Below are 107667 nucleotides of genomic sequence, written 5' to 3'. Positions count from 1 at the left end.
CATCTCGTGCGGAGTGAGGCCTCTGAGATCGTTAGTCTAGTCTTCAACAGGTAGGAAGTTAGTAGATGATATCTAACATTGAACAATCAATAATAACAGAACATTTGTATGATTTTTAGGAATGTGAAAATAATTGGAGGGAGAAACCAGAAAAGAGCTAATTGAAGTTGCCTCTAGGAGTGAAGGTCAGAGGTAGACAGAAGTGAGACACAAGACTGCCTCTTTTGTTATAAATCTTAGAGAAAAAGTGAAATGAGCTAATCCTGTTTCCTGAGTTCCTAATTGGATTTGTAGGATTTCTATTTTGTAAAATGAGTTAAGTTTGAATTCCCCATGTCCTACACGAATCCCTCATGTTCTAATAGAAACCCTCCTGCCTCATCCTTTAGGGAGGATGTCTCTCGTTTTCCCCCATTCATGGCCAAGTTTACATATCCAAGATTAGTACTGGAGGCCGGGCCGACTGGGCTCCCATGTAATTATGTACAAGTGTCAGTTTCCCCAGGTTCCTGTGTGAACAGAGGTTAGAGATAGGTTTTGGCATAAAAGGAAATAAAGCAGGCTGGTGAGGTGCTTAGTGAGGGAGACCTGAACTAATTAAGAAAGTTAAACTACATGTTGGAAATAAGGAATCAAAATGTTCCTTTCCCATCTCTTTCCACCCTCGAGCCTCAAAGGGACCCTGTGGAATTTCCTTGACCATCGCCACGTCAGGAGCATTTACAGGACCAAAATAGGTTCATGTCCCGGCTAATTGTATTTTAAATGGAAATTTCTCTGTGGTACATTGTTTAATGATGGAAAACAGGAACAACTGTGTCTTGAAGCTCTCGGTTGTTGGCTTTGCCAAGTTAGAAATAAGCTGGCTTGTCTTCCTAGCTGACAGCCTCTTGCCTGTACCCTCATGGCCCCCTTGTCCTTCATTCCCTCTGCCCACTGCAGGTTCACGGACCTCCTCATCTCACTCCTTGTCTCTCTAGGCTGTCTCCACTTCACAGTGTGGCAGCCCTTGGGAGTCCCAACATGGAAACCAAACACAGAGATTCTGCCCTACCATGTGGATCAATTCTTCTGGGGAGCAGGTGGCTTGATTAGGATATAGGGTAGGCATGGGGGAAGGAGGCAAGGATGAGAGATGCGAGGGGTATGCACCCTGTGCTCTCGCACTTAGACACCCAGCTCTCATCTTCATAATGAAGACACATGCAGTAGACAGGAAAATGTGTCTCACTCATGCTCCTTTTAGAAGTGGTGGGACGTGCTCACAACACCCACATCAAAGTTCAGGGGTCTGGAACAGCTGGGAGCGTGTGTGGGCTCAGATGGGAAGCCCGCCACACAACCCTAGTGGCTGAGACACATGCCTGCCCACCCCCACCCTCTCACAAGCCCAAAAAACTCACATTTCCAGGTTATCAAGCCTCTGGTTTCAGCAATCTAAGGGCTTAATTTCAGGGCAAATACAAGTGCTCCCAGCACAGTCCTGGCTAAAAAACATGCAGCATGTCACCATGTTCAGTGCTGTCCCTGTTTTCTCTTCTGATGTATCTCCAAGCATGGAGGCTTCTGGCACAAATCACTCCTCACCCCACTCCATGTCCTCATCTAGCCGTATCTCCAGAAGATAAACTGTGTCACCAGAAAGTATTCTATTGGTCTCTAAAGGCTAATTAAATCACTTCATTTCAACAGGCTGTACTTTCCAAGGTTTGATGGGTTTCAAAAATGTCACTGACCCATGTGAGGTTAAACGAGCCAAAAATATTAGCATTCTTAAGGAGAGCTCATTCCAATCACGTCATGCTTTGGAGAGGACTCCTGTGGGAGAAGCATTCAGCATCAGGATTGGGGTGTTTTGATAGGGACCCTCTCAGGAATGTAAATAGCTTTGTTAGCCAGACCTGGAATGGACACTGATAGAAGTTAGCTCTTCTGGGCGCCTGGGTGGCTCAGTGGGTTAAGCCTCTGCCTTCGGCTCAGGTGAGGATCCCAGGGTCCTGGGATGCAGTCCTGCATCAGGCTGTCTGCTCAGTGGGGAGTCTGCTCCTTCCTCTACCTCTGCCCCTCACCTCAATTGATGCGTGCTCTCGCTCTCTCTCGCTCTCTCTCAGATAAATAAATAAAATCTTAAAAAAAAAAAATCTAGCTCTCTGATCCCCTCTGTTTACAGAAGAAGAAACTGCAGGTCACTTAACCAGCCCATGGCAAAGCAGGACCAGGATTCTGTTCTCTAGGTTTCGCATTCAGCATCATGGGGGGTGCCTTCCTCCAGCAGGTGCCTTCTCACTGGCTTATCCCTCCAGACAGCTCTTTGGCAACTTTTCTGGATTTTTGCCTTTAGTTCCTTGAGCTCCTTCTCCATCCTCTGAGATCCCCAGTCCACACACTATTAATCTGGGATCTGGTATTAAGCAAGCTCAATCAAATATAGGGGAGAATTTCTTGGCCTTCATCATCTGAAACAACACTCAAATAATGGGAGAAAAAGATGAAAGAACCTGACCCAGATGTTTCACACCGCTGGGCACGTGCAGGCTCTGTGCATCTTTTTCCTCTCCCCGTTCTCTCCCATACCACCTTACATATCAGCTTGATCTTTTTGTCCCTGGTAGGCCATTTCTAAACAACGGGAGCATGACTGTCAGCAAACTCAACTTAGCCAACCCAGCAGAAGGAGAGATAAGTTTCTTCTTTGTGTTCGTAAGTCAGTTGCAGAGAAAGACTCTATTGGTCTTGCCACAATTACCTGGTCATCCCTCAGATTCATCATGGTTGGTTATAGCCATGCCTCATTCCCAGGCCCACCCTCTGGCCATAAGGACAAAGCACGATTCCGGAGAAAGTAATTTGGGGAAACTTTTATGTAAACAAAATAGAGTAACTGTTCTCACCTACCAAACCCATCTCCATGTGAGCACCCTCAGGGATGATCCACTCCCTCTGTGCAGGGCCCTCCCCCCTCACCGTAGGACGTGAGACCAGAAATGCATGCCGACCACCTGTGCAAGCCTATTCTAGCATGATCCACTGAAGAGCATTCAGCCAGTGACATGAGGTTTCATGCAAACATTTTTATGCAGCTTAACTGACTGGAGCTCAGGGAGGAGAAATACATGGAGGGCTCCATTGTGGGAGGGTTTACCCTACTGGGGCATACCTTGCTGACTTCAAACCTCTATAAAGCACCTCTCTCCAGAGTGGAGGCCAGCTGGCCTCTGTTGAAGGTTCCCCCTTGCCTGTTCTCTTGAAATAAGCCTGTTGAAAAAAATGCTAAAGGCCCTTGGGCAACTCGAGCATCCTATTTACCCACTTTGTGAGTGCTCGGGCCCTAACTGTGAACCCAGTTTGAGAAACCAGGCCTCTATCTTGTTCTTAAAACCCAGTTTCTCATTCATAGAACCTTGTCTTGTGCTCCAGTTCCAGGCCTCAGTTCCTGCCTTGGATCTCTATCCCCAAAGGATGGAAGTTCAACCCTAAACTCATCCATCTTCTGAGTCCTGCTAGAGGTCCCCGCTCAGTGACAGAGAACCCCATCCCTACCTTCTCTGGGGCCATCTGTGTAGGTCTCCAAACATCACCTCCTCCTTTAGTTGCCCATCACCTTGCTCCATCCCAACACTCTGGAATAGCCCTCTCTGGTGCTGACCATGAGCAAGGCCACCTCTCATTTACAGACATGTCCCTCCTGGGGGAGCAGATCTAGCCTGGTCCCAGACTGACTCCCACGGCTCGATGACGTGGTGGGCACTGTGGCAGCTATGATCCTAGAAACAGTCCTACAACCCTAGTGTTAAAGAATGAAAGGACAGAAACCCCCAAGGTCAAGTGAGAGCCAGCCCAGCATGAGAGCTACACTGGCACTTGCCCACAAAAGCGCTGTGGAGTTCAGGCAGGAATATAATTACAACAACCTTGTCACATCATCCAACATAAGCAATAATGGATTGTACATCCCTTGTACATCGAACCATTTGTGACTTAACATTGTTCCTGGAGCTAGGGCTAGCCAAGGAAAACGTACTACTAATTTGATCTATCTTCGAAGTCCTTCCCGATACCATGGAAGGGAAGACTTAAGACTGACCCTCCGACCCCCCTCTCCCCAGAATGAGGGTTCTAGGCTCAAACTCAGGCACCGATGTCCTAAGAGCTCAGAGTAGTGTGACAACAGCAACAATAACATCACCCCAAACTTTTTAGAAATGCTTATTCTCGGCACCACCCAGACTTCCTGGATCAGATACTCTAGGAGTGGGGCCGTTCCAGCTGTGTTTTCATAAAACCTCAAGGAGCACGGATGCCCATTAAGGTGACTGCATGGGAGCCTTGAAAAATTCAGATGCTCAGTCCCCACTCCAGAGATTCTGATTGGGTTTGGCTTCCCTGGCGCCTGGGCATCTCTATTTTCAAAATTCCCAAACTGAGTCTAATAGTCAGCTACTACTGAGAGGCATGGCCTTGGGGTGTGCAAAGTCCTGCAGTTTGGCTCCGAGACGGAGCTGCGTTTGCTTTCTCCTCCCCACCTGCCTTGCTTCCCGGAACACGGGCTGCTCCGTCTGTACTTAATCTGCACGCTCAACCCCTCCAGGAGAGACCGGCGGGGCTTGGCCAAGGTTCATGTTCAAAGGATCCATAAATGTCAAGCTTCTTGTTATTCACAGTGTTTTTGTGTTAGTTACGGTTGTTAATATCATCATCAAATCAAATCAGGAGATTTTCAGGGCTTGCTGTGAAATTGTATCCGCCTGTCTGCCATTCTAGCTGAAGACCTAGTTAGGTAAAGTCACCAGATGCTACCCATAAGGACCACAGTCTGCAAGGAGTAGAAACGGCAGTACTTAAACAAGAAAAGGAGAGGCAGGAAGAATCAAAATGAGTAAGTTGTTTGAACCTTGGTTAAACCCACCCGCCATGTTCCCGTTCTTTATGGCAGTCACTTACAACCACCTACTGGGGTTGGACCCAAATCTGGAGCAGGTGATCAGTCAGGGCCAGGAGACCCGTGGTGGCCAAGATGGTGTCCCATCCTTCCCTGTGCAACTGGGCTTTGCAGCCTTTACTGGTGAGGATGTTGTTAATGACAAAATACTTCTCAGAACCCCATCTGAAGGTCCTCATGCTTTGAGCTTTGTCAGATCGAAAACAGCCACAAAGGAAATGACTCTGAGTGTATTACACTTATAATTGAACTTGTATGGTACTTATCACACAAATCTGAAGATGAGGACCTGTGTACCAAACAGGTGTTTACTCAGCCTAGGGGCGATGCCGGAGGCATCAGTGGATCCCAGGACCCCTGCAGTCACTGTCAGCCCCAGAGGAACCACTGGCTGGGGAGCAGGGCAATGGGACCTCAGCAGCTGTCTCCTGCCTGTTCTTCTTTGTATGAAACTGTCTCAATTATCCTGCATCCAACACCATCTCGAGCACTAGGGCTGCTCAACCACCACCACTCCCTCTTGAAAAATAAATCCAGTTTTATTTGAACTAATTGCAATGCCTTGGGAGAAAGGAACAAACAAATGAAGGTTGGCTTTGTCTTTTTTTTTTTTGGAATGACTGGAACCTTCATCTCTAGGGTCAGGCCGCATCATCACTCCCAATCAGGAGCCCCTGCCTCCTCCGGTCTGCTGTCCTCCTGGAATCAGAATGGGAATTCTGAAATCCCGATTGGGCTGTGCTCTTTCCAATTCCCCACTGGCCTTAGGAAGAATCCAAATTTCTGAACGGAGTATAAAAGGTGCTTCATGAGCTGACCTCCTCTCATCTCACTGGTCTTCTGCTTAGCACCCTCTGTCTGTGGCACAGGCTGGATCCCAGCCAGTCACCTGCAGTTCCTTGAATCTACCCCCAACAGCCTTACCCCAGCCCTCTTTACCTGGCTCACTCTTATTCAGCTTCATGTCTCCTCCTGGCCGTCCGCTCCCCCAGGAAGGCACCTTCACGGACCACACTGATTTGGATTAGGTTTCCCCTCCCAGATCCTCCCATAGCACCTTACCCAATATTGACACTCAGTCACACCATATTGGATCTGCTCATGTTCAGGGGGTGGTAGAATAGCTGGCAGAGCCAGAAGACAGGAGAAGTCGATGCAGGTGAATGGGGCTCAAACATGATGTGCAGATCCTACAATCTCCTTCTTCTCTGGTTCTCTGGTTCCATCCAAGATGGATGCCCATGCAACAGGCCACGCAAAGGCACTTTCCATCCATGTCCCCAGCTCACCTGACTCCCCACCTCACCTTTATTCTGGCAGGACGAGACCAGCCTGGTGGGTCTTCAGAGACCGAGGGCCTGGATCTGTCCCACTGTTGGGGAGACGTGAAAGGGATTTTCAGTAACACTTGTCCGATAAGGGCTTGGGACCCAGAGGCTCCCCCATGAATCCCTAGAACTCACCCGTTTGCACCAAGGGAGGAAAAAAGGTCTTTGAAGAACAATTTATATCTTGTATTTTCACAGAAGGGAAAAGGCAGGATGAATCCAGGCAAGCAGTCCTCCCCAGGGCTCTTCTTGATATTAAAATGGAGGATTCTTGTGGACAACTCAAAATCACACACGAGGCAGAGAATCATCTTTCCCTGGCAATCTAAATAAAGCCTTGGATAATTTAATAATTTCCTCATTATATTCAATTCACAGTGCTTCAGGAAGATTTACGTGCCATTCGCAGAACACAAGCTCTGAGCCACCTGATAGATGTTCCAAATAACAAAAATGTCTTTTTTTACTTTTCAAAACGAAAATAAATTTATAGCACTTTTCCCGTTGGAAAATAAAATGTGCTCATTATACATATTCAAAAAACATAGAGAATGCATAAAGAAGTAAATAAAACTCAAAATTTCAACACTTGAAAGTACTAGTTTACCATTTTTAAAACTGCAAGCCAGGCTGAGCCTTGTTCCCATCCTCCAATCAGGCCTCTCTCAAGCCCATCCACAAACAGTCCCTTCATCTAAAAGAATTTTCTCGTCCCTCTAAACCCCTACCTTTCACCTCCTTCCATGGGCCTAACTTAGACATTCTTCTTCTTATTATTCATTATAATTTTTTTAAAGATGTATTCATGTATTTTAGAGAGAGAGAGAGCACACAGGCAGGGAAAGGGGCAAAGGGAGAGGAAGAGAGATATTCTCAAGCAGACTCCCTACTGAGCTCAGAGCCAGACGTGGGATTTGATCCCACAACCCTGACATCATGACCTGAGCTGAAATCAAGAGTTGAACACCTCACTGACTAAGCCACCCAAGTGCCCTTCATTACAGTGGTTAATTCATGATGTTATGGATGATGTGATGTCATGCAATAAAATACAGTAAGTACACTGCAACATAACACAAGATAATTTAGGGATGTAATTATAGGATGTAATTTCCTCCAGGAAGGCCTCCCTGACTCCCCAGGGCTGGCGTAGTTGGCTCTCCCTTGTGCTCTCATAGCACCAATCACAGTATTGTTTACCCTGTAATAATGAAATCACTATTGACTCTTTTTTTTCTCCCATGATTGTAAGCTGCCCAGGGGAGGGGCCAGGTCTTCATAATTCACCGCAATAGTAGGTGCCCAGTACACACCTACGATCGCTTCAATCAAAGGACAACTTTACCTGCTGTTCTGTGAACGGCCTTGCTCCTCCCCAATAGATAGTGGGCATATTTCTGTGCTAATCAAGATAGAGCTATATTACTATAAAAGACTGTTTTCCACTGCATGGAAATCAGAACTTCTTTAACCAGGCCTGTATTGACTTCTGCTATCACATTTAGGAGACCAGATGATTATTTCTTTCAGAACTTCGGGTACAACAGGAATCACTGGACCGTGAGTAGGAATCTAAGAACTCTGATATGAAGAAATTTAACGCCAGAGTTGTCTTACACCTTCTCTATGCTCCAGAGGTCTCTTATTGTTCACTTCCCAGGTCTTAGCTATGTTTTAATGGTTGATGTTGCCAGATCCTTGACCTTCAGCTAAGTGTTGCAACATTGTTTTAAAATACTTAGCATTTTCTGAGCATCTGTAAACTGCTATGGCGTGATGTCAGTCTCGCAGAAAGAAGCCATCCTGAGATAAATACTTTGCCTAAGAGAGACCAGAAATCCAGATAATCCACATGCTGACAAGGTAAAATGGACTTTTTTTTTTTTTTTGCATATTACCAAAAATCCTCCAGGAATTGAGAACATTCCCACCCTAAAATAAAACAATCCATCTATTTCCTACTAAATTAGATTTGCAGAGCTCATCTTGTAAACCCAGGACCATACTAGGTACTACGAAGATGATAAGTCTGATAAGTCGTCTTTTTTGCTCTAGGAAAGTTTATAGTCTCTTTTAATGATGAGATGTTTATATCATAAACAAACATGACCCACCTCTTCCTAGAAAAGTGGATGAATCAGTATAGTGGCTCTCTGAAAAATAATTCAAGGACTTAGGGGAAAATGGACCGATTGTGTTGAGAAAGGGGTCTATGGGTTTACTGAACCAAGACATGAGGAAGCCAAGTGAGGCTGAAGAGCAACATTTTTCTTTCTAAATGTAGGTATTATCACTTTTTGCCACGTGGATGCAGACACACAGCTGAGTTATGACTGGAGCATGGTAATGACACCAAATATTTGTGTATCTCCTGCCTCTGAGGTACAAGCAATTTAAATTGCTTTAAATTTCTTTTAAAGCAATAAGGAAAAACCTCATTAATGCACCCATGCAAGTGGCCACTGGTCCACCTGTGTAGGAGAGATGATGAGAGTCCAATAAGATCAGAAGATAAAGCTGGACGTGTAACCAGCATGCATGCTTGATCCAACACCCTTTTGCCTCCGAACTCAGTTTACATTTCCTGCCTCTACTTCTGGCTTACTTGCCAGCTGCGGCAAAGACAGTTTGTGCTCATGAAATTCCCCAAGTGTTCCCCCAATAACTCCCAGAATCCCTTAGAGTTGGGTCAGGGCCCACTGAGCATTTCCGGTCAATAGACAATGAGCAGAAGCACAGAGTATCACTTCCGGGTGCAGAAGAATATCACTTCCAGGTGCAGAAGCACAGCACATCAATTCCAGGAGCAGAAGCACAGAGTATCACTTCTGGGTCAAGGGAGTTCAAATAAATGGCCTCTGCTAGCACTGTTTTCCTTGTGGTAGCAACCTTGGTGAGATGGGGGCCGCCCAAGATGGAGGAACAAGGGAGTATGGATCCAAGTCACCACATGGAGAGCTCCACCTAACCAGTGTCAGACTTAATGACTGTGAAGTCAACGTTTATTGTTCTAAGCCACTGGGATGCTGGTGTTGAGCTGTCCCCACAGCACAGCCCATCCTATCCTGCAGATACTATCACCAGCCACTCCTACCCCCTCATTTCACCCTGGCAAGTGGTTTGTGGTTCACTCTTCACCTTACCACAGGCTCAGAGTAAGGGGCTACCTCTCCAGCCCCAGGAGGGTGAGTCATCAATTGATCTCAGCAGATTACAACGGTTTTATTTGCCTTGCCAGAGATTGATTAAGGCTTGGGCATGCGACCCTACTCTGGACCAGGAGTTGTAAGGGAAATCTCCAGAAATTCTGAAAAAAGCTTTATTCACTCATAAATAGGTAGGTATGTAGGTAGGTAGGTAAATAGATGATAGATGTGTGCGTGGGTGTGTGTGTGTGCGCACGCCTGTGTAAGCCATTCCTTTTGTCTCGAGATGCAATGAGGGAGATATATGTAATGCATGGCACCATGGCTGCCATTTTGTAACCACGAAGCTGAGGCAAAAGTCAGCCTGGTGAGGACAACAGAGAAGAAATGAGAAAAAAAATAGGTTCCATATATTCACCAACTCTGCAACCACTCCTTTTTATTATTTGATATGTGAAAACCACCTGCCTTTCAAGCTGGCTACTGTCAACTCCGCCTGCCGAGCAGAACAGGATGGGGCACATTTGAAACATTGCAATGCCCCCTTTCCACCCCCTGAGGTTCTGGCTTAATCCGACTGTGGTGGAGCCCAGACATGGCTTTGTGTAAGCTCTCAGATGATTCTAACATTCAGTCAGAGTGACAGACCACCAAGGGAGTTTAACCTTCCCGAGGATAGGAACTGCATCTTTCTGATCTTTGATGTCCTGTAAGCAGCAAACAAACATAAGGCCTGGTGTGCAAACAGGCTGTTCCGTAATTGGAAAACAATAATCTATACAGCAGGTAACACAGGCTCATCTCTCCAGAGGTACGTCTCCTCATGGAGGAAAAACTGGGCTGCATCTTGGAAGGAGATTAGTTGTGACTGGTAGCAGGGGCCTTGGGAAACAGGGGTCAGGAGCAGCTCTCCGCTCAATGTCCGTGGCCTCTGGGGCTCACTGTGTCCTTCGCTTCCTGGCACTCGCCTGGCTTTTCTGTGCCATCAGTGCCCACTGCTCGCACTTAACCCTGCCTGGGCAGCTATCCAGGTCGGGTCTGACCAGGTCCTTTCTTTTTTTCTTTTAATATATTTTTTAAGATTATATTTATTTATTTGAGAGGGAGAAAGAGAGCATGAGAGAAGGGGGGAGGGAGAAGCAGAGTCCCCACTGAACTGGGAGTCCAACGCAGGACTCAATCCCAGGACCCTGGAATCATGACCCAAGCCAAAGACAGTGGCTTAAACAACTGAGCCACCCGGGTGTGCCTGACCGGGTTCTGTCTATGTCTGTGTCTGCTGAAGTCCAAGAGAGCCAGATTTGCCAGGACTACCACTGCCCAACATGGAGGATACACATGTAAGGACTCTTCAGGCTGAGCCTTGAAATTGGCACAATGTCATTTTCCTTGGGTTCTGTTGACTGGAGCAGGTCACAGTCTGGCCCAGATTCCTGGGGTGGGAAATAGACTCTACATCTTGGTGGGAGGACCCACAACACACAGCAGAGGGTATGGGGATGTGGGGAAGCCATTCATCTACCACAGCTAAAAGTGCTGGGACTGGATTGGAGGCCAGGTGGTATGGACTTGGACCTTGAACTCTAACCACCACATAATCAAGGAGCTGCTCACACTCCCAGATACCCAGATTCTGTGGTTCTGGTTTGAGCTCCAAGCGTATTTTCCTTCCCAGTTAAACTTCTCACTCATTATGCAAACATATGTTCAATGCCACATCAATAAGCAATAATTTACACCTTTGTCAGCCATTCCAAAAACTGAAGCTCACAGAAGGGGGTAATATGTAAATTGTTTTGAAGCCTGTCTCAGTTTTGCCTAACTAAACACAGTCATGGGGAGACCTCGAACACCAACAATAAGACAAACCATGTCCCGGGATTATGAGCTGCGGTAAAATAAAGTGCCAGGAAATAAAGTGCCCACTTACATAGAACTGCAAGAAAGGACTCTGAACAGCGAAGAATTTTTAGAATAGCTGCTTTCCCCTTGGAGAGCTGGGGGTCCACCCGCGATGAAGGACCTAGTCCCTGGACGGACAGCTCAGGAACAAGACTGTAATTTACAAGAGAGCTTTCACCCAAAACTCTATCATATAAAGACTGTTTGATGTCCTTGAACTCCCAGTACAAGCGCACTTCATTTCTCTTCAAATTACCTCCAAACAACTATATTAGCCTCGCACTCATGTCCTGGAACTCAAAGCCCATTCCTCCAAATTGTCTGCAATAAGAAACAAGACTAACTCCTTCCCTGAGAGAATACGGTTGGGGTTTGGTTTGGTTTGGTTTTTGGACGCGTGTGTCGACATCTTTAAATAGATTCTTACAGACTGAACTTGTTACACAGTCTGTAAGTGCCACTTGGAATGTGTAAAGAAATCCCTACTGCATAAACCCAACTGCTCACCGAGAACACAAACTCTCGCCCCCACCCTACCCTCCCCGCTCTTGGACCATATGGAAATTTCTGGGTAAAGTGAGAATGCCCAAGAGCCCCTGCACTCACCCCAATGCCCAGTATCACTGCCCAGAGTGGTCCAGTCCCAGCAGAATGCTCTCTGGTGAGCAGTTCCTAGGCTTCTCAAAGTTTTCAAAATAGAGGGAGATTGTGCCTGTAGCAAAACACTAAGATCATCTTTCTCCCATCTTCCTTCTCTTTCCCCTCAATAAAAATATTAAGAAAGCGCTGGAAGCTGTATTTCATTGAGAGAGAAAAAGGGAAGGAGGGAGGAAGACTGAAGAGGAGACCCCCTGTTGGCAGCCAAATGGGTCTCAGTAATAAAGGATCTGAGTTCTCCGGTGCTATGGATACTGTTCCTGATCTAAATATTCCCTTCAGCCCTTCCCTATTTCAGGCAGGCCATGGGCTCCTGGTTGCATAGATCCAACTCTCGTGCCCTCCCACTGTGCCTTTTTACAGAATGCCAGCCCATCCCACAGCCTTCAGGGAGCCCCCCCCCCGACAGACACCCCAAACGCTGACTCTTCAGCCTAGAGCTCGACTCCCCGATATGCACGTATGCTAGTGGGGTTAGCTGTGAGGCTCAGCTGCAGCTCCTGGGGCCCCGGGGAGGCGTCTTCCAAGAGCAGAGGGTCATCAGCACCACCAAAGGAGCCCCTCACAGGTTCAGATTGCTGTCCTGACCCTGACGCTCCATCGGAGAGGGCTAGGCACGTCTACTTCTAGAAGGCTCGCCTCTCATTTTGGTGATTAGCCAAGATTGGAAATCAGTTAAGCAGAAAAGCTTGGAGGGACCAGACATTGTCAAAAAGAGAAGCAGGGATGGTGTCTGCAAAGGACTTTGAGGGATACACCTCCCTCACACACATTCTGCTGCTCCAGACTTCGTCACGAGGACCTAGGTGGCCACAAGAATGAGTCATTATCTATTGCCATCATCCTTATTTTTCTCTATCTTAAAGCCAGAATTGTCAGGGGCACTTAGAAGAAAGCCCTCCAGTAGGACTCAACATTTTCAAACTGTTCTTTTTTTCTTTTCTCTTTCTTTCTTTTTTTTTTTTTTTTTCAGTTATTAGTTCATGATGAACTTGAGCAATGACCAAGTTCCTCCTTCCCCAAAAGTTCAAGGAACAACAGATAACATGCTGGGGTCTACCGCCATTAGGTAGTCACGGAAACTTCTGGCCCTGGTCTCTCTGCCTAGAATGGCGAATGTTGATTTTGGACTCTAGGGGACATCAGTCATGTCGGTGGACGTTCTTGTTTGGCACAATTCAGGGAAGGTTATCGAGTGGGTAGAGATCAGGGATGTGCTCAAAGTCCTCCACCCGTAGGACAGCTCCCACAACAAATCATCCAACCCAAAATGTCAAGAGTGTCCAGACTGGGAAACCCTGGATAAAAACAATGTTTGGAATAGTACTGAATCAGCAATTAATGGATTTTGTTTAGTTCTAAATGAATGAATCCACTTCCCTCCTGATGGTGGAACAGTCAATGGGACAAATGAAGGACGCTGCCAACCTTCTATTCATTCACTCAATGACGTCCTAAACTCCAACTCTGTACAAGCATCATTCTGGGAAGAGGGATCTAGAGCCAAGAAGACATGGTCCTGCCCTTGTGGAGCTCACAGCATTGTTGGGGAGATGGGCAGGAGGCCAAGAATCACCCCGATCGCAGCTGTAAGCGCTATAAGGAAGAGAGGGAGTGAGCAGGGGTGGGGAAAACGGGTCAGTAGGGGCTTCACTGGGGAAATGCAGCAAGGCTGAGACCTGCACGGGGTGCATGGGAGTTCACTAAGGCAGGGGAGGCAAAAAGAGCTTTCCAGCAAAGGAAAGAGCGCAACCAAAAGCCATGGAAGGGAAGACTGGGATGCATACCAGAGATTGAAAGATGTACAAAGAAGATGAGAGTGGCACCAGAAGAGGCTGGGGGAGGAACCAGAGGGCAGTTCCCAACAAATGCTGGTTTAGGAGACATTGAAGACATTGGGTCTTTCCCTTGATGGCAGTGGGAAACGATTCTTTTAAGCTAGAGCTTGAGGTTTGTGAAGGACCGAAATATCTCCTAGTCCATTGGGTTTGCACATGAGACTTGCCTGGGGAGCTTTTTAAAAATACACATCTTCAGGGGCACCTGGGTGGCTCAGTGGGTTAAGCGTCTGCCTTTGGCTCAGGTCATGATCTCAGGGTCCTGGGATCGAGCCCCACATCGGACTCTCTGCTCAGCAGGGAGCCTGCTTCCCCCCACCCCCCACAGCCTTCCTCTCTGCCTACTTGTGATCTCTCTCTCTGTCAAATAAATAAATAAAACTTAAAAAAAAATACACACCTTCAGGCCCCACCTCAGAACGATGAATCAAAATTTCTAGGGATGTTTCCCAGGAACCAGCAATTATTTAAAAGCTTGGGAAACAGTTTCCTAAACCGTCACAAACTCCAAATCCACATATACCTGTATGTAATTTTAGTCCATAAATCTCTAATGTAGGATGATTAAAGATTAAGCTACCCAGAGGCAGCTGGAACCTTCCACGATGGAGGAGTGACCCCACGCCAAGGTTTGGGGTCAGTCGAGTGTATTTATTAGCAAAGGATCTCTCTCTAGCTTACCAGCGTATGCCAGATACAATTCTAATTCTTACTTCTGTAAAACTACAAATAATTCAGGACCTCTAGAGGACAGTCAATCCCATGAGTTTGGAAATCTGCAAAAGCCAAGCATCTGCTGTAATTAATGGATGGAAATGTTAAGGCAGAAATCAGATTTACATGACATAGCAAAGCAATAGTAAAAGAAGGAAAAAGAAAAATTGGACCAAACAGCAGACTCTGGTCCTGTGGAAAGATGCTAGGTTTTCAAGTAATTTCAAGCGGAATAGGAATAGGATTCATTTCTGAAGTTTGCAGTTTCAATGTTGCCTGGAGTTACATATAATTTATGAAGTTAATGCGAAATTACTTAACGTAAGACTCCCAGGTAAATGGCACAGTCTTCTGCTGACTCACCCCATTATGGACCAAAATAGGTGCTTACACATAAATGAACGTGACCACGTTCATTTGCACATCATATTTTATCAAGTGTTCTAAGCACCACCCTCATCAAAACCTACAAATTTTACACTAAAAAAGACTGGGAAGTGGGAAGAATTTCAAAACAACTTCTTATGCCAAACGAAACAGATAATTCAATAAAACAAAACTAGTTCCCTGCCATCAACTTTGTGTCAGCAGATAATTCATTTACTTTAGTAAACCCCACAGGGGGCGCTATTTACTAGAGACACCTGGGAAATAGAGGACATCTCAGTAGCATTCATGACCTTTGTTCCTTGTCAAGGCCACCGGCAGAATGGGTGAGAGGTGACCAATAATCCCTTTGGTATTGCTTACCGAGGAAAGGTGGGGGAAGGGCCAAAGTCAGGCCCAAGAGTCTCCAACTTTGTACATGGAAGATTAAAAGAGACTGTGAATCTTTCCAGAAGCTTCTGTTTGAGGGTGATCTCAAAGTAGTATGCTGAGCTAACATTTTATGATTCTGCAACCGCAGATATCTAAGAGTAATGGAAACAAACAGAGCAACAGCTAGGACCCAGGCAATGGAGACACTAAGAAACTTGGAATATTTTCACCAAAAGAAGGACTGATTCTTATTCTTTAATTCCAACTGTTTGTAAAATCAAAACAGCAGGAAGCCTTTAGTAATCCAATGATCTATATAGCCTCTCAGAGGCCAAATACTTCTAGCGAAATGAACTGCACTGCCCATCTTTTCCGTTCAGATGACATACACTTGAGAGTTAAAAAGGGTCAAATCACTGTTAGGATTATAGATTACAATGTCACAAACTGAGTAACAGAATTTTCTCCAGGCAAGAAAAAAACACTAAATATTTCATAAGAATTTTTTCTCTATCATTTTTTTTTGAACCAATCAATTGACTAATAGTGAGTGGTACACAAAGCATTTGGGATTTATGTGGTGAATTGTGACTTAAAGCACTGATCAGGAAAACTTCATTTAATCATGGATTTCTGCAATATGTGCATTGGCACTGTTTGATTTACCTCTAAAATGCATTCCTCCAAACTCAAGGATAGAGGCAGATGGCATTTACAGAAGGTACACACCATTATTTCCAGACAATGAAATCTTTTGTCTTTTTCTGATTAAATTTACAACTCCATCAGAAGATGAATAGATGGTGTGGTCATTTTGTTTACATTTTATTTACAGCTAAATGAAGCAAAGAACTGGTAATGTTCCTAGAAGGGGCCTATATCCAACCAAATAGGACAATGTCCCTTATATTCAGGAAAGCTTTTGCTCTGGACAAGAACAATTACCCCAACAAACACCAAATCAAACAATAACCTCTGAATAAAATAACAAGCCTATGGGTTGCCTGGGTGGCTCAGTTGGTTAAGTGGTTGCCTTTGGCTCAGGTCATGATCTCAGAGTCCTGGGATTGAGTCTCGCATCAGTCTCCTTGCTCAGCAGGGAGCCTGTTTCTCTCTCTGCCTCTGCCTGCTGCTCTGCCTGCTTGTGTTCTCCCTCTCTCTCTCTCTGACAAATTAAAAAATAATAATAATAATAATAATAAGCCTATATGTTTCCTGAAGAAACAACTTAATCACTGACATAACATCATTGGAGAGAGGAAAGAGAGGATAAATTTAGTAAAATACATAGAGACATGGTGAATAGGAATGTGATCGCTTAGCCCTGGGCAGAGGGAGAAGAGGGGACTGAATTGCAGTTTACCAGCTCAGAGAGTATAGGAGAGAGGCAGTAAGTTCATTTTCAGATATTTTAAATACCAGGGTTCTACGGGGCTTCTAAGTAGAGCCATATCCAATAGGCTGATGGATGTAACGTCAGAACTCCTTCCAGCAAGCACATCTCAGAACAATAAAGGTCATAAGCAACAAGGAAGGACACCCTGAGTTCTCTGATGGGCTGGTGTGGCCGGCGCTCTGGACCGGAACAACGGAAGACGCAGAGGAGCACTGTCCACCTTCACCACAAGGGGGCAGCACAGAGTCTCCTCCTCGCCGGTACCCTTGCTTTCTGGTTTCCCGGAGGTGTTCGTTCCTGATTGGTGGCCCAGGATACCGACGTCATCCTGCAAGACGGTTCCCAGGGAGGCCCTGTCCACGCGCCCTGCCCTCCTCAACAAGAGGCAGGCTGGCATACACAGTTTTCCTTTGAGCAAATTAGTCCTGACCATCTGAGCCCTGATGGCAGCTGGAGCGAACTCATTTCTCCTCTGCCTGAACACACCCGCCTAGAGAGACGGAAAGCGAGCCAGAGGCGAAGCTCACAGGGGTGTCAGGGGGACGTCGGGTCACCAGTCGTTCTGCATGCCCCTGCGTGTTTCCCCTCGAGCTGCTTCGCAGTTTATAACTGCATCTGTCTGGGACTGTTTGGTTAATATCTCCCTTACTATTTCTGTAAGGGCCTGTGCCTGCGCTGCCGACTGTACTCCAGTTAGCATGTGACGGTCGGGAAAATACTATGAGATGCCTACTCTGTGTCAGCTGCAGTGCTGGGTCCCAAGGAGACCCGCTGGCCGGGACCCAGTGTCCAACACGGAGTGGCTTACAGCCCGCGGTGGCCCCAGCGTCGTCCTGGCTCAGCTCAGGACATGGACTCTGCCTCTGTTGAAAAGAAACACCCCCCGGTCTTCCTGGACCGACCAGCCTCTATGTCTGGCCCAAATGCTACTTCCAAAGACAGCCCAGCGTGGGGAGAACAGAGCCCCTCTAAGTCACCACACTAGGGGAGACCTGAGATCAACAAAACACTCTGCATTGGCTTTTATAAATACAACATTTTCCATTCTTAAGTGAGCAAGAAATTGTACTTGCTCTAAGAGTCTCATTTGTTCCCTTTTGCTTGGAGCTGTGATGGGGCTTCCCCATGACTCCGTAATCAGAGGGCCTCGGCCACGTCCCACAGCAAACGTGGGCTCGTGCAACAACCCCATCAAAGTTAAGATTTACGTATTTGCCCTTGAAATTGAGAAGTTTCCACCTTTCTGCTCACTCACAAGTATTGCCATGAATTAATATCAGAAATTAGAGACCTAACACATGATCAGAAGTGATTACTTGGGGGGGGAGGACATTCTACCATTTTTATTTATGAAGTAACTTTACCACTGAATATTTTCTTTGGCTACTTTGTACTCCTATCAGAGAATCTCTCTCTGGATAGACAGATAGATAGATAGATACATAGACAAATATATATATACACAAACATATTTATATTTATATGTATTTATATATTTGTATATTTATATTATTTGTATATGTTTATATATAAATAGTATAAATATATTTGTATATTTAAATTTAAGTACATTTATATTTATATATTTATATATTTAAAAATATAAAATATTATATTATATATATATTTTTATATTTATTTATTTTATATTTTTAAAATATAAATATATTTAAATTTATGTATTTATATTATACAAATAATAAGTGTATATTTGTAAATAAATATAAATACATAAATATAAAAATTGTATATAATATAAATATTTATTTAATTTTAAATTTAAAATGGACAATTCAATAGTTTTTGGTATATTCACTGAGTTGTACAACCATAGCCACCATCTAATACCAGAACATTTCATCACCCCACAAAGAAACCCCACGGAAAGGAAATTATACCATATATAGTCTTTTGTGACAAGCTTTTCTCACTTAGCATAATTTTTTTTAAGATTTTATTTATTTACTTGACAGATAGAGATCACAAGTAGGCAGAGAGGCAGGCAGAGAGAGAGAGAGGAGGAAGCAGGCTCCCTGCCGAGCGGAGAGCCCAATGCGGGGCTCGATCCCAGGACCCTGGGATCATGACGGGAGCCGAAGGCAGAGAAGCTCTAACCCACTGAGCCATCCAGGTGCCCCAGCATAATGTTTTTAAGGTTCATTCGCATTTTGCTTATCCATTTCTAGTTGATAGATATTTGGGTTGTTTCCATTTTTTCCCAGTACGAATAAAGTTGCTATGAACATTCACATACAAATATGTGTGTCTTTATTTCTCTTAAATAGACGTACCTCAGAGCAGAACTGCTCAGCCACATGGTAACCCTATGTTTTACCTTTTGAGGAAGAACAGTACTATTTTCCAAATCATTGTGCTGTTTTAAATTCCCACTAGAAGTGTTTGAGGGTTCCACTTTCTGTACGTCCTGACCCCACTTGTTACTACGGTCCATCTTTTTCATTACAGCCATCCCAGGGATTAGTAAGTGGCATCTGGGTCCTGATTTATATTTCCCTCATGGCTAACGATGTCCATGGCTTTTTGAAGCTTTAAATTCTAGAATGTGATTCAGACTTTTTTTTCCCCCTCCTACATCAAAATAAAAACTGTCTTTCGAGGACATAAAGAAGACTACAAAACGAAGGAACCTATAAAGTCCCTATAATATCAATAGAACCTGAAAATACCATTCCTGGCCCCAGGGGAGATGCTGGAAAATGTAGTCAAGCTGAACTGTGGATGGAAAATTATGTTCTTGCGCTTCCAGAGAGAAGAGAATCAAGGGTCCCATTCAAGTTCCAGCGAGCAGGGAGGCTCCTGCTGAGGCTTGGCTAAGCGGACACCAGCCCCCCTGCTCTAGTCATGCCCTCGTGTGGATGATTTCACAAGGAAAAATGTCATATCCTGATAAAATAAATGAGAATTTGAGGCTGAGCAGCATGTGGTCTCATTGACTTGCCTCATGGTAAGATCTGGTTGGACTTTGAGAGGGGATTGCACAAAGCCTCTGTAGGACCTTGCTCTGATCCTAAGGGGGCTTTGGAGCAATGAATGGACCGTAAGAAGAGAGTCCAAGGATGTAAACCCCAGAGTGGGAAGGCTGCCCTGAGCCGTGCAGCTGGAAACTCTTAAATATAGGAAATGGTAGTGAGCTCCCCTCCTTCCCCTTCTCTCACTGGTGGCCTCACGGCAGGGAAGGAGGCACCGCAAAGCGTAAGGCAGAGGCCAAGCCAGGGCTCCTCAGTCTGAGGTTTGCAGGAGGCAGCTTGTAGCACAGGAAATCAAGGAGCCACTGGGTCGGGTGATGGAAGGCTTAGAAGACGTGCAAAGACCTGGTCTTACTTTGAGAAGCTTGGACATTAAAAAAGAAAGAAAGTGATATTTTACGCTTATCTCTCTGACTTCATGGGGCTATTTCTCAGTTAACCCAAGCCTGGAGTTGATTTTTTTTTTTTAATCAAAAATCACCAGTTAGGATGTAACAGTCTCTGAAATCAGATCGCCAGCCAAGCTCACCATTGAACAGATGGGAAGCTGGGGGGCAGGAATAGTTTGTGTGACCCCCACATGACGAGCAAGCTTGTGGCTGTGGCTCAGTGTTCCATGTGGAATGAAAGTTGTACATCTCACCCATCAAGAGCCCATGAGTTCCCCCACCCCCAACCCCTGCTTCCAGCAAGGCCCCTCCTTTACTCCCAGGCCATGCAGTTTCGGTGGGCCTGGTCTAAAACCCCCAACTGAGGGAAGCCCAGAACCCAGGACTGGCCACTGAGACTAAAATCAGAACATCAGCTTGGACCAATGAGAAAGGGAAGACTTCTCACTCCAAGGGCTAGAAGGGAAGAAACTTCTCACTCCAAGGACTAGAAGGGAAGGGAGCAGCCAATAGAGGAAAGTATTGTCAACAGATAAAGAGAAACAGAGCATTGTTGATATCCTTTGAGCTTCTTGACACTCTGTGCCAGAAATGAATTGCCTCCAGAACTTTCCGTTAGGTTAATTAATGACCTTCCGCTACACACACACACACACACACACTCACACGTTTTCTGCTTTGTTGTGCATTTTGCTTAAATTAGTTTAAATTGAGTTTCTGTTACTTGTGAACCAAAGTCCCAAAAGGCACATGACTTAGATTTTTTTTTTCCCCAGCCACCATCCTAGGCTTCAGCATGGGGGTGGGGGTGGGGGGGGGCTACTACCTGAACACACCTGCATATGCCTTCACCACACTCCTCATGTGCAGATAAGGCAAATCCTTTTCAGGTTCCACTAAACGTGTCAACTGTCTTCTCCACTGACCTGCCCTTAGTGACGGATGCCTCTTTCCTCTCTCGTGACAATTTGCAACCTGTCCCGCCATAGCACAGGACCCACTCGACTCACCATCCTGCTCCTGTAACACGATCTATTCAATATCTTCACTACCAGACAAAGGCCTTGACCCACTGACCAGAGTTCGGCAGCATCTGCAGGCGTCCCCAGCTCACAGGTGCTCTGCAGGTGCCCTGGCCTCCTGTTCTACCTCTCCTTGCTTTTCTCTATTCCCAATCCACATCTAAATTAACAGGTTTTTAACTACTCTGGCAATGTGCTCATTAGCAGAAGCAAAACCAGTCTAAAGGACGCCTTTGCTTTGCCCCTACTTGCTCATCTTCAGGGAATAAAGCCAGGCACAGTGGGAATCCTTCCAGCACCTTCCAACCCAAAGCTCCTGTTATCCCGGGGGCTTGCTGATGGCGTTTGTAAAAATGCACAAAGAACTTTGCCCGAAACCTCCCCGTGGGGAAGTGGGCCCATGTCTGAGCCCCACTCTGGATCCTCTGGCCCTCACCTTCATCCCTCCTCACCCACCGCCCCGCTGCCCTCCCTAGCACTCCAAAACTTCTCAAACAGGCAGGAACATGGACAAAGGAAGTGCCTGGCCACACAGCCCGGAGGGTGCTTCACACCTAGGCTCCTTCCCAGGGAGCATAACGCAGCCGGGGCTGAGGTATCCTGGACATCCATCTGGGAGGCTTAGCTCAAAAAGTATCTTGTAACACTTACTGAAATTTGTTCACGAAGCACCCTCTAAGGCTTAAAGCTTATCGTAACTTGTTTTCACCTCAAATCGTGTTTCCCTCGCATTGGGGCAGGATTGTTTTTCAGGAAATGGGGAGAGACATGCGTATATACGCAGCACGGTGGTTCACAATGTGGACTCTGGAGTCAGACGGTCCGTGTCTAAATCCAGGCTCAACCATTTGGAACCCTGATGTAACACACACCTTTCTCATTCGTTTAGTAGGGATAACAACAGAAGCCACACCACGAGGTTGCCGGGAAGGTCAAAAATGATCATCGCATAAAGCCAGTGCTTGAGGCATATTCGTTATTGGGACGTGGACTTTCCAACATGACAGAGAAGCCGGGGGGATCCTCCTGCTCGTGATGCCCAGGCGGCCTCTCGGAAGCCTGAGGAAGGCGGCGGACCTCCCTGCTCCAGGGGGGTGTGAGTTAGGTGCCGCTGTGGCGGGCCCCCACCCTCGAGGAGGGCCCCAGAGAAGACATGCCTCTCTCTCAAGCTACTGCCAGGATCAAAAGACCCCCCCTCACCACCACATGGGGGGGTGCTTCATGGAGAGGCGTCTTGGCCTTGGTAGTGATGTGACCCCCTGTTTTCTAACAACATCTTGTACTGATCAGGGTGTGTGACCGCAGGTGCCCTGTGGAAATGGTGCCTACGGCAGCGTTCACACATGGGCCATTTTACTCCAAGAGACACTGATTGTGTCTGGAGACATTTTTGACCGTGTGAAGTGGGACCTGGGGGTCCCTTACCTTACCAACCTACGGGGTACAGAAGAGCCCCCCACAAAGAATCACCCACACATGAGTGCACACATACACAAACATACACATGAGAATACTCACGTATATACAACAGACACACACAGAGACACACACATGCACACAGAGACACACATACATACACACACACACACACAGGGACACACAGAGACACACTCACACCCATGTAGTCCTGGAAATGAAAACACACAGACAGGGCCCAACACCTGCTTTTTCCTCCTCCAGCCCATTGGCTCAGGGAGCTTTCAGAAACGGCATCTCTGAAGCCACCCGTAGCTTGCTGGAAATAGAAACCACAGCCCCTCCCCTCAAGAGATTTTTAAATCTGGGAAGAGGGAAGAGGAGCCTCCATGCGGAGGGCACAGGTGTACCCATACACCTGTGGACAGAGCCACGTGACTCAAAGTCGGATACGGTGCTGTTGGGTTGGGGGGCGTGTAGGGGGATGGAGGACCCCGCTCTCTTTCTGTTCGTCCCTCCCTGCCTCCAGCAGCCTTCCTGACCCCGGTCTGGACTTCAGGTGAGTCATGGACTTTCAAGCCCCGGGCGCAGGCAGGAGACACTGACATGCTGTAAATCTCAGGACCCCAAGAATACCCACATCCTCTGCCCTCCCCTCCCCCAACAATGATCTCTGCAGTTCCCTCCACGGGGGGCCTTCCTCACATGCCATGACTAGAGCCAGGATTACCCTGCAGTCATCCCCAGGGAAGGGAAAATTTGGACTGATACGTGTTCCCCCAAACAAGAAGAAAGCACATTTCACTCCATGTGGGCACCCTGTAGACGTGGCATAGGCAGATCAGCAGGAAAAGGTCTCGTGCCACTGGCAGGACCACGCTCCCCCCGGTTGCCTATGCGCCCAGGAGGTCCTATGGCGGTCACACGGTGCTAGACCACCTGGGAGGACCATGAGCCTTCGTGCAAATTTTGGCTGCCACTGAACAGCAATAAAAACTCATGCAGATGATTGAAATTCATCAAAATAGATGCCTCCTTTCTTGGTGTCTTGGTTTCCCTGTACAGCACCAAATTTCTTCTTCTCCAGGTAACAGAGCCATGATTTTCCTTGCGGCTGATGGTAGCGAACTACTCTGTCCCTGGCTCTAGAGGTGGACACATAGTCCAGAAGTTCAGGAGCACAGACCGTGCAGTCGAATGAGCATGGCCCATGACCCTGGTTACATCAAAGACACTCAACCCTGGGATTCTGAGTTGGAACCTCTGAGAAGGAAAATCTCCCCTCCTCCTTTTTTTGAAACTCTATCTGAAACGGAGAAGGCACCCTGTGAAGCTGCTGGGGCCGCCACACCAAGAAAGCCCACCACCATGGCAAAAACCACAGCCAAGAGAGTACTTGAGTGCTGATGACATCATGAAGACCCTAGATCCAGCTGTGCCTGAAGCCTTAGAATTTCTACTGACAGAAATAAATTCCTCTCTATCTGCCTATCCCAACTGGACCTGGATCTTTAACATTCACCACCACAAGCCCCCAGTATTACACTCTCCAAGCCTCTGTTTCTTCTGTGATAATGGAGATGATACCAGTTTTTAGTCTCATATGGTCCCAGTGATGTTTAATTAAGATCCAGCAGTGAGTATCATGCATTGGCCTTTAACGCCAGTTTCTCCCAAGCAAAGAAACTCCACTGCATTTGATGGGAGCTTATGGGAGGACTGCGCGTGCTCTCCCACACTCCTCGTGCTCCCAGCCCCCTCGCATCTAAGTGAGGCTGTATGGGTGGTCCTGGCCGGCAGGCTGCACAGGACAGACAAGAGCTGGTGTTTGACCCTCCACCTCTTATCTCTTGTCACGGTGACCAAGAAGCCTTATGAAGAGCTGATGGCGCCATGAGATCAAAGCAGCCAGAATCGCTGAGTTACTGTAGGAAGAGAGGCTGTCCCACAGAGTTGTTAGACTCCCATGGAGTGTGTTAAGTCCCTGAGATCCAGGGGTAATGGGTCGGCAGAGCAGAGCCTATCTTATAGTGACAAATAGGACTGTCTTCTGAAAAAAGACTTCCACAGCCGGACAGATGAACCGAGTGAGCATTTGAGCCTGTACGAGGCGAACCCATTCAAGAAGGTGGACACTCCACCCCCAAGGCAAATCACACGTGTCTTAATTTTGCCCAGGGGCTGTCTTTTCATTGTTTAGGTCTGAATTTCTAGGGCGTGTCCTCGGAGGGGTCTTCCTGACCCCTCCGATGAGAGTGAGTCCCCTCCGTACTGTCCCTCCCGGCTTTCTCTGCTTGTTTTTTCCTCCTCCTCCCCTGGACCCTCTTCTTCTTTTTCTTCTCCACCAACAAAACTAACACTCCCTGGTTGTTTCCTATGTGTCGGGTAGAACCGCAAGCTCTCTGCATGGATTGTCTCCTTTAATCCAGCAACAACCCTCCGTATCAACCAGGAATCTGAGTCCACACAATAGAAAGCAAGGTGATTTAAGCAGAAAATACGTTTATCGAAAGGGCATGGAGTAGCTCACCAGAGCACTGGAACCAAGTGACCCTGGACGGCCAGTATCCCAGCCCAGGGCAAACCCCAGTCAGGGGGTTTTGCAACAACTGTTCCTGCTACAGAAAACGGGTCACCATGGCGGTCACCACCACCCCAGACCTGGGTACACTCACTCTCGTTAGGCAGCTCCAACTGTTCTTGTGTCTTTGAGGCAACAACCTTGCTCAAGTTGAAGTCTTACGCTGAAGCCCCCAGTTTTCCAAACTAAGGCCCCGGGCTTCCCCAGGCTGCTTCGCCAGTTTCCAAGAACGGCAGAAGGGCTGCCCCCTAGTGAGAGGCACCACGGAGCGTTTCCAAAGCACAAAACGAAGCCTTAGATGCCGTCCAGCTCTAAAAGTAAGAAATGGCCCACACTCCTTGGGGCAGGTGGAACATTCGAGTCACAATTTTTAAAAACCCTTACCAATACCAATGCCATCCCCAATTTAAAAAAAAAAGAATGTTGAACAAATATTTAAAGGCTATCCATTTGAAGGACCGACAAATTATTAGCCTGATGAGGGCACCCACACTCTCCAGTCTCATTCTGCTGATGGGCGGGGAGAGAAGTTTGCCAGACGGCTGCCTGCAACCTGGGCTTCTCAGGAACTCGTAGTTGCGGGCAGCAGAGTCAGGCCTCCAAGCCTTCCAAGTCTTTGGACTGTGGTCCTAAATCCAACAGCACTTCTCACCTGGGAGCTTGTTAGACTCCAGGTCCCAATGCGACCCTACTGAATCCAAATCTGCATTTTAGCAAAATCCCCAGTGATTCAGGTCCGCATGAAAGTTGAAGATAGCCTGTCGTTGCCGCGGGACTCTCAACCTCACGCACACCATGAAATCACACGGGCAGTTTCTACAAAGGACGGAGGCCTCATCCCACTCCCAGAGACTCTGTTGTAATTGTTCTAGGCTGTGGTCTGGGCATCGAAATTTTGAGATGACTGTAATGAAAAGCCAAGGTCAAGAGCTACTGAGACATGATTCGTCCCATCCAGAACATTCTTGGAATAAAAAGTTATTCTCATGAAAACTAAGTCCACCCAAGGTCATTTCCCAACCTTTGCCTCTTAAAGGGTCCCAGAGCATCATCACTCACCAAAGTTGATTCCGGAGTAATTTTAAAAACCTAAGGGCACTGGTCGGTCACTGCCACTCTGAGCTCCTTACTCTGGATCTTGGTGGTGTTTTTCCTGTAAGTGTTGAAGCTCAAGAAAGCAGTTTTCCCCCAGAGTTCATCCGGTCTAACCCTCTCATGTTACGGATGAGGAAGCCACGTCCCTGAGAGAGGAACTGAGTTTTCAAGCACAACCAAGGACTTGAACTCTGATTTCAAGGGCAGTCCCTTCCCCGCACACACATCGCCTATCCCGGGAAGGGAGCTCATGAGGAATGGGTGTTCGACGAGTGCGTGGTCAAAAGTTCATCCCCAAAATGTTGATTATTCATAATGAGCTGACAGCTTCAAAGCCAGTCCAGTGCCAGTGGTGCACCCGAAAGCCATTTTTTTTGGCGTGCCCTCATCTAATTACGGGTAGGTGCGGTAATCGGAAACAGGTGATCTCCGAGGGGCAGAGTTGCAGGAAACGAAGCCCCCTAATGCAATTCTGCCTGGGAAGCGTCTGCTCCCGCCGTCACGTGCAGCTGGGACTCTTGCAAGGCCTGTCCTAGGAGGAAGGTGAGCACATTCCAGAAGGAGTGGGGAAAAGAGACAAGGTCACCGAGGAGAGTGACGGTCCCACAAGGAAAGTGAGCCCCTGGCCGCTGTGCTGTGGGGACTCAGCTGTGCCAGTGCCCCAGGGGCTGTTACTGCGTCGCGGGTGGTGCAAGCCCTGCATGGTTGTGGCTAGTGGTAGTCTTCCAGTTATCCTTACTCGGTAGGTACTGGGTACTAGGTAGCAGGTACTGACCTAAGTACTCTGTTCATACGACTTCCATTTTATCCCTGTATCTATCCCATCAGGTAGGTACCCTCCTTTGACAGGAGAAGAAAATGAGGTTTAAAGGGCTTTGAGTTACTTGCCCAGAGTCCACCGATCGGGGTGGAGCCCGACCCGGGTCCAAGTTCATGTGAGCCCAGAGCTCCGGCATCCATTCTGCTCTGCCCCCCATCCCTCCTGCTTGCAGCAGCCTCAGTGCTCATCAGGACCGGCCTGACCCTTCCAGAGGGAAGCGAGCAGAAGCACGAGGCTCCATGGGAGCAGAGGGGCAGAGGCTGGTCAGTGGAGAGCAGACATGGGCAGGAGGCAAGCGGCATTCGTCCAGCGAGCAGACGCACCTCTCCAGTGCTCTGGGAGTGCCAGCACCGCGCATTCGGCTGACCCAGGAGCTGCCAACCCAGGCATCTGCTGCAGTGCGTGCTCGCTGCAACAGGACCGTGCGACCACCAGCACCGTTGGCACCATCTGGGCTTCCGGGGCCAGAGATTCCACGACCGCTTACAGCTGAGTGTAAGATGATCAGGCCTCCAGCGGATACCACTTAACAAGTTCATGGCTCAGTGGTTCCCGAGATGGATTACTCAAAGCCCCTTGCTTGGGAGCCAGATTTTCCGCAAAGCCGGCTGCAGGTGGCTTCTCATGGTTGCTATCAGCCTTGTTAACACCACCTGATCTGCACATCATCGTTTTCCCATCTGCTGCCTACCAGCTGGGCTGCCGGCGGCTGGGGGACTGAGTTTACAATTTCTCTCCCTGCCTCTCCCCTGCTCCCTCTCTGCATTTTTATTCCAAGCCAAGCTTCTCATGGGTTTATAACCCCATATGCCATTTTGTCCCCATTTTCGATCCCAACCTCAAATTTGTATCAGCCAGGAGTGAAACTATTCATTTTTGTTTGATTAGGGCAATGGAATAACCCCAGCCAACGCCAGCCCACCCGCCTTTTGCCATGAAGTCACAGGGAAGTTTCAGGAAGGCCCAGGGAGTGCTGCGGGGTGGGTGGGGGAAGAAGGGTCTGGATGTCTTCTGCTCTTGCAGGTCTCGACTCTCATCCCCATCCCCACCCCTGAGGCCCCTGCCAGCCTCATGACCCTTCTGGAATAATCTGTTACTTTTTCATTTTAGGTGGGGGATAAACAGGCAATCAGGGAGTTCTTCATCAAGACTCATTAGGATACAGTTTTTCCCCTGAGGTCCTGCTGCGTCTGTGGATGACAGACTCAAGTCTCTTCTGCCCTCAGGTATCTCCCGCAAGGTGGCTCCTGCCCCAGGGCTCGGCCTGGGGAGCAGGAAGCCAAGCCCTCCTGGGGTCTCTCCAAGTCTACTCCTTCCCTTCATCCCCTCCAAGCTGCCTCCCTGCCTATAGCCTGAGAGTCTTTTCCTGATCAGGGACAGGGACGGGAAGAAGGTCTTAATCTCACGTGTCTTGTTTCCTCTGATATGAATCCTTTCTAGGCTTTTGAAATTCAAAAACCAGGAAGAGAGAATTTTCCCCTCGCCTTTCTGCTCTCACAGGGAGGCCTACGGAGAAAGACAGGACTCCCGCTGATGGATAGAAGGAAAAGACAAGAAGGAAAAAGAAATAACAATCAGGTAATATTTTAAAAATATGATTCTATTAGTCCTGAGATCGAGTCCCAGTCGGGCTCCCAGGTCAATGGGGAATCTGCTTGTCCCTGTCCCTCTGCCTCTCCTCCCCGCTAGTGCTCTCTCTCTCATTCTCTCTCAAATAAATAAAATCTTGAAAAAATAATAATAATGATAGGAGATATGGGAGAAAATCCACACTCTTTTTAATCCAGTGGGTCTGACTACGAGTCAAAATAACCTGGTCACACACAGGGACTCTGACTCTCACCTAAGAGCCCCAGGAAATTAAACAGTAATCTGTACTCTTTAGAAACCACTTTCCAGATAAAGACACTATGGCCCAGAGTGAAAACCAGCTCTCCTAGTTGGTTAGCTATACTTTATAATCCACCTACTTCCAAAGAAATGGAGGCCATTTGTGTAACAAGTTCATGGCATCAAGGTATCCAGAACACAGTTTCCCTCTTGCAAAAACCAACCCAGTCTCCATTGTCCATCCTGTTGGCTCCTGGCAAGGGAAACGTTTTTCCCATTTTTTTACCCTTCGTAAACAATTCATTCTCAAAGATTATCTGGGAGGCCAATCAGGTTGGGAGAGAAATGGAGGAGTCCGTGCTCAGGTGTGACAACTGTGAGCTAGAGTGACATTAATACACACTCAACATTCATCTGTCCCACCATGGGGGTATGTACGTGTGTTTAGAGCAAGTAGGCTCAACATAATCCAAAAATACGAATCTGATCAATAATTAATTATTTGATTAGTCCTAAAAAATATTGGATAACATCGTAATTCTTTTTTGTTTTGGTCAATAATTGAATGCCGGGTATATGCCCATCCCCACACTCAGATTGGGCGTACAGGTGCCATCCCTCTCATATAATGCCCTACACTCAGGGAATTCACACTTTTATGGGAAGATAGGCAAAAACAAAAATTGATGCTTGTATTGGAAAAAAGGCAATAAAAAAGCAAGCAAAAGTCTGAGCTAGAACAGGAGTCAACAAGTTGGTTTTTGTTTTTGTTTTTGTTTTCTAAAAAGGGCCAGATGGTACCTATTTTCTGTTTTGCGGACCATACGGCCTGTGTCTCAACCTCTTGGCTCTGTCCCTCTAACCCGAAGGCAATGGAACAGGTATGACTATGTTCCAGTAAAGCCTCATTTATGAAATGAGCCCATGCAGCTTGGTGACCCCTGGGCATGAGGTGTGCAGGTGAGGAGGCAGAGGGTGCGTCCCTAATAAGATAACAGGTCAGCTAAGGCTGGGAGGGTGAGGAGAAGCCAGCCCCAGAAAGCAAGAGGAGAGAGCCTCCCCGCAGAGGGAACCCAGGGCCGGGGCGGGCTGGGAGCCGAGCAGGCAGTGCCGGTGGGGTGCTCAAGGGGCCATCAGCCCCGGCATGCAGGGGGTCCCTGCATGGGCAGACCTTCCCTGTGGGCAGTCCAAGGAGTCAGAACTTTACTCCAAGTGCCGCAGAAAGCCATGGACAGATTTAACCAGCGAGTTCCCATGATTGGAGTGTGGCAGTGCCGTCTTACAAGCATGGCCCCTGGCACCAGCCGCGTGGGAAGCGGGAGCTCTGGCAGAGTCCGGAGTGGCAGCAGGGCCCCCGGGAAAGGGGAGCGTGGCGGCCAGGGGGCGCTGTGCTGAGGCGGTGACCATGGTGGTGGAGAGCAGAGGGGGGTTGGAGACACACTGTAGACATCAAGTCCACAGCTCTTGCCACCGGATGGCCCGTGCCAGGGAGCAAAGAGTCAAGAATGAGGAAGAGGGCTCCGACCTGAGCAGGGGGGCGTGGGTGGGCTCTCGACGCCGAGGCAGGCGGTGGGGTAAGTCACAGAAAGGGGCATCTGAGCCGCCGGTTCTGCAGCCGTCCCTGACTGTCCCTTGCATGCATCACCCTCACGAGGCTGGGCTGCGGGCCCGGCAGAGCCAGGGCTTTAGGCCCCACGCGGATGGGGCGGGCAGTCGCATGAGAAATCAGGACAAGTGAAGGAGGTCGCAGGCCTCCTCTGTGCCTGCCCCTCTCAGCCTCTGTCCACGCCTGTCGGGCTCAGGTTCCCTGACACCGAAGATCCAGAGGGGCAGCTGGGGCGGCAGGAGGACAGCACCAACCTCTCCGCACTGGCTCCGTTGGTGGAAAAACGGGGAGGTTTTCAAAAGCTTAACTTCTAAATAAAATTGAACTGTCACCTTTATTATCTTTAAGTAAAAGCCGGGCCAGAGCAAGTGATTTAAAGGCCAGCCTCCCCGCGAGCATGGGGGGTGCAGGCACGGGGAATGTTATCTGCTTGGCTTTGACTGTTTTCCTGAGGAAAGTCCTTGGGGGGGGTCCAGAAGAGTCCGAGGACCCCCGGATTCCAGCCCTGCCCCGCCCCGGGGGAGGATGCCCGTGTCTGACCCTGAGCAAGTCACGGGCTCTGCGGGGCCATCTGTAAACTTGGAGTTGGAGCAGCTGCTCCTGGAGGCTCTGGCGTCTTGCCGGGGCCATAAATCTTCTCTGTCGGGTGATGTCATTCAGCACAGCCGCTGCCCCAAAGGGTCTGTGGCTCGTGTAAATCAGGATCCCCTGCCCTCTGTCTGGGACCCATACATCACAGCACAGAGAGCCCAGGAGGCCCTTCCTGCTCAGACACCGGACACGCCTCCCGGGTGGGCAGAGCCGAGGAATCCAGCTCATAGTGGCGAGCACGTGGCACCCCGAGGTCGCAGTGAAACAGAGCTGCTGACCCCGACCCGCCTCCATCAGCATGCCCTACCCAGGGACCATGGATTGGGTCGTTTCCGACCTCCCCTCCTGCCCATGCCTCCCTGACTGACCTGCTGCCCAGCCTCACCCCGTGAAACATTGCCACGTGCATAGGTTGGGCTCATGTATTCAGCAAATATTGAGGAAAGCACCTGCTGTGTGCCAGACCCAGTCTGAGGAGCCAGGGGACACAGGACAAAAGGATAAGCCTGCGGCCGAGCCGGTAAGGGGATGAGATCACAGCCTTTTTAAGATGACAATCCGAAATAGGTGCCATGAGGGAAGTTACGACAGGATGATAGAGGGAGACTGACAGGTCCCCGATGTTGATCAGCACCCACTGCGGGGGGCCGCCCTGGGAACTGGCATTGGGAGGAGAGCCTGTGGGGCGATCGGGAGGACAGGTGGAACAGGGGGCGTGGCCAGAGCACGATGGGCCACCTGATTCTGAGTACAATTTCAAATGCCATTTATTAAGGGTCTGTGTCATTTTCTGGGCTGACATCACAAAGTCCCACCAACTCTGCAGCTTAACGCAATGCACATTCATTCTCTCACAGTTCTGGAGGGTACGACCCAAACTCGAGGTGCTGGCAGGGCCATGCTCCCTCTGCAGTCTCTAGGGAAGAATCCTTCCATGCTTTCTCCTAGCTTCTAGAAGCTACCGGCCATCCTGGGCCTTCCTCCGCTTGTAGGCATCACTCCAATCTGCCTGTCTTCACAGGGCCTCCTTCTCCACGTCCTCTCCTCTTCTTATAAGGAAACCAGTCACTGGGTTTAAGGCCAACTTCATCCAGTAGGATCTACTTCCAAATAAGGTCATATTCTGAGGTCCTGGGTAGACATGAGTTTTGGGGAAACAAGCCCACCCACCACAGGATTTTTAGGCAGGGCATGGGTACGATAGGATTTATGTTTCAAAAACTATGACTCCAGCTGGAGGTGAGGGCTGGGTTAGGGTGAGAAGGAGGGTAAGTAAGTGTGTGAGGAGACGCGGGGAAGGGACAGTAGGTGGGGGCTGGGCTGGGGGACATGGAGACATGGAGACAAATTCTAAATCTGTTGGAGGCTGAGTCGGCACCGTTGGCCATGGATGGGATGTTAAGGACAAAGGAGAGGAATCAAGGATGCCTCCCAGTTGTTGGGTCATGGAACCAGACACACTGTGAGGGTCTGAAACACCACTGTCCTCCCCACAGGTATTTCTTCCCCAATCCCGTGGGTCGATGAATGACTCACAGAGCACACAGGTCTGCCGCCAGAACAGGAAGCCCAGAAGGCGAGCTCGAGGCCTCTTTCTCCTCGTGCAGCAGGCCCCTCCATGCTCCGTCACTGGCTTGCGTGGGGTTCCCCATCCATCGGGAGAGGCAGAGAGCAGCCCTGTGCTCCCCGATCTTCCCCCAGCCCTCCTCCGTTTTCAGGACGCTCTGGGCATCAGGGGGACTGCTGTCACTTAGTCCCCAGGACCCTAGGGCCAGAATCAGTCACATCTGACTTCTCCGCTTTGGCAAAGAGCTGGCACAGAATGATGGGAGGGAGCAGGGGGAGGAGGCTGGATCCTCAGGACCCTGGGTCAAAAGATGAGCGATGGAGGGAGGCAGCAGGAGGAAACTCAACGAGCAGACACTGCAAAGAATGCTGTACCCACCGAAGAAGGCTTTTGTGTGGCAGCATCGCAGGGACTGACTTCAAGAAACAGGATACTTTTATGGTTTCTTGGCCTTCTTTTGTTTGGCAAGTAGTCTTGAAGGAGTTTCACAACCTTGAGAGGAGCCTATGAACAGTGGAAAGCAGTGGCTGCTGGGAAATGCCCAAAGAGGGAAGAAAGTAGCCCATAGGCACATGCACACATATGTGGACACACCGGCAAACACACACACGCACACACACGCGCGCACATGCACATACACACATGCACACACACACACAGTGCTCAGCAGGTGGCCTTTTGCTTTTGGGCTTTAAGAATGCCAGAGATACCAAGACTGCACCTGAATGGGATCCAGGCTCCAGATCCAAGTTCCAGACTTCCAGATTACAGGAAGTACAGGGGACAGAGGAACAGGTCACCCAGGACCCTGAGGATGCCAACGGCAGGTGTGGGAAACCACACAACAATGCATCAGCTGTCTTAACAAATACACTGCAAGGCGGAGGGACAAGAGAGGGAAAAAATACAGCTCAAAAGAAACTCGAAAGACCTAACTGCTTGCAACGTGTGGCTCTTGCTGGGATCCTGACTTGAACAAACCAACTGTTAAAAAAAATTTTTTTTTAGCAATTGAACGTTGAACACCGACTAGAATGACTGCTGTTTTTAGGTGTGATAATGCTATTGTGATCATGTTTTTTTAAAGTTTCATTATCCTTTAGAGCTTCCTGCTGAAATATTTATGGATAGAATGATCCGATATCAGGGATTTGCTTTGAAATAATCCGGAGGTGGGGGAGCAGGGAGGAAATAGACAAAACACAATTGGCCCGAAGTTGGCAATTGTTGAAGTCGGCTGATGTGAGCGTGGGGCTTTGTTACACTCTTCTCTCCACTGTCGCACATGTTTGAAATTTCCCATGATGAACAGGAATTTTTTTACAAAGGAAAGCAAGAGGGCTCTGACCAGCAGATTCTCAGCCCCGCCACCAACCAGCCGGGGGTCCCTGGCCACTCCCCATTCCCTCAGAGCCAGTCACCTCGGGGTACAGATTCCTGCTCCCAGGGACTACAGTCTAGTGAGAGCTCCAAGATGTCAGTGACTTCTGCTACTTACCTGTCCTTTTGTTAGTGTTTACTCTGTTTCTGCTGGGACATTCTCAATGGGGTATCACATTACTGGATTCTCTTCCATCAAAGCTCAACTACTTTTCGCTTCCTCTAAGAAGTCTTGCTTGCTACCCAACTCAGCCAAGGTGAGTTCCTCTTCTGAGCCACGCTGATGCCCTGCCTGGGCTTGTCGCCTTGCGTACCCATCATCCTTATGTGGTCCTAGCCTGTCACCTTGTCAGCATCTCCCATCAGACCCCAAGCTGTCCTCGGCACCTAGCATGCAGTAAGCATGCAGTGAAGATGACTGGACCAAGTGGATAAATATTTTGAAGAAAGAGCTCTGAAGATCTAAAGGTAAGAATCTGCCTCCCGAGCCTTGCTCTGTCTCTGCTTTGCTGTGTAGCCCTGGGCAAGCACCTAAACCTCTCTGAGCCTCTCCTCCAAAAAAGTCACACTTACTATCACACTGCAATGCAGAAATGAATAGAAAGCTGGCCCACTACCTCCTGGAGTCTACTGGGGCTGCATAGACACGGCACCTCCTCTCTCCAGCCTAGCCTTCAGAAGCATGGCTGCTACCTCCTACCCATGGGCCTTCCCTTCACTGGACTCCCTCGTGTTCCACACAGACTCTGCATGAGTCCGCAGGCTCTGGACAATGTCCATCGCTAAGGCTCTCTTTATGATGATGATCCTCCACCAACGACATTGAAAAATCACATATACTAACATTTCAGACAAGCCCTATACACAGTGAGGCTTTATTGTCAGACCCAAGACATGGCGGCTGGAGGTTAGCCCATAAGCATCGTCCTCCAGCTGTCGGGACAGAAGCTATGTCCCCTGGGAGAAGAAAATGCAGCCTGCCCAGGGCACCCACAGCCCACATTGTGAGGCGAGGGATCCGAGAACTTGAGGCAGACCCACCCCAAGGTTGCCCACGTTCAGAGGCGCTAGTGGCAAGAGCCACACCAGTAGAAGCATGATGCCTGTGCCCCCAGCTGTCAGGACCTCCGGGGACCCTGTGGGGGCACACAGGCCTTAGCAGCCAGGGATGGCGGCTCTCCCTGCGTCCTCCAGAGAGCTGGCCCCATGGTTAAAGGCCAGGGCAGAATAAGGAAAACATCCCCCCCTTGTTTCACTGGCCCAGAGCAGCCTGGAGGAAACAGCTTTGGAAGTGGGAAGCAGAGCCGGCTCCATGCGTCGGCTCTCGGACAGAGGCAAGCCGGGGTGGCCACTGGCCAAAACTTCTGGTGACATTGATCCTCCCCGCCTGTCTGAATTATCCGTGCTTCCCAGAACAGCTTACTGCCCTCCGCTGCCTCCTCCTGCTCCCCTTCCTCCTCTAGGTGCTGGGTTCCTTCCTCCCCCTCCTCCCTGCTGGGCCCTCCTCCCTCACTCAGGGTCCCCAGCCCTCCCGGCTTCTGAGTCTCCCCCTGCAGGACCAGCTGAGCTGGGGCCACACCACCTTCCCACCCACTCATTGTCTGCCATGGCCTTGGCACCACCCCGGCCGGCAATGCTCCGAGCCCACCTCCAGGAGACACCCGGGTCTAGTGCATCTGATGAGCTCCTACTGAATGCAGCACGTAGCTAGGCCTGAAGGGCAGAGGGGCAGAGGGGCCAAAGACAGGGGCTCCCCCAGGAAATTCACCCTGTAGGGAGGCCAGAGGCACCCAAAGGATCCTGGGCAGGCGGATCCGACTACACACACGAGCCAGCTTCTAATGTTCACCACCGGGTGGGGGCTCTGGCGGGAGGTCCCCACTCTAGGGCTCACGTGGCCAATAGCGGGGCCAGAGATGCTTGGCGAGAGACCCAAGGAAGCAGCAGCCACGTGTGAGCCCCGGAGCAGGAGGCTGCCAGGGGGTGCAGGGGATGCCAGACAGCAGTTCAAGCCCTACGGTATGTGCATCCGGAGCCGCTATGAGCGGCTCTTCCACTCCCGGCCGCACTGTAGGGTGCCGGCGCCCTCTAGCGGCGGGAATGCAGACGGCCCTCCCGGACCGCGCGGGGGTCTCTGCTTCTGGAGCTTCTGCCCCGCGGTGGGAGGGCGGCTCGCGTTCCCAGAGGGGCGGGGCCAGAGCAAAATCGTGCAGCGCGGGACACTAGCCTGCCGGCTTCCAGTCCCTCCCTCGGTCCCTCCTCAGCCTTTGCCATCTAATCGCAGATCCCAGACGCAAAGCGCCACCACCTCACTCCCACCACCCACCCCCAGCTTGCTCTGTGGATCTCAGCTTTAGGAAGGTGCAAAATTTACACTGTAAACGAGGCCTCCCGGGGCAGCCTTCTCGGGAGGGAGGCAGTTCACAGCCAGCAAAATCTTTGTTAGGAGTGAAGTTCGGATCTGATTCAGGCATCCGAGATGTGTTTCTGGGCGGCGTGGGAGGCACCCACGGTCCCCTTCTGCAAGGCCATCTGGACTACGGAACTCCTAGAGCCCTCCACTTGCCACAGGTCTAGAAGCACGCAGACGCCGCCACCAAAGGGAAGACACGAGGGATCTGGAGCTCAATGCTTAAGCAAGAGCAGTGAGAGCCATGGAGGCTTAGAACCCCGTGGGCACAGGGCAAAGGGGGAAAAGGGACGGCCCAGCCTGGCCCCTCCCTGTCTGCAGCCACAGCAAGGACTCCTCACAGGGCCAGTGGCAGGCAGCCAAGGGGACCCTGCTCCAGCCCTGTTGGCACCTGGACCCGCAACAGCATCAAATCCTGACGCTTGTTTTGCCCAAGGAAGGCCACCCTGGGAAATGCTTTTTGGGATACAACAATGAATCAAGCACCGTTCCTTGCCCTCTAGAAGTTCTGAGTCTATGACTCAAATGTCAAATCAACTGTCCAGGTCACTCAGCCCCTCCTGCGCCCACCCCAGAGCTCGATGCCCCATCATCTCACCCTTGGCTTCTCAGACAATGGCCTCCGAACCCGTCCCTCCCAGCACCCGAGGAGGCAATGACCCCTCCACCCCAGCCCAAGCATTCTGCTTGACACGAGACCCCATCCCTTTGTGACAGGAAAGAGCTGCCTGTCGATCTCCAGAGCATACCCCAATGGGCCCACGTCCCCAGCTCCTCCCCACCCTGTCCTGGACACCATCATCTTCTGTGCATTGTGGTTTCCTTTCTTCCCCTTCCCCCCAGGCCACCGCACACCAAGCAGCAACGGTACCTTTAAAGGGCTTAAGCCTTGTTGATTTCCCTTCGCGAACTGCCTACCCTGTGCTCTGGTGCTGGGTTCCAGCCTTCTCCCAGCTTCTCTACAGCCCAGTACCTTCCCATCTGAGCCCCAGGGTCCCACTCATGCAGGCTCCAGGACAGGAGCAGCCCCACTCCGGAGCCCCCTTGCAAAGCTGGCTCTTTGTCAGCCTTTAGGCTCCCAGCTTAACTGTCAACTTGCTGAGAGAAGACTCCCCCAGGCCACATCCCACAGTTACACTCTCTCACAGCACCCCATTAGCTTCATTCATGGCACGCTTCCTCGTCTCTGCTTTATTTTCTCTCCCGCTCACTCCTCCGAGGCGGAGCTCAGTGCCTGGAATGAAAGCTCCCCGAGGGCGGGGAAGTCAGTGTGGTTCACCGCTGTCCAGTCCCTTGCTGCACATAGTAGCAGCTCAGTGGAACGGATGAAGGTGTCCAGTGCCATAGGAGAAATGGAACGAGGGTTCAGAAGAAGGAGCAATCACTTCCAGGTGACCCAAGAGGGAAAAGATAAGGTTTGAACATGCAGAGGTGGTGACAAGGCTGCCGAGGAGGGCTGGGTCTAAGGAAAGCTCGAGTGGTTCCGGGCTTGAGTCTAGTGAGCAGTGAGGGCAAGGAGAGAGGACGTGGTCTTGGAGAGCTCTGGAAGGTATTAGCAGAGGAGAGGAAAGGCTCCTGGAAGGTGGACAGGAAGGCAGAGGCGACGGGGGCAGGGAGACCAGAGAGAGTGACAGAGTGGCCAGAGGCTAAACTAGCACAGGGGATGGGCAGAAGCCCAAGGCAGAGGTGACAGGGCTCCCTCGGGCCTCACCCACTGCCATCCTTGTTCCACTGGGGACAGCAGACAGGGGACCTAGGACTACAGGAATCACACCTACCTCGGCCCTTTCTGTCTCACCCCTCCCCATTCCTGTCTCTTCCTTCCCCTTTCCTCCACTTGGAAGATTCAGCCTGAGGTCTCATCTGTGGCCCCCCTTGCTAAGGAGCCCGAGGAGCTTCTCAAAGCCCTCCCAGGGAAGCCCACATTCTAGTCCCGGGGTCTGGGAGCTGGAGGGCCTCCTTTTCAGCCCTGGGTCCGGGAGCCCTCGGTGAAATGCTAGCACCACCTAGTGGACAGAGCCGGAATGCGCCACGTGGCCACACCCTGCATCCCTGTATGGGGGACCAGACCCAGGCAAACTGGCGTCTGAGACTTCATGGCCTCAGGAAGGCTGGGGAGGCTAGGGAAGCACAAAGCACCATTCCTGAACACGCTGCCCCTGTCGTGTGGCTGCCGTAGGTTTTGCCGGAGTGTTCCAGAGATCTCTGGCTAAGGGAGAGAGTGGGCAGATGGAAGGAGAAAAAGCAGAGGGTCCTGGGGAAAGTTTCTGAGCCATCTGGAAAGGGACAGACCCTTGACAGAGCTAAACATTTATAAAGCATTTCCTATGCGCCAGGCTTGGTACTAAATGCTTCCTGAACATTCGTTATCTCATTGTATCCCCTGTGGGTGGAGGCGGGTAATCAAGAAACAGCTGGGAGGTCTCTGGGCTGGTCAGTAGGGAGCTGGGACTCGAAGCCTGGGAGCCTGGGCAGATTCCAAGCACTGACGGAATCACAGAGCTACAGACACGTCAGCAGCAGTCATGTCCAGAAGACAGTTTACCCAGAAGCCCCCAGACTCCTGCGTGGGGCCCTGCGTGTTCAAAACTAGGTTGGTGGTTCGGGGCTCTGTACCTGAAGAAAGCGGTGAACACGGAGTCCCCCATGATTTCCTGGTCATGGCCTGCATTTCCTTATCCAGACTTGGGATTTGCCCATCCGGCCCCCTCAACACCGGCCCTCACTTCCCCTCCTGAAACCCCTCTCTGTCCCTGTCCCGGGGCGGGCGCGTGTAAGTCCTGAGACAGACTTGTGGGTCCTGGGAGGCGGGCTTCAAGTCATGGGGGTGACCATGAGGCTACACTTCCGGTGCGTCCCCGGACTCTCCCTCCCACGACCCTCACCCCTAACACCCCCACCCTCCCCCCACCTGGGGTGACTGTGGGGACTTACCACACCCAGATCATGACATTCAAGCACTGGAGGAGAAGCTCAAGGTCAAGGAAGCCCCGGGGCTTGGTGGAAAGAGCAAAGGTTCCAGCACCAGGCTGGCTGGTGCTGGAACCTTTAAGAAGCTTGAGGCCTTTCCTTGAGATGTTCCCGCCTCCACTTCTTCATCTGTAAAATGGGGAGCGGCTGGCTGTGCCTGGAAAGCTGTTAGCTCAGCCACCAGCAATTAGTTCGTGCTCAATATGTACCATTTTATTCTCCCCTGAAAAAAATACATTTCCCATCTGCACACTCAGATGGCTTTCTTTTTTGTCATTTTAAGTAAATGCATGCATTTAGAGACATTGCTCAGTATTCAGGGGAAAAAATGGGAAATCTGCAAGCGTGGTGATTCAGTGACCTCTGACCCTTGGCTTCAGTAACAGGAAACAATCAGGTGGGGGGGGTGAGGGAGGGGGAGGGACTGTAGCAAACCAGAAGGCACAGGCCTCATCTGAAGCCATTGTTCCAGGGAGAATACAGACCCAGTGCTGCCAGATCTTCTAGTAATCTTAAGAAAAGCTAGGATTTTAGAACTTAGAAATCTTTTGATAGCTTGCACATCGACTCCATTTCTTGGGCCAAAGTTACCAAAGGAGGCAAGTCTGCGGGCTGAACGAAGCCCACAGGTGACCCATGCGCAACTTAATGGTTCTGTGAAATTTAATTAAGGACTGAGATTCTGCAAGGATTCCTGTTCCCACCGCCTGATTCTCACCCTTCCTTCCTGTTGGGTCCCCAATGTTGGGTCCCCCAATAATGGGTCCATGGTCAAAGGAGCGAGACTGATACAAAGCGAAGGTCAAGCAAAGCTTTATTTCCCGCCAAGCATCAAGAATCAGACCGACCGTCAAACAGACTGGTCGGGGCCACCCCTTACAGAGAGGACCACCTCTCTCTCCCTCACAGACGAACTTTTATAGAGCAAAGGCCATGTGGTTGGGCCTGGCCATGCACAGGTGGCCAATGAAATTGTAACACACAGGGAAAGCTGCACAGTCATGCTAGGTGACCAATTGAATTACAATTTACCCTAGTAGATATATGAATCAGCCTATCACCTTGGTCAGAATTGGCGCCCAAAAGGTGCCCAAAGGGCGGGGCCCATACTCCTTGGTAGCTAGAAGACAGTATGCGCCCCCACTGATCGGATGTCTCCACCTGACCTGACCCACCCTTGTATTTGGGCTTTGTTACCTAGGACTGGTTTCCGGGACTTGTTTTTAAGTAAGTTCCCCCGGGGGGGGGGGGGGGGTCAGGGTCAATTTAAGTTTTACAACAAAATGGCAGTTCAACTGGGGTGGGGCCGCTCTGGCTGAATAGGCCCTTACACTTCCAGACCCAACTGAAGACTGACTGCCGTGCACCCCCCTCAGTCACCTGTCCTCCCCGGATCGCCCACAGCGGGTCCTGTATTTGCCTCCAGGGGGTAACTTTTCTTGGGAAAAGTCCAGTGTCTCCAAGGAGACGGGGAGCTGCTCACTTTACACTTTGTATCCTATCCCTCCCGCCTATTAAACTCTGTCAGCGTTGGCAACCGATAACAATAAGACTCCCCGAACATTTACCACCTGAATTCTAATCTCTCCAAGCACCGTGTTGATCTTCCGCACTGGCAACCAGCAAAAGAAGCAAGGACAACGTTTATAGATCCTTCCTCGTCACCAACTCTGAACATGGAAGGCAAAGTGGGAACTAGAAATGTCAGGTTCTCTCCCCCTCTCTTGAACTGCTCTGCTAGCCGGCACGACCGTGCATCGGTAAGTCCAACCTAGCAGCAGTCTTTAGAAACACTCTTAACATCACTTTGTACCTCAGCGTCTAGCCAACGAATAGTCAGGATGGCTGTCTTGGTTTGGGTTCCCCGAAAAGCAGCTCCTGAGACGAGAATTTGTCTACAGGTCATTTATGTGTGAGCTGACGCCAGGAAGCCCCAGTAAGTGACGGAGAAAGGGAGACGGGGAAGAGGGAAAGCCAAGAAAAACCTGTAACGAGTGGGTCACTGTCATGGCCGGTGGAGCTTAATCCCACTGGGGATCCTCTGAATTGTCCCAATGAGGGGCCAAAAGGCCAACTATTTATCTTCTGGTCCCCACTCCCTCCTTGGCTGAGGGTGACTCTTGGGATGTTAACATTCCGGCACTTCTGGCTTGCTCTGTGGGTCCCTCATGCTTCCCAGTCAGAGACTGCCCTCAGCAGGGAGATCCAGGCAGACAAGAGGGGCTGGAACGTCCTTGGGTCCTTGGGTGACCCCCAGATGGTCGAGAGGGTATGGACAGAGTCCTACAGAATCTCCTGCAAGAACTCTACCTCCAGAAGACCCAGTTCCCTGACACTGAGAGAATGAATTACACTTGCAAAGCATCGCCCTCTGGCCCATCTCGGTTCCCCATGATAGTCTGGGACTCTGACTCTGCTGTAATTTACAAGCGGGAGAAATCAGGTGTTTGCCCAGATCGATAGAAACAGTTACTGACTCCAATTTGTAGATTTGCTGAACTTTATATCACTGAAGACCTTGCCAGGGCATTACTTTACACATAGCAAAGCATCTCCTCCTTTCAAATTATATTCTAATTTTTAAAGCTGATTTCCTCACATCTTTTCGGGAAATTTGTCTGGTTCCTGGTGCATCTGTCTTTGTACATTTGAGGGTCACATCTCTGCTAGAGAAACCGATGTCTACAGAAATTCAGTGTCTGCCACATTCTGGTTCCATCTAGTGTCGTGAGATCCGAATGCCCTTTCAGACAAGTACTCTTTCAACTTGTACATTTCGCCTTTATTTATGTGAAACTGTTTCCTGGGCACTGGCAAGATTTTATTGCTAATAAAATTGAATTAGAATGGCAACCATGGACACGCCATTTACACCGATGCTCCCGGTACAACAGATTAGAGAGCACAACGAATTTTCATCGGGAATGACCTCAATGGAAGGCTGTTGCCAATAAAAATTAAGTTTCGAGCTGATCAAAAACAATGGTTGTGTTCCACTGCCAGTCTGAAACATTCTTTCCAAATTAATTCGCCTGCTTTGTGCCTACAGTGAGCGGGAACTTCAGTGGGGAAAAGTTAATGAGGCTGGAAGGCTCCTACAAAGCAGATTCTGTAAAACTTCAGAATCCAGAGATAGAAACAAACTTTCCATAAAAACATGACTTGGCAGTTTCCAGCCTTAGAGCATTACCCTGTACCATCACTGTCCCCGGAGTGCAGATTAGAAGTGATTTATTCGGTGCTTTGTAGGGGAGGAGAGATCTCCTGACCCCAGACGGAGGGGCCAGGACTGTGGGCTGCCCTGGGGGAGGACCGGGTAGAACCTCACGTCTTCCCTCCGCCTGAGAGACCATGACTTTTCCAACCCAGGGAACACAGAGGAAGACGTTGGCGTGAGCCCAACCAAAGCCTGCCTGGCGCTCAAAACACCTCCCAGATGATGCCCCCTGCAGATTCTGTCGGTGTTATTCCTTCTCTCTTCCAGACGTGGACCCCCAGGGAGGCTGAGTGCCTCCCCTGAGCGTTTCTAAAACACAGTGCCAAGGGTCACAGCCTGCTAGCGACGTGACCTTGCCTAATTGCTCACTTCAGTTTCCTCTGAGGGTCTGGAGGACCACCACCAAGTGATCTGCATGGTGTTTGTCCCACGAGATACTAAAAATACTGTCCCAGTATTTTTAGTCCCAAGAGGCTTCACGAACTGGCCCTTGGACACCAAGGGCAAAGAGACTCCAAAGAAAGAGGCAGACCTCTCCAGATGGGTAGGCAGCAACCTGAAGGAAGGGAACTCACTTACCAGGCTTGTCCTGGGCGGCAGCAAGACGAGATCTCCACACGGGTATCTTGTAAGTTCAGAGGAGCCCTTCACTGGGTTCTGTCATGGAAGCCCTCTAGATGATCTGAACAAGGCCCTTCTCTCTCAGCGCTACCTCCTTGAAATGGCCGCTAAGGTAGGAATCTTAGGCGAAATGTACATTCCAAGTGAAATGTACAGGGGAGGGGTGAGGAGCTTCCCAACGCCCTGGTCCAGCCTGCAGGTCAACAGGAGGTCACGTTCTCTCCATGACCTCCTCTGACAGGTATGGCAATCACTGCTGAGTTTTGGCTCTGAGCCATAAAAGATGCACAAAAATGGCAGCCAATTTGAGCCATCCTCAACCCGGAGGGTCTGCTCCTGCTCAACTCTGTGTGAGTACCACGGTCGAAGAGGGCATCTGCAAAATCTTCCAAGCGAGTCCCTCTTTGTATAGGGACACCCTCACAATGCATTCTTTTTTTTTTTTTTTTTAAGATTTTATTCATTTATTTATTTGAGAGAGAGAAAAATAGAGCAGGAGCAGGGGGTTGGGGCAAAGGGACAAGGTAAAGCAGGCTCCCCGCTGAGCAGACAGTCCAATGCGGGGCTCGATCCCATGACCCTGGGATCATGACCTAAGCCAAAGGCACATGTTTACCTAACTGAACCACCCAGGCGCCCCGCAATGCGTCCTTGAAGAAGAAATTAGGTGGAGTGAATGTGGGAGTGTTTTGTAAATTTGAAATGTTGCAACTGGATGGGATTGGTTTTTCTCTATTTCCAAAAAGTTTAGCTCTGAAAGGGAAATGAGGAGTCACCTAGCATTCAGCCCCAGGTTTTACAGAGGAGGAAATTGCCCGTGCTCACCCAGGAGTGGAGGAAAGAATCTAGAACAGAAGCAACATCATCTGACCGACAGCCAAACGGAATGCAAACCAGCAAACAACATGAGCGAACTCCCAAGCCGTGATGTCCAGATAATTCCTGCTTTTAGTGCGGAACGTGGAAAATTACATGATAATGTGAAACTAGAAGAACGTTAACTGGCTCCAGCAAAACAATGTGTAAGACTTTTTACTAAACATTTTTTAAAAAAGGATTTGAAGGGCCATAGAAAATTCACATACAGAACAAAATTTAGGCAGGCCTTCCTTTTGATAAACTGAGTGCTGAGAACCATCCAGATGACAAGTCACACGAGGCTGAAGGTATGCCTGCCCTTACCTACAGAGACGGCTGAGCAATGACAAAGCTCAGTATTACCATGGCCCAATACAGGTGTACCCCGACATGCATAGAGGGTCCAAGGCCCATTATCCCGTAGCCCAGTGCGGTCAAGTTCACTTGGTGGCTTTCATACTTTCCTGAGAAGAAGCCATTTTGGAAAGGGTATTTATCAACTCATCTTCGCGCCTCGTTTTCACTTCCTGAGTACAATGTAAAACTCCAATTTTTGCCAAGGCGGTATAACTAGAACAGGGGTTCTCAAACTCTATGAGTCCCTGAGGGTTGGTTAAAACAGATTGCTGGGCACTTGGGGTAGGGCCTGAAGTATTTGTTTTTCCAACAAGTGGTGCTGATGCTGCTTGTCTGGTGATCCCTCTTGAGAACCACGGACCAGGAGAGAGCAGATATATTCAATCCCTCCCTGAAATCCTCATCATGGGCCGCACGTTGTTCTGGTTCTTCCTTATTAAGTGAAGGGAAGCAGGTAGCTCTCTGCCCCAACATGCATGCCTAGAATCATACAAATAGAAGCAGGGATATTTTGCTCACTATTTGAACCATAAGGAAATAACAAAGCATATTCATTTGGCCTCAAATGCTCCAAAAGTACTACAGGAGATGGGCTTAGTGGGATTCTGGAAAACCGAGAGATTACTTGGAGACCATCTGGACTCTTTCCCTGTCATCTCCCCGTTAAGTGCTCAGATTGGTTCAAGAAGCAGAAGCTAGATGTTTATAAACATTTCCTTAAAAGTAAATTCGAAGATGGTTAAAGGTCTCAGGCGGTAAATCCCTATGTTTAAAAAAAAAAAAAAGAAAAAAAAAGTGTAGTAGAGGATGAACTGCAGTGGCCAAAGTCCTGGCAGGACAGGCATTTAAAAAGCTCCTTCCCCAAAGGAGTATAGCTGAAACCAAATGTAACCAAAGGACATATTATGCTTCCAGAAAAATCTCAAGGAAAAATATTGCAAGCAAGAGCCGTTGCTGTTAGATCAGACTCTGAAGACTGGAGAGATTCAACCAGTTAGCAGGAAAGGTAGAGATAAATTTCTCCTCCCAGAATATGGAGACACCAAAGTAGTTCTGCATGACACAGATTATTTCTTCTTTAGAGATGGTGACATTCTCGGAAAGCATGTAGACTTAAGTAAATCATTATCGAAATGGCACCCAGTGAAGCTGCCCATTCCAATGAAGTTGTGAAATCTTTCATCATGTAAATAATTTCCATGTCTCTCTTTTATAATAAGCTAATGGTATCCCCAAAAGGTAGCTTCTTTCTCAACTCTTGCAGGATGGTTTTTGTCACTGACCTGCAGGTGCATGCCCCATGGATACGGTGACCATGTACTCTATTATCTACACCTAGATGCTCCTGAGAATCAAAAAGGGCATTATTAAAGTTACAAAGGGACCATGGCAGGCAAATGGTGTCTAGGTATAGGATCAGCCCACCGGTAAAGAAACCAAAAGGAACCAAGGGGAAACCCATGTCTGCTCTTGCCGTACGTAGGCACGTCACTTCTACTAATTTCTCTATCTTCACTCTGTGACTTAAGGAATTTCAACGGGTGTTTGCAGGGGTCTCTTCTAATTTTTAACGGACCTGCTATATGAAGGTGGCAAGACGTTTTCCCAAAAGGCTGTAAATTGAGCTTGTGCACTTATTGTCATCACTTCCTGCCAGAGGTAGCTTTGTCACGAGCACCAAGGCCACCAACAGTGGCAACCCTGGCTTGTTTTGACATACCCTTTCCTTGATGTGGCCACAGCAATGAGCCAGACATCAAAGGCTGACACGGATGCCCATTGCCTGCCTGGTTAAACATTACCCAGTGGTCATCATCAAAGCTTTGCTTTGAGACTTCATCCCTGCTTACCTCAAATGAACAAGGTCAACCTTCTCCCAACAATGGATTGTGCTCTGGCTCCTGGAAGGGACATCTAGAACTGGTGCTTTCATAGCTGTTTTCTCCCAGGCCAGAAGGCATGAACTGGCCACTGACAAGCCAGAAATGGGTGAGCAAGCCAGTGTACGTGATCACATCGTTTGTTGTAAAAGTTGGGTATTTTCATATAAAAAACAGATTTCAGACAGAATTGACTTTAACTCAGAGTCTCCAGCAACAATACCAGGACCATCCGATGAAGAGTGGGAGGCAAAAAAAAAAAAAAAAAAAAAAAAAAAGAGCTGGAGAAGGTGGAGTCCTGAAGGAGACAGAAGACCGGAGAGCCAAGGAAACTAGAAGGACAGAAGCAGCATCTTACTGAGAGGCCAGGCTGCGGTATGGACATGGCAGGTGCTATGGGCAACAATTAGGAAAACCCCTTTGTATTTGTCAAGGAGGGACATAAGAATTTTACTAGCTATGTGTGTAGGAGACAGACTGCACGGTGTTAAAAAAAGGAACAAACAAGACTAAAATGAGTGGGCACCGAACTGAACATTAAGAGACTAGCCTTCAAAATGAACAACCACTTAGAGAGAGTGGTTGTAAAAAAGGGAATTTTGTATGATAAAGGGAAGGTCACATTTGGCCACAGCAAGGGAGTTGCTAATGCAAAGAAAGAAATGAATGCACCGGGACGCCTGGGTGGCTCAGTTGGTTAAGCCACTGCCTTAGGCTCAGGTCATGATCCCAGGGTCCTGGGATCGAGTCCCGTATCAGGCTCCTTGCTCAGCAGGGAGCCTGCTTCTCTCGCTGCCTCTGCCTGCCTCTCTGCCTGCTTGTGTGTACTCTCTCTCTCTCTCTGGCAAATAAAATCTAAAAAAAAAAAAAAGAAAGAAAAAGAAATGAATGCACCGAAGGACAAGGACATAATCCTGGCAACAGTCTTCCAGAGCAAACCAGCGGGGGAAAGTACAAAGTTCAGATAGAGGGTCTGGTGGAGAGCAGATGGGATGGTCTTGAATGTCAGGTTCACAGCCATGTTATGTACCCATAGGACATGGACAGTAGAGGGCACGCTCTTGAGAAGGCTGCACTGAGTGATTTTGAAGGATCTACAGAAAATAGTGCTGTAAGAAAATACTTGCCTTACTTGTCAAAAAAAGGTCAACTAATATTTTTTGAGCAACTATTATGAACTAGTGGAAAATAACCCAACACTTCAGTACAGGAGAATATGACAGAAGCACCAAGTTTAAAGGAATCTTTACAGAAACTCAAAGTATATCTCTGTAATGAGAACATGTACTAAGTCGAGCAAATGCTTGATCAAATTTGGAGAGCTACGGATCAGTAATAACACCATGCACGGCAGGCTCATACATTTATGTAAGATTATCCCCTATAAGCATTTTAATGAAGTTTTATGTAAAATCAAACAAGAACAATTGTTTATCTAATGAATTATGTTGGGAATTTTTAATTACAAATGCAAGACATCAAGAATATATTCATTTTTTGGTTTATTAAAACAAAACTACACTTCTGTGCTTCTTACAATACATTAACAGGCATAAAAATCAAACAACGTCTCCAAATAAGTTTCGCTCACAAAATCACGCAGTATTATTTCACAGTACTTTATAGTAATTCTTTTTACAACAATTTAACATCTCTTTGTACAACAGGAAAATAACACCTTCCATCAAGGCATTTCAGAGCTCTAGATGTTTAGAAATAAAGTCAAAATTCTTTCAAATGCAATCATTAGTTTGTATTAAACTAGAACACCAGATGCCAAGTCTCAAGTTCCTAAAAAGAGCATTTTAAAAAACAGATTACATCCAAATTAAGTCTTATAAACTTCAATGATAGGTCTTAATCATATCTAAACACTAGAACTATCTGTGGATAAAAATCTGCATTCAGTTGTGCAATATTTTCTTCTAGATCTGAATTAAAATCTTAATTATTTACCCCAGTTAATCCTTGTGTTAACTTTATTACTTTCAGGGAAAAACCCAGGATCATGGACGGTTGATCTCTCCATCAACAGAAAGAGACCTGACCGCCTGTATTACAGTTTTCTGTGCTTATCATCTCCAGGGGGAGAACATACATCCACTAACTCTAACAGGTGATTGTACAAAATGCATGCAAATTCTGCCTCCCTAGCATCCTGCATTGGTTTGTCCCCTTAGAGAACTACCTAACGTAGTGTTTCCCAAATTGTTTTCCATGGCATACTAGTGAGAGGTTCATAGGGATGCCAAGGGGGAAAGAGGTCCTGGCATCACAACAGTTTGGAAATGCTGCATTAAACAGGCCTGGGACCGGCACAGCCTGAGCCCACGCCGTGCTAGAGCGCACTGTGAGTTTCTAAAACAAGAGGATCCACGTACACACTTATTTTACCAGCAACACATCCACGAAACACCACGAACATCTCACAGAACACTCAGATTACATGGAGAACCATGGGAAATGCTTTTCCCCTTCAGGTGCCTGGAAGTTCCATAATCTGAGTTTACATTCATGGAAATCCCTGATGTATTTTCTCTACTTATCCTCATGACTTCAAGAGACTGAACAGATCTGAGAAGGCAGACTAAGGAGTTACTAGTTCTGTGTTACTAGTTCTACACGTCTCACACAAGTTCCTTCCCTTTGCTTTTCTTGAAATTTAAGGGAACAAAAAAATCCTTCCTCTTTTCTGAAATCACTTAGGACATCCTCGGTTGGAAAGCGTGCAGATTCATATTGCTTATTATTGGATTTTTTTTTTAATTTGACTCACAGTCTTCCCCTGGAGGGCATGCATTTCAGTTTTAGAGAAATGCAATAGAGTAAACTGTAATAAATTATTTACAAGCACCTAGTTTGTATAATCTTACATGGAAGCCATTCGCTTTTGGAAAACAGTGAGAATAAATCTTTAAGCAAAACAGTGCTATCTGGAAGCCTTACTGTGATGATGTATGGTTTTTTTTTTCCAGTAATGAGGCACTGAAGAATGAGTTGTGCTAAAATTAACTCAGGGTCAGCTTGTCGCGATGAGCATAACTTTGGTTGAGATTTTTTCTTCCTTAAAAAAGGTTTTCAAAGCACCAGTTAATTACAAAAAGCATGCATATTTATTCTCACAGTGAGTTAAGTTGCGAGAGAGCTAGCAAATCATATATTGCATTCTCCAAAGCATCTGATTACATTTCTAGAAACAAACCAACTGAAAAGAAAAATGAAGCCAGAGAAGCCATTGTTCCCTGCTCAGGCTAGCACAGCAGCCCTTAGCGGAAGTCACAGGCAGGGCAGCAGAGTCCACTCGAAATCAGTCCCAGCCTTGACTTCCCAAGTAACTCAGAGAGAGCTTGAGGAAGCCTTGATCTATAATTTAGAGGGAGGATGAGAGAGACTAGTGCAGTGACTGCCGCCCAGAAAAGGAACACCGTGGGGATAAGTAAGTCTCCCTGGGTGTCCCCCACATGCACGGCTCCAGCCAACAGAAGTGTCCTCTGTCCCCGTTAGTACAACAGAGCACTACCAGGCGGGGACCCTGCTCCACACCAGAGCCGCAACAACACTGACAATGGCTAAGGGTACATGAATTCCTACAAAGAACAAATAGATTTTAAACACAGAATCTGAGAAGACTGGAAAAAGCTCACGACAGCACGGCATTATTGCTATGAGTTTCAGACGAGATCTTTCATACGACGTGAAGTACCGGTCAGTCCCCTTCCTTCTCCCGACACACACGGGATATTCATGAGACGCCATTAGTGTTTCGAGTCCAAGCTTATGAAAGTACAAACTTTATTCTCAGTACTTCCAATTCAAAGACTATATGCAATATTCACCAGGAAAAATTCCTAACTCCATAATACCATTGGAGAGAAGAAACAGTAAGCTGTCAGAAAATGTTTTAATATCACATGATCTTTATGAAATCTCCATAGTTACCACAATGAACAGTAATGCTCCCTGCTCCTAAGAAGGCACCTACCCATTATGAACAGACAATTTTTCATCATAATTTGCCACCATGTGCATTAGGGTTTAGGCATATAACCATACACATTTTTTTTAAAAAAAACATGGTTTTTCCTCACAGCTAAAAATTTTAACTGCCTCCAACCACGGAGCAGTCAATCCGGCTACCACACACGTGGCACAGATTGCGCACCACACAACTTGAGCGGGCACCAGTCATGTGGACTGGGTGCAGTGCACAACCTATACACAGTACAGCAGCCTCTAGCCACAGCACTTTCCGCTCACATAGTCTATCAGGCCAAGCTAGTCAAGTTAGGACAGTTGCTGTTTGGTTGGAGAATGTCCAAGAAACAGCTGTACCCAGGAGAGGCAGGTGCCACCTGAGGGGTGGGAAGGGGTACGGACATAAAACAGGTGTCGTTCCTAAATACTTGCTGGTCATTTAAAACTCAATGGCACTTTTTTATATGAGCAAAAGTTCAAAGTCAGTGTTCTGGCCAAGTTTACCTTGAATTCTGCCAGCCAAATCTACCTCCTGATGTGAACTGTTTGATCACATTAGCTCTATTTCTGACCTAAACTAATATTGTGTTTTCGTGTAGCTTGTCAAACACTTTCTAAATCTGACTGCAAAGGACAGCACAGTGATACCTGGGTGTGATCTAGATCAGCCCATTCATTTGTAAAGCACTTTGGATGAAAGGTGTCCCCTTTAAAATGAGCTACTATTGATGAAGATAAAACTGGAAAAAAAAAAAAAAACAGTGAATGGGTGACTCAATTATGTTTAAAGGAAGAATTAACCATTAATCAGAAAATATACCGACAAATTATCCGACAGTATTAAGTATACTATGTAAGATTCGGTTCTAGAATGAATCTACATTTTTGTGCCCATCACAGTAATTTAGTCCTTAATGGTGATACTTAAAAGGGAAATCTTTAATAAATTCCAAAATAATTTTTTGAGATTTCATTGTGTCACCTATTAATGATGAGTTGCAAGTGGAGGCTGGGGGCCCCCGAGCGTCCCACGGAGGCTGTTGTGTCATCTCGGAGTAGGGGGTAAGCACAGCCCCGTGGAGGGGAAGGCACTTGTCTTCCAGCACGTCACAGCAGGACAGGGCAGGCCTGCCCACACATCGGCACCTTCAGCTCTCGAGCCAGAGGCTGGAGCCTGCGAGGGACTCGTCTGATACCCTCCACTTGCCAGAGGTGCCAGGAGTAACCTACAGCACCACGAAACTCAGAATGTACTCTAGGAGTTTTTGCCGGTTGCACTGAGGTAGAAACGTGCTGCTGAGTTCTAAAACGGACACTCTCTTTTGTTTGGTCTCTTTGAAAACCTAGAGAGAAAGTTGAAATTAAAGACAAACCAAAACAAGAAGATATTTCTGTCACCAACCCTGACCTTTGTTCTAGACCCAAAAAGCAGTCAAGGCACATAACACTGTACCCTGGTTTTAAGTAAATGGATGTGTGGGGGTTCATGAGTAGGGTTATGGATGCAGGTGTGATGGGTTTCTTTTGGGTAGAGTCCAAACAGCATACTATACTTTAAAATCTGTGTTAGAATAAAGTCACAAAGAGTTCCTTACAAAGGCCATTAGTACCTCCACAGAACTCCTGTCACGTATGACACATGGAGTACAGTACACCAGAGGAAACTTCCAGCAATACCGGTAGAAACACAGTAACTGAAAATCATATGACTTAACTAACATCCCTGCTGAAAATTGTAGTAGCATGTTGAAATGCACTGCCACTTGTTATATGTAAACAGCTTGGGGATGAAGGTGAAAACCAGGAAAATTCTGGAACATTCAAATAAATCTGTACTGGTGTGTCCCACTTTCTATAAGCCTGTCCCCCTCCCAAACCCCAGAAATGTGGTCATGATCAGTCCAGCAGAAACTGCTTTTTCAGGGCCCACCCCAAATGCAGTTGGCTCAAACAGACCAGGTCTGAACAGAAAGAGAAGTTAACACATGCCTCCCTACCATAAGCAGTGGGAACTCACCCCGATATCCTTAAACATTTTCACAGCATTCTTCACAAGGCAGTAAGTAGCACTCTCAGCTGCAGAGAAAGGATAAGACCTTGTGAAAACCTGAGGCCCGGCAAACACGAAACCCCCAACAACCACAGTAAGAAAGTACGGGAGGCCCTGGAGAGGGTCTGAGCCAGTCAGCAGACTGGGGTCCAGCGCCACCCCTACCACTGGCAACCTGGGAGGTCCCAAAGATCCGCTGTTTCTTTAAACTTATTCTGTCATCTTTTAAGACAAAAAGAGCAAGAAGAAAAGGGAGAGAGAAGAAGGGAGGAAATGAGAGAAAGAAAGAGAAGGAGAAACCCCTACAACACCCGCCTTGAACGGTTTTTGAGAGAAGTGAACAAGACCGTGGGTAGAAATTCTGTTCGGCTGCGCGGTGAAGCACGGAGGAGACCTTAATCAGCGGAGCCAGAGAGAGCACAAACCTAGAGGTCAGAAAAAAGAGCCCTGTAGCTGGGTGTGCCCATTCACTCGCTGTGTGAGCTACAACAGCTATCTAGAGAGAAATCCAGAACTACAGGGGTCTATATGGATATGGTGAGATGTCTAGAGAGAAATTTATTTCGAGATCCCTTCTGGCTCTAAAATGTCTTGATTCCAAGCAGTTTCAGTCCTAAGCCATCACTGCACAGAAACATTGCTCCCACCCCGGTCGCACCTCTCATCACGCAGACACGACCGAGCACGAGCCGGACGCGGAGCCCTGGAAACATGCCGCTGCCGGGGTGCAGACTGGCACCCCCCCCCAAGGAGCCCCCCACGGGGCCCATAGGCCTGCTACTCCTACACACGGCCCACCGCAAAGAGGGCACAGGGTCATGCCGGCGCGTTCAAGCACATTCACAGCTGCACCAGCCACTGTGGCTCTCGAGTGCAGGCACCCCCCCAGCCGTCAACGAGGGTCACACGTCAGATGCAGTAAACAGTGATACGGGGGAACACTCTAAAGCATCAGGAGTAAACACACAAGCACACGCACGAACACGCAGGACTCCACTTATCATGTTAAGTGAAAAAAGCCACACCCAAGAGTATAGAACTGCATCGTTCCATTTCTAGAACATCCTGAAACAGATAAGAACAGGAGTCTACGAAGTTAGCGGTCAGGCTAATTTTGCACTTTTTCCCAGTGGCCTACAACGAGCAGATTCCTGTCATCCAGAAAGGCTCAGCTCTTACGAGGGGCCAGAGCGGGGACAGGCCTACCATACACGGCGACGCGCCTTTCCGTCCTGGCCACCAGGTACTTGTGCAGCCTCTGCAGGTACTCGGGCTCGGGGACCGGACCGCTGAAGTTGTGGATGAAGATGGCTGCGGAGCTGTAGGCCTCCAGCAAGGGCCCGAGGAGCCTCTGCAAGAAGGTGATGAACTGCTGGTGCTCCTTGGACCGGCTCACCTGGGGGTGCAAGGCCGGGGCACGAGGTCACAGAGGAGGAGAGAACAAGGCCGCTGACGCAGCACCTTCCGCACGGAGCAGACGGCCGCGCGCGGGAGCAGCACACCGCTCCGCGGCCACAGACCCTCTGCTGGAAAGGCCCCTGGCTGTGAAACGGGCTCTTTACGGGAGTCACTGTTTCCGACAGTGGCTGAGGTTTGCAGTCACTGAACGGTTGCCTGGAAGAAACCGGCACACGTGAATGACACACTGTCATCACTGAGCACGGCGGGTCCCCAGGCCGGACCCTCCCAGGTTTCACTCGCGCGTAAAAGAAGACACGTGGCAAGACCACCAAGGTCACCTCAGTCTTCCCCAGCACTCACTTGCCATCACCCCACCCGGCCTTTGGCCCCCTTCCTGGCACAGTGCAGCGTGACGGTAGTGTGACGGGGTGCCGGGTGGCAGAGGGGGCTCTCACTGCCCCCACCCAAAACAGGCACGCTCGGATCAGCCCCCCTCTGCGGGATGGCAGCAAGGCAACTGCCCCAACTCACAGCTGGTCATACCCAAAAAGGCCAGGTGGACTCTCCAGAAGTGACACCTCCTGAGTGTGTGTGTGTGTGTGTGTGTGTACATCAGGGGTGTTACAGAGTAATCCACTTAAGGTATTCAGAAAAAATGAGTCATTATTAACTTGTAAAATGACAAATCAAGGACAATCCATCTTTTAAAAAATCTAAAGTTTCTCCTGTGATGGGATTTATTTTAACTGAAGGCAAACAGCTCAACGTATGCCATCTGGGGAGGGCTGGTAAGACCGAGCAGAACTCGGAAAGAGCCATGGGCCGTGGCCACTGAGGGAGGGAGGGATCCCTCTCCCTCTCCCTCCCCTTCTCCTCTTTCCCTGCTCCGCCCCTGGGCTCAGTGAGGACTAACACAGTCCTGCCTCTTCGGGAGGGAGCATAGGTGTGGGCAAACAGGTTTGCACCCTGGGACGGCGATGAGAGGGTCGGGAAGGGTCTCTCATGAGGTTCACCTTCCCAAATTTGCACTTCTGTGTCCTTTTCCATTATCTGCACCCAAACTGAGCAACGGGGGTACTCACTCACCTCAAACATTTGAGTGTCTTTATTATTAACCCAGCCAGTTCGTGGGGGCCAGAAATATGGATAAGTCAGCAGAGGCTCAGTTTCTAAGAACCTCGTCAACCAGGGGCAACAAAAACCTCAACTCCTCCCTGCAACGCCCACCAGAGTCCTTCACCGAAGTACCTTCAGGTAGCAATCTCGCTGCTCCTCACCAAAATCACTGTCTTCGTCTTCTTCATCGCTTCTCCAAGACAAAGGCTCAGGAAGCTTCTTGTCCCACTGCTGCTCAGCAAGACCAGGACTAACGTCCTCCTGGTCATCTTGCTGCGCCAAAGAGATGGCGAACAGGAAATAAACATGTGCGGGCACACGAACACTCGCGAGGCTGGCGTCCAGCCAGCAGCCCCACACCCTGCCTCCCTACTCTCTGTTAGCCATTCACGGTGTCAACCCACTTCTGGCTCCAAACTCAGAGTCACTCGAGAGACCGTGGGGAAGGAAAGAAGGAAAGGAAGAGGTAGCGAGGGGAGCTACCAGACAGGGCAAATAAAGATACCCGCTAAACCGATGTCTACTTTCCCAGGCCGTACTTACTACACTAAACCAGTAAAAATTAAAATCTCAAAAGAGAAAACTGTGTGTATGCAAGCTACAAGCACACGGATATGTAAAACATCTCTTGGAACGAAAACGTTCAGGTGTCACGGAGTTAAGGTATGTTCTAGACAACACCAGTTACACAAAAGTAACCAAAATACTGAAACTAATCCCCAAAGGGGTTTACTCTCCCTATTCTTACTTCTCTTTTCTCTTCATGTGGACTTGACTACATACCAAATGTAATTATTGGCTAAAATAATCGGTTGTAACACTGCTTAAAATAATTGGTAGAAAAGATAAGGAAGAGCAAACCAAATAAAGGCAAAGGAAGGAAAGCTAGTCCTCTTACCTCTGCCACTATGAGAATGCCGTACTGGATAAACCTTCCTACTGTTTCATGGCAAATTTGGTGAAATGTCTGGCAGGGCTGGAAAGAAAAGGCATTTAAATATAAATGTCACTGACCTTTTATTTATTTATTTATTTTAAGATTTTATTTATTTGAGAGAGAAAGAAAGCACAAGTGGGGGCAGGGAGGGGCAGAGAGAGATGGAGAAGCAGGCTCCCTGCTGAGCAGGGAGCCCGATACAGGGCTCAATCCCAGGACCCTGGGATCATGACCTGAGCCAAAGGCTGGTGCTTCATGGACTGAGCCACCCAAGCGCCCCATCACAGACCTTTTTATAGACAGAAAATGCTGTACAAGGTAACTGCCAAATGCTTCCATATCAGCTACCTCGCTCGACTGGTTAAGCCCTAAGATTCCCAAGGCCCACCCTCTTGATGAATGCACAGTCAAGGGCAATGCCCAAGAAGAGCCCTCATTCTGCGGCTGGCAGAGCGCCCAGTGTGGCTCCACCTGCACGGGCACCCCGAGCTCAGTCTCCCCCGCCGCGGGCAAGCCCTCAGAAGGACGTTCACCAGGCCCTGCTGCCGCTGACTTCTCTTCCTCCACAAGACAATTTCTCTGCAAATGCTGCCTTACCATAAACGCTGTGTGTAGTGGTGGTGGGGGAGGAAACAAATATTCAAATAACTCAAAAATGACCCAGGGAAAGGACAAGGTCAATCTTGGGTGCTCTACCCACCTGCCCCATCCTGCCCTGCCCCGCAAGGCTCATGCAAAACAGATTCTCCAGCAGGGCGACAATATACCACATGCAAAGAACGCTGTGGAGGGCCGTCCTTACAATACAAGCACGCACAAATGTCCCGGGACACATTCAAATAAGTGGGAGAGAGTATTAGAGTTTAAATAGAATATGAATACTATTTGTTGATGATTTTGAGGGAGAAGAATCTATTGCTTAATACGTATGCCTCATTACTAATGTCTAAAAGTGCTTGAATACAAATAAATGCTCATCGGTCCTGCTGGGCCTTAGTTTTCCCATTCGTAAAGTGACAAGGGGTCGAACAGATGATTTTTAAGTCTGTTTTCCGGCTCCTATCTTCTGGGCATGTTAACTATTTACAGGCCTCTGACCCAGTGTCTTCCGTACAGTAAGAGCACAGTGACTTTGGATCTGACTCATGGAGAACGTTGAGCAATCCATCCTGTCGTGCCTCACAACCACGTGAAGGGTTCACTGGAGCAGTGACCCCAGCAGCAAACAAAGACAGCAAACAAGATATTGGCCCGAGAGTCACTGAGACTCAGGAGTAGAAGGTACAGCCTCAGTAACAGACCGAACACTGTCTGAGAGAAAAACACAGGTGGCTTATGTTTTCATGAAAATGTCATAAAACTTCTCAAGAAAAAGACAACAGGTCACACTCCTTCGTAAGTGAAGGAGCCTTCACTTACGAGCGATATGGTGCCTTCGTTAGAGAGGAGGTAGCACAGGCTGGCGGCCTTCCGCACCAGCTGCTCCTGGCTGATCAAGCTGGGGGACGGCCCCGAAGGCCCCCCTGAGCCCCTCTTGTTCAGAACGGCGTAAAGGCTGCAGGCTAAGGAGAGAAAAGCATCAGTGAAGCCCGAAGCCTTTCCTCCAAGAGAACTTCAGCTGGCTCAGAAAACGTGGACTACCTTAATAGATCGTGAATACATCAAAGAGAATTATCTGCATTCACTGGAGAAAAATGCCAGTACATCCCTTCAGGATTCAATCCTCAGGATTCCATGTGATCCCAGCTCCATCTAACCCTTTCCTCAGGGGCTTCGGTCCCGCCCGCTCTGCCTCCCCTGTTTCCTCTTCATCCCCTACACTCATTTCATTGCCATGTGCACTTTCTCGTCTCACTCAGACTCCCAGCTCCTGACAGCCAAACACCTTCCCTCCCCTCCTCGGACTAAGTGTAATACCAGGCAAACGGTAATTCAGTAACCACTCGTTGAGGAGTAAGTATAAAAAATAAGCTATAGTCATACAGCAGATTACATTGCATTTGAAAACTAAAACTACAACAACACATCCCTTCCAACAAGGGGCTGTCATCACAGTCAACAGACACTACCATGTGTTTTAGGCCCTTCTCCCTCCCGTGAAGCTGCTGCAGGGCAGGCCGCACCTATGATGGCCTCCATGATGAAGACGGGGAGCACGCCATTGCTGTAGAAGTTGAGTTCAAAGACTGACGGGACAGTTGTGCTGGGGGTAATAAAAAATTCGTCATTCCTGCTGGTGTGGGTGATGGTGACACAATTTCCCAGCAGCTGTATGGCGTGCATGACGACATCTTCCGAGTTCCCTGAGAAGCCCAGGTCAAAATCACGAGCCAGGACTTCCTCCTTTATCACAAAGAAGTCCTCCACCAACGTGGAGAGATCAATGCCCTGGAGAAACAGACAGAAATGGTCTCATGACAGTGGAAAACCTGCCTCCCAAAAGGCCAAGAGGCCATTCTGAGGATTTTATTTCCTGCCGTGGCTTTCCTGCAGCCCGCTATTGGCACAGAGAGTAAAAGGGCCAGAGTATTAGGGCACAGGATGTCAGAAAACTGGTGAAAAAGCTGGTCCTCAGAAAGTCAAAATATTCATGTCCAAAGAATGCTTTGGTCACAACATGTGACAGGAGCATCTAAGATTACACAGGGCAGAAGAAGCCATCTAAAACTTAGAAGTGCTTATGTTTTAGCAGTAATTCCCCTCATTTTATATATTTTTTAATGATTTTATTTGAGAGAGAGAGAGAGCACAAGCAGGGAAAGAGAGAAGTAGGCTCCCTGCTGAGCAAGGAGCCTGATGTGGGGCTTGATCCCAGGACCCTGAGATCATGACCTGAGCCTAAAGCAGACACTTAACTGACTGAGCCACCCAGGTGCCCCGATTTCCCTCATTTTAAATATTTATCTGACAACTACTCACATCGTGCCTACACATATATGTAACATATATGTGCATATGTAACATGTATGTATATGTATACATACGTCTATATACACACACACACGTAGACACTATGTTTGTTATTGAGAACATGACTGTGGATGGCACAGCTATAGTCTTTTCCATCCCAGTACTCAGTCAAGTTCATGAAGGGAATATGGCCCGAAATATAAGTCCAAGAGCTGTCATCAGCTGTCAGAACACTTACTGCACATCAACATAATAGGCCTTATTTACATGAACTGTATGACTCCAAGAATGTCTTACTGTCGTCTATGTGACGCAGTCTTGGAGTTTTTTTCACGTAGGATTCCTCTATCAGATCTGTAAAGCCCCCGTGGGCAGGGTGCTTGGCTTCCTTTACTGCTTATCTCTAAAGCAGAAGCCAGGACTGGACCATGTCCGTTTATGACCAAGTAGCTGACCGGCTGACACGGCGTTCGCACACTTCCCCCATGACCGCAGGGACATGGCAGACGTACCTGCCGGTGTCTGTAGAGGAGCAGACAGGCCACAATGTGTGTGGACATAATGGCACAGGACTTGCTAGCAGCTGGAAGGCAAGCACAGAACTTTAGGTTCCCTTTTTTAACATAGTGGAAAGTCTCCAAAAGTACCTAAATCTTAAATGGGAGTATTTACAACTATAAATACCTCTACTTCTACCACATTTCCTGTAACTAGAACCTATGGAAGGGAAACAACAACAGTATCCCACGTTCTGGCCAACAGATCCTCATTAGAGATCATCAGCATCGTGTACCAGTATCCAGCCTAAGACGCTCCACTTTCCAAACAGACCAGTGGAATTTAGTCACTCAATGGCCAACAGACACTTTCCTGGAAATACCAAGACCCAACCTACAAGCCTGTTCTGGCAGTTCTATGGGGTCTCCCACTTCTCCCAGTTCCATGTTTCTGGGCTTGCTCTTGGCTCCAGGCTCTGGCTGCACCCCGACTGCTCTCTCCTGTGGGTAGAGTCCCCATCACCCGAGGACAGAGGCACAGTGGGAGAAGGGCTAGCCGATCTGAAGGCAGAAAATCTGGGCCCAAATCTGATTTCTACGCGGCCTAATTTCATGACTTGGGGGAAATGATGTCAACCCCCATGCCAAAGCTTCCTCATTGGTAGTATGAAAATGCTGTGTCATTCACTGGGCTGAGGAGGAAATGACCAGGTTCTCAGTATGGAGGCGGGAGGACAGAAACACATTTGAGAAGTACTGTAGTCCATACCCAATACTCGGAATTTGTGGAAAATTATAATCATATAAATCAAATACGAGAACATCTACAGGATAATCTGAAATAAACACACCATGTGTGAATTTCTTGAGATGACAATGATTTCATGAATATTTCACTCACATTGAGTGTTGTCTCCAGTGTTTAAAAAAATGAAAGACAGTACCAAGTACCATATTCATAGCCATTAAAAAGAATACTTATAGAGTTTTATAAAAACATGAATGATTGTGTTATAAATGGAAAACGGTGCAACACAAAAACCGTAAAAAAATATTTCTAGAGACTAGACAGCCACATTCCCGTTACCTGGGTAGAGAGAAACAAACAGAGGTGCTTTTAAGAAAGAACACCCCGACCTCCCGTGAAGCGGGAGCAGGAACAGCTGGAGGGGCAGGAGCCAGAGGAGGTGAGATGTCCCCACAATGGGGTCGCCAGCAAGTGCGGAGAGTTTGGCCAGCCTGGGAGTGAGGCACAGGGGACGGCAAGGACAGCCCACCTGGGCTGTGCACCAAGGTGCCAGCCACTGCCACGCGATTTTGAAGCAGATTCTACAACATGACACGTGTTGGCATTTGGGGCTCAGAGAAAGCTAATTCTGCACGCAACTCGCTCTGCTCTGGCTCACTTCCGCTTGAATTCCTCGCGCCCAGCTACGCCACCCAGACGAGCGTGAGCTCAGGCGGAACTGCCAGCTCTTCCCTATGTTCTCCCCAGGACTGAAACGAAGCTTTACACATACATAACAGCCCCTTGGTATGTGCTGGATAAAAATAATCGTGGGGTCAGCAGGAAAAAGGACACACAACTATAAACCTAGATGCCACACCACTCATTAGTTCAAAGAAGCAAATTAATGAACAGCAGAGGCAATAAATCATTCTGACAGAACTATTTTTTTAAAAAGCATAAGACCGACCCTGTGAGCAGCTACGAGTTCTCAGGCACCGTGTGTGATGTTTCACTTGCTTACTTCAAACCCCCACCCCCGCCGGCATCACCCTCTAACACCCTCCCATCACCACCTGCGTAGTAGTAGGAGAAGCAGCAGAAGTGAATTCCGGCAGATTCCAAACCCAGGGCGTGTGCCCCGCACCATGCTGGAACTGGGCTGTAGAACTAAAGGGTTTGGTATTGTACTCACTGAAGAGAATGTGCTCAGCCAGATTTGCAATCAGTCTTCTTCGGAAGGGTTCATCTGTTACATTTCTGGACTCGCTCATGGATGTGTCTGCATCTTTGTCCGCAGCATCACTGGGTCTGAAAAGAACTTTTTTTTAATTAGACTCTACAACCACACTCTTTTAGAAGCAAACTATCTAGAACTAAGGTATAAATGTCTTAAATACTTTCAATTACTACATATTCTGAATGTAAACCACAAATAGATTATTTCAATGCATTATTTTCCTCCATGATATACATTATTATATTTAATACACTCTCCTGACCAAAAGATTTTATTGAGTTAGGACCAAATAATCTATTGGTACATCATCTCCAAAAAGCCCCCAGCTGAAAAAACTGCATGAAGCAACATACCTCATTTTAAAACATTTCTAAAAATTTGACACCTGAACACATTAGGGGAGGGGCTTAATATTTAATTTCTCTAAGTTATAATTCAACTCGAATTCTGGGAAACGTACACGGGAAAACTCTTTTATATGCTACACTTACATACAATATGTGTAACCTAAGCTACTACCAGAAGGAATTTGGTTCCAACATCCAAAAGCATAAATCGAGTAAGAACTCCTGATTCATACAATCAAAAAGATGTTATAACGCAAATAATCAAAAACCTCCAGACTGATATGAAAATGTTGTCACTTCACTGTCCTGTATCAGACCAAGAGAAAAGTTACCCAAAGTGAGGAAGTACAGACGAGAAGGAGCCCACTCTTCATAAACGTAACCTAGTTTTCTCTGCGATGCCAGAAGTAACAGGTATCTGACAGTGTAGTTAGTATAAAAAATTTCCACAGATCTTACCTTAAAGGAATTATAGCTGGTAACAAGGCTTGCTCCAGAGAGAGCGGAGCAGACACAGGTTTCTGACTTTGGCTTTCTAAATACTCCTGGGGAGGGCGGAGGGGAGGGGGAACACAATACAATCATTAGCTCTCCCCGTTTTGCTTACATACATTAAATGTAATTCAATCTTCAAACAGTAAAAAGGGAGCACTTTATAAAATGAGCCATGCTACAGAGCAGGAGTACTTTCTACATCCTAAACTACCTTCAGAAGTGCAGGACGACTCCTGGAATTTTGGCAAGCATGAAATCTAAGAACTGATGATGATACAAAAGATGAGACAATGATGCTTAAGCAAAATTATGTATTTTTTTAATTCTTTTAAGGTTTTAAAAATTTTTTTAAGCAGGTTCCACACCCAACGTGGGGCTTGAACCCACAACCCCAATATCAAGAGCCGCGTGCTCTACCAACTGAGCCAGTCAGGGATCCCTTAAACAAAATTATTTAAAAGTTAAAGGAAAACACTTAACTTTTCTCACATCTACACAAAATTATCTGACATTCCCAATATAGTAATAAGCAACACAACCATGCTTTCCAAAGGAACTCTGACGACCTGAGGGTCACATAATATTCAAAAGAACCTCAATCCAAAAGCAAATCATAACAATATAGAGAAGTTGTGCAGTAGTTTTGAAAAAGATGAAGTGGTAAGAAATGACAAGGCTCCTCAAGGTGGAAAGCATGTAAGGCCAGAAAGCATGTAGCATAGCAGTTAGGATCTTAGAAGTAAAGCTAAGAATGGAACAAAAGGAAAAGTAGGACCTCTGCTCCTTATCGCTGGGCTCCCGGTTCCCTTACTCATCCTTCTTCTCCTTCACAAATTTGATAATCTTAGGAATTCAAAACTGCCAGGACCTCAGGGAACCCCCAGCGCCAGGCTTCTGCACAAGAATGGCACTCTCCCTCTGAATGTGTGCGTGTGGATTCCACCCAGGAGCACATCATCCTAGACTGTCAATTTTACCCAGATTTTAGGGGTAGGTTTTACAAAATTTTCCCTAAAGGGAATTTTAAAATATAATATAAAATACCGACATACATCCTAAAGCAATATGCAGAATTCTCATCAACTAAAAAAGAAACGACAACAACAAATGCTGACCCTGGCAGCTCCCAAAGACAGACATATACTATCCTCTGTCAACAGGCATACTTTGGTAGGAAAATTTAGGAAATGCTTTTCTTGACAGTCTTCAGAGAAGAAACCGAGGTCACACGGAGAGGAGGCAGCAGAGGCAGGAACAGAGCCCACATCTTCCAACCAGAGCTCGCCAACGCTTTAACACTGCTTCCTTCCAACAGACACTCACCTTTAAGGAAAATGGTTGTGCAAAATCCACTCTGACACATCCATAGTTTTTTCGTAACATTCTGATAACTCCTCTAGCTACACTCCAAAGGCTCTCATTCTTCTTAGGTTTTCCCTAAATTCCAAATTTGAAAGAATAGCATGGTAAGAGATACAGCTAACAGTATTCTGTTATCCCAAAAAAATGCATTTATTTATTTATTTATTTGATTTATTTATTTGAGAAAGATAGAGAGAGCATGTGTAGGGAAGACACATGGAGGGAGGGAGACAGAATCTCCAGTGGACTCCCCAGCAAGTGCAGAGCCTAATGCAGGGCTCAATTTCACCAGCCTGAGATCATGACACAAGCCAAAACCAAGACCCAGATGCTTAACTGACTGAGCCACCCAGGCACCTGCCATTAATTTTTTTAATGGAAGCTGGAGGTTTGTCTAAAGAAAAACGCTAAATAAAGAACAATACTAAATAAAGGAGAAAAATAAGTATTCATTGACTGAGACCTGTCATAAAATGTTTAGAATGCAAAAATGCTAAAAGATGTAATCTTCTTATTGGGAGAGGCAGTTTGGTCAATGAAAACCAGAACACTTTACATTAATTCACTTAGTACACAGTTTATGCCATTCACAAAAAAATCACTGCAAACTATGATACTGGCACAAAAACAGACACATAGATCAATGGAACAGAAACAGAAAGTCCAGAAATAATCCCACAATTATTTGGTCAATTACTGTTCAACAAAGGAGGCAAGAACATGCGATGGGAAAAAGACTTCTTCAACAAATGGTGAAGGTAAAACTGGACAGCTACATGCAAAAGAACGAAACTGTACCACTTTCTTACACCATACACAAAAATAAACTCAAAATGGATTAAAGACCTAAATGTGAGACCTGAAACCATAAAAAGTCCTTGACGGGAGCACAGGCAGTAATTTCTCGGACACTGCACAGCAACATTTTTCTAGATATGTCTCAAGACAAGGGAAATAAAAGAAAAATAAACTATTAAGACTACACGAAAATAAAGTTTTTGCATAGCAAAGGAAACATTCAACCAAACTAAAAGACAACCTACTGCATGGGAGAAAATATCTGCAAACTACATACACAACAAAAAGAATAAAGTGTTAGTATGTAAAGCATAAAGAACTTAACTCAACCCCAAAAAACCAAATAATCCAATTAAAAATGTGCAGGGGTCCCTGGGTGCTGCAGTCAGTTAGGCATCCGACTCTTGGTTTCAGATCAGGTCATGATCTTGGGGTCATAAGATCAAGCCCCACATCGGTGTCCATGTTCAGTGCAGAGTCGGCTTGAGATTCTCCCTCTCCCTCTTTCCCTCCCCAAGCCCCCTCCACGCACCTTCTCACTCTCAAATAAATTAATAAATCTTTTTTAAAAATGGGCAGAAGACATGAACAGATAGTTCTCCATAAAAGACATACAGATGCCCACAGACATGTCATCAGGGAAATGCAAATCAAAACTACAATGAGATACCACACCTGTCGGAATGTCTAGCATCAAAAACACAAGAAACAAGTCTTTCAAAGATGGGGAGAAAAAGGAACCCTTTTGCACCGCTAGTGGGAATGCAAACTAGTGCAGCCAACGTGGAACACAGCACGGAGGTTCCTCAAAAAATTAAACACAACTAGCCTACAATTCCATAATCACACTACTGGGTATTTACCCCCAAAATACAAAAACACTAGTTCAAAGGGTTACATGCACCCCGTGTTTAGTGCAGCATCATTTACACCAGCCAAAGTATGAAAGCAGCCCATGTAGCTACCGACAGATGAATGGATATGGAAGATGTGCAGGAAAACCCCACATCCCACATCAGCACTACCAATCAGATGGACACAAGAGACAGAAGCTACTCACCACGCCCACTCTGCCTACAGTGCTTTAAATTGTAGCACTGTACAACTTGCTTTAAATTTGCTTTAAATTGTAGCAAAAAAATGCCTTGTTGATTCCAAAAGCAAATTCTAAAAGCAAAACAACTTGAAAGTGGAGAAGATGTTTGGGAAGGCAGTGCTCTTACCAGCTGTTCGCCATTGTAGTGACCTTCAATAATACGATCATAGGAGATTCCAACAGGTATGATCAAGATGTCTGGGATGGTATTAGTAGACAGAGTATCTACCACGACTGACAAAAGTCCTGCCCGAGCACAGGAGGTTTTTCCGCTCCTAGAGCGTGTGCCTTCCAGAAAAATCTCCAAGAACTGCTGCTGTCGAAGTAGTTCAACTATATGCTGGAATATAAGGAGAATGTAAACCATGAATTCGAGACTGTGCAACTTAGAATAAGCTGGAATGCAAGACCTCCCACCTTAGAATAAGCTCAGCAAAGTTAAATCTTAAACAAAAACCTGTTAACTTCACCACTGACAAAATATTTTACTCACATGAATAACAGCGAGCCAGCTCCTCCAATGCTATGTTTTGGTGATAAAGGAAATAATCATCAACTTCATACCCAAACAATAATTACATAGACAATAAGGTTTCTTTCTTTTTTAAATCTCAGTCAAGTCTGTTTTTCTTTCTACTGTGGTAACTACTATAACGGCTTTAAGGATGACGAAAGACCGTACATACCCCATGGAGCAAAGCTCTGTAGAGAATGTCCTTCCGTCCATCTGGCGTTTCATCCAGCCTCCGTCGTATGAAAAACCCCCCAAGCTTATGGATCAAGGTACTATAAATTGAAGAATGCATCATTTATTTATAAAGAAAAATGTAAGAACACTCAAATTCCAAGTTACTTCAAAACATAAGCCATAGGAATATAAACCACATGTGTTTTTTGAGTTGCTGACAGTGAAAATATCACCATTTCTCCATTCTCCACGTTACTGACATGTTTCCATCATTTGCATCATTCATCAGCCTTTAGAACATCACTTCATGCACTGAAGCTCTACTAATGTCTATTCCAAACTGAAAGAAGTCTGTACAATATATCACCCTGCAAAGGTGGGGTTACAGATTTTAAGAGGATGATGAAATACTGCTAAATTTTAAAACTGTCAAGGATCTCAGGACACTGATTGTAAGACATCCTAGAATCTGCCTCTCACATTTACTATGTAATGAATATGATGTAACAAAAGGTCCTTTGGGGAAATTTTCTCAAGAAAGTACCACTTAGAGAGTGTCTCTGAGACAAGGATAATTTTATCAAACCAAAACCAAGCATAACCATTTCCCCAAAACATGAAACAAAAATGTGCTTCAATGTGCGCGTACACAGGGATAAAATGATTTTTTTCAATCCCATGGTTCTTTCTATGACAGTGATGGGTTCTGATATTGAGATGAAATTTTATAATACTTAAGGCAACCTCTCCAAACTCAGAGCCTCCTCTTATGCTTTTCATATAGAGTGATATTAATATCATATCGCTATATAATTTCAGTATCTTCTATCACTCTCTGAGAGCAGAACTACAGGAAAGTTCATAATGAATGAGATGAACCTTCCACAGAAACTGAAAAGTGGGTTGAAAAGCTGCCAACAAACAGGCCAGGTCACAACTGTCGCGTCTGAAGGAAAGATGAGCTAAACACCGACTGGCACAGAGCTCATGAAAAGGGGAGGTAGGTTATGAGAAATTATCAATTTTTAACACCCATTTTTAATTGATCCCTCCAGAAGCACTTGTAAGCTGAGAACCAGGAGGGAATGAGTACAGGAGTCATTCTGATGACAGGCAAGGCAAACTATTATATTATGGGGTAGAACCTCCCTAAAGCCCAAAAGGAACGGTCCTTTTGGCTCTAAGTCTATGCCTGCTACCAACTGTCTAGTGACTTTCTAATGCAACTTCCCAGTTTCCCCAGTACTGGGGAGAGGCCCCTAGGAGAGTAAACACAGTTATTCTCATCCCTAGAGAAGCATGCCTGCCCCATAGGGGTGTATCACATTGCATTATAGATGTTTGTCTATAGTCCCCAGTAGATTATGAACTAGTTGAAGGCAAGGACTATGTAACTTCTTCACTCTTGCCTGAAGCACAGCTGGGTAAGTAGCAGCGGACTACACGAACAGATGGCTTCCCTTCAGCCATCCCTGTGAGTCCGGTTATCCGCAGAGCTCTGAGCCAGTGGGTTAGGAAGGAGCTCCTCGGACTGTGAGGCTGAGGCTCAGACTTCACGGCACACAAAGTCATCATGGCCACTTTGCGAGACCTTACGTGCACATCCCTCCAGTCCGCTCGCCCTCCAGTTACTGTAAATCCATCCTCCCCGTACTCCCTACTGCTCAGAGCTGATGTCACAGCTGCTCTGTGCTTTGGAATTTGAAGCTTCGATGTCCCCAACCACCTCAATCTATGCCTCACCCATTCCCCACTGGTGATCAGCTCCACTATCTACCCAGCTCCCTGGTGGTAAAGATCTGGGAGTCCTCTCCCGCATCTCCCCATCTCTGGACTAGCATTTCGTCTTATAAACTCACCTTACTAAACACTTTTCCACTCTACACCTTCCTCACCAAGAGCATCACTACAAATTTTAATCTAAGCCTTCATTATCTTTTGCCTCAGCTACTATAATAGAGTCAGAATTTCTCTAACACCCTCCAATGCAGAATGACTTTTCAAAATGCAAATCTGACCATTTTTCAACTATGGGATATACTCTAAACTCTTGGCTTAAAAACTGTTCTGATCCAGCTCTCACTCCCTATGCAATGACCACTTCTGGCCTCTGACCCTTTCCACTGCATCCCGCATTCTAACCCTATGGAATCATCTGCCGTTTCCTGACCGTACCATGCATTTGAATCTCTCGGTCTCTCTACCTACTATTTCCTCTGAAAGGAATGCACTGCATTCTCCTGAAAACCTCTGAAATACACTTTTTTGTGTCACGTTATAATTGTGACATGTTTCTAGTGCTACTCAATTATTAGGTCAGAGTTAACAGTATGGTTCTTCTTACTTATTCTTTGCCACCACAGTGACCCATACCCAACCCTCACCTTCCCTACTGCCACGCCTGATACAGTAATTTGCTATCTTGTCTTTCTAACTGCCTTTTAGCCATTTGATAAATATTGCCCATGAAGTTGAGGTATTCACAGTTCACCAAGTAACCCTCATAAAATATAAAAATAATGGAGATAGTCTTAATGCTTTTGGTACCTTTCAGATTTTTCACAATGAACATTACTTTTACAATGAAAACCAAAAAAGCTAATGTCATCTTTACTATAATATGTTTCAAAATGTATAATGAAAACACCAAAAATTCAAAATATAATCTTTTCCATACCTTAAATTTCCAAATAAACTGGTCTTACCTGAAGATGGGAATGTTAAGATTGTTGCCTGAAGCAATGTACGGTGCTTTGATGTTATGGCAGAAGAGAATGAAAGTCAGCAGGAGATAGTCGATATGTGATCTGTGAACTGGTAGAAATATAAGTGGCAAATTCATCTAGTAAAAGAAAAAATGCCAAATTTAAAATTCAAATGTGAACTTCAATCACACTTTGCAACTTCCTATTTGGTTAGAATCTCTCAAACACTGGCTGATCAATGACTCAATCTTTAAAAACATTTTCCAGTAATATGAACTTCTTCCAATTTAATACTTTCTTCGCTGAAAACAACCACCACCACAATAAAAAAAAAAAAAAAAAAAAAAGAGCTGGGGAACCAAGAATTCAAGTAGCCTTTATGTATCTTCTGAGGGACAGCCCTGATCATATCAAAAGGGCAGAGGGTTTAAAGTCAAGCTTGGTTTGGCTTGAAATCCTGGGCAGTCACTCACTAGCCATGACTGGGAAAGCTTAATCTATCTGTGCTTTTACTTCTTCATTTATAAATACCAATTGTTCTAGTTAATTTCAGAGTTATTGCAAGGTAACTTACAAAAGGAATCCAGCACATTACTGGTGGGTCCTCCTTTACTCACCCTTCCCCAAATGCCCAGCTACTGTGCTCCTGTCATATGGGGGAAATCTTCCAAATAGGACGGATGCACACAGGACACAAGAGAACACTTCCATACAAAAGAACTCTAAATTCACTCCAGAAACGTGGGAACAACAGAATGACAAGATCACACAAATTCTTGCCTCAGTTGCAGCTTTAACCATCTCCAGTTGGCCTTTGTGAATCTGAATATTCCAAAAGAAGCTGTTGAACAGCTTGAGTAACACCCATCCCGTCAATCTAAAAAGTTAAAAAAAAGAAAAGAAAAGAAAAAAGAAATTAAATGTACATACATACATTTAGAGAGAGCTGACTTTTGTCTACTTAAGTTTCTGGACCTTCAATCTAAGAGTGCTTATAAGTAACTTAGTGTGTGTGTATGTCTGTGTACCTGAACTACTGGATTAAAGAGCTGACTTTTACATGCATCCTCACAGATACATGTATTTATTACAGATTAAAATCTTACATTTCTATTTATTTATTTATTACAGACTAAAATCTTACATTTCACTCAAACAGCACACTTTACACTTCAGAAGTAAATCATCAACCATCATCGACTGAATAGTAGATGAGCAGAAAGCAGTATAAAACCATTCTCTTTAAGATATGGATATGTGAAGCCTAGCTCACAAGTCTAGAGAGATGTCAGCAGTCATACAATGGCTGCTATCAATTAACAAAGATTAAGGCACCTTAAAGCCTACCATAGGGCTACTTCCCACAGAAGCTGAACAAGAATATAAAAAGGAATTTTGGGCACCTGGGTGCCTCAGTTGGTTAAGTGTTCTGCCTTCAGCTCAGATCATGATCCCAGGATTCTGGGATCCAGTCCCACATGGAATCAAGTCCCGCAATGGGCTCCCTGCTCATTGGGGAGTCTGCTTCTCCCTCTACCCTTCTCCCTTTCTCAGGATCTCTCTCTCCCTCTCTCATAAGTAAAGTCTTCTAAAAATATTAAAAACAAATAAAATAAAAAGGAATTTTACATCAGAATATGTCCAAACTTCCTTTGGACCAAAACCATTGTGCTAGTGAAGTCCAATGATTCAGTCCCTGTTTGCTCAAAACAGGATGGTTATCGCTGAAAGCTTTTTGCTTTGCCTTTTAATACCTGATCATCGTTGGTGAGACAGTGGCAACCATTTCTTGAAGGATCCTTTTGGCTTTCTTTCTCACTTTACTGATGGCTTTTGATTGCTGCTGAGCAGAACCATCAGGGTTTAGTTCAGCAGCCACTTCTGCAATTGCCTCTTGTACTCTGATTGGAAAACAGAAAGACAATGTAACTGGCTCTATGCTACATTCTGCATTCCGTATTTTCTAAATCATAGCTATAAACCACAAAACAAAGTATGTTTTCTTAATATGTGATTAACATGAAAATAAGCTCAAGTTAGATACGTTTTGTTTGGCTGCCTGATAAATATTAAGGATACTATATTCCTAAATCAGTGAATCCCTGAGGAATCTGGAGGGCAGCTTTAAGAATTTAACTCAAATCCACTGGGTAACAGCTACATGAATTTGAATGTTTCAGGTATTCTGTGGGAGATACAAAGTTACACTCCAGCAGAGGGGAGAGAATGAAAAGTTACCCCTTTAGGCATATAACTCAGAGGTATCCAAAACCCACTGCCAAAGTAAGGTGTGATTTTTCTTTTAAAGACCTAATGTATTACTCATTTATGGTGACTTCATTAATAGAATGATATGTAAAACTCTCTAGAAAGGATCAAAGAGGGGCATAAATATTTACATGTGTTTTTCCATATCAACCCTGTAATTTAAGAAAGGCACATCTCAAGATAAAACAACACAGAGCAATAAGCAGTGAAGTAAGAGGTAAGATTTAATCTAGTTTTGTAAATTTTCCATGTGACTTAGGGAAGAACACATGAGGTTAAACCTCCTTAAATCACTTAATGTCCTAGTTACTAGTCAAAACATCTGGATGGAATGAAACATAGTTGAAGGTTTTTACCTAGAAAATAGAATATACGATAACCCAAAGGGTTTCAAATAATTATGTTTTCTCCCTCTGTTGCTACTGATTTTAGACCAGCACACAGCAAAACCCTATATAGCTCCCTAAGTCATTAATACAAAAGACTATTCTACAGGACACTGATGCACCCTAGGCCTATTCTTTTAATACCTTTATTTCAATCTGGACAGGAATTTTTTAAAAGTAATTGAAAAGATGATTAAATCTCCATTATCGACTATTTATTCACTCATTCAATAAATATTTATTGAGTAACTACTATATGCCACCACTGTTCAGGCCTCAACAACCACACTGCAGGGCCTCCATTTCTAAGCAGTCTTTCAAATCACTCCAGCCTCTGGCTCCCCAAATCCAGGTAGACATCTACCACGGCAACACTAATGAGGCGGATCAGAGACCGATCTTCATGCCAACTCCCATAGTCTAACGCCTAAACTTGAGAATGATTTATTTCCCCACTCCATCTGAGCTCAAGTCGGATAACTCTCCCACTTGTAAGCAAGCTCATCTGAGAGCAAGGACAGAATCTAATTCTCTTGAAATTTCTAGTAAGGATTTCCTAGCACAAGAATTTGTGCCTAGGTACTCAATAACTGTTTGACAGAAATATCAAATATGTTTCTCTTTTGGCTGTCAGGACAGGAAACACAATGTCCCAAACATTCATATTACAGAAAACTTAACAGAGAACCAGAAATATGTGCATCTCTGAATTCCAACTCACCTTTCACATATGACTAATCCATTCAATCGCTAATGCATAAAACAAGATCGCTTTTCCCAAAACCATCTATTCTCCTACCTTTCCTGGCTTTCCTTTGAAGTTTAAGATTCCTACCCTACTCCCTCTCCTGCCCCCCTCATCCATGCTTCTTCCCTTTTTAACAGTATCGCCACCCTTACCTAGTGCTGTTCAGTACATTTTCAGCCACATTGGTGGCAAACATGCCTTTATGGACATCTCGCTCTTGAACAAAAAGCACGTAGGAAAGACGTCTTGCAAGCCATCCTCGGTGCCTGCAACGTGAAAAAGATTTAGCAGAGAAGTAGTCTAGGAAGACCTAAAACAAATTGATTGACTTTTTCAGCAGTTTCCCTGCTGTAAAAACAAAGCCTTGTTTCATCTATTCCTGAAATCTGGTGTTCTCCTATAGCAAATTCTCCTTAGTAGTTCAGGAGCTAGGCAGACAATTGTATTCCTGGTATCTTTCATGTACTCTCAACTAAAATTTAAACTTGGAATTTGTGTACTATAATGTTTGAAAGGTGTTACTCTGCCAAATAATTAACCAAACATAAAAGCAAAATAAAGAAAAATGTCTTATTTTATTAATACTTTTTTAAAAAGCAAGTACGTTGAATGCTATATACATAAGCTGTATAACTTAGAGCTACGAGCTATAAAGAGAGCATTCAGAAGTCTTTTCTAATGAAGGGCCAATTTTTTTATTAAAGGTAATTTTTTTTTTAATCTAAGGTCATCACTGACTCTCATATTGAATTGACAAAGCTGATTAGTTGAGAGGAGTCTAGGATAACTAAAGCGTGGTCTAAACGTTTGTACACTGGGCTTATGAAGCCGGAAGTTCTTACATTCTTTCCCCCAACATTTGACATATCTAAGGGATAGGACATATTCCATTGGTTTTGATAACTATGTTATTTATATGGGGGCTTGGGGACAGAGACCTCAGAATAACAATGTCACAAACCTTCATATGCCATGATTTGAAAACATTTATAATGATTACATAATGCCTCGTTATCATTTCACCCATAAAGACATTCAAATGGACAGATTTCAAATATAAATTCATGAATTCTGAAAAGCCTTCAGTTAAGGAAAAGTAAAAGGGGAAGAACTATTGATGAATCACTAGTTCCTTCATCTCTTTTCCTGACATTCTCTTTTTCTACCTCCTTTCCCTTGTCTCAATTCTCTGCAAACTTGACCCACTATGTTAAATGTTTAATTCTAAATTCTTCCTTGAGTGAACACTTTCACAATAGTTACTGGAATGTGTGAAGTCCCAGCTCTCGATGAAATCCATTTGCAATGGATTGAAAGCTGTGTACGTGTGCAGCAAAGTATCTAGGCTTTGCTTCATGTGACACACAGAGAAGCGAAGTAGCCAGCTCAGCTACACAGGGCAGCTCGTCACACGGACTGGTTTCAGATCACCTAGACCGTACAGTGCAGGCTTTGTTTTCCTAGCTGCCTTCAACTACGGACAACAAATGGACCCTGTGGCTTCATACGTAAAATGGCTACTTACATAAACAAGAAGAGACTCTATGAGATCCCTTTTCTTAGGTTAAGTCAAAAAAGGGGGGAAAAAATCAGGGGGCTAGAATTTCTCTTCTCTCCTTTAAATTTAAGACAGAGAGAGAAGGGTAGCATGGGAATAGGAAAAAATAAATCCTTTGACTTTGGTTCTATTTAAAAAAAAAAAACTGTTATATGCAGGTATTTTCAGGCTCACTTAAGATCTCATCACCAAAATATAATCAGTAATAGCAGAAAGCCTTCAAATTTAAGTATTTGACTTCTTGGATCAATTTTCACAAAATTTCAAGCATGTCTCATCACCTGAACCTACCGCTGACCTTTTCCAGGCATTTACTCTTAGAATTAATTATAAGAACAGGCAGTATTTTTGGCTGTCATACTCTCCTGCCTCACAGACATTCATACAACCTCCCCTCCCCCCTCCCTTATCCCTTAGCCTAGATTCACATAAAACAAAGCCTCTTTTCTCTCACTGGGATGCCTAACAGCCCATTCCCAAGTGCCTGATGTCTGGAAGAATTCTAAAGAAAGCCTTAAGCTAGTAATAAAATGAAAAAACATTTGCTCACTACAGGGATACATCTTCTAAAACTCCATAGATTGGGCTGATTTCAATTTTTAAGCATAAAATAATAATAATAGATCATAAGACATTTGAACTTACCCTTTCCTCAGATAAATCTTTATCACGTTTTGGCACACTTCAGATATAAAATCAATATGCAAATAAAAAGAGAAAGCTATAAGTGATATCTACACTCTCATGAAATAGTTACTATATAATTACATAGTAGTAATAGTAACTGGTCTCTCAGGGGGCTGTGCTGCTTCTGATTTTTAGGTAACACCTCTTGTGTCAGAAACTCAATTCTATTAATTCTCAAAAAAATGAAGAAATTCCTCTTAGAGTATAGCCATTGATTATTATAGTTATTCTTTTGTGATGTATTAGAAGTAAAAGAAATTTCTTTTTACCTTGTGTGAGTTTCATTGATATAAATAACATTCCGCAAACCCAAAGATGGGATACTGGAGTTGAAAAATTTATCCTACATGAAACAAAATAAATGTAGACATGAGTATATGACTGGATGGCTGGTGAAGAGCTCACATTACTACTTCTGGATAACTTTCATTAAGTAAAAAGTTAAGGACTGCTTCAAAAAAAATCTAAGAGATGAAGAAAAATTATGTTTTATTGAAAAGTACTTTTTAGTCTTCAAAGAAGTTCAAAAATTCAGAAATAAGGCTTACCACCTTGCAAAGGAAATTTTGCCTCTCTTTCCTGCCTCACTCCCTACCTCTAACCCAGAAGAACTGAAGCTACTGAGAGCTTATTAAATCATTGATGGGAATACTGGAGTTTTCAGTGCTCTCCAAATGCAAAAATAGCAGGCTAGGTACCATGTAGTTATCATTAGGTTATTAAATCTGGCAATAATCCTGACACAATAATTATCATCCCCATTTTACAGACAGGAAAATTGAGGCTGAGGGCAGTTTTAATATTCAAATTTACGTCTTGGTCGAAAGAGTACGGTCTTTATTTCTCTAAAACGACTGTTTACTTAATTGGAAAATGTATGGCTAAAGGTCACTCTCTTAAGACAGGAAACCTTAAAGGATAACTCAGAGATAGCTCTTCTGGAAAGAGAAAATCTGTAGTTTTATCAGTGTGGACAAAAAGGTGAACATTCCACAAATAAATCCTGGGAAAGCATAATGTACCTTCAAAAGAAGATACAGAAATATTTATGTGGAATCTCTTTAAAGATGAGGAAACAGGATATCAGAGAAAGGGAAAGGGTAGCAAATATCAAAAAATTACTATGAAAGTACTGTTTAAAATTATTTTAAATAAACACGTCATGAAAGAACTTTAAGATCAAGTTCAACCCCATTAGGTACTGTATTTAAGCAAAAAATCAATTATTTATTATACAACTCCTCTATGTCCACCCTAAAACACCCCTGCCACCACTACCACCACCAAATAATTTCCTATACTCTCTCCTGATTTAAGAACACATTAGAGTCAGGACACCTGGGTGTATCAGTTGGTTGAGCTTCATACTCTTGGTTTCGGCTTGGGTCATGATCACAGTGTCCTGGGATGACGCCTCGTTGGGCCCTGTGCTCAGCACAGAATCTGCTTGGGATTTTCTCTCCCTCTCCTTCTGCTCCTCCCCCATGCTCATGCATGTATGCACATGTGTGCTCTCTCTCTAAAATAAATAAATCTTCTTTAAAAAAAAGAACACATTAAAGTCAAGGTATTATTTTGATCTTTTAAGCACTTGAAATTAGAATTAGATAAGATGCCAGTCTAAAAAGAAAAGCCATATGATCATTATTTAAATTTGTATTTCTGGGGCGCCTGGGTGGCTCAGTGGGTTGAGCCTCTGCCTTCAGCTCAGGTCATGATCTTAGGGTCCTGGGATTGAGCCCCGCATCGGGCTCTCTGCTCAGTGGGGAGCCTGCTTCCCCCCCTCTCTCTGCCTGCCTATCTGCCTACTTGTGATCTCTCTGTGTCAAATAAATAAAATCTTTAAAAAAAATTTTTTTTGTATTTCTACTGGCCTACTAATCTGAACTGGCCTTATTCTTAGACTAGAAATATCGTGGTCATTCAATTCTACCAAATTCCCACAACAAGGCACTTGTGATTTAAAATTTAGACATTCTTGAGCAGACCAGAATATTTAACATAAATTGCTTGGGTCCAACACAAATCTTTCCCAAGTTAGTGAATCCCTTTATAGCACTCAGAATTCTACCTCCTGCCAAGCCGACCCTGAGTAGAAAATTCACACAGCATGGTTAGCTATCCACACAGGTCATAAGTAATGTCTATAAATGAAAGGCACGCAAATGGCAGAATTTCTGTCCTGATAACTGGCCCATCCCAGAGAAAACACTAACATCCAGGTATACCTTTTAAAAGGTAACTCTACTGCTCAAGAACACAGCCAAATTCGATTCTACATTCCTCAGCTGACTCACCCCTCCAGCAAATTACCAGCAGAGGCTTGCCTTCCATCCAACTGACTCTTCTCAAATACGACACTGTAATGTGGAAGATTTTGCATGACGTGTGTTTATTTCACCAAAATACAAACAAATCTATACATGTTCTATTTAAAATCTTCATCCTAACATTTTATTTTTTAAAGATTTTACTTGAGAGAGAGAGAGAAAAAAAGCGCGTGTGTGTTTGAGCAAATACGAGCAGCGGGGGGGGGCAGAGGGAGAGGGCGAAGCAGATTCGACACGGGACTCGATCCCAGGACCCTGAGATCATGACCTGAGCAAAAGGCAGACGCTTAACGGGCTCAGCCATCCAGGCACCCCTTATGTTATGTCTTCAAAAGATTTTATTTAGTTTGAGTGGGGAGAAGAGAGTAAGAGAGAATCTCAAGCACACCCCACAGAGTCCATGCTGAGCACAGAGCCCCATCCAGGCACAGCTCCATCTCATAACCCTGAGATCATGACCTGAGCAGAAATCAGGAGTCAGAAGCCTATCTGACTGAGCAACCCAGGCATCCCCATCCTAAGATTTTAGTAAGCAACCCTCACTATCATAGTCAACAGACACCAACCCTCCTTATCCATCCCCTGTAACAGAAACTCAGAAAAAGGAGAGTGGGGCAAAGCCACAGCTTTAAAACTTCACTCTGCCCTGCTATCTCTTGCTCATCTCATTAGGATTTTAACCGTGAGTCAAAAGTTCAACATCTAGGGGCGCCTGGGTGGCTCAGTGGGTTAAAGCCTCTGTCTTCGGCTCAGGTCATGATCCCAGGGTCCTGGGATCGAGCCCCGCATCAGGCTCTCTGCTCAGTGGGGAATCGCTTTCCCCTTTCTCTCTGCCTGCCTCTCTGCCTACTTGTGATCTCTGTCAAATAAATAAATAAAATCTTTAAAAAGAAAAAAAAAAACTTCAACACCTAGAAGTTATATGAAGGTTCCCACCAACTCTTCAGAATTAAGGAAGTCATGCGATTGATGAGCACTGGGTGTTAAGCACCTAATGAATCACTGCACACCACACCAAAAACGAATGATGTACTATATATTGGCTAATTGAACTTAAAAATAAAAAATGAAAAAAGACTGATCTAAAAGTCAGATTTGCTCTTCTGAAGTCACACTAAACTGAAAAAAAAAAACCAAAAAACCCAGGGTGTTGTTGGTCTCCCTGCTCAGCAGGGAGTCTGCTTCTCCCCCTGTTTTCTCCCTCCTCTCCCTCCCTCCCTCTTTCAAGTGTGTTCCCATTCTCTCTCTCAAATAAATAAAATCTTAAACAAACAAACAAACTAAGCTAAACTAAAAAAGAACCAAATTACCACTTAGCATCAACTGTTTGACCATTATTTACTGAGTAAATGAATGGAAAAAAAAACTGAGTCAACATCACTACTCGGAATATTTGGTTTATAAACATGGGCTGAAGTTCTAAAAATGAATTAAGTTCATTAAGACTATCCAATAATAAAATTCACACAAAGTTGGAATTTCACTCTTTATTAAAGGTCAACAAGCAGTAACATTCTTACCCAGCTCTGAGGAGTACAGGAATAACAACATCTTCCGACAAATGGCCTTTTCCGGCTCATTAGGCTTTCTTTCCATTTTAAGGTTGCAGATCTGAAGACAGTAGGTCTGAAACCACACTCACCCTAAAAAATGTTAATGGGGGAAAAAAGTGTCTGAATGGCAAGAGAACTGTATTTGTCCACCTGATCTTGAAAACTAAGATATTTCAGATATTTCAGATATCTTGAAAACTAGACTTAGGTTTTGTTTGGTAGTAAGTTTCTCAGAGTGATTTTCCTTCATGGTACTACTCCCCTGCATCATCAACACTTGAAACAAAACTTGGAACATAAGCAAAAATTGAGAACCTAAGAACAGTAGTAGCCAGCAAGGATTACTACACACTCAAAGGTTCAAAACCAGTTGTACAAGGTTAAAAAACCCGTGAAAACAGCAGGATGAAATAAAACCAGATTCCTGGATCCACATGCTAACAGCTAATCTTGTTCCTCTTCAACCACAGACTCCCACAAAAGTAGTACAAAGCCTTAGCTTTGGGATATGAACAGCTAATGAACTCGATGAGCAAAATGTTTAGAACAGAGGAGCAGAATTTGACCCTAATTGGACAATACATGCAGCTAGGATTTAAACTCAATGATTAAACTTTAAATTCTGTTGTCAGGCTAAAGGAATGTTATATAAGTTTACCTTGTTTTTTATTCAAAGTAAAATAAGCTGTGTATAACAACTTGTTCATTAGTTGCTCATATCCCGCTGATAACAACATTCTCGAAAATAAGTAAAAAAAAAATCCCAAAACTTCCCATAATTTTTTATATAAAGCAGATAGTGTTCAAGAAATATTTTAAACATGCCATGTTACATCAAAATAGGAAAAAAAATACAAAATGCAAGTCCTTAGAATTGATTTTCATACTAAAATTTATTTCCTATTTTTATTTTTTAAAAAACCCTTATTTCCATTACAAGATTCATACTTATTACAGAAAATAGATACAGAAAGTATCTTTATAAGTACACTACCCAAAACAACTCCTAGTAGGTTTTTTCCTTGCAAAGTATTTTGCTTTTTAACACAATCACTGTGCTTAAATATCCCACCCAATTTCTTCTTCCCAATTAACATAAAACCTTAAGAATGTTTAAATATTAGGCTCCATAAACCTATCTTCTAACAGCTGGAGGCAGTCTCTTTAACTATTAACCTCTATTTGATATTACGTCACTTCCAGCTACCTTTATAAACAACACTGAAAGAAACATCTTCAGGTTGAATGTTTCTAACCTGTATTAAACTTACCCATTCCTCATTTGCATGCTTACATCGACCAACACTGTATTCTGATGAATTTGGCAGATAAGAAACATCTATTGTGCCGAGGGTCAGTGCAGATTCATCCATGTCACAAAAGGTAACTCCCAAATCATGTGCTATAAAAAATATACACCATTTAAATTAATGACTAATACAGAGAGTAGAGACCAAAACTCAAAATTTTGACCTCAGCATTATTTTGATCCATCAAAGGATGTCAAATGAACTACTGGTGGATGTCCACCATGTTTAGTCAACGTGTAAAAGCAGACTTTGAGGTGTTTAAACTCAGCAACTCTGGTAGACCATTCTGATTTCTTTTTTTAATCAAAATTTGTTAACTTTAGATTTCCTGAACAAAATAGCCATGAATGTGCAAGAGTAAATAACAGCTTATTTCAGGTAGGTGACAAAGAATTATTTCACTTGCATTAACAACTGAGGGTTCCTGGGAGGATGAAGGTATGTATTTAATTAAGTAGAAGTTACATATATGTGCACAAGTAGATAATTTTTTAAAATTATGTGCTGGGAATTCGTGGTCATACACACTATGCAGTGTAAAAATGGTGAAGGCAAAGAGGGAACCTTTTGAGTTTCCCACTTAAAGTGAATCAAACTCAATTTTCTTGTGACGCCTTAAATGCAATGATATTTGCACTTTTAATACACCTATGACGTTCTAAATCAAAACCACACCGTCTTGAAATACCTGATTTAAAATTTTTCATCATTTTCAATAAGGCTTTTCGTACCCTAATGGAAAATGTTCATTAACAGTGAACTGCTAAAGAAAGCAGAGATTAACCTAAAATACAAAAACTCCCTAACATACTTCTCAAATTGCTTTAGCTTTTGACTATTTCTCACCCTGCCTTAAATTATTCCTTTAAAACTCTGAAAGGTCACGTCCGGGGTAACAGCGTTACTTCCCATATGGGTTTGCTGCGGTAACTACTATTCTCAGCACAACCATATTGTACGTCCTTAACAAATTAACATGACATCAACCTAACATAATAAGCCAGTTGGGAGGATAGTAAAGCAATGCACCTGGCCTGAAAGCTCTTTACTATTATGAAATAAATCAGCTATCAGTTTCACAAGCAGAATGTAGCTACAACAGGGGGAGCTCCATTGCTGCCTGAGAAAAAGAAGTCGCTGCTGGCCCCAGCGATGGGAGTAGTGGAGGGAGAGTGGGGTGCCAATAGGAAGTCACGGTTCGCTCCTCCCTCCCTACAGCGTTTATCCAAGGTCGAGAACTAAAACGAAATCTGGACGCGCCAGACTATCAGCTGAGGGGAACCAACTCTGGGCTTTTAAAGGAACAGAGATAGGGGGATCAGCTCTTAGGCCAAACATCCACAAGTTCGAATCCCCCACTGCTGACCATCTGTGCTGACTTTGAACAAGTTGGTTAACTTCTACGCCTTGGTTTCCCCATCTGGAACATGGGCATATTATGATAGATCTTACCTCCCGGGGTTGCTGGGAGGGCTGGACAGTACCTACAAAGCGCCTAACACAGCGTCTGGCACACGGCGTGCGCTCAGGCCAGTCATTGGTTAAGTGTCATGGGACTGTCCCCAGCACAAGCCCCAGCTGCCTGAAAGCCAATGCCCCCACGATGCCTTCAGGTGCGCACGCTACTCAGTCCACAGGAACCTCCGTCCCGCCCAGGGGAACCCATGCCGCAGCCCGTCTCCCGACCCCCATCCAGCACGAGCCGGGCCCACGTCTCAGGGGGAGTCCTGCAGCTCCGGGGAGATGGACAACCTGCCGGCGTGGCGCCGGGTCCAGCGGAGAGGGCGACGACGCACCTGTCGCGGCGCTCTGGGCCCGAGCAGCGTCCCGCAGCCGCTCTCGCCCTCGCGGTCCGCACCCGGCAGCTCCGCCAGCTCCGGCTTCCGCTCCCGCAGCTGCCGGCACTTCAACTCTCCGCCGGTGCTGCTGCAACGTCGCGTCCCGATGACGCAACCCGCGCCCGCCAGTGAGCGGAGCCTCGGCGAGTCCGCGGGCCCCGGGCTGGGCGCCGGAATTGGGGGGAGGGGGTGCTCCCGGGCTCCGCGTGCGGATCGGCGTGGAACCCGTGCACGCCAGGGCCCGGTGGGGCCAATAATGGAGAGTGAGCGCCTAATCGGTTACTCTGCCTCGGCGCTGAGTCACGTGAAGGTGTTGTGCGCGCGCGCGCGCGCGCTGCGCGCTCGTGCGCGCGCGCCTCGGGCTACATTGTGTCGATTCTGCCCATCTGGAAGTCGGTGCCGGCGTCAGGCTCTTTTGGGAGTGTTCGCTTGGGCTCTTTGGTTCCCGTGTGCATGTGTGGTCTGTCTTAGGAGATTTGTAAGAATAGGCCGAAATTGTTGGGGTTGGGGGAGGTGGGGATTGGGAGCGACCCTGTGTGTAATTTCTGTAACCGTGACTGAGTGCTTTGGAACAGAATGAGTTGAAAGAGAAACAAGGCTTGAAAGAGCCTGAGTCCAAATTTGCCTACCTTTAATTCTTCATGGGGCACAAAGAAGTTCTTTCACAATAGTCGTCATGCCATTGACAAGGCCAGTGATTATCAAGAATATTAGTCATTTGTAAAGCAAAGGATCACCTTTTACATGCACTTTAGCAACAAGCATTAAGTTTGAACCAGCAGATGGGAATACAAAGATGATTAAGTCATGATATACTCCCTGATCTCACACCCCCTGCTACCAGTCTTCATCAGCTCTTCACACATTAACCCTAACCCTCTCATGGAAACATATCTTCCATGTCCTCCCATCAAAAACCATCCAGAGCTCTCACAGTCCAAATGCCCAAGCCTGGCACATAAGACCTCCCCAGGTAGGCCTCTACTTTCCCCACTGTTCTCCAGTAGAAGCTCCTCCTCCAACCTCTCTGGTTGTCCCTCGTCAAACCATGGGCTCCCATACTCCTAATGGTGCTCACACCACATTTTCCTAAATTATGCAGTTCTTTCCTGAACTAGGTCTCCAAGCCTATCTACCCTAATCTCTCCAGCCCTCAGTAATCACACCCTTCTGTGAAATCTCACAGATTTACTGCAGTGCCACACCTTGGGTCTTTATCAATACATGTCATTCTTCCATAACGTTCTAAACTCATGATCAATGTCAGTGACTTGCCTCAGTCTCTCAGCTAATACAAGTGCACTGTTGTAATAGACACTCAATAAATATTGTTGAACCCAAGGAGCAGGAAGGAAAACAAGAATTCCTTTTCTTGAACTTTCTGCTTCTAAGTCCATCACAAAATGCAGAGGTGTCCTTCTAAAACAATCCAAAACTGTAGGAGTAGCTATTCACATGGGAAAAAAAAAAAGAAGACTGAGCTGTTTGAAGTTGAAGCCTGCCTCTATTCTACCCCACACAGACCTTAACTCTGAGTTAAGCACACATCTGAGTCCTCAAGGACTGTGTGGACAAGAATGTGATGAATTCTAATCCCCCAACATCATGACATTTTGTGTATAGATTACTGGTCCCTAACGAAAAAGAAAAAAAGGGGGGGGGGACAAAGGAAAGCCTCAGAGTTCAAAGTCATAGCTAAAGAAAAAGAGATGAGAAATGATGTAGAGAGAGCACTGCAGGAATGCAAATGGAAGGCAGAGGGAAAAATCAGATCATCTTACACAGAGCTTATTTGTAGGCAACTCTTCTGTAACACACATTGCACAAGGATGTACTGTACTTGCAGGAGATGTGGATTGCTGTGCAAGGTGTTTCAGGTTACCTAATGGGAACTGTTTTGAAAACAGTTGACACAGCAATCTGTTTTATCAACAGAAGAACCATCATTTATAGTAATCCAGTCTAGCCAGCCAAGATGGAACGTTGACTGAACAACTAAAACAGCCAAATAAATTAAATAAATAGGCAGCAATGCAGAACAGTCGTTCATAAGGAGAGCAGATGAATGAGGTGAGCACTCTGATTGCCTCTGCTTACCGCCTAAGAGAGTGGCCAGGAAGCAGTGCATAGAGGGGCATCAAGGAAGAGCTAAACAGACTCCCTGAGTTGAGGAAATAGAACTGGGAGACTGGGAAAGGCAAAACAGTGGGAGCTGGGGGTTGAGTGCTGGAAAGAAGAGAACTATACAGCGAAAGGGGAGCTCTGGAGACCTACAAAAGGCCTTGTTCATCTTCAGCTGATTAAGTGTGTGAGTGTGAGGAAGCTACCCATGGCCAGGGAAAAAGCCACCCAGACAGAGAGCGAGAAAAATCACCAAAGCTTGCACAGGGCAGGGAAGAGTTCTGTTCCCACAAATCAGAGATGGAAAGATACCCAGTGATTATATAGGACCAGGAATAGGACCTGATCTTGGCACTCAGATCAGAAACCTCATAATTCATGATTCAATAGGTCTTGTCTTAGTAGTGGGGTAAAAATGATCATAGAGTAAATACTGTTCTGGTCCTGCCGAACAAATCTTAAAAGCCAGCACCAAAAGAATCAAACCATTTCCAAGAACAAAGTGTCCCAAAACCAGTACAACAGCATTATAGAAAATCAGAAATATCCAGCACCCAACAAGATAAAATTCACAATGTCTGGCATCCAATAAAAAATGATCAGGCATGCAAAAAAAAAAAAAAAAAAAAAAAAAAAGTAGGAAAAATAGCCCATATAAGGAGAAAAATCAACCAATTGAAAGGGTAATAGAGGGGCACCTGGGTGGTTCAGTTGGTTAAGCATCTGCCTTCAGCTCAGGTCATGACCCTGGAGTCCTGGGATTGATCCCCCTCATCACATCAGGCTCTCTGCTCAGTGGGGTGTCTGCTTATCTCTCTCCCTTCGACATTTGCCCCATTCATGCTCTCTCCCTGTCTCTCAAATAAATAAATAAAAATTTTCTTTGGGGTGCCTGGGTGGCTCAGTGGGTTGAGCCTCTGCCTTCGGCTCAGGTCATAATCTCAGGGTCCCGGGGTTGAGCCCCACATCAGGCTCTCTGCTCAGCGGGGAGCCTGCTTCCCCCTCTCTCTGCCTGCCTCTCTGCCTACTTGTGATCTCTGTCTATCAAATAAATAAATAAATAAATAAATCTTTTAAAGAATTTTCTTTAAAAAAGGAGCAGGAAGAAAAACAAGAATTCCTTTTCTTGAACTTTCTACTTCTAAGTCCATCTCAAAATGCAGAGCTGTCCTTCTAAAACAATCCAAACTTGAAAGAGTCACAGAGATTATAGAATTAGTAAACTAGGACATTTAAAAAAATTGTAACTGTATTCTATATGGCCAAAGAAGTAGAGATATGGGAAATCTTTAAAAAGACCCAAAGCAAATACCTAGAAATCATAAAAACATTGTCTGAGGTTTTTAACACACACATTCCTACACTTCTGTGGGACTACTAGCGGATTAAACATTACTGGGTCTCACAGGCCCTTTCCCCTATAAAGATCAGAAGAGGATGAATCAAAACAGAAGCCCAGGTCCTGGGACCAGGCCAACCTGGAAGGAGAAAGCAGGAGGGGGGAGGTTAAAGAACCTGAAAACTCTGTAATAGAAACTATCCAAAGTGAAATATGGAGGAATAAAAAGCCTGAAAATACAAACAAACAGAGTATCAGTGAGCTTAACGTACACACAACTAGAGTCCCTGAAGGACAGGAGAAATATGGGAATGAGGAGAGGTCAGGGGAGACAGAAAAAAATAGTTGAAGAAATAGTAGCTGAAAACTTCCCAAATTTGATAAAAACTATAAACTCACAAATCCAAGAAGCCCAACAAACTTTCAGGAGAACTATAAAGAAAGTTATACCAAGGAACATCACAATTAAATTGCTTAAAACCAGTAGTAAATTGAAAATCTTAAAATCATAGAGAAAAAAAAAATCACCATACAAAGGAGCAAAGATAAAATGAGGACAGATTTCTTATCAGAAATTTGCAAACAAGAAATCAGGGAAGTGGCATCTTTAAAGTATTCAAAGAGGGCGTCTGGGTGGCTCAGTCAGTTAAGTGGCTGCTTTGGGCTCAGGTTAATGATTCAGGGGTCCTGGGGTCAGCTGCTCAGCCGGGACCTCCTACAGGATGGGCTACCTGAGAGGACTCAACCCCCGCACACCTCTATGGCCAAGAAGGAAAGCCCGCAGGAACCAGGTAGGGTTCCAGACTTTCTTTCAGCCACTAGCTGTGCCTCAGGGCAGGGCACTAGTTCCAGACGGGATCTGGGGCACAGGATCAGAGAACTAGTGGAGCAGGGTAATTAAGAAATTAGCTTGCAAGTTGATTTTTTTCTTTACAACTATTAAGTTCATGGTTAAGAAATGGAAGTTACTTTTTCCTCTTCTCCCAGGCATCCAGCCAGACTCTTGGGTTAAAATCTTGAGATTCCCCAAGCCCTTAAGGGAGGCTGGTTGCAAGTATCTGCCTTTTTGCTACTGAAAGCCAAAAAATGAGAAACTATTGATCAGGTTGGTCACCAAGAAGACAAACCCTGAACGGGCCTTTTGTTTTTCCTGTGGAATCCTGTGAGTTGTGTAAGAAGACACAATCCTGTGGGTTGTGCAAGAAGATGTTGTCTGAGAAGGGGGCAGGGACCCGCATGGCCCAAGCACCGAGAAGGGGCTAAGCATTGAGGGCGCTGGTTCTGGATTCCACTCGAGATTGCCTCATGCAGAGCCAGTGGAGGTGGTCAGTCTGCAGAAGGAGGGTGACCAGGGAGGACTGGGAGGACTCAGAGGACCAGAAGGCTAGAGTCTTGGGAGCCTCAGTGAAGATCCCAGTGGCCAAGTGTGTTGTGGAGGGAACAGGGCTCACATACCATGCAGGGCCTGGGCAAGGAACAGTGGTGAAGGAAACTGGCTGTCAGGCGTTCTGCCCAACACGGGTGCCCATAAGGGAAAAGAGGCAAATCCCAAGAATGATCACTATTGGACTTCTATGGACCCTTGACATGCAATTACTTCAATATCCATTCTTTCATAACATACTGACTGAGAGCCCCTTTTGTGCCCATCTTTTTAGCTCCTGAGGATACAAGATGGAGATATGGGGATGTCACACGGATCTGCCCAGGTGGTATTAAGAGTCTAATGGCCTCTGGCAGGTCAGGAGGGAGACATGCTATGGAAAAGTACAGTGAAGATCCAAACAGCCCCTGTCACAGAGGACAACAGAGGTGACCAGCATTAGAGAAGGTGGTCAGGGAGGGCCGCTCTAAGGAAGGAGCAGCTAAGCCAAGACTGTGGTCTGAGAAGGACCGTGTCTGACAGGAGCCCAGAGAAGACCTTTCCAAGAGCGGGAAGTCCACATGCCAAAACCCTGTGGAAGGATGGGGCTGGCAGACAGAAGTGAGCGGCGTGGACGGGAGGGGATTAAGTAGGAAAGTGGCAGAGGGAGGGGTTGGGAAGCCAGAGGGGCCAGATAAAGCCGGGCTTTTCAAGACACTGTAAGAAATTTCAAAAATTAAACATAACATTGTGACATGTGTTGATAATGTCATGGAGGAATTCACAGGCCCTTTACCCTATAAAGATTAGAGGAGGATGAATCAAAATAGAAGCCCAGGGCCTGGGACCGGGCCAACCTGGAAGAAGGCAGTGACTCAGGAGCTATGATGTAGGCAGGGGCCTGCCTGGGGCCAACTGGCCGCAGAGAATCTCCGTAAGAGGAAAGCAGGCACACTTTGCAAGCTACCATTGGTTGAGCACTTCTGATGTGCCAAGCAGTGCTCTAAGTACTTCGGAGGCATTATCTGAAGCAATCCTCTGTATCAGTCATGGCACAACCTGGAAAACAAGCCAGGCCAGACCACTGAAAGTGTAATTTTCACACAGAATCCATCTCAGAAAGGTCTTGGAAGTGCTGAAAGAACAAAAGGGGACCCTGAGGCAGCCTGGAGATTAGCAACAACAGATCAGTACCCTAGGGCTGGAGCAACAAAGTAAAATATTAACAGAACCAGGAGCCAGAGGCACCTAAGCAACATCGAGGACCAAGGAGAGAGGGGCTGCCTAGGAGGACCCCAAAGGGTTGGGTCCTCCAACCCACAGGGCTGCCACGGCTGGAGATGCCACCTGAAAAGGGAGGGATACCCTCCCTGGCTTCCCCCCTTTCTGCCCTCCCTCCACCTGCAAGCCCCTCCTACTGGCTGAAGCAAACTGCAAAGAAACGTAAGGAATGAGGTTGCAGGGACCACTCCCCTCCCAGACATGAAATAGGGCAGGAAAGGATGGGGAATGGATCTAAGAGCAAACAGAAAAGCAAGGGGTCCATCCTCCCCACAGCCCCATGAGCCAGGAACAATTATTACCCACATTTTTCAGGTGGAGAAACTGAGGCATATGGAGAGTTTAGGTGACTCCAGGACCTGGTAGAACCACCATTTGAATTCAGGTTTATCTGATTCTAGAGCACAAACACAAAACATAACATTTTCAGCCCGCTCTGGTGAGGGCCTGGTAGTTAGGGTTGTTGAGTCCCAGGTCTGAAAAGCATATCTTAAAGTTAAACCCCACTCTATAAAGATATTCAGATGGGGTTGGCATTAGAACTGAGCTGTGAGTGAGGACGTCAGTGGAAAACAACCTGAATCCTTCTAGCAGAATTTCTGAGAATTCTGCAAGGACTTTGGAGCCAGACACTCTGGATTCCAACCTTGGTTCTGCCATTTACCAGCTGTATGACCCTGGGCAAGTTATTTAAGCTCTCTGAGCCTCAATTCTCTCATTTTTAAAGTGGATTTGCTCATGCCCACTTCCTTATTGGGTTATTTCAAGATTAAATGGAATAACGTATGCAAGATAATTAACCTAGCACCTGTTGCATGGTTAAGATTTACTAAATAGTAGCTATTATTATGATTGTCAGTAGGTCTCCTCTTGCAGAGACTTTGGAAACAAAAGAGAGATCTTAATTCTTTGAGTTTAAACCCTGGCAAAGAATTTGTCCTAAAATCTTTGGAACTCATAGGAACTCTAAAGGTTACTTTGTTCTGGAAAGGGTGTCTCTGTATCAGTCTGGATGGACTAGGTTAAGATACAGTAACAAATGTCTCAGAGTCTTAAGACAACAAAGTTTATTTCTTGTGTATGCTACATGTAAACTGCAGGTTATTATAGAAGCTCTGCTCATGAAGGTCACTGAGGGAGGCTCCATGTTGACACATACTTCCTTATTTGCTGAGGCCAAGAGCAGAGAGTATAAAGCATCCACTGGCTCTTAATCCATACAGGGCTTGAGTTCCAATTTCATTAGCTGAAGCTCTGTATGAAGCAAGTAGGTGAGGAAATGCAATCCTACCATGTGCCCGAAACAAGATACCCAAACATTAACAAACAACTCTAATGATTATCAGAACAATCTCAGTGAACCTTCTGGTTGGGATGGATAAACCAAAATTCCCAATCTGGAATGAAGAGATTTGGGAGCTTTTAACAGGCCAGACCACCCTATATGACCTCATAAAAGCTTGCCTTTGTTGTGCTTTTATTGCTTTTCTGAAGACAACCTGTAGTTTTGCTCCTAAATACTGCTTTAGGTCACCTCTCTGAAAATCGCTGTTGGTGTCTGGAAGATATTGTCCTGGTGGTTTGTGGAGTTGAGATGCTAGCTGGACACGAAGCATCTTGTCTTCTGGAAGAGGGATCCTCATGTGGACTAGATGGTGAGTGCCCAGACTTACCCAGAGCCCTTCTGCTATTATACTACCATCTGCATGATGTCAGATTATCAGATACTGATGGCTTGCTGAGCAAGTTCAAGTTCTAGTGGAAGGGGCAAGGCCTTTCCTCGGCTTTCACAACCCCATGCTCTCCTGGGCTTCCTTCTCCCTACCTGGGTGTTTTTTCTTGGCAACTTTTGCTGGCTCAAGATCGTCCTTCATTCTTACTCCCTACTCTCTCAGCAGATCAGCAACCCAGGAGCCTTTCTTAATTTCTTCGTGGATCCAATCCAACACGAACTTCCAGCAATGTAACCTTCTAAATAGCTTTAAACCCACCTTCCATTTACCTCCTCTCCGCCTGCACTACCCTAATGCAAGCCATTACCATCTTCCCTGGGAAACACAAAACTTCCTACCAAGGCTCCTCATGTCTGCTTCCCATGCAGACATCCCACACATCAGCCAGAACAGACCTTTGAAAATGCAACACTGAGCACTTCAAACACTCCCATTTCTTTGCCTGATCCCCACTGCAAGTGATTAAAATCCATTCTATTGTTCTTGCAGTTTTTAGGACTTTTATGACAGAGACTTTTAGAAAAAGTCTCAGACCTGGCCTGCTAATCTTCCCACCCTCGTCTCCTCCCACTTGCTCTTTGTCTCTGACTTGGGCCACCCGGGTTTGTTTTCAGTTCCTTAAGTAAGATGGCTCTGCCCTTCTACTGCATATACTGCTTCGTCTGCTGGCAGTGCTCCCCACCACAACACCCTCTTTTCTCTACAATCCTTGCCACACAGCTCAGTTCCCACCTCCCTCACTGACCCCCAGACTAAGTCAGACCCCTTGTCAGATGCTTCTCCCCCATGGGACTTATCACAATTATAATTGAAGACTCTGCTGTAGAATTAGCCATTTAACATCTGCCTGTCCCTCTTAAATTCTTGACCTCTCCCATTCCCTTCTCAATTTCCTAGCACCCAACAGTGCCTTGCACAAAACAGATGCTCAAGATCTGTTCGTTGAATGTCTAAGTACAAGATGTGATTACTTATTTAATAAAGGAGAGTGTGAGTGGCTATTACAACTATTAATAGTCGTGGACAAGTATAACTTTGAGAACAGAAGTATTCCAGGAACAATAATGAACCAAAGAGTCTTAGGGACTCAGGACTCTATGGGTCGTAGAGAAACATGTATTCAAGCTTGGTAGAGAGTTAGGAAGCAGATTTCCCATCCTCCCCCTTCCTGGGTCAGAGGAGAGGGAACAACATAAACACCAGGGAGAATAGGGGCCCAGGTCTCCAGTGGTAACCAGCCACACCAGGGTGGTGGTCTTCCATGGGTGAGGATCCACAATGGAGAACAAGGCAAAGCAGAGGCTGGGAGGCAAGCATGTGTGTGCCCAGGACACTTGAAGGGAGGAATTTGAAAATACTTGGAAGTTAGAAATGGCTGGAGAGAGACTTACTTCTACTTCCTCCTTAGAATCAGTTTTTGTCAAAAAGGAAAAAAGTTTTCATGAAGAGGACAAGGAGAAGCAAAACTACTTTGCATTTAAATTATTCATTTTCTAATGAGATCTAAGTAAGCTAGAACTTCACTTATTAAATCTAATCAGGAAGATCCACAAAGTTTAACTAAGTCTCCAGTTAGAATATTTTTAAAGACATCTAGTTTTATTACTTGTGGGGACACAGAAGCTCCAAGATTTTCTTTTAGAAAACGTTGGGTGTTCCAAACGTACCCCTTATAACCATCTTTAGCTTTTTACTTCCACATTTCCTAAAATAAAAGGTTTCCAAAGAGTGTTATCAACACAGTTTCCAATTTTCTAAATTACCTGATAGAAAGCAAAACCTGAGAAAGCAAAATAATACAACTGGCTGTGATTTTTACCAAATCTTTTCTGACGGTTGTCATCATATTATCCCATAAAATATTGGAGATGGATTACAAGGATGATCTCCAACATGGAAGTAAGATATTGTATGATAGGCTTTCCATAATCCCGAATCACAGGGTACAATCCCCTCCTATAGTCCCACTTGGTTATACTGCTGATTGCACAGGTCACTGAGGCTGACCCTTCACTGGGTGACTTACACCTCACCCATTCCTCTTGTACATCCAATTCTGCTTAGGAGATGGCAAAACAGTATTCCCCTTTATCAAATTATTTTATAGTTACTTTTTCCAAAAGCTGTCAGTTCTGGTCCAGGGTTCCAACCTCCCCTCCCTAAATCACTGGCACACATATGTAAATTTAGCATGCATCCATGAATTGTAGAATTCCTAGTAACCACTGTAGGTTATAGATGGGATTAAGCAAAACTTCATATCCACAATGTTGGTTTTGTCTAGGTTAATTATAAATGATGTTTTTAGAGGATAGTCCATAAACTTCTAGGTCACCTGCTCATTAACTGTTGAAAAATATATCATGAATTATATCGAAAGCCCCATAAATTGATCACCTGCTGGAATGAATGAAATTGTAACCTCTAAGAGAGATGGCTTAGTTAACTTTAAGCTCTACAGTGTCATGGCATGCCTTAGGTTCATGGCAGGAATTTTTTAATGATGATAATAGTTACAGTAAAATTATCTACATACTCCATAACCCCATTTTACAAACCACAGCGACGCTTAGACAAATTCTAATTAAAAGAGTAGTCAGCTGGCTCTCCTCTGCACATGACCTGCAATCTCTTCTTATCCACAAAACCGGAGGACGCACCTATAGGAATCCTACTATTAATTAGGCATGCGCTTGAAGATTACAACACGGCTACCATTCAGACATGTCCGAAATGGTAATTACTCTGGACCATTAATTACAGCTTGACAAAATACATTATCCAGGACTATGGAGGGTCTTGGAATGTTAAATGCAAACTCAATCTAGGTTTTAATCTCTCTGTGCCTCATTCCCCTTATCTGTACAGCAAGACTAGTCATAGTATCTGCTTTGTAGGGTGGCTGTGAAGACCAAGAATTAAAATATGGAAGATCCTGCTAGACAGCACTTGGGGTATAGTGGCCAATATATAATGTTTGCAATTATCTTAAGAGTTTCTGGGAAAATGTCTAGTCTGGGAGGCTTCATAGGATCTAGGTTCGTAATCAATCAGTGTGGTAGTTCAGAATCATGGGTTTCCCCAGCTCCAACCCCAACAACTTCCCTTTTCCACTTACACATTTGCACAGAGTTTTCCTTCGATGAATATGCTATGGGTTGTGTCACTAAAGTCTTAAAAGACTCCACTTTTTAGAGTCAGGGGAACACTTTGAGAATCTGATGAAACTCTAGACTCTCTCCTGAGGCGGGTGGGGAAAGGTACACATAGAAGTTCACATTTGATTTCAGGGTGTTCATCACCCACCCTCCACCCCCCTACCCTGCCCGAGGTCATTCACGAACTCCACATTAAGAATCAGTGTTTGAAAGCATGGGTTGGAAGACAGCCCCATTCGGGATCCTGTTCTTTGAACAATGTCTAAAGGCAAGATGAGACAGAAACACATATTGGTACATTGTAAAGGAAGTCTAATTACTATTAGTCAGCTAAGTACTTTCCAATAAAGGATTTTGGTGATGAGGAAGAGGATGAAGAAGGAGGATGAAGAGGAGGAGGAAGAGTCATCCAAAGCCAATAAAGGTAGGCAAACTAAAGGTAGATTTTTAATTTAAGGAAGCTAGGTTTGCAGCATGGCTTTGAACCTGGGAAACGCCACATGGCTGTTATTATCAGCACCTCCAGAGGCATTTTGGGTAACCGATTGTATCTATGGCTCTGCTCTCTTTAAAACGTCCAGCAGGCAAAATATTATCACTGGGGCTCTTCACGCCTGTTCAATGATTCAGACACAAAAGAAATGCTAATTATGGGAACTGAGCTGTGAATTCTGAGTGACCCTAGGGACAAAATGATTATCTGGTGGTCTTATATTGCTGGAAATTTATTAGAGTGTTTTAAGATTACATTAACTAGTTTTCACCTTAAGTGCTCTGCCTGGAGAGGCATTAAAGCCTCCTGATAAGAAAAATTTCAAAGAGGTAATGGCATCGGCCAATAGATCTTTGGGTGAGTCAGGGGTACTGTAAGGAGACGAGCCCAAGTGAGGCGGCTGGGATCAGCCAGGGTGGTGGGATGGGCTTGCCACATCCAAAAGCTTCCCATTGGGTGAGGACTCCATAGACCCCTTCCTGTCTCCAGTTTCCAACAGTGACAAATGCCAGACACCAAAGAGGAAGAATAATATATTTGCAACAAAGGTCGGAGAATGAGGCCAAGGACCTCATTTCTGCTCCATTATGGTCTCAGATTGCACCTCTGCTTCTAAAATCTTCTCAAGGCCCACAAGTGTCAGCATGCTCTTACCCCTGCTGACCTCTGCCATCCTCCTCTCCCCTACAGCCCTGGTCCCCAAGGCCATCCCTCTTCTTAAACCATCCTGAATCATCCCTGGCTCAGGGATTCCTTAGTTGTTCCTGCTATCAGGAGCATTCTTTTTCTGGATCTGCACATGGCTGACTCATTCTTATGTTCAGGTCTTAGCTCGGCTAGCAACTTTGTGTTCCCTGCCTCGTCACTTTCTTCTGTGCCATCCTATTTTATTTTGTTTATAGCACTTATCACTATCTGATAATAATCTGTGATTCGTTTTCTTTATGTTTCCTCTCTTCCCCCATTAGAATGTAAGCTCTAGTAGAGCCTGGACCTTCTATGTCAATCTCTGCCATGGCCATGCACCCCCCACCCCAACATCCTACCCTATCCTCCCCCTCCCCCTGCCCCCCAATGCCAGCTTAGCCCACAGAACCCACTAGATATACATTTGTGAGCCAAAGAAATGAAAGCTCAGGGATAGCATTTGCTCTATGCCAGACACAAATATTTATCTCACTGAATTCTCACACCAGCCCTCCAATGTAGGTATTTATCAATTATCCCTATGGTACAGATTAGGTTTTGGAGAGGTTCTGCCGGTGTTTCCAATGTTAAAACTAGCTTGTTACAAGATAGCAAGTAACCAAGACGTGATTTGAACCTAGGCATGTTTGACTCCAACACTCATGCTCTAAATCAGGAATTAGACACTCTTTCTATGAAGGGCCAGCTAGTAAATGCTTAAGGCTTTGGGGGCCATGTGGTCCCTGTCACAACTATGCAACTCACAATCCCGTAGTAGCAAGAGAACAGATATAGACAGTACATAAACAAATGGATGTGGCTGTGTGCCAATAAAACTTTATTTGCAAAACAAATGGTTGGCCGGATTTGGCCCAGATCCCTCCTTTAAATCATAATTTGATGATACACTACGCCAGAAGGGGGCGACACAAAAGAGGAAGGAGTAAAAGGCAAACATTAAAATATGTGCTCTGTGCCTGCTGATAGCTCTTTAGATAAGAAAGATGGCCATTTTCAGGTAAGTTTTAAGTTACACAGAAAAAGGTAGAGGAAGAGATAGAGTTCTGATAGGAAATAGGACTCTACTGATTCAACCTCTTGACTGAACTATGACCATCACTTAAGAGTACAGTACAAGCTAATTCAATTAAGTTATTCCATTTTTACCAAGGTTCCATTCACATGTAGTTATACCTGATTTTGCATCACGTGAATTAGACATGATGCCAGTGTCTGAACAGAACCACAGAACCTCCCACTGGAAGCAAGCCCCAAATGGTCAATATTGAAGGACCAAGCGTAGAAAGCCACTCTGTTAAAATTCTTCCTCTTTCAACAACGAGCCTAAAACCTTCAGTCTTTCCTTCTCAAGCAAGCTTACGGGTTATTGGCAAGAGGTGAAAGATACGCTATGAATCACAGCTCGGAGCCAGGCCAGAGAAATCTCTTGTACTTTACTGGGAAGGGGAACACAATTTGTGCTCAGTTATATTAAGGTCATTCATAGCAGCTCCTGAGACTGAATGTCACCATTAAAGGAAAAGATCAAGCCCACCCTTCCCTTGGGCCTGGGCTGGGAGGTAAGGGCTGAACTTTGAGAAGGTGGGAGGTGGAGGGACAAAGGCAGTAGTTTCTACAGTGGTGGGTTGTACAAAAGGACAGGCCAGGGTGGCCGGGGAGTCTTGGGGGTGCTAGGCCTCCTCTCACACTCCGCTTTTCTCTCAGGCAACCCTAGGTCATCACAAATGCATTAGACAAATATTCATTCTCTCTTACCTGGAAAAAAGTTTCCCTCCAGGAACAGCACACGGTGCTTAAACTAATAGGCACATTTTCCCCAATCCGTATGTAATTTTCCAATCATGGGCTTTAAATATTTGGGCAGGTGACAAAAATTCAAACTTTAGGTGGTCTCCTGGACCTTCTCCCAAGACCATCTGTGCACCTCCTAGTAAAACCCAGTTTTAGCAAGAACACTGCTAAGTCAGTTTCACCAGGTCCCTGACTTTCCTATTTGATCGGGCTCCTCACCCTCCAGCAGCCTGCAGGTCTTGCCTGACCACCCCGGCCCGTCTTCGGTGAAGAATCTGGTTAGGTCGGTTGAGTCAGAGTCCCCCTTACCCTTGCTGTTTCCTCTTAGTACTTTTCCGTCTGCTGACCCCTCCCCCCTCCCTGCCAGTGCTGAATTTGGAGTTGAGCCCAGTCTGTCCTCCCCATTGTAAAAAGCCCCATCATGATGGTCCCCATGCCTCTGAAGAGTCTGCCTGACCATGTTGACAGGTGTCATTGAGTATTTCGTTTCTTTAACACAGGAAAGCAGCCCCAGCATGGCAGAACCAGCATGTGAAGGAGAATCTAGAGTTGCAAGACCTCCCCCAGCTCTGCCAGTAACCTGGGCGCCCTTCCCTTCGCTTCCCCTTCTGAGCCCATTTTCTCATGAGCAATGGAACAAGTCAATCTCATACCTACCTTTTCAACCACCCGAATCCCTCTTTTTGTTGTCTAATATGTGTCCTACTTATTACTTATTGTTTATAGTTACTATTTAAGGTGATACCTATTTTTCAATCAAAGTGGATTTCTATTGAGCACTTAATATTTACCAGGATTGTGCCGTATACCATCCACATCTTCTAACATTTCATTCTCACTACCTCCCTGTGAAAAGGGACCCCTGTGATTGCAGACTTCTCAGATACAACAGCTGAGGTTCAGAGTAATAACATAAATGTCCCAAGGTGAAACAGAGAGTAAGCAACAGAGCTGGGCTTTGAGCCTGAACCATTTTTTTCCCCAAGAATTGCACTGTCTGCATGTTCCCCAGAGCCCCTGGTCAGGATCTGACTGGAAAGGAAAATACAGATTCCAGATTCCAACTCCATTGCCCTGAAATCCTTATCACTGCACCATGATGCCTCTCGCCATGTCAGGCTACCAAACACCAACATGTTTTCCCTGGAGGAGATGGTGCAGGAGCTCCAACAGAAGACCAACGCATGGTCTTTGCCCTTGAGACACTCAGAACCCATGATAAAACCCATGCCCCAACCAATGGCCCCAGAGAGGCAGTGCTGATAACTCATAGAGCAGGAGCTCCCTCTTCCTTGGATCCTCTCAGGCAAAGCAAACATGAAACAATGGCCTCTGCAAATCTTGGTGATTCTCCAGACTCTAAAGACTCTTTCTCTTCCCTAGAGAGAGGCAACTCCTTCAAAAATGGACCAAGTTAACCATCTGGTGATAGAAGAGACTGCGGTAAGGGGGCTCTCCTTGAAACAAACAGTTGGAGTTTTTTTTTTAAAAGATTTTATTTATTTATTTATTTATTTATTTATTATTATGATTATTTATTATTTATTATTATTATTTATTTATTTATTTATTTGACAGACAGAGATCACAAGTAGGCAGAGAGGCAGGCAGAGAGGTGGTGGTGGGGAGGTAAGCGGGCTCCCCGCCGAGCAGAGAGCCCGATGTGGGACTCGATTCCAGGACCCTGGGATCATGACCTGAGCTGAAGGCAGAGGCTTTAACCCACTGAGCCACCCAGGTGCCCACAGTTTGAGATTTTTTTTTTTAAGATTTTATTTATTTATTTGACAGAGAGAGATCACTAGTAGGCAGAGAAGCAGGCAGAGAGAGAGGAGAAAGCAGGCTCCCTGTTGAGCTGAGAGCCCAATGCGGGGCTCGATCCCAGGACCCTGGGATCATGACCTGAGCCGAAGGCAGAGACTTTAACCCACTGAGCCACCCAGGTGCCCCCCCAGTTTGAGATTTTTTAAGAAGACATATCAGTACTGGACTAACTGGGGAGAGGGGAGGCGGCACGTGGTCGGTGAAGGGTCGATGTCTAGAGATGGCAGAGCAAGGCTGATAAAGTTAATGTTTTGTGCAGATCTGATTCTCTTGGGGGTGGGTAAGAAAGGAGAATGAATTTAATTACTGGGTGTCTACTATGATCTAAGGTCCTTTATATACACTAAGCATTAGGTCCTGACAACCACGTGTAAGGTTGATGTTTTAGAGATGAGGCTAGTAAGAATCCAAAGAGAGATTCTCTCTTTTTTCATTCTTCTCAATGCCTAGCTCTTATTCAGATTTTTGTGAAGTAGGTGGCACTTACTCAATGGAGTATCTGTAAAAAATATTTAGGCTACAAAACCTAATATAGTGCCTAGTATACAGAGGATGCTCAATAAAACAGGAGGGTTTCTCAAACTCAATCCAATTGGGTCAATCTAATCCAATAGTTCTCAACTGGGGATAATTCTGCCCCCAGGAAGACATTTGGAAATGTCTAGAGATACTTTCAGTCATCACAAAAGAGGGGAAGAGTACTACTGGAAACTACTTGGTAGAAGCCAGGATGCTGCTAAGCATCCTACAATGCAGAGGACAGCCAGCCCCACAACAAAAATGATCTGGCCCGTAATGTCAATAGGGCCCAGTTGAGAAATTCTGATCTAATCCAACGTGTTTTACAGATGAGGAAACCATGACCCAGAGAGAAGGATGACCTGCCCAGGACCATACAATGGACTGATGGCAAAGCCATGATGAGAAACACCCTTAAGCCTTCTACATTGTTCTTGCAGGACCTCAAGCTGCTGACCAACCAGAGGGCTGCCCGTTACAAGTGGGAGGAGTTCAGTGGAAAGGACTGCGTCGGCCAAACAGCCCAGGCAAACCAAACACAAGTAAGTGGACCAAGCCTGTTGCTCCCAAGTCTGGATGACACCCTGAATAAGCAGCCAGGGCAGGTTCCAGAAAACTTGGGACCAAGGCTGGGAGGGCAGAGTGCTCACTAGAGGCCTTAGCTGCCCATCAGTTTTACTCCCCCTTTTCCTCTTCTTAGGGTTGCAAACCAAAACATAATTATCAAGTTAAAAACATAATTACCAAGTCAAAAAAATTTTTTTCTTCTAATAATTAAATAGGCAAGTGAAAAATATGAGTGATTAAGTGGTCACATTAGGTCAAGGTAGAAACTGCCAGAAACTGATTCTCTCCAAAAGATAAGAGTCATTTGTATTATTGTTTCCACCAACAACAAGTTTTTGGCATCTTACATGCCAAGAGATGGGTTAGGTCCCAGGGGACCTGGGCAGAAGGAGAAGAGTATGTTCACCAATAACACGCACAAGGCACATCCTTGACCTCAAGAAGGACTCAGTCCAAACATGAGAGTCTCCTTTTGTATTGGCCATTGCAGAGCAAAACCAACATTGCAGAGTGGTAAAAGAAAACCCTCCTTATAGCTAAATTAGCTAAGCCCGGCATGAATCACTTATATTAAATAATCTTTTTTTAAGGATTTATTTATTTATTTGAGAGACAGAGTGCACAAACAGGAGGGCCAAAGGAAGAGGGAGAGAGAATCTCAAGCAGACTCCATGCTCAGCACAGAGCCCAACACGAGGCTCAGTCTCAGGACCCTGAGGTCATGACCTGGGCCAAAACCAAGAGTTGGTGCCCAACCGAGGTTGGTGTCCCCTCGGTGTCCCTTAAATAACTTTTAATATAGAAACATTCAACCATAGCCCAAGAACTTGGACTTTACCACATATGTTATTAGGATTTGGTTTGCGTGATGGGCATTTTCCTCTATCCATCAAGCTTTTGTGGGGACTTCCAATGCCCTGGACCATATCTTCAATGGTGGGATAACCAGAGGCAGTATGGGACTTCATTTAGCTAGACAAGATCATTTGACCTCAAGATTTCCTAACCTCATGAGCTAGACGGACAGACCCTGAAAGGCTGCTCTGGGCCAGAGTACGGGCATCTCTTCCAGCAGTTTCTAAGCTGCAGCTCAGTGGACGGTGGAGATCTGGGTTAACACAAGATCAACTTTTATCTTGAGATTTCAATGAAAAATTAAACATCCTGATAACGCTGAGTACGAATTGCTTTTATTTCCATTGCAATTGCTTTCTGAGACGGATAATTCCCCTTTAGATTTTCATGAGTTTGGCCCAGAAATTGGATACTCAAGGCATTAAACATACAGCAGCCTGCGACGCCAAGAAAACAGGAGTGTCTATTTAAGGATTTGGCCGCCACGGCCAGCTAAGTGTCTCCGGGAAATGAGTAGAATTTGAATACATCAGCTTGGCCAGTTGGCTACAGACTGAGAAATCAGACACGAAGAAAGACATGCCAGGGGCTCCTACTTGTGTTTGGACATAGGTGTTAACCTTGATGACAAGCAGTTTGTTGGGCAATGCTTCCCAGACTTTGAACTATCACCGTGCAGTAAACAATGGATGCTAACTATTTTTTCTGCCCAGTCATAATATTAAAATTAAATGCAACATACATTGATACCCTACAAACATGATCATCTCATAAAAGAAAGAATGTCTCAACATCCCGACAAACAGGAGGGACAGACTCTCAGAAGGAGAGCAAGTTCCTCCAAGGAAATACACACAGCTGTACTAAAGACTGGCTACTTTGTCCTTAGTTCTTAGAAAAACATCATAGACCGGCACTGGTCTGCAGTCTGGAATATGGCTACTGCGAGTAGCCACTGGAGTTGCTGGGAGAAGAATTAGGTTTGAGACCCAGATTGAACAGGGAAGGTATTGCAGGGCAAGGACAAGGAGGGATGAGGGGTAGGGTTGGAGGGATAGAACTTGCCCCTAGAATAAGCCTCTCTACTCTATGATGGCAATCTCCACGTGGTAATGCTAGCCTAAATTATTTGTTTAATTACCCATCTCTTCCACTGGGCTTTGAGTTCCTTGAGAGCAGGGGTTGTACCTCGTTACCCTGAGTCACTGAGCTAATTAGTTGTGGGGCAGGGGTGACAGTGTAGGAAGAGGGCATTCCAAGGAGCAATGGCAAAGCACTAGGAACACAGAGTGCTACTTCGTGAACTTAGACAATGTGACGATTAGAGAGCACGTTTTCTATCGTCTAATCATGCATGCTGTTTCTGGCTCGCGCAATGGATGGAGAGCCCTACCTCCATCCTACCCAGCAGGCTCACCCTGGGCATCATCCCACAAGATCATTAAAATGAGCCCCAAGGGGAGTGCGATGGGGGTTAGGACTGCTACCAGCCCGGGGAGATGCCAGGGGACCGATGAGTGAAGGCTCAGCACCTCTCTCGCGTCCCCAAACTGTCTGGGCCAAACTGGGACTGGGTGTGGAGCAGCCAATCTCCTGCCCACCTGCTGCTTGATCCCCCTGGTTTTCCCATTGCTAAGTCAGAGAAGAGCTTTCAGTCCCAAGGCTTTCCATTTTCCCAGGTCCTTGTTCCCCACAGTCACTTATAATTTGGAATTGACAAAAAGCAAACATCATCTGCGCTGTTACCGAGCAGCCCACAGGAACCACTCCTCTCCGCAGAAGAAATCACGGGGAAATGATGTTGCTTTCTTTGAAAACTCATTTTGGGTAGTTTTTTTGTTTGTTTGTTTTTCGTTTTTGTTTTTTTTTTTTTTAGCCGACTTGATTTCTGGCCAGAGGTTGAAGCTCAATGCACAGAGCCAGCCGCAGCTAAACTCCCTGCCAGACCCACAGGGCAGGTTGGAGGTCAAATGAAAAAGCTCATGAAGCAAGTGCATTGAGGCAAGGAGAGCATGCGGAAGGGAGAGGGCTCCTGGCCCCCTGCTGCTTGAGGGCTCAGGAGTCAGGGAGGACTTTCACTAGCACTGGCTCAGCATGGCAGCTCAGAGCCCCATTATACATCTGAAATGCTGCTCATGGCCAGAGAACCCAGCTTCACCTTGGTAAGATCAGCAAAGCTGCATGTTCCGGGAACTGAATGGGGAGGGTGTGCTTTCCATTGCAAATATCCTGCCACTTTCCTTTTATGACCCACTGGGGAGGATTTGCCTCAGGGTACAACTTGCTACTCAAAGTCTCTTTGGAAATGCTCTTGGGGTAATGTATCATTTATTGTACAGCATTTTTGTTCCTTTCTCAATATCCATCCAATCCTCTTTGACCAATCCCACCACCACCACCACCAAAGAAAGGTTTTCAAATCCTGAGTTCATATAAAGATAGTGGTATGCTTTGAAGGATCAATCCCATAGCCTGTCTTCCCGCCATTATTGCTCCCTTAGGCATCACTGGCTAAAACACTGATGTCCCTGGGAGGTCCTACTAAGCATTACGACCAGCAAACAGTAGGTAGGGATTGGCTAACAGACAGCTGAAGGCAAGAGTGTGGCCCCCGGTAAGGAAGAGGAGAAAGAGTTGATATGCCCCTGGAAGACAAGGGGACAGGGTCCCCCATGGGGAAGGTGGGAGAGAATTAAAGACCATTCTTTCAGGAGCCTGAAACTGATCATTTCCGCTCATCATGCTTGGCAAGCTTAGACTTTCCATCACCTCCCAGTTTCTGGCTTTGTCTAGAAAAAATGCTAACCAGCTCCTCACAAGGGCTGTCACTAAAACCCTGGCCAGAGAGCTCACAAAAGACACTATGTGCAATGCAAAAGGAACATGGTGCTCCTGGGGGTAGGCTGTGTGGGTGGGGGAAGGGGCCGCCTTGGGAGCACTCATGGGCAGCCAAGGAAGATGATGGGCCCCTCCCCAAATCCTCAACTCACAGCTCCCCTCCCAGCCTGCCTGTGCTTGTGATCTCACCACCAGAGACGGTCGCCGCAGGAGCGTTAATCATCCAAGCTGGACATGTAGGAACCTGGAGGGCAAAGACACAAAGAACCTGTTTTCTGTCCCTGCGAAGGGGCTGAGGGATTTCCACCTAGAAGGAGTGACCCCCAGGGAGCGAGGATGTTGGGTTGTAGCTGGGTGGAGGTGCTAGAGAAAGAGGCTTCCAGGAGACAGAATCAGCCAAGTCTTCCTCCTGGCCTCCTTGAGTTTGGACTCAGACTCTCTCCATCCATGGAGACGGCTGCGTAGAAGAGCACTAGACAGGGAGTCAGGAGAGTCTCTTTTAATCTGACTCTATCTTGCTGTGGATCAAGGGAATTTTAAATACTGGATAGGGGCAACTCGTCCTGAGGAATCTATTCAATCCACCCCCATCACACACACTTTAGACTCACAGAGACTTGCCAGAGGTTGGCCAGGGTCACACATACTGAGCACCTACTACATTCTGGAGGCATGATAGGTGCTGGTATGCTACTGGACCATCAGACAAGTCTTTCTTGACTAGCTCGCCATCCCCATCTAAATGAGATCCTTTGTTCTTTTTCTCACCACAATGGGAACTAATTATTTGTGTTTTTTTTTTTTTTTAAAGCCTATTGCCCCCAATCCAACTGTAACTTCCACAAGGGAAGGGAGCTGCTTCTGCCGGATTCTCTACTGTATCCCAGCGCCTCACACCTGGCAGGTACACACCCACATTCAGTGAACACAGAATCTCTACTCTCCAAGTAACTCCAAGAGAGACACATTACACCCATTTTCCAGATGAGGAAGACTAGAACTTAGACAACATAAATAACAAGTGGAAAAAGCAAAATCCAGCAGTGGATCTGAATGGCCCTCCCAATGCTTTATTACTCTTCTAACAAAGGTTTTCAGACTTTGTAGATACCCCTAGGCTGGGGACCTTGGTTGAGTCTTTTTTGGCTGTGATGTTCTAGGACCAGATGCCCCCAAACCAGTCCCTGGTCTTGTCAAGCCCCATGTTCGACCATGGTCCGGGCAGGGAAGATGACGCTGAGGACCACACTGCAGTGAGGGGATCCGCACTCAGCAACTGGGAAGGCAGACAGTGGAGCAGGACTATCTGCCTGACAGGAATTTCAGAGGGGATCCACCATCCCACGGCAGTGAGCTCAAAGCTAAGCGTTTGTGAAAGCCCCTGGTGTGTGGGAAAGGCACCGGCTTTGAGGCCAGATACGTCCAGAATTGAGTTTCAGCTCTCGCACTTACCAGCTTGGGCAAGCTCGTTCTCCAAGCCTTAGTCTGTTCCTCTAAGATATAGGATGATCCTAACCCCCTCCCTCACAAATGAGATCTGGCAGGGAGAGCCCTCATCGCAACACCTGAAGGACTCCGAGCATCCGGCCATGATGGTTTCCTGAAGGACCCCCTTCAAGGCTGGACCAAATTCCTGATCTGGAGCCCCTCTCAGTCCCTAGGATGGAGCCCAGAAGTGGTTAAACCTGGCTACAAAGGTAGGCAAGAGGCTGACGGGGAAAGCAGATCCTGACAGAGAGGACAGAGCTCGAAACGAAGACCCACTCTGGTCAGGGTCTGCGCCCACTTACCCCCACGTCCTCAAAGCCTTGCCCACAACCTGCACTGTGGTTCCTGTGCCGTCGTCCTCTCCGTGGAGGGAACAGTTTAGCCGAGCAGGTGGGAGAGTTGCCTCGTGCTCTGCTCATTACCCTGACACTAGTCATTTTGTTTCTCATGGACTCACTCAGCACCAGACTGGCACGCGGCACGGGAGTGGAAGCACGGGGTCGGAAGCCCACCATTTACCAGGTGAACTTGTTTCTTAATCCAGCTCCCCCGTCTGTTAAATGGGTTGACACTCACCTCACAGGCGTGTTGTGAGGACCGAGTCAACAAGTGTAAAACCCCTGGCTTCACAGAGCTGCCGGTGTAGGGGAGGCCATGGGTGAGGACACAAGCGATCATAAGACAATGCGATTAGGGGTCCAATGAGGCAAAGTGCAGGGAACCCTAACCTAGTACCAGAGGAAGAGCCTTTACTCAAAGACCCAACTCATGTGTTGACCTGGCCAGAGCAGGGGGCAGCGGGGAGCGGGGAGAGTGTGCCAAGCGGAAAGGAGAGCAGGAAATAAGGACACCACGGTGGGTGCGAAGAACGAGTCCCCATGTGGTGGGACAGGGATGGAGAATGGGGAGAGAGGAAGACCCACACCATCCAGATGATGGTAACGGGCGGAGGTGTTCCCAAAGCAGCAGGAAAGAAATCAGGTCCAAGAGGTACAGCCCCCCTGCTCTGAGCTTGTCCTCCCTCTTGTCATTTCCCTTCAAATTTTGAGGGGGAAGCAGGATTTACTTTGATACTTTGGACTCCTCTGACCATTACTCTGAAGAGTGTCAGGAAATCCAGTGGGGGGCCTGGGCAAAGAAAATTCCCGGGGGGTGGCAGAGTCCTCAGCAGGAAGAAGGGCTTTCTACCCCGTGGAGAAGTTTTGGGGGCAAAGTGATGCCAACATCCCATCGAAGCCAGCAAAGCACAAACAACCCGGATACAGCCAGTTCAGAAATAAGACATCCTGAATGGAAGCATCTGGTGGTTAAAACAACCGCCATGACTAGAGAGAGGAGACGCAGTCATCTAACATGTGGAGGGAAAAACCAGTTTTAATATCAATTTACCCTAAAAGCCTTTTTTTCTATTTAATGGCAAAATAAAATGTTTTTCTTGTTTTGCATCCTCTCCTCCCCTCCTTGGCCAGCTCTAGCCAAACCTCACAATGAGAAAAGATACTCCCGTCCTAGTCCTCGTTCCAGGTCTCTAAACCCCTGCCGGCACCCCAGGGGGCCCAGCCTGCATGGGTAGCAGGGGAAGTCCTCAGACTTGTCCCCTACCCGCCCAGCTGAGGTGGGGGCATGGCCCGGATGAGAACAGGATGTGCACAGCACACAGAGATCTTTGCAAGGTGGGATAGAAATTCTCATAAATGCGGGGCTTGGCCCCACTCTGCTCCTCTCTGCGGTCAGCATCACGAGGACTGGCGCGCCAAGCAGACCCTCTGAAGTCCACGTCCCATTTGCAAATCAGATCGGATAAGTTTCAAGCTAAAGCAACTGGACTGCTCACACAGCATCCAAAACCCTGTCAGGACTTTGGGGTTCTGAGCCAGTGGGGAGGATGACAGACATGCCAAGGGGACAGACCTCAGGAAGGGCTTCATGGGAGCAAAAGCCAATGAGACCTGGTGATCGTGCTCACACCTCTCCCCAGCTGCAAATAACTCACACCTTGGCCTTGCCTTTCTGTAGAATTCCAAGATTCTGAGTTTTTTTCTTACACTTCCTTTTTCCACTTTCTCTGCCTCTCCTGTTTTCCATTCTGAGCCCCAGAGCTCCAACCGTACCCCCATTTCGAGTGTCATGACATCCTAGGAAATTAGGCGCCCCCCCAAAAAAAATTACCTTTAATACCTGTATCCTTGACTCTGCAGTGTTTGAAGAATTATGTTCAACCAGCTGATGTGCAAAGCTGATGGAAACTTTTTGGAAGACAGCCCCCGTGTGTGGCGCGACTGGCTGTCTGTTTGTACTGCTGGAGGCCGAAGGACTTTGAGTGCTCGGGAGTAACCTCAGAAAAAGTCCCCAGGCTGCAGCAAACCCTCCCAGCACAGTTTTGAAACACCAGAGGAGGAGGAAGCCTCTTTAATCAAATAATAACCAGCCTGAGATAAGGCTTGCGAGGCCCAACAGAGCCAGCCAATCGCCTGCTTCCTTCGGGCCGCAAGGGCAAACAGACCCGGGCTTTTGGAGTGAGTTTCAGGGCTCGTTATAATTTAATGATGCTGTAAGTGGTGTCTTCTTGGCTTTGCCTGGTGGGGATTTTCTAAGTAGGGAGTGAAGCTGGGAGCTCAGAGCTTCATTCTCGGTGGAGGAGCCTGACCCGGCAGAGGGGGAAGGGGTAGTGGGGGAGGGGGACAGGGGGCGGGGCGGGGGGGGGGGACAGGGCGGGGGTAGCCCTGCAGCTGAGTATCCTGAGCAATCACGTGGGGCGCTCAGCTCCCAGCCTGGATGTTTCCTTGTTGCCAAGGCCAAGAGAGTTCTCACTGCTGCTAAGAAACCAAGCCTGAGTGGGGCTGAGCAGGGCTGGGTCACCGTGGGGGTGGGGGAGGTGGTAAGTGTATTTGGCACCAGAGGAGCAGCTTGTTGGCTGTGTCCCCGAAGAGGCCATGGAGTGTCTAGGGACTTGCAGTCACGTGTTGGAGATGCTTCGCATGCATTTCCTTGGCAATGACTTAGAGCTTCCGTAGTCATCATCCCTCCCCACCACTTTCCCCTCACATGCTGTCTGTGCTCTGTGGGGTCACAGAGGCATCAGGAGGAGGGCAGGTGTTGGCAGCTAGGCTTCCTTGTAGCCCTCTGACTTTGAACATGTCCCTCAGCCCCTTCTCTGCTCAGCAGCTGCTAAGGATTCTGTGGGAGAACTCTGCCAGGTCCCTGTAAGGTTCTATGTGCCCTAAGGAAAGTAACGACACCCTTCTGTAAAGGAACTTCAGTATCCCTTTGTTATGCAAATAACACATAGCCACCAGCAGACTCAATTTTAAGACATTTCAAGGGACCTCAGAAAGAAACCCCTTCCCATTAGCAGTCATTTCCCCTTACCTCCACCCCAGCCTTCTCCATCAACACTTTATGCAGTACAGATGGATTTTGTATCTACCTTATCAGAGACTGAGGTAATCCCTGGTGGGGGTGGGAGATGGGCTTGGGAAGGAGCACCACGTTGAGTCCCTCGTCCTCATGAAACTCTCACAGCACCGAAGGCAGGAGTTTGATATTAGTCTTCAGTGCAGTCAAGCCCAAGGAAGGGGCCGGTCAAGGCGGCTTGTTGCAGAGCGTTTGGGCCCGTCCAAAGCAGGCGGGGGGAAACCAGCAGGGATGAACGGGAAGTGGACTCAAGTCAGTGGGCGCCCTGCAGGGCTCCAACTATGGGGAAAAAAAGAGGAAAAGCAAGGTTGTATCTCCATTTTAAAAATATATATATAACAGCCTCCTTAAGATGTAATTTACATACCGTACAATTCACCCATTTAAATTTTTTTTTAAAGATTTTATTTATTTATTTGACAGAGAGAGATCACAGTAGACAGAGGGGCAGGCAGAGAGAGAGAGAGAGGGAAGCAGGCTCCCTGCTGAGCAGAGAGCCCGATGCGGGACTCGATCCCAGGACCCCGAGATCATGACCTGAGCCGAAGGCAGCGGCCTAACCCACTGAGCCACCCAGGTGCCCCCACCCATTTAAATTTTATATAATTCAGCAGTTTCTAGCATATTCACACAGTTGTATGGCCAGCAGCAGAGTCCATTTTAAAACATTTTATTCCCCCAGAAAGAAACACCTTCCCACTAGCAGTCATTCTGCCTCCCATCCCCCATCCCCACGTCTACCAGTCTAGGCAGCCACTGGTTTACTTGGTGTCTCCCACGGATTTGCCTATCCTGAACGTTTCATGTAAATAGAATCATATACTCTGTGGCCTCTGCGACTGATTTCTTCTACTTAGCATAATGCTTTCAAGGTTCA

The 107667-nt window shown here is 46.3% G+C and overlaps 1 protein-coding gene across 3 annotated transcripts; it reads right to left on the bottom strand.

Moving 5' to 3' along the window:
• Positions 1–47761: 47761 nt before the first annotated feature.
• GPAM (glycerol-3-phosphate acyltransferase, mitochondrial) lies at positions 47762–105761 on the bottom strand. Of its 3 annotated transcripts, none has more exons than XM_080822358.1 (21): positions 105546–105761; positions 79422–79552; positions 78118–78240; positions 74537–74610; positions 72175–72288; positions 70375–70521; positions 69401–69497; positions 68621–68757; positions 65914–66013; positions 65355–65567; positions 63295–63408; positions 61936–62021; positions 61085–61200; positions 59178–59248; positions 57879–58143; positions 57175–57317; positions 55717–55794; positions 54951–55091; positions 53508–53697; positions 52269–52327; positions 47762–51594 (listed from the first exon to the last, which is right to left on the bottom strand). In XM_080822358.1, the coding sequence occupies exons 2-21, from the start codon at positions 79521–79523 to the stop codon at positions 51478–51480; spliced, it is 2487 nt and encodes an 828-aa protein (XP_080678484.1). In that variant the 5' UTR covers positions 79524–79552; positions 105546–105761; the 3' UTR covers positions 47762–51477. The 3 variants fall into 3 exon arrangements, with proteins under 3 accessions (XP_080678484.1, XP_080678486.1, XP_080678485.1); XM_080822360.1 differs by having other exon boundaries at positions 105555–105681; XM_080822359.1 differs by lacking the exon at positions 105546–105761 and adding an exon at positions 81257–81600.
• Between the last annotated feature and the right edge of the window lie 1906 nt (positions 105762–107667).

This window comes from Martes martes (assembly GCF_963455335.1).
Source record: "Martes martes genome assembly, chromosome: 14".
Lineage (NCBI taxonomy): Eukaryota > Metazoa > Chordata > Mammalia > Carnivora > Mustelidae > Martes > Martes martes.
The sequence above is the reverse complement of the archived record's forward strand: the minus strand, read 5'-3'. Positions and strand labels throughout refer to the sequence as shown.

What these genes read in the sequence shown, in the direction of transcription:
- GPAM (XM_080822358.1), bottom strand. Translation starts at nt 79,523, where the DNA reads ATGGATGAATCTGCACTGACCCTCGGCACAATAGATGTTTCTTATCTG. An exon ending in CATCATGGAGGCCATCATAG is followed by an intron (nt 57,318 to 57,878) that starts GTGCGGCCTGCC and finishes TTCTCTCCTTAG; the next exon opens with CCTGCAGCCTTTACGCCGTT. An exon ending in AAGGCGCGTCGCCGTGTATG is followed by an intron (nt 52,328 to 53,507) that starts GTAGGCCTGTCC and finishes CTTTCTCTGCAG; the next exon opens with CTGAGAGTGCTACTTACTGC.